The 144,179-nt window shown below is 35.9% G+C and overlaps 1 protein-coding gene across 4 annotated transcripts; it reads right to left on the bottom strand.

The window, feature by feature from the left end:
* Window positions 1–25,232: 25,232 nt before the first annotated feature.
* On the bottom strand, window positions 25,233–98,288 carry SPOPL (speckle type BTB/POZ protein like). 4 transcript variants are annotated; one of them, XM_025430737.3, is made up of 11 exons: window positions 98,010–98,288; window positions 50,011–50,147; window positions 49,705–49,826; window positions 49,317–49,468; window positions 47,077–47,204; window positions 41,082–41,259; window positions 40,946–41,001; window positions 39,435–39,557; window positions 32,542–32,684; window positions 32,397–32,450; window positions 25,233–29,529 (listed from the first exon to the last, which is right to left on the bottom strand). In XM_025430737.3, exons 2-11 carry the CDS (start codon window positions 50,086–50,088, stop codon window positions 29,385–29,387), a joined length of 1,179 nt encoding a protein of 392 aa, XP_025286522.1. In that variant the 5' UTR covers window positions 50,089–50,147; window positions 98,010–98,288; the 3' UTR covers window positions 25,233–29,384. The 4 variants fall into 4 exon arrangements, with proteins under 4 accessions (XP_025286522.1, XP_048953383.1, XP_025286527.1 ...); XM_049097426.1 differs by lacking the exon at window positions 98,010–98,288 and adding an exon at window positions 93,543–93,680; XM_025430742.3 differs by lacking the exon at window positions 98,010–98,288 and adding an exon at window positions 79,840–80,910.
* Between the last annotated feature and the right edge of the window lie 45,891 nt (window positions 98,289–144,179).

Genomic DNA, 144,179 nt, shown 5'->3' with positions numbered 1-144,179 from the left:
ACGTGGGACTTGATCCCCGGTCTCCAGGATCGCGCCCTGGGCCAAAGGCAGGCGCTAAACCGCTGCGCCACCCAGGGTTCCCCTTGGCCACATTCTACTTCAGCATAAAGCCAAACCTTCCCTGGGCTGTCTACAAAGTCCAACAAAGTTGGAAGAAGTGACTGGTACATGAAGGATAAATAGGAAATGTCCAAATGAACAAAGAGGACAGGGTATTTCTCAAAGGAAGACTCTCATGAGTTCAACCTACAGGCTTGAAAACACCATGATAGTTGTATCAGTTTTGTAGGGCAGCTGTAGCAAAGCAATAGCAAACCTGGTATCTTTTTTTTTAATAATAAATTTATTTTTTATTCGTGTTCAATTTGCCAACATACAAAATAACACCCAGTGCTCATCCTGTCAAGTGCCCCCTCAGTGCCCACCAACCAGTCACCCCCACCCCCCGCCCTCCTCCCCTTCCACCACCCCTAGTTCGTTTCCCAGAGTTAGGAGTCTTCCATGTTCTGTCTCCCTTTCTGATATTTCCTACCCATTTCTTCTCCCTTCCCCTCTATTCCCTTTCACTATTATTTATAGCAAACCTGATATCTTAAAACAACAGGAATTTGAAATCAATTTGAAGTCTGAAATCAAGGTGTCATCACGGCCAGGCTGCCTCTGAAGCCTGTTGGGAAGAACCTTTCCTCGCCTCTTCCAGCTTCTCGTGGTTCTTGGTATTCCTTGGCTTCTCGCATGGTCTTCTTATAAGGACACCAGTCATCGGATTTAGGGCCTACCCTAACTCAAAATGACTTCTTCCTCTTACCTGAATTATATCTACAATCACCTTATTGACAAATAAGGTCAGACTCACAAGTATGAGGTGTTGGGACCTCAACATACCTTTTCAAGGGAAAAATTCAACCCACAACATTAGCCCATGAAGAACAAATAGGAAGAAGCACTAAGTGAATATAGAGGAGAGGGTATTTAGAAAGAATATCATGAGTCAGGCTTGAAACACCACTATACTTGTACAGAAAAATAAGCAGTGCCATAGTCTGGGCTCTCCTCCCTCACTGTTTACTCCCAGCAGACCTGATCCTCGGTGCTAAGACCTCTGGCTCTGGTTACTCATTTATTGCACATGTAGAGAGGTCATTAATGTAATCACAATACATCAGCTCTCCCCTGACATTTGTAGGGCTCCAGATAAGAATACAGAGACTTGCATCACATATGTCTATTATTTAACAAATTGTTAAATAAAATATGTTTTGTTCTCTTGTTTTGACAAATACACCATCATTACACAAAATTTTAAAAGAAAATGGAAAGCTATGTTTTTGATTTAACTGAAAGTTAGCAAAATGTCAAAGATGATCCACCCGAGTGTTCTGTTGGAGGATTGTGATGCTAGGATGAGTAATAAAATAAAGATATACGTAATCCATAAATTATCATATATTTATCCCAAAGAATTTATTTTTCTTGCCTTAATTTCAGAAAACGTACTAATTATGTTGTTGTTATCAAGCTTTTCACATAATTTGTGTTTTATTGACAGGATTGCCAAATTATACCAAATTCCTTGAGTGATTATTGTTCTTAGGTAGCTTCTATGAATTTTAATCTTAAGAAACTGCTCTGCTGAGGCAAGAGCAACTGATATCTTCAACAAAATGCTTAAAACAATGCCTAGATTCAGAACGAACCATGAATTTTGCACATCATGTTCAAACATAGTTCATTTACATAGGAAAGTTTATCATTGTCACAGAAAAAATTATATTTAATCTCATTATTAAAATTGTTGTCACTTCTATATTACAGTTTTGGCCATTATTTAAAGCAATATCTAGAGCCATTTAACATTTATTTAATTTTATTTCAAATATTTCAATATTGAGATGTTTACATAGAAACCTGAAAAGAATTGTATCTTGTAAGATTCATTCAGATCTCTTCAAACAGGATTCTGTTTTAATCTCTAATAGCCAGAGGACAATCTACTTTTTTTTAAGATTTTATTTTTAAGTAATCTTTACACCCAACATAGGTCTCAAACTTATAACCCTGAGTTCAAGTCACATGTCTACTACCCACTGAGCCAGCCAGGTGCCCCCAGAGAATACTCCTCTTAAACATTAGCTTCAGGATTATTTGCATATATTATCTTCTTCTCCTTGAAGTCATTTTTGTTTCTAACTTCTAACTAATTTTCTCATATTTTATTGACTTGTAACTTTCATTGTGCAACTCATGTGTGGTCCCTTTTCTTTTGATTATAAAAATATATTCTGTATTTAAATACACATGTATGTGCATATGTATATACATGTGTGTGTACATATGCACACATGTGCATATGTATAAAATATTTGGATTATTTTATAAAACAAAATGTTTATCTATCACTATGTGAACTGAGGTGGATTAAGTGCTAATTCATGTATCTTCCCCCTATACAACAAATTGGAACAGAAAGAGAAACAAGAAAATGAATGCTGGGCACTACCAGGCAGATATTTTGGTAGGCAAAATCTAGGATATTTATGCTATCAAAGAAGGAAGATTGGACAAATGAATTTATTCACCTTTTCTTTTATCTAAATATTCTTCAAATCCAACTCTTCCTCAAACTCCAAATTGGTTTGAAGCAGTGACTCAAACTCTAAATTTTCACAATTAACTATTCTTTCAGAGATACAGTATAAGAAATTTGGTGTCTCAGGAACCTGATATATGTGTGCTAAAACATAGAAGGCTCAGAGCCAAAGAAACTCTTACTCCAGTATAAGGGAAATACTGCAGTCATCAGTGTCCTGGGACACCACTCAGCTTAGTTCACTGGCTCACTGGCTCACTATCATAGGGACCTGTCAGACAAAAGTGGCCACGATAATCACATTCATAAACTAGGGACATCTAAACCACATATGTGCATGTACACACATACATAATGACTTTAAATCATCCATGAATGTACCTTAACTGAAATGATACTACCAATAATACAATGATATTAATAATAATAATAATAAGGAGGAAGGGGGGGAGGAGGCTACTATTTATCAAAGAATTACTATGCACCAAACTTTGTGGTTTCTGCTATAAACATACTATCTCATTTATTTATTATTTATTTATTTAAAGATTTATTTATTTATTTATTCATGAGAGACACACACACAGAGAGAGAGAGAGAGAGAGAGAGAGAGAGAGGCAGAGACACAAGCAGAGGGAGAAGCAGGCTCCAAGCAGGGAGCCTAATGTGGGACTCGATCCCAGGCCTCCAGGATCACACCCTGGGCTGAAGGCGGTGCTAAACCACTGAGCCACCCGGGCTGCCCTACTATCTCATTTAAAAACAAAACAAAGATCCAAAGAGGTTATAACTTACACAAAGTCACAGCTGGTAAGCATCAGAATCAGATTCAGATCACAGATTATTCTGACTCTAAAGTTCATGTCCTCATCCACTATAGTGCATGACTTTAACAGGGCAAGACAACATTAATCATTACTCTCTTTTTTCTCTATGTTTTAATTTTTTAAATGAAAAGAATTTCATGAAAGACAACACTTCATGTTAAAATATTCAAGAAATATAAAACTGTATGTAGCAAAAACCTAAGGTAATTATTTAACTTCCACCAGGACCCTTTTCTCCTTCCCAGGTAATGACAGGGTGTAGCTTAGTGTACATAGACACATATATGGTTTCCTTTCACATCAATTAAGTCAAGAAATACGTGTAGTTTGTGACTTACCTTTTTTAAACATAGCAAAATGTCTTGAGATATTTTACATCTATATCACTAGATCTACCATATTATTTTAAATGACTAGCATTTTAACGGTTCCTCTATCAACTGGAATTTACAACACTTATATTTTCTGCTATTCCAAAAATGCTTTGTTGAATAGCCTTATACATACAAACTGGCATGTACATTGATTTTGAAGAATTGATTAATAGGATTTGAATTGCTAGTTTGCAGAGTATACTTATTTTACCATTTTGATGGAAATTGGCAAGTTGTCTTCCAACATTACTAATTCATATTCATACCAAGATCATACATGACTTTTTCTGCCATGAGAGATGGTTTTATTTAAGGGAGTGTATTTGGAACTCTGGAGCTAAACCATTTCTACCTATATTCAAATGGTGCCCAGAGTTTATATAAATCTGTTTAATGTATCCAGCTATCTGTGGTTGAATGAATAAAAAATCATTTTTCCAAAAATACTAATCTCTGCACAAATCCTTACTATGACATATGGCCTATAACCTTTTCTTCTATAAAAACAAGACCCTCAATTAATTGCAAATTAAATCTGAATTTTGGTTCTGTCAGGCTTAGAGATGCTAGTGATAAAACTTGCATTAATATTGCAGTCTTTAATTTTTTTCTTCCAGATTTATTGAGGTATGATTGACAAATAAAAATTGTATGTATTTAGATTGTATAATGTAATTTTTCCAGGTGTACAAGATGGTAATTTTAGTATACATATACATTGTGAAATGATTACCACAATCTAGTTAATTAACATATCCATCATTTCACATAGTTACTGTGTGTGTGTGTAGAGGAGGTGTTGAAAGACATCTTAAGATCTCTTCTCTTAACAAATTGCAAGTATTCAATATAGGATTATTAACTATGATCACCATTCTGTATGTTAGAATTTCAGAATTTTATCTTTTAACTGAAAGTGTGTACTGTTTGACTAACATCTCCCTATTAAGCCCTGTCGCCCAAGTCCTGTCAATAACATTATATTCTCTGTTTCCACAAGATCAATGTTTTAGGTTCCTGAAAGTATGTATAAAAATATAACCTCTAATAAGAATTATAATTGTCATATGATCCAACAATCCCACATCTAGGTACATATGCAAAGGAAACAAAATCAATATCTCAAAGAGATATCTGTACTCCCATGTACATAGCAGCATTACTCATAATATCCAAGATATGGAAACAACCCAAATGTCTGTCAATGGATGAGTGGATAAAGAATTCCATTGTTGTATGTGTGTGAGTACATTCAGGAGAAACATTTTCATAGAACGAGTAGACCAAGTCTCTGAATATAGTGCAAATCAGTATGTGATCAACATCCTAAGAGAGAAGCTCTAAGCATTCTAAGATGGAAAAATTAATTCTAGCTAAGGCAGCATAGGAAAAATTAGAAGGAGAAAAAGAAGGAGGAGGAGGAGGAAGAAGAAGCCAGCGTAAACATTTGTCAGCCACTGTTATATGCCTCACATCCTTCCCTGACCAACTAACACCAATACTCATTCCTACCTCTCTCATGAGACAGTTAGTCTTCCACGGGAACATGTCACAACTTAACAGCTAAACTACAGGAAGATTCTAGCACCCCAAATAGTATTATTTGCAGGAGTTAGAAAAAAAATGTCAGCAAGTCAAGACAATTTAAATTACTTGATATAGGTTGAATATTTATTTAGTACAAGTCATGATTTCTTTCAGAGCACATGGTCCCTGACAGCTATTTCTTAGAGATTTGTTGCATAGCCATGTTGCTGTGGACGGGTTTTAAACATCACCCTAAATATATGCAGTTGTTTTATATTTAGAATATATATAAAGTAGAATTTATAGAATATGTATAAATATAGCCTAGGATGCTATAGAGAGACAAAAAGAAACTATAATTGTGTTCATGAATTACACTTACGCAAAAAATATTTCCTCCAGTCAGTAATTGGTAGAACTAGTTGCTTATGTCTGTTCTCATATTAGGTAATTGTGAACTTGATCCCAAGAAGTAATATGACAGTCAAGAATAGTTACTGACATGTAAAAGGCAGCATTTCAAATCCAGCTTTGATGGGTGTTTAAATAACTGTACATCTGAAATCTCTTGTCTTGTGCAGCTCTTCAGAGCTCCTTCCTATCTACTAAGATTGGATGCTGTCTGATTCACACATAGCTGAATAAGTCTGCTAGTAAATTGTCTATGGAAAACTTTCCCTTCACAAGAATTGACATCTTATTTTTTATTGAATGCTACATCCAGCATAGAACACTACATTCAATGACTGCAAAGTACACATGGAATACTCAATAAGACAGACCACATGCTACGGCATAAAACAAGTCTGGAGAGATTCCAAGTGAAATTACACAGAATACGTTCATCAGTGACAATGGAACTAAGTTGGAAATTATTAACAATAAAATGTCTAGAAAACTCCTAAGTACTTGGTAATGAAACAACTCATTGCTAAATAATCCATGATTCAAATAATAAATCATAAAGGAAATTAGAAAATATTTCAAGTTCATTGATAGAAACATAATCAAATCATATGAGGCAACTAAAACAGTGCTTAGAGAGAAATTTATAGTGTTATTTAAATGCTTATATCTGAAAATGACATAAACATAAAATAAATTGTGTAAACTGCTATAAAATAAATTGTGTAAAATTCCACCTTAAGAAGTCATGAAAAAGTAGAGGAAATCAAACCTAAAGTAAGGAGAGGAAAGAAAATCATATGGATCAAATAAAAATCAATGAAATAGAAAACAAACAATAAAAAAGTCAATAAAACCAGAAGTTCATTCTTAGAAAAGGTTAATAAAATGGATAAACACTGAGTAAAATTGGATTGAGATGAAATGAGATAAAACACAAACTACCAATTATCAGAGGGTAGGTGAGCTTACAGACATTAAAGAGATTTTTAAAAGGATATTATAAACAACATAATACCAATAAATTGAATAAATTAGGTGAAATGGACAAATACCTTAAAAAACAGAACTTACAAAATGTAATAAAGAAATAAAGCAAATTATATAGCTTTATATTTTTTCAAGTTGTATATAATTAAAAATAATCCCACAATGAAAATTTTAAGCCTAAATGACTTTATCAAACATTTAAGGAAGAAAACAATGATCTACAAACTGTCAGAAAATAGAATCGTAACATTTCCTAATCTGTTTTTTTGAGGCCAGCATAACCTAATTTCAAAATATAACAAAGATATTATAAGATGAGAAAATTACAAACCAATATTCCTGTTAAGCATATATAAATATCTTTAATATTTGAAAATCAAATCTAACAATAATAAAGAGAAAATAGGAAGCAGGGTTTACCTCAGGAATAAAATTTAGTTTTAACTTTTGAAAAACAATATAATTGGGGGCAGCCCTGGTGGCTTAGTGGTTTAGCGCCGCCTTCAGCCCAGGGCGTGATCCTGGAGACCCGGGATCGAGTCCCACATCAGGCTCCCTGCATGGAGTCTGCTTCTCCCTCTGCCTGCCTCTCTCTCTCTCTCTCTCTCTGTGTGTGTGTGTATGTGTGTGCGCCTGTAATAAATAAATAAAAAATCTTTAAAAAAAAACAAATATAATTCACTATATGAAGAGAATAAAGAGAAAATGAGGATTATTACCTAAAAAATGTATTTGGCAAAAGTTAATCACCAATGAATAATAATAATAATAATAATAATAATAATAATAATTAAAAATTCTGAAAACCAGTTAACACACATGAATTTCCTCAATCTGATAAACTGTATTTATGAAAAGTCTGCTAATATCAAACTTAATGGTAAATATTGAATACTTTTCCTATTAGATCAAGACTAAGGCAAGGATGTAACTCCCACCACTGCTATTCTACATTGTATTGGAGGTCTCTGCCAGGGATTAGAGCAAGAGAAGTGTAACAACTGTATTATGATTGAAAAAGGAAGAAGAAAAACAGTTATTTGCAGATGATATGAGTATACGGATAGAAAATCCTACAGAGAGGCACCTGGGTGGCTCAGTGGTTGAGTCTCTAGCTTTGGCTCAGGTCGTGACCTCAGGGTTCTGGGATCAAGTCCTGCATCAGGTTCCCCACAGGGTGCCTACTTCTCCCTCTGTCTGTGTCTCTGCCTCTCTTTGTGTCTCTCATGAATAAATAAATAAATAAATAATCTTAAAAAAAGAAAGAAAGAAAAGGAAAACTCTACGGAGCTATAGAAACCTATTTGAATTAGTATATTTGGCAAGGTCACAGGATTTAAGGTCAAATTACAAAAATCAAAAATCATTTGCATTTCTAAATACAACAAACAATTCTAAATTATTTTTTTAAATATCATTATCTTAGCATCAAAAAAATCAAATAACTAGGAATAAAGATAACAGGGAACCACTGAAAATAGAAAACACTTTTGAGAAAAATGAAAGAAGCCTTAAAAAGTGAATAAATATGCAAACATGCATGGAATTTGAAGGGTCAATATTGTTAAGATATTTGTAAGTGCTCCTCAAATTTATTTATAGATTCAGCGAAATCTCACTCAAAATATGACCAGGCTTTATTCAATGGAAAATGACAACTAATTATAAGATTTATACTGAAACAAAGGATTTAGAATAGTCATGACAATCTTGAAACAGAACAAAGCTGGAAAACTTTCACAACATGATTGCAAGCCTTGATATAAAGCTATAATAAAAAAATAAAATAAAATAAAGCTATAATAATAATACAAAAAAAGAAATCAAGGTATTGGCATACAGATAGATATATATTCCAACAGAACAGAATCAAGACCTGAACATATTGGTCAGTTTGTCAATGACTGATTTTTAAGAAAAGTATTCAGGGAATAGGGAGCAACTGCTTCATGGGTATGGGTGTCCTTTTGGAGTGATGAAAAAAGGTTTTGGAACCAGATGGAAGCTATGGTTGCACAACATTGTGAATGTACTAAATGCCCATTAAAATGGTTAATTTTATGTCATGTAAATGTCACTTTAACAACAGCAACAAGAGATATCAAGTGAATTCAATGAGGTAATGAAAGTATTTTCAACACAATAACACTTGAACAACAAGATATTCAGTTGAAATTTAAAAAAAAGAAGGACTTTGATAATTACCTCATGCCATTCACAAAAATCAATTCAAAATGAATCGTAAATCTGTATGTATAAGCTAAATTCCAAATGTTATAGAAGAAAACAGAAAAAAAATGTTTCCATGAACTTGGGGCAGGAAAAAAATTTTTTGACAGGAAACAAAAAGCACCAACCATTTTAAAAGATAGAAAATGGTATTTCACCAAAATGTAAACTTTTTTGCTCAAGAGTCCCCATTAAAAAAATGAAGAAATAAACCATAACCTAGGATGGAAAAAATACATATATTTGGCATAGGATTTGTATCTGGAATACACAAAGAAATAAAAATTAATAATAAAATTAATGACAAATAAATAATACATTAAATTGTATTAAAAATAAAATAAATAATAAAAATCTTAAAGTGGGTAAAACTCTTGAACACTTCACAAAAGAAGATATATGGATGACCAACAACAGTTAGTGTTCAATGTCATTAATTTAACAATTAAGTCACAATGATATCACTTAACACACTAATGGAGTGGCAATAACTAAAAATGTAGACAAGAATGTGGAATAACCATAACTCCTATAATTTGCTGTGGGAATGTAAAAAGGTACAACCATTTTGGAAAACTGTGGGTTGGTGTCTTATATAAAGTTAAACCTACACACAACCTATAATCCATTAATTCCACTCAGAAGTAGAAATGAAAGTCCAAAAGAAATTAAAATATTTCAAACTTACAAAACAAAACCTGTACATCAATGTTCATAGCAGTGTAATTCATGATAGTTCTTAAATGGAAACAATTCAAGTGTGCATCGACAAGAGAATTAATAAATTGTTATATAAACATATAAAAGACTATAGCTCAGAAATTTAAAAAAAGGGATCCCTGGGTGGCGCAGCGGTTTGGCGCCTGCCTTTGGCCCAGGGCGCGATCCTGGAGACCCGGGATCGAATCCCACATCGGGCTCCCGGTGCGTGGAGCCTGCTTCTCCCTCTGCCTGTGTCTCGGCCTCTCTCTCTCTCTCTCTCTCCGAATAAATAAATAAATAAAAAATCTTTAAAAAAAAAAAGAAATTTAAAAAAAATTACTGATACATACAACATATTAATAAATTTCTACAGCATTATGTTGAGTGAAAGAAACCAGATATAAAAGAGTACATACTGTATAAGTTCATTAATATGAAATTCAAAAACAGGCAAAATTAGTCTATGGTGGTAGAAATCAGATAGTGGTGTTGCCTCTGGAGGAAGAGGATTGGCTGCAAAGGGGCATGAGGAAATTTTCTGGGGTACTGGAAATATTCAATATGATTGGGGTAGGTTGACAATAAGAAAAACTTATTATACTGTACACTTGAGATCTATGCATTTTGTTTTATGTAAGTTATATCCCAGTTAAAAATAGGAGAAAAGAAAAGCTATCTGAAAAAAAAACTAGAAAAAATTTCCAAAGAAAATTAAAAAAACAAGCGCTACAGAATAAGATGGATAGATTAATCATCTTTATATATATTATATATACAAAAACCATATATAATGACATATATAATATATATAATAACACCATAAAATAATGAAAAAACAAATGGCAGACCAAAATACAAAGAGTTGCAGCATATGAAACGGTCTTAATAATCTTAAGATACAGAATTTCTTTCGAATCAGTAAGAAAAACATAAGCAGTTCAAGAAATTTAGCAAAAATGCTGACTAAAATAAAATATTAATATCCTTCAGTTCAGAAATTGCACTTCGTATTTTCACATGGAAATATATACAAAGAAGCAATATTTACAAGATATCCATTGTTTATAAATTTAAAAATTCAAGAAACCAAATGTATAGTTCATTATCCTAGAATTCTATTGACAAACTATAGTATAACCATATTACAGAATTAATCAAGGTAACTTAAAACAGATGAGGTAGTTCTATGTATAGTCACACTGAAAGATTTCCAATACATGCATTAAATAATATATAAAGCAAATTAAAATAAAGAAATGTTTCGATTTCAAAATTGATGTTTGGGTTTACAATAAAACAATTTTTAAAAGATATTTAGCTCTACTTCCTATTCCCCTACTCCTTCTTGAACGACTTAATCTCTCCAGTCATAATATGGGTTAGAACAAGATGGAACACCATAGAATAGAAAGGAGAAGTTGCAGTGTCCCAGAGTGGAAGGCCAGAGTCTGAACAAGGTGACAAGGATGCCCATGTGAACTTGGGAAGTGGTGTGGTAGTACAGATAGGAGATTGGCCGCACGCACTCAGGAAAACTGATAAAATAAATAAACCTGTTAAGGATAATGTAAGACACTTTAATCACTGGTAAAGAAGGGGTCTATCACTATGAAAAGGAGAGCACTAAAATGCATCCTGTGGTTTGGTATTGGATTTGGAAGTATCGATGTAAACCTGTGGTTTTCAAAATAGAGATGGATATAGAATAAGTATAGAAAAATACGTAGGTATATAAATGTATATGCATATACATATACACGTACATAAACATATATTCTCTAGCTCTGCACATTAAAATGATTTGGGAACAGAAACAGTCTAGTCACAATAAGCAAACCAAATGCCTAGATTCTGACTTCTAAAAACCATTCTCCACTAAAAGGAACTGGAGTTCCTTGAAGAAATGGCTGATTCTAGGGCTGAGGCAGAAATATAAGTCTGAAATATCTCACTGTATTAGGAAGAAAGTGCTTAAAGAGTATCAGGAGACGTGGCCAAAAAACCACAGAAGTCACCATGATGAAGCTCTCACTGGCCAGGTCAGGGACAATTTGACCAACAAAAGAAATGATAGTTATGTCTTATAACCCACTGAATAAAATAGAAAAGCATCCATGTTCATATGGATATAAGTAATACATAAGAAAAAAAGTAAAAAATTTGATGAAAAGTGGGATACTTAACTTGGTTTCAAAGTAACTCTTCACAACATGCTTACCTAATTACAAAAGTATAAAAGAGTGACATAATAGTGGAAAAGCCTGGCAGGCAGCACCTTAATTAAATGTCAAAGTGAATATAATCAGTAATGAGACCACCGAGAGTCATTTACCACTAGATAAGACACAATGAGAAGGACACAGATTTACTTCTGTGATACTCTTGCTAGTGTGTTCCTGGGTGTAATCTGAATTTAATCAGAAGAAAAAAAAATCAAATTAACCCATATTGAAGGACATTCTACAAAATAACTGGCCAGTAATCTTCATGAGTCAAAATCATGAAAGTTGAGGAAAAACTGTAGGAGACTAAAGACATTATAACTAAATGTAACACGTGAGGCTGAGCTGGATTCCTCTGCCATAAAGAACGTTACTGAGACAACTGATAAATGTGAATGGAGTCTCAGACTAGATGGTTTTAATGTTGATTATCTGATTTTGATGATTCTCTTGGATAACATCCTTGTATATAGGAAATTTGCACTAAATATTCAGGATTATAGAGTATCAGGTCAATAATTTCTTCTCAAATGATTGAGGAAAGCAAGTCTTTGTTCTGTACCTGCAAACTTTTACATCTGTGATTGTTTTTAAAAAATTATTCTTAAAGACAACTATGTAAAACAATAGTACATAAAGTACATTATAAATATGAAAATAGAAAAACAAAACTGCATAGTTTTACATACAGACCTGTGAAAACAGTGAGTTGCATTTGAGAAAAATGGTTGGTTGGAGAAGTTAAGAAGGATTCTTGTTTGTGATTCAAAATATTTGTGTTGCTTGGTTTTTTATACAGTGAATAATATATTCATATGTTGCTTATATAAAGTGGGAAAGAGGACATAAAACTGTCACTATTTGCAGATGATATGATTATATACTTGGAAAATAAAATTAACTTGAAAACTACTAGAAGCAACAGAATTCAATAAGGTAGTAGAGTAGAAAATTAGTATTCACAAATCAATAGATTTCATATATAACGGAAACAAGTTACAAAATGTAATAGGAGAAAAAAAAATCCCATTTCTAATTGCAACCAAGGAAACAAAACAAAAAAAAAGGTATACCTTCTAGATGAAAAATAACAAGATGTTGGTTCTCTCCCTAAATTAACTTCAAAATGTACTGTAATCACAAAAATATCAAAGGACACTTTTAAGAACTAAAAGAAACAAAAAACAAAAAAAAACCCAGTTATTCTAAAGCTTATGTGGGGGCAGCCCGGGTGGCTCAGCGGTTTAGCACTGCCTTCAGACCAGAGCGTGATCCTGGGGACCCGGGATTGAGTCCCACGTTGGGCTCCCTACATGGAGCCTGCTCCTCCCTCTGCTTGTGTTTCTGCCCCCCCGCCGTGTCTCTTATGAATAAATAAATAAAATCTTAAAACATGATAAAGCTTATGTGGAAAAATAACATGGAAAATTCTGAAAAAGAATAACACTGAAAAGAGACTAAATCTATTATATGTTAAAACAGATAATAAATTTTGCATAATGAAACCAATATGGTATACTGCAAGAATAAAAAAGGAAACAAAATAAATATGGAACAAAAAAAAAAAATCCAGAGATAGACCTACATAAAAGTGCATCTGAAATGACAGGGGACAAGATGGACTTTTTCAATAAATGATGTTGGAAGAGCTAGATAGCCATCTAAAAAATAATGTTGGTTCAAATCTTTCATCTTATAAAATGATAAATTCCACACGAATCAAGTAATTATCTAAAAAGTCTTTTAGTCTTCAAGTCTTCTTGAGCAAATTTCTTTACAAACTTGGAACCTTTCTATGACTCAAAATCTAGAAGTTATTAAAGAAAAGATAAACAGAGGGGATCCCTGGGTGGCGCAGCGGTTTAGCGCCTGCCTTTGGCCCAGGGCGCGATCCTGAAGACCCGGGATCGAATCCCACATCGGGCTCCCGGTGCATGGAGCCTGCTTCTCCCTCTGCCTGTGTCTCTGCCTCTCTCTCTCTGTGTGACTATCATAAATAAATAAAAATTAAAAATAAAAGAAAAGATAAACAGATACACCCACCTCTATAAAAATAAAAACTTCTACTCAGTAAAAAACAAAACTACAAGCAAAGTCAAAATATAAATAATTGACTGGAAGAGTATTTATAGTTCACATTAGAAGTATAGTGCCAATTTTCTTAATATATAAAGAGCTTCTAAAAAATATATGAATAAGACCCATAACTTAACAGTAAAGGGAGAAAGGAGATGAATAGCCTCTTTTTAGACTGGGGTGGAAGGTGCACCACAGGGAGAGTTCCTTAAATGAAAACAAAACAAAACAAAACAATACAAAACAAAAAAACACTGAGTTTTATTCATAGAAATAGAAATACAAATTAAACCCCAAAGCTAAAATACTATTTTCCTCCTGTCATATATGCAAAAATTCCAACCACTTAATGATGGCTAAGCTTCATGGAAATGGCTTTTTCATTCATTGCTTGGTGGGAACATAAACTGCCCCTGCAGAAGCAATGTAATGGTAGTTATCCAAGGTGCAAATACTCTTACCATTGGACCCAGCAACTCCATTTCTGAGAATGTATCTTAATCCCACATCTGCACACATAGGAGGATGTAACGTCAGTGTTACCTACTACAACACTGTTTACAATGGCAAAGGATTTCCCTGATATCAGTAATCATCTTAAAAATACCACCAACCTGAAAAATCCATTATTTGGGGATGATAAAATAATCCATATAATATTCTTACAATGGAATATTTATTTACTTTTTTTTTTTTTTTTTTTTTACAAAGGAGAGGTGAGGAAGATAAGAAACTAATACATAAATTGTGGTGTTAAGTTTTTTTTTAAAAAAAGCAAAGCATATAACAGCAAGTACAGTCAACTTTTTTTTGCAAAAAAAATAAAAAGGAAAAATAAAGAATATGTTGGCTTTTGTTTTTTGCTTATATTGATTTAAAGATATTCTGGATGAAGATGCAATTACCATTAAAAGGGGCAATGGATTTGGAGATAGGGATGGGAACAATTTTTCACTATATTACTCATCTTAACAAGCTAACTAGACATGGGATTATGCTGTATGAAACTGGCAATATTTAAATAGTCTGATTTATAAAAAAAATTATATCATTTCTAATACTATTGCTGTTGCCATTTTATAGATTTTGAATGTATATGAGAGTCTTGAACATGGGAGATGCTGATATTATTGGTATGTTGTAATATGATCAATTGCATTAAGAAGTCAACATTTATAAAGATGTCATCTGAGGAGTTGGTACATTTCCTCTTATGGGATAATGTTAATTCATCAACTCTTTTTGCCTTGGCTAACTAGAATCTCAAAAATGTATGGACATTAATGATTGTCATGTTTTCTCTTGCTCTTTTCTTAATTTTTGTGCATGCTTTAAATTTTTTTTTCTGTGATTAAGTTTATCTATAAAAAGTATAGTACAAAAATGATTAATAGCTTAAATAGCTAGTGATCCTCTCTATCTAGGGGAAATGGAAGCTGTACATAGTAGTGGGTACATACCCGGACAAATTAAGCTTTGATGTCAGATAGTCACATAAGAGGTACTAAAAGTCAATGACTATACTGTAATCAAAGAGTCAAGATATACACAATATTTTTGTTGCCACATGGATCTCTGAAGATGTAAGGGATGTGAATTAAACATAAATAAAAATGCAGGTTGGACCTTGAGTTCAGGGGGCTGGCGAGACATATGATCTTATCCAAAGTTTTTTAAGGTTTTTTTAGTACCCTGAGTAAATATTTTCTCAAAATGACATGGTGAGCAGGACTGGGGTGGCAGCTCTCCTAGAAGCAGAAAGATAAAACTTCATTTCATAATTCTGAGAAACACTTCCCTAAATGCACACTTACTTCTGTTCGTGGCTCATGAAGTGTCCTTTCCTTATGAGATGTTCTCTGATTTCACCAATGGTTGCAATCCAGTCTCAGATCCAAAGGGTCTTCAGGAAGAAACTGTTCTCTTGCCTGAGGTCATCAGTAGTCATCTTGTCAAGGTGCACGGAGTCCTCCACAGGACCCAGGAGAGAGCAATGAGAACCAGCAAATAACTTCTCACTCTCTCCAGCCTTCCTTGAATGATAATGAAATCAAAGGGAAGGGGCCAAGGAGAGGAAGAGAGAACAAAGAAATGGAAGGTAAAAGGAGTAGGAAAGGATCTGCTAAAATTTATAGGTCTTAAGACTTTAAGTAGGTCACTCAATCTGAGACAATTTTGGAAAGAGGTTCTCAGCATCTTTTTTCACAAAACTCAATAGCCTATAAGACACAACATTGACCAAGAAGACAGGAAATCACTTAACTTAAATGTAGATGAAATATAGAGATACATTTTATTCCAAGAGCTACAAAAGGAATAAAAATATAGCCATTATATAAAGCCCTTTCTACAAATCTGAAAATAAACATTTTGGAGAAGAGAAGGAATGAAACACTGCCTGATTGGAAAACGCAAACAAGCAGGTGTCTGATCTAGGCAGAAGGAAGACAGACCATGTAAGGATCGTTTAATTTACAGATTAGCAAAATGCTGCAGCTTCATGTTTGCTCTGCTGTCTTTTCATTCCCATAGTTTCTAGTTCAGGAAGTTGGTTCAACATTCTTGTTTTGATAGTTGAGAAACGAGGGCATAGATCTTATTAAAAAGACCAATGGTTTCAGCCTTGATAAAGATAAAAGTCAAATTTAATATCCACAATATTAATATTTCATTTCTAATCACTGCAACAAACAGCACCTGGTTTTATCTCAGAACCAATTCAAGCCCAGTTTGATTTGTAAGACAAAAAGAGGATGTCCTAGGTTTATCCTTTATTTAAAAACAAAATTAAAAAAAAAAAGAAGAAGAAATTAAGAAATTCTCTACTTAGCACAATAACAAAGAACATCACAAACTTTTCTTTTGGTATCTCTAGATCCTGTGTCCTGGCTGCCCCATTTTGCTGGAAGGAAACAAGACTTGAGAGGTCTCCTGCTAATTTGAAAGAGAAAGTCATTAAGCGCAAGGATGCCCAAAGGCTTTGGCCAGCATCTGCTCTAGGATGCAGCTGATCCATTATGGATAATTAAGAGACCGTAGCTAGGTACTAAAAGAAAAGAAGTCAATTTCTGAGAGTAGCCTGTCTGTGGTATGATTCATTCAAGTTTAGTGATTAACTAGAAGCTCTTAGCAGCATTAGGAGTGAACTAATATCCCTTTCTGGAAAAACTGTTCTATACTGCATTATCTCACTGTCCAGGCAGTGTCAAGTTTTATGAGGTTTGAGGTTTATACAATTCAGGGAGGTGCCTCCTTAAGAGAAAAAAAGAACTAAAACATTACTACAAAATTTATTAGAAAAGTATCTATTTTGAATGAGAAACAAAATTACAATAAATTACAAACTTTTCATAGCTTATATAGACATCACAAAATCAATATAAACACCATATTTTTACTAATTGCCTGACATATACTTTTTTCTTACAGTTTGCATAAACTTCGAACATTTTTTCATATTGACAATTTTGTGATTTATTGTCTTTAAAGAGGTAACAGAAACATAATTCAGCCTGAAACATGGCTGATGAGATTTGTTATAGTACTGATAGTTTTTTAAAAAACGTCAGCTTCGCAACTTGTTATTGGTAATGAGATGCATTATGTCGGGATGCATAAAACATGACTTTGCACCGAGTTGTATTGCATCTTCAATACTGCTACAGGTTTTGTGCTGAAATACAAACATTCGGATAAATTTCACACAAATTCCATCAAGAAAGAAAAGATGATCATGCATTGATAATTATATATGATGCATTAGTGAGTATATTAACACGACTTCTGTTTTTTTCTAGGTATTAATGAGAACTAAATTCACCTCTTGAAAATTTACACATTTGAAAGTAGACTTTTCTACAAGCCATTTGGCTCCGTACTTTTCAAACATTGTTCCTCCTTCATTATTCATTACTTCAATGCCAGGTGCAATAGGACATGTTTATATCATGATACAAATTATGGTCCTGTACTTTTTTTTTTTCCATAGGTTTTAGGCAGGTGGCACAATGGGCAGTAGGGATTATCCCTGGAAGCCATTCCTACCAGAACAGCTAGCAGTAACTTAACTATACATGAACATTTGTGTCCCACATCCATACATCTCACAAAGCTCAAACTAAATGTATTCTCAACTCATCTTTCCTTGGTAGGAGCCTCAAAAGGCTGTGGCCACTCCAAAACCCTCTCAATACAAGGGGAAGAGTGACAAAGAAAGTCGAAGTGAAAGGCAACTATCTTAATTCCATTAAAACATTTTGCAGTTTCTATGAAAACACATGAATATTCAATCACATTACCAGATTTTCTCCCAGAACCCTGGAAGGAGTTCATCTGTGCGAGTGAGGGAGCTCTGAAGCTGAAGCTTTATTAGTTTCATGATGAATCCGCATTCACAAGCTGGCCACGTGAACAGTTTGGAAATATTGGGTCTGCCTCTACATTCACGCTCACAGCCATAAACCTGAGTTAAGGCCTCAGCATCTTTGTTCTATAATTGCTTTCCTGCTCTTCTTTCTGTCTCTAACTGGAACTTCTCTCCCTTTTCCTAACCTTCCATGTTAGCCTCATCTTTCTCCATTTTATTTTCATACTTCCCACATCAGAATTTTAAGATGATTGCTAATTGTGTCATTGAAAAGAAGAAAACTTGATTCTCTAAAGAGCAAGTTTCCTTAAACTTAGTAGAGCTGGTGTTTGGTTTAACTGCTGATGGATCAGTTGATGGTGGTAGTGAGTGATGAGAATGACTTCCTCCTGTAGCCAGGTTTGTGCTTGTATGTATGTCAGGTATGGCAGTTGCATTCATAACCACTCTGTCATTCAATCTTCACTACATTCCCATATGGTAATAAAGATATCAGTATTTTAAGACATGAAGCAATGAACTCAGAGTTTAAGTAATTTGTCCAAGAACACAAAGCTGGTAAGCAATAGAGGATTCAATCGCAGTGATACTAACTCCCAATTGCTTAGTAACATCTATGTGGGCTGATAGCAGGAAACACTGGTGGTCAGTAGACTCAAATTCTAATCATCAGGCTTAGACCAAATATTCTTCAATGTCGATGCAGCTTTCTCTAGACACTATCACCAGGCATATCAAATCCTTTCTCTAGGCCAGAGCACATCCCCAGGCTCTTCGAGATAGAAAGTTACACACAGGAGACTTTGTTTTGTATCCCCATTTGCTTTTAAGCCTATTTAACATTTTAGTTGTTTTTGTTTGTTTGTTTGTTTTTGTTTTAGATTTTATTTATTCATGAGAGACACACAGAGAGAGGCAGAGACAGGCAGAGGGAGAAGCAGGCTCCCTGTGGGGAGCCTGATGTGGGACTCAATCCCAGGACCCTAGGATCATGCCCTGAGCCGAAGACAGATGCTCAACCAGAGCCACCCAGGGGCCCCAAGCCTCTTTAATATTTTGACAATATACTATCCAAAGCAAGGAAGAAGCTCTGAAATTATAGTGATGACATAGAGTTATAATTTTCCTGCAGATGCTAACAGCTCTCTGATATCCATTAAACAAAGCTTACTTTGGTTATTTAGGGAAAAGAACACGTCTTCAAAAGACTAAGGTCTTTTTTATAGGGGAGTAAGCCTGAGACTAAGTGGAAGAAAAAAGAGAAATTATGAAAGGAAACATGCAAAAATAAACTAAGTAGCAGGCTATAAGGATCAACATGACAAGAAAAATAACCTTAAGTAAACAAATGGAAATTTTTTAAATAATTAAAAAAAAATCCTCTGTCATCACTGCTGGGCCTCAGGGAAAAGTTGGTGATACTTTGCTTGTATTTTTCTTTCATGCTGACTTCTTCAGACATAATAGAACCAGGACGCCCTTCAGTTTCTTACCACTAAACACAGAAACCTATCATCATCTGCTCTGATTCTATCATCTTTTCCTCTTGTTCAATAGACCAGAATAACTATCTTTTCTTATATTTAAGGCCACTTACTTTGTGGATTATCATACCAATGTGTGTAGTCAGAAATCTTACCTGGTACATTAGCCTGTTTCTTCCATACTCATGTTTTCCTCTCACTGGAATATTTCCATTAGCTTTACAAGTGTTTTAGTTACGAAATTTGTAATTGTGCGTAATATAAAAACTCAAATGGTAAAATTAAACCTGTTAGGAGAAAGATCAGTCCCGTACTTTAATGCCACTCTTGCTTCCCAGAGGCAAACTCTGCCAACTGCCAAATCTTTCCCCTGGAACTTACCTTCCCCTTTCCAAACTTCAAACTTACAATTATTCATTTTTTACTTAATTTTTTACTGTTTAGTTTCAGACATTAATTTCCCACTAAGAAAGATTAAGAACGTAAAATCACAATTTTTGGTTATGACCATATTTAGTGTTTATATCATGATGCCGGTATAAAAAACATCGTTTTTAGGTGGGCCACATAGTATGTTCTGATTTCATTCCCTCTCTGTAGAACTTATTTTGGTTCTCTTATGTTTTTGTTTGTACATTTGTTTACTTTCCAGGTTATCAATCACTAACTCATCCAAAACTGTCTTCAGAGCTCTCTAAATAAATATGATAAATAGATGGAAAGTCAGCTCTATGGGAATAAGAGCACTGAAATAGTAAATATGTGGGTAAATAGAATATATTTAATTTTCCTTTTTAATTTTTTAAAAAGAGCTATTTGCTGTTTAGAACGATAACTACAACATGATATTGTAGGGTTTATAATATACATTGAAGTAAAGCATATGACAAGAGTGGTGCAAAGGATAAAGCAGTGATAAATGAAACAGCTGTACATGTTTTATAGTTTACATGAAAGGATGCAACATTAATTGCAAGTAGACTGTGATATGGACACATAATGCCTAGAACAACTACCAAAAATGCAAAAGTACAGATTAAAAAGTAACAGAAGAAACAAAAGAATGTTAAAAACATTTTTTTAAGAAACAAAAAAGAGCAGGAAAGGAGCAAAAAAGGAACAAAAAGCAAGGAAAATACAAAAAGCAATATCAAGACAACAGACGTAAATTCAAACATATTAGTAACCATATAATGTAATTTATGTATTTGTTGTTTACACACACCAATTAAAAAGCAGACATTATTATACCAGATAAAAAAGTAAGACACAACTAACTATAGATTGTCTATAAAAGACTCACTTTAGATATAAAAACACAAACAGGTTGAAATTGAAAGAGTGGCAATATATGCATCATGCTAATATAAGCTTAAAAAAGCTGATGTAGCTACATTAGTATTACTAAAGCAGACTTCAAGACACCATCCTAAGAGGTGGAGGACTATTTTAAGATCAAGTCATTAGAAAAACATTAAAATTCTAAGTCTGTATCAAATAAAAGAGCTTCAAATACAAGAAGTAAACATTGATGGGACTCAAAGGAGAAATGAACAAATCCACAGTTATATTTACTAGGCTACTGCTACCTTTAGGATGCTGCATTAGTCTTACACATATGATTTCATTTACTTTTCGCAATTCCTCAGGTTATCTGGTTTATGATAGTTTAAGAGAAACTACTTTTCAGTATTTACCTCATTCATGTGTTGTGGGAATTATCAGTTCCTAGAAAGTTTGAAATCATTTCAATATAAAGTCAATCTAATTCCAAGCCTTTTTTGAAATCATTTCGATTTAAAGTCAACTTAATTCCAAGCCTTTTGTGAAGGTAATTATATAACTGTTTCCATTTTTTTTCCCTTGATCTAGTCAATTTGGGTAATTTGGAATTTTAAAGGGCTTTCCTGGACTTAGTCCTACTGGGATTCTCTCACTTGGATTTCTATCCCTAAGACAAGACACACAAACACAGAGGCACTACATATCAAAAAGCACTACCCTTCTTCACCTCTACTGAATTTCAGTAAAATCACCATTCCCTCTTACCCCTGGGCAGTCACAATTGTTCCTTTATAGGAAGTGCTCTTCTTCCTCTATGCCTGGCTAGCAAGTGTGGACTGTGAGATGTGCTACACAGCACCCTTTACTTTCCTTTCACAAGGCTTATATTTTGTTACTGATTTTAGTAAATTCCATCAGAACGGGGCATTTCTCTCTTATTACATTCCTAGCTAGCACAATCTGCTGAATGAGTTCATTGCTGAATAAGTTCTTCTTGCAGTAGGTTTGCTTAACATATTCCACTTGCCATACAAGTTCTGCTGTATCTTTGTAATTTTATCTTTGCCTTCTCCTTTTTTGTGTGTCCTAATTGGTTTTTCCCACTTTGCCACACATAAAATGTTTTGTTTATGCTTTGGAGGATATGTATGTATTCTATTTTAAATTGTACCAGAGGATAGAGTTAAAGCTTCTTAATTAAAAAAAAGTCCTTAAATGTCTATAACTCAAAGTTTAAAAACCAGTAAGAAAACATTTTTAATTCCCATGTATGCAAAAGGAAGAATTTTATACTTTTATTTCCCAATTCCAGTTCCCCATCTTCCTCTTGTCCGGTTTCTTTTTTATTTATACAATGGATGACCACTTTTACATTCGTATTTTTAACACTTTTATTTTTACATTTTATATAGGTTTTTACTTCTAAACCAGCCAGGGTTCAACAGCAAGGTAAGATGGCCCCTTTGCAGGGAGGCTAATACCTGTCTCCATAGGTCTTCCTGAAGGGAAGGAGAAAGGGCAGGCAGGGTTTGGAGCCTACCAGGTTGAGGTGACCCGGTTATGGTCAATTTTTACATTTATATATTTGTATATGTTACAATGTTAGAGCTCCTTCTAACAGTTTAATACTCATTGCCAGTCCTCTTAAGCCTCAACTTCCTATGCCTAGATCCATTTTTATTAATATTCATCATTGCCTATGCTTCGGGTACTGTTAATATACTACTTCTATGTAATTTAAATGTTAACTTTAGAAGTTACTACATAGCTAAGAGCTTTTGAGTCAAAATATTTTTCAAAGTATTGTCAGACAAATATGACTTTAAAATATTTATTTCTTGGATGCTCACACTATCTTTCCAATTTTCAAGTCACCCAGCGTCTCTAGGTTTGGGTTACTACTGATGAATTCTAACTGGAGCACTATAAATTTTCTCATTTCCAAAAATAATTTTTTTAAAAAATATTTATTTTTAAATAATCTCTACACTCAACATGGAGCTCGAACTTACAACCCTGAGATCAAGAATCACATGCTCTACCCACTAAGCCAGCCAGCACCCCAAAATTCATCTTTTTTAATGAAAAATGATTAATATTTTTAGTCACTGTGTTCAATTAGTCCTTTGGTAATATCAACCAGATTGTCCAGTAGAAATCGTAGGCTCGACAGGCTCCAAATCAACTCTTTTTTCCCCCCAAATTGTTGTTACTCTTGTGATTACTGTACCTGTGGACGGTACTACCCTCCACAGTTAAATACTGTCTCTTCCTTCTACCACATGGAATTATTTCCAAGTCCTTGCAGTATTTCCTCATAGATATCTTCCTTTTGCTCTATTTCAGTGCTCCTAGCCTACCAGAGCACTGGCATTCATCTCTTCAGAAATCCCCTTCTTACCTTTTCCTCCAGCTCCTTGTAATTCATCTGAAGATTGATTGGTCATGACATACGGCACCTAAAATCCCTCAATGCTTAGGTTATATTGGATTCCTCTGATAGGTTCAAAAAATCATGATCTTCACATTCCGATTTACTCTTCCCTTCTCTTACACATAAGGATATAGCCATATTCATCTTCATTACCATACATGTTCTATATGAACCTTGGTCAACCTCTGTGATTTCACGTAATGGGTTGGATGACACTCCCACTAAGCTAACTTCTACTCAACTTCAATTTAGAAGACACTTCCTCAGAGGCTTTCTGGGATCTTCATCTCCATCCCAGATAAGGTGGCCCTCTTGTACTCTTATCTCAATTCACATACTGTATTACATAACTGTTTTCTTTAATAATATAGACTTATAAGGATATGGGCTATTTATAGTTTGTTTATATTATCAAGTTTGGTACAGTGCCTGGCACTCTATTTAATTACTTGGTGATAGAAATTAAACGGAATCATCTTTATTTTCATCTATTCTTGTTCTTGTGATCTGCGAGTTTTCATAAGCCTTGTCTTCTTTTGATTCAAATTTCTGCTTTACATTTCGGCATTAATCAAGTTTGATGCATCTAATTTTGCTTCTCTTTTTTAACAGCACATCATTTCTATTTTTCCTGATTTCTACCCATTCCACCATTTTCATGAACTGTACATCTTTTTGGCTAAAATTAAGCATATATTCTAATAACCTGCTATGGCAGTAAACCTGTTTTTGAGCAAAGTTTTGTTTTGGGGTTTGTGTGTGCTATTCTGTTATTCCTAAATTCTACAATTATTTGGGTATACCTGACTCCTTTATAAAAAACATTAAGGATGAAAGGCAATAGAAGAGGTGAAAAGGAAGCATTCGTAACCGAAAAGACAAACTTTTTTGCCACTATCCACTACAGATACATGCAAAGCTCTCTAATACCAAAAAAGGAGCAATAACATATCACAACAAGATTTCTACCAATGTGTCTATTTAAAAATACAAAACAAGTAACACTCTTGGCATTCTCTTAGAAATAAATGATTTTTGGGTGGTAGAACAGAGGAAACACTATATTCCAATGTTCTAAAAACTATATTCAGAGTGCTGGCTGTTGCAAAGTAGAAGGGGAATGGTTATACATACTTCATTTAAGGTTTAGAATTATGACCACTACCTGTCCTATTTTACTTTAACTGAATAGACAATGCTCTTAAGTTTTTTATTCTTCTAGGGGTAATTTTAGTGTGCGTGTCTGTGCATATGCGTACGTATCTGCTGGGTGTATGGAAGGTTTTCCACTGTGCATTTGTACCGCTACTTTGCCCATGATTTTTATGCATTGATTCGGTTACTGTTACTAAACTGGGCCAGGAACACATTGCCCCAATTCTGTCCTTTTTGAAGCCAGTAAATAATTAAGTTGTCAGTTAAAATTGAGAAGGGACAGGAGGACCAAGGAAAGGTGATCTTTACTACATTAAAGTTACATGACATTAGCATAAATCTTTGAATAATAATGCCTACATCAAAGCACATATAGGTATAATATCTCAGTTAAGGAATAAGTTTTTAGTAGGTTCCCCAAAATGGTAGTTTTCCTATGTAGGAAAGATTACTATGCTTAAAGTTACCATATCAAAGTTACCACATGGCTCTTTTGCAAAGCACCATAGCAATCTGAAAATGAAAAAGAGTTCGTATTTTCAAATAAACACAAAATAAACCAATTAATTCTGAATAAGTAGTAACAACTTTATTTTAACTCAATGTGCTGAAATGCAAAAAATATTTTCAGCAACAAGATACAAAAAGTATGTATCTCATCATTAACATCAGCTGATTAAAAATGAGGCTGAAAAGTTCAATATAAGTCTTTACACATTTGAATCTTGAAAATCAAGTTCCCCCAAAATTAATTTCTAAATAATTTTAGCAGAATTTTATTTTCAAAAATGGGACTCACTTAAGTTATATCTTCATTCTAAAAAACTGGATGTGAAATTAACTAGGTTACAGTATACAACGATAAACTCTAACAAACAGAAAGATTTAAATATAAGAATTCCTTTTCAAACATAAAATCCACATACTGCAAACAGAAGACACGGTGTGGTGATTTTATTCCTAGTGAAGAGGAAATCTTCCATATGGTAGGCACTCAATATTTGTTCAACTAGACCTAAAATTGACATCATTCCATGAACACTTAAATAAAGTAGAGCTTATAATCTGTATAAAAGAGGTTTGCAAAATACTCATGTGCTGAAAGTGCAGTCTTTATAATCTGAAAACAGTAAAACCCCCCACCTCCTTTTGCAAGAATACACTGAATATTTTTATTTTATCCATCAAAAAGCAAGAATGTCTGAGTCAGAATAATTCACCTTTCAAACACCTTGTTATGAGGAAAGCTTGCTGAGTTGGATTTTAATAAAATAATTTACTAAAGTCTCTAGTGTCCACGGGGTAGCAAATACGATCCACATTTTTATAAAGAATTTTACTTAGTTTTACATTTATGCACAAAACTTACATGGGTAAATAAATCAGTAATTATTTGGCAATTTAAATTCTAACTTAGGTCTAGTTTAAAAATAAGCTAATAATGTTCATGACAAGTTTTTAAGAGGTCTTTGCAAATATTTTAAAACTTAACTTTAAAACTGATGTCCTAAAAAGGCACTGTTTTCACATTTCATCATGCAATAAATGGTCACATTTGAAAATTATAATTTCCTGTCAACCAATTGTACCCCAAAATAAAGCACATTTAATGAAATATTTCAACTAACCTGAATTCTCAACATTTAACTGAGTCCTATTTTCAGAAATTCACTCTTCTGAACATACCACACACAAGTCCAAGCAAACACAAGTACGTGCGCACACACACACACACACACACACAAATGACATAATACATGCATGGTTCTCCAATTACTATTTCAATCAAGACAATGACACACGAGTATTCAAGGAGGTAACAATGGCAAGCCATAACATTATGGCACCTTCATATTTGTGCTCTAAATACCAATATATGTTAAAATTTAAAAATGAAAAAGGCACAAATATAGTGTTTCTGTATCTCAAGCTGATGAACAGTTCTCCAATGGTTACTTTGATAACATGTAACATTTAAAACGAATCACTACTTTTCTAAGGAAAAGCTCTGTTTAGGTGATAAAAGGTAAACAAGAGCAGGCTGACAAAAGGCAAAACTGCTCAGGACAGAGTCTGTGCCTACAGAAAACAATGTGTGTGGTTTCAAAATGAAAAAATAAAAAAGTCTATTAGAGCACTCACATCAGAATACATTAAGTTTTTTTCATTGCCTCAAGAACCCACAATACCAACAAAAAACAAAACAAAAACAAACCTTAATAAATAAAAAGAAAAAATAAATCAACTATGATATGATTCTGTTAGTATAATGATAGGCATTATATTATCTAAAAAGTGGACATTTCTACAAACGTGGATATTCTCACAGCACAGTGTTTGACGTTTTTGGTACAAAATGTGCTACCAAACTTAAAACAAAAAACAACTTTATAATAAAACCCTTAAGATTTGCAATAAACACTAAAGTAAGTAGGTAGGAGCAAGCCGCAGTGTTCATTATATGGGTATTACTGAAGTCACTATGGTTAGAAATGTAGATGCAAGCAGTGAATTAATTCACAATGTGCCTGTGTGCATTTGATATAAACTGATACACCAGTACTTTTGATGTATTAAAACAAGGTTCTATAGCCTGAGGAATTTTAAGACTGTGGCAAAATATCAAAATCTTAACTTGTATATGTATGTGTGCATATTAAATTTGTACATTGTAAATTTAATGGACTCAATCTGGTTAAGGAAGTAAGTTTCTGCTGCCTCCAATATTCTTACACAAGGTGGAGTCCAATAATATGTAAGAATCCTTCCATCCCAAGAGATTTTTCTTCAGATTTAACACAAGAAAGATTCCAATTAAACTACACAGAAAGAAATGAAGATATCTGAAAATATCTTTTCAAACTACAGTTTGTTGTGGATAACACTTATTTGACAGTCTATGTTTAATGTAAATATGAATCACTCTTTATATAGTAAGACTGCTTCAGTGAATACCTAATAAAGAGATAACAAAAATAAAATCTATTTTAAAACCCCGGGCTTCATTTTTTTTGTCCTAAATTCAAAAATTAAATAAACACATCATACAAATTTTAATTTGGAGAATAAAGTATATATGTGAATATATAAGAATATGCGTTTTTTTTTTTTTCCAGTGACACCTTTTCCCTTATGGTCAAGTATAAACTTTGCCTAAGAAGCATATTGTCACTATTACAGGAAATCAGATGCAGTGACTTGCCACTGATCATTCCTATTTCTCTGGGACAATGCACCAGAACAGACCTCCACTGCGAACAGAGCTATCTAAACACTGAATATGTGTATGTGTTTAAAGCTAAATTCATTTATAATAAAGAACTGGCCCATGAAAAGCAGTTTATAAATAGTTTATCCTGTTCACATTATGCAGAATTTCAATATCATCCACAATGTTAGTACAGTAACTGAAACAGAAAGGAGAAAGCTTAGGGGGGAAAGAAAAGGTTCAGAGTGTGGCCTAACATATTTCTAAGGGCTCTCTCTCCTTTAGTCTGCAAATAATATCAGTTCACTGTTTTCAGAAGGAGAGTATCCAGGATTTGTTTATTGTTCAAATTGCCTTCTCCAAAGTGTGATAAGACAGGAATAAATTCAATGATAAATATCTGAAATTCAAACCAATTAACTATAATCAAGAATATCTTTCTTATTATCACAAACATCCCAACTGCCTCCATCGATCTTAAAAAATTCTTTCAAAAGTTAAGACACAATTAATTATACCCTATTAATACCCTCAAAAACAAAAAAAATATATGTACCATTTAGCATACAAAAGATACACATTAAAAGTGCATATATTTCTTAATTGGCCCACTCATTAATTTTACATTTGGTCATCCTTATTTTCAACATGGACAGAATTCTTCATATAAATGTAGGTCACTATAAATTAAAAAAAAAAGTTAGTTCCGCACAAAACATGCTTTCTTTTTATTGAAATCTTAACCTCAATCAGTTCTCAATCATTGTAAACCTGAATAAACCCACACAAAAAAAGAAAAAACAAAAACCAACCCCCCCCCCCAAAAAAAAAAACACACAAGCAAAGGTTTGTTATGCTTCTCTTAGTTTGTTGGACAGTCAACACACAGACAAACATCACAAATTTTACTAAAAATTTGGGCCAACTCATTGCATATTTGCCCCAGAAATGAAAAATAAATTAGAATTGAAGCAGTGTATTGCCGTAACTTACCTTAAAGGTAAGCAGGTTCTCCTATATTTATAGAACTTAGACTGGAGACATTATTAGTAATCTCCAATACAAGTGCTTTTAAGAAGAACCTAGTTTTAAACTTTGAGACAGCATAGGACAAACCTATAATATTCATTATGCTTTTCTCAAACTAATGGAAGATCCTTTTGAAACTTAATATCTTCAGTTATCAATATTACTGCATTATGGAGCTAGTGCAATCCTGCATAGCCTTAGTCAAAGTGACAAGGCACAATAAAAAATTAAAGTATATGAACAAGAGAAGTCACTGAAGATAATTTAAGGCCTTGAAGTGAATTAGAGTATAATCAGTCTAATTTAAAGCTGAAGAATAAACCATAAATTATCCACCTGAAATGCAAGCAATATGCTTTTTCAGCTTCTGTTCTGTGGACAAGACAACAGAAACAACTCTTGTTTATGGTTTGTGTATTAGAATCCTTCTGGACCTGGAGGAGTAAAAGTCAATTCCATTTTTCTACAGTTCATGGAAGATTTCAGGACTGTTTTAGCCGTTTGCGTGGAATGCCAAACTGTGGACACTGTGCAGACGCTAGTGCTCGGAAGGCTTCTGCTACTAAATGAGGGTGAGACTGAATCATGGACTTCCACCCTGATGTTTCCATTATGTCCGCTGCTTGGCTGAAAAATAAAATTAAGTCATATTTATTAAAGAGTTCTTTTCAAAATATTGTTATTTTAAAAAACAACTTTCAAATTTCAAAATGTTTTAAACACTTTGCCTCTCTATGTCATCAAGCCCTGTGAATTCATGAAAATACCACCTTTACCTTACTGGTATATTTTCTGTTGCAATGCAACTATTAAATTCTTCTGGAAGTGCTAAACTCTGGAAGTATGTATGTGATACTTTTCTCCATAGTCCCAACTTCCATTGTTACCATTTCTGTACTAGCTCTTTCAAGAGCTCTTTTTCCTGGCTGTTACACACAGGTTTTCTCTAAAGTTCCAAGGTTGGACCTCTGCTCTTCTCCCTTAACTTTCATTATTCATCCTATCGTATCCACTCTTCACAACTGTAACTATCATATTCCAATGATGGTAAGGACTGACTTGCTAAATCCTAGACCTCACCACAAGGTACATTCCCAACCACCTTTTTTCCTTATTTTGCTAGGGTCTGAGGACCTACACTTTCAGAATTGTCAAATAAGAACTCAATAGGTCCCTCTCCACACTTAAGTTCTTCCCTTATTTTCAATCAGCTAATGCTTTCACCATTACCCAGTTATTCAAGTCAAAAAATGTGAGAAATTCTAGACCCCATTCTTTTCAATCATCACTATTTTAATTCCCCAAGATATTTCAAATACCCAGTTAAGGTTCACATCATTTTGCATTTGGATTATCATAACAGTCTCCTAATTTGTCTTCTAGTTTCCTATCTTGCTCCTCTCAAAAGAGCTTTCATGAGCTGTGTTAGTAACAAATAGGTCTATATTATATCCTCTGGGATCTTCTCATAACCTCACTCTGATCCTATACTTTTCTTATCACCAAACTTTGCACATCTGATTCCCTTTTGTGTGGGATAAACTTTTACACTTCTTCCCTCTTCTTTACCAGGGTAACTCTTAGTAATACTTCAGGTGTTTATTTATACAATAATTCTTCAAAAAAGGCTTTCTTCCCCTACTTCTTTTACTATATGCTTGGATGGGTATGCTATACTTATATCTATTGTTTCACTTTATTTCAATTACTTGTCTAGTTCCTATTCGCCTCCTGCTAAACTATAAACTCCATGAAGGCAGGGGAAACATTTGCCATGTTCACCACTATATTCTTTGTATAAGCACAATGCCTAGGGTATTTACTGAATAATAAATACAATTATCTGTCAAATGAATCATCACTTACTGGTTCATGCTTCTACACTTTGGATTGAGCTATCCTTTCTGTTCACAATGTCTGTTATTTCCTTCTTAGTTTTGCTAATTCCTATTCATGTTTAGAAGACTCAGATGTCACCCAGGAAGCCATCCTTAAACCATCCAGCCTGTACATATCTTCTATCACATTACTTACCACATTTTAATGAAATAATACATTCATGTACTTGTTTTATTTCATTAGATAAATATCTCAAGAGAGGGATTTCTCCCAATTGTTTTTATATGCAATGCCCTAGCATAGTGCTTGAGACACAACAGTTTGGTTTGTGGAACCAAACAGTAGCTAATAACAAATCAACTTTTTTCAATCTGCCTGACATCTTATTACCTGCATGTCACTATGTTTATAATTTTAACTGTTTAGAATCATATAAATACCCCTGAATATACCTGACATTTTCATTTATTTAATTCAACATATATCTATTGAAGATCCATATATACCATAGCTTCACCAGGGGATATGAAATAAACTGGTACTTTTTAACAGTGAAAAAAGTTGCACAATGTAAAATATTTTAACAGAGTAAAACTAGAACTTGAAAGTGGCTAAGCATCAAGAATCATATAATTATCATTTACTGCTAATAAACTATATTTTAAATTCAAATGGATTTTTAGGATCATATTCCAGGATGATAATGTATTATCATACACTAACCAATATAAAAACAACCAATAACTTGAAAGTATAGTCACTAATGCCTACTTTGTGAAAACAGAATTTACAAATTCATAATAGTTCAGAGTTAACCAATATCATATAGATAAAAACAGATAACAATGGGAAGTAATTAGGTCAACGCTCCTTTTATTGTCTCTAACTTTTTTTTTTTTTTTTACTTATATCACCTTTTGATAATGTGTGAAAATGGAATTGAAGGATTTACAAGGCAAAAAACCAATCAAAAGCAGGTACAAAATCTTGACACTATCAAGTCTTCACCTTCTGATTTTGAAAAATTATGAAAAGTAGACAAATCACTCCAAAAATGTGAGAAGAAAACATAAGAAGGGAATAATTAAGTTTTAGTAGTTCACATTCAGAAGGCCCAGGCTTAGGAAGATGTAACAACTACCATACCTCTTACAGTTTTACCAGGGAAAGGAAAGAACAAAATGCTACCATTTGGAAACATTAGGCAGCTCATCTAAAATACCATGTGATTCAAGGTACTTGGTTAACTTAAGAAGCAGTGGGTGAGGATTCAAATGAAAAGACTTTCTAGGCAAATCTGGAGGGAACACTCCTCAGAGGATAAAATGAGTATTTCCCACATTTTTAGAAATGCTTACTGAAGGGGCAGGGAAAAGATCCCCGGTAGCCATTGAAATACCTGGACTCAGCTATATACTATGAGCATATGTGCTTAAGAAATTAAAATGTCCATCCCAGTTCACATTAAAAGCTGATCTACAAGGGAGCATAGCCTCAAGAATCCACTAAGTCAAATTATTATTTTTTAAAATTATTGGCAGTTTCATATAACTAATATCTGGATTCATACTTATTGCAGATGAGCAAAAGGCTATGCAAACACTTAATTTCATGTATGCAGATCAACTTTAAGTCAGAAACTGATGTCATCTTACTTGCTGTTCCAGTTTTTCCCATCTTTACACCCAAGCTGTCGAAGTACACTGCACCTGCATTGAAGATTTAAACACACTTAAAAAAAAGTCCGGTGAAAAAAATGTTGAAAGTGTCAGTCCACTGAAATACAGGCATATAGCTTACCTATTAATAAAGTCTATGGCTTGTGCTTTCAACTGTTCTGCACTGTGCAAATCTGCAAGGACAAGGGTATCAGCAACATTTTCTACTGAGAGGTTACTACACAAAGCTTCTTCACACATGACCTTCAGCCGTTCCAGTGCATACTATCCAAAAGGAAAACATAACAATTAAACATTTACTCAAACTACCAAGTTTTAAATACCTGGTACTTGTAACTTACAAAATACTTGATATCTGTAACTTAGAGAATAAAGTTAAAGTACACTACACTCTGAACTGAAAGTTAAAAAAGTCTTAAAGTTATTTTAACCTAATATTAAGGAGATACAAATGATGAATTCAAGATAAAGAGCAATTTTCTTTAGGAAATCTCAATTTGTGCAAAATACATACTGTCAATTTTAAAATCAGGGTTTTAATTCTTTTAAAAAACTCTTCTTGTTCAATACTCTTAATGAGTGAATTTCTATTCTCTATTAAATGCCAAAGTGTATCAGCCAGTACACTGTATACTGCCACTGCTCAATCTTGAATAAATTCTAAAACTGAACAAAGCACTTTGATAAACAGTTATTATGACAGCTCTAGCAGCTTTATTAAAAGTAAAATTGATATACAACAAACTGCACATATTTAGTTTATATTTTGATAAGTTTATACTATATGGTATTGTTAAATCATGACACTGAACATATTCATTATCCCCAAAAGTTTCTTCCTATCTATAATTCTCCCCTCTTGTGCTACCCCAAGCGACACCTCTGATATGCTTTCACATCCTTGACCATACTTAATATGGTCTTTGTAATTTCAGCTTACAGTATGCATATAGAAATATCTCATATGGTTTTAATTTATATTCCCCATAATAATTAATGATGTTGAGCAACTTTTGATGTAGTTAACTGACATTAGTTCAGGAAGTGTTTGTTCAAGTATTTTCTCTATTTTTAGAAGAAAAGATTGTTTTCTTATAATTAATTCCTGACAGTTCTTTATATAGATTGAATACAAAAGTCCTTCAGCAGGGGCACCTGGGTGCCACAGTCAGTTAAACAGCCAACTCGTGCTTTTGGGTAAGGTCATGATCTCAGAGTCATGAGATCAAGTGCTATGTCAAGCTCCTTGCTCAGTGAAGAGTCTGCTTGAGATTCTCCTCATCTCCCTCTGCCCTTCCCTCTCCTTATGCAAGTGTTTTTTCTCTCTCTCTAATAAATAATCTTTTTTAAAAAGCCCTTTAAAAAAAAAAGCCCTCTAGCAGATATATTCTGAATAAAAGCTGCTCATTGGATATATGCTTTGCAAAGTATTTTCTCCTAGTTTGTGGTTACTGTTTTCATTCTCCTGTGTTTTCCTGAAGTTTTTAAAACTTACATAAGTCTAATTTATCCATTTTTCTTTTCTGTGTTTGTTGTTTTCTGGTGCCAATAGCTAAGAAGTCTTTGCCAAACACAAGACTGCGAAGACTATGTTTTCTCTTAGAAGTTTTAGATTTTAGGTTTACAATCCCTTTTGCATTACTTTTTTATTTGGCTTGAAGTTCATATAAAAAGTTCACTTTTTTTCAGGCATTCAGGTATCCAACTGTTCCAACACCACTTGTTGAAAAGACTATCCCTTCTTCACTTAATTGTCTTTTCACTTTATCAAATTAGATATCCACATATATGATAGATTGTTTCTATACTTTCCATTCTGTTCCAATAAATTGTTTCTCTTGTCACCAATCAACATGGTCTTAAATGAAGCTTTATAAGTCTTGTTACCATGCAGTCAGTTCTAGTACTCCATTTTGATCTTTTTCAAAGTTATCTGGCTGTTCTAGGTTCTTGCACTTGCACATAAATTTTCAAATCCACTTGTCAGAAAGCAAAATAAAAATTCTGTAAGGGACATGCTGGCTCTACTAATGAATTTTAAAAACTGAAATTTAACAATATTAAGAATACTAGTCCATAAATTAATTTTTTAAAGATTCTATTTATTTATTTGAGAGAGAGAGAAGAGGGGAAGAGGGAGAGGGAGAGGGAGAGGCAGACCCCTTGCTGAGAGGGAGGCTAAGGAGGGGCTTGATCCCAGGACCCTGAGATCATGATCTGAGCCAATGGCAGCTGCTTAACTGACTGAGCCACCCAGGCACCCCCAAATTTCTCTCCATTTATTTAGGTAGTACCTGAATTTCACGTACCAATATGTTATAATTAACAGGTTAGTTTTGATCTTTTGACAGATTTATGCCTATATATTTAATATTTTTGATGCTATTGCAAATGTCATTTTTAATTTAAATTTTTATTGAGATAGTTACAGGTTCATGTACATTTGTCAGAAATTAGTAGATGCCAGCTTAGGAGAAAGATGGCAGTGGAATAGGAGGACTCTAGGCTCCTCTTGTCCCAGGAACACAACTACATAATTAGACTCATCCTAAATACGCTAGAAATAGACTGGAAGACTGACAGAACAAACTCCACATAAGGGAGAGAAGAGGCCACATGGATAAAGGGAGGAACGTGGAGATATGGTTTAGGGGAGAAATGGCTGGTGGGTGCTATGGAGGGGAGGGAGCTGTGTTTATGGAGAAGGGTGAGAATAGAGGAGCACACAGGATAATGCAAAGGGGAATGTTTCCACAAAAATACTGGCTTGCAAAATGAGAGGAGCTGAAATTCATGACTTCCTACAGTACACAGATTTTAACGGTCCGTGGGCTTGGCCAGGATAGAGTTTGGAGGTTACTGTCCTGCTCCTTCCTGGACGGAAGGCAGACAACAACCTAGGCACAGGCTGTGTGAAAACAGCAATCTGAACTACGACTTGGACACACCTGGGTAAGAGTATTTGCTCTTCTCTGAGAGCATCCCCAAGAGGCAGCATTCATAGACACCTCTCCTAGAACATAGGAGCTAGCCAGTGTCGGCTAAATCCTCCACCCCTCAGCATAAACACAGAGACAGCACAGCACCAATACTGGGTGCCTTACTTGTTAACATCAAGCCCTACTCCCTTGCACTCTCCAGGATCATGCTTCTCAGTTAAGCTTTGATGAGTCCCAAACAGCAGGTCCTTCCTTCCCCCAGGAAACCAGCACAAACCCCTGCCCATAATATGGCAGGGCCAGGCACTTCTCAAGTGCACACAGGACATTCTCCAGAATAACGACAAATTAGGCTACACAAATTAGGCCTTAACAAGAACAAAAAAATCTGAAATCATACCATGCATCCTTTCTGACCACAATGCAATGAAACTACAAGTCAACCACAAGAAAAAACTGGAAAGACCACAAATACAAGGAGGCTAAACAACATGCTATTAAACAATGATGGGTCAACCAAGAAATCAAAGAAGAAATTTAAAAAAGAAAAACAAAAACAAATGAAAGTGAAAACACTGGTCTAAAACCTTTGGGATGCAGCAAAAGCAGTCTTAAGAGGGAAGTATATAGCAATCCAGACCTACCTTGAAAAGCAAAAAAAAATCTCAATCTAACTTTTCACCTAAAGGAGCTAGATAGAGTAAACAACAGAGCAAGCCTAAAGCCAGAAGGAAGGAAATAATAAAGATTAAGGAAGAAATAAATGATACAGAAACTTAAAAAAAAAAAACAAAAAAAAAAAACAAGAGAACAAATCAATGAAACCAGAAACTGGGGAAAATTAATGGAATTGATAAATCTCTAGCCAGACTTCCTAAAAAGAAAAGGGAAAGAACTCAAATAAAATCGCAAAGTGAGAGGAGAAATAACAATTGATGTCATGGAAATACAAACAATTTTAAGAGAGTATCATGAAAAACTATATGCCCAACAAATTGGCCAATCTAGGAAAAATGGGTAAGTTCCCAGAAACATATAAACTGCCAAACTAAAACAGGAAGAAATAGAAAACTTGAACAGACTGATAACCAGCAAAGAAATTCAATCAGTAATCAAAGAACTCCTAACAAAGAGAAGTCCAGGGTCAGATGGCTTCACAGGCCATCTTTAATACCTATTCTTCTCAAACTATCCCAAAAAATAGGAAAGGAAGGAAAACTTCCAAACTCATTCTATGAGGCCAGCATTATCCTGATACCAAAACCGGATAAAGATACCACTAAAAAGGAGAACTACAGGCCAATATCCCTGATGAACAAAATACTGCACACTGAATCCAACAATACAATAAAAAAGAAAATCATTCACCACAATCAAGTAAGATTTATTCCTGGGCTACCAAGGTGGTTGGCTCAGTATTCATAAATCAATCAATGTGACAGATCAAATTAATAAAAGAAAGGCTAAGAACCATGTGATCATTTCAACACATGCAGGAAATGCATTTGACAAAGTAAAACATCCATTCATGATTAAAAACCCTCAACAAAGTAGGTTTAGTGGGAACATATCTCAACACATAAAGGCCACATATGAAAAACCCACAGCTAATATCATTCTCATTGGGGAAAAACTGAGTCTTTCCTCTGAGGTCAGTAATAAGACAAGGATGTCTACTCTCACCATTTTAATTCAATATACATAGTCCTAGCCACAGCAATCAGACAATAAAAAGAAATAAAAGGAGTCCAAACTAGCAAGAAGTAGTAAAACTTTCCCTATTTGCAGAAGACAATAAAAAATCTGAAAGGCTCCACCAAGAAACTGCTAGAAGTTGTACATGAATTCAGTGAAGTCTCAGGATACAAAATCACTGTACAGAAATCTCTTCCATTTATTTCTAAACACTAATCATGAAGCAGCAGAAAGAGAAATTAAGGAATCCATGTCATTTACAACTGCACCAAAAACAGTAAGATACTTAGGAATATACCTAATAACAAAAGAGGTGAAAGATCTGTACTCTGAAAAATATAAAACACTGATGGAAAAAAAAGATGAGCAAGAAATGGAAAGGCATTCTATGCTCATGGATTGGAAGAACAAATATTGTTTAAAATGTCTATGTTATCCAAAGTAATCTACATATTTAATGAAATCCCTATCAAAATTATCAAAAGCATTTTTCACAGGGCTGGAATAAACAATCATAAAATTTGTATGGAACCACAAAAGACCCTGAAACCAAAGCAATCTTGAAAAAGAAACGCAAAACTGGAGGCATCACAATTCTGGACTTAAGTTGTATTACAAACCATAAAAATGCTAAAAGAACACCAGCAATAACATTTGGCCACACCAACTTCTTTCTGCATGTCTCCTAATACAAGGTAAACAAAAGCAAAAATAAACTATTGGGACTTCATCAAAATAAAAATCTTCTGCATAGCAAATGAACCAATCCACAAAACTAAAAGGCAACCTATGAAACAGGAGAAGATATCTGGAAATGATATATCCAGTAAAGGTTTAATATCTTAAACATATGAAGAACTTATAAAACTCAATACCTCAAAAAGAATAATCCAATTTAAGAATTGGAAGAAGACATGGATAGACATTTTTTCAAAGACACTCCAACGGCCAACATACACATGAAAAGATGCTCAACATCATTTTCATCAGGGAAATGCAAATCAAAACTACAATGAGATATCACTTCATACTTGTCAGAATAGCTAAAATCAACATAATAAAGGAGGTGTTGGTGAGGATATGGAGAAAGGGGAACCCTCTTGAAGTTGGGAATGAAAACTGGTGCAACCACTGTGGAAAACAGTATGGAGGTTCCTCAAAAAGTTAAAAATAGAAAGAACTACTGTATTACCCAGCAATTGCACCCAAAGAATACAAAAATATTAACTCAAAAGGATACATGCACCCTGATATTTATAGCAGCATGTCTACAACAGCCTGTATCCATTGACGGATGAGTGCATAATGAAGTTGTGTTATGATGTACAATGGAGTATTACTCAGCTGTAAAAAAATGAAATCTTGCCATTTGAAATGACATGGATGAAGCTAGAGAGTATTATGCTAAGTGAAATAAATCAGTCAGAGAAAGACAAATATCAAAATAATCTCACTTATATGTGGAATTTAAGAAACTAATGAGTAAAGGGGAAAAAAAAAAACAGAGAGGCAAATCGAGAAAAATAGTCTTAACTAAAGAGAACAAACTGATGGCTACCAGAAGGGAACTGGGCAGTGGGGGGAAGGGGGAAGGTGGCACGGGATGTTAACTAGATGATGGTAATAAAGGAGGACACCTGTGATGAGCACTGGGTATTTTATGGAATTGCTGAATCACTATACTGTACATCTGAAACTAATATTACATTGTACATTAAATATCTGGAATTTAAATAACAACTTGGGAGGGAAAATAGATTCTATATATACCTGGCCTGATAATGACCCCACTGATAACATTTTACAAAACAAGTACAATATCACTCTGTCCCCACCGGTGTGTTTGTGTGTATATGTGTGTGTATGTATATATATGTACATACATATGTATATATACATGCACATATTCACACACATAAGCACATGGACGAAAGTGGCATGAACATCAATACTTTCAGAAAAGCCACCCAATATGCTTTCATGGTTGAGAACTACTGGCTTTGAGATTCTTCTGGTATTTTTACATTGTTTCTCAAACTTTAAGAAATCACCATTATAAAAAAAGATTATAAAACTAAAATTTTTTCCTCTATGCTATCATGTTAAAAAAATCTCTGAATACAGGGAATTAAATTAGAAAAAATCTAATATTTTCTTTTTATTTTATATATTCTAACTAGCTCAAGATATTTTTATGCCTTATTCATTACAAAAAATCTTATTTCCTATTATCTTCCCCAATATGCTCAAGAACCATCTATAAATTGTATAAATTAATACTTCAATTTTAAGTTATTTGGAGTTTTCACTTGATGATAGCTTTCTAGATACACATGAAGCTTGAGGAGATTTTTCAGCTTTTTAAGACCTAATTACTTACTTTGTCTGCAGCTGCCAACAAGTTGTCAGCCATTTTGTCAAGGTTTGGTGCTTTCCCTGTGTAAATGAATCTCATCATTTCTTTAAAAACCTCAGGGTCTACATCATTTATTTCCACTCGATTCTGATATTGAAAACAACAAAAAAAGTTATACTCAAAGAACTTACACACACACACACACACACACACACACACAAATGAACCAAAGCGAAACTTTGATGACAATTTAAGTAAATCTGCACCCACGTACTCTACTTTAAAATGGAGGTAAGTAAATCTTCAGTAAGCTAAGTAGGCAAAGTGAAGCAGGCAGGTCTAACAGGAGAAGCACTAACATGTAGGCATATAAAACCTCAATTTCTCAATTCAAGAGTACAACAAAAACCAAAACAAGCATGCCAAACAAAATGTGTGTTCAGTTTCTGACCTCTATTTTAGAAGAAGGCAGCTATTAACTTTTTCTTTGTTGAATTCTGAGGTCATAGTACAATGCCTAAGACCCCATAACCACCAGTGCTATTCCCAGCTTTAAGCAAAAGTAGGGTCAGGTACTTCAAATAATTCCACACCCACTACCTTGGAACTCTTCCTTTTGCAAAAATGGCATGCCATAGTATCTACTGACGCATCACCTCTTTGCTCAATACATACTGAAGTCCAAAGAGTAGTCATTCCTTTCTCACTCCTACATTTTTGTGTTTGGTTTCAGTCACAGGACCAATGAAGCTGAACATCTAACACTAAACAATACCACACTTTCCTGCCCCTTTGCTGACAATAATATTTGACATTATTCATGTCTCTTTACGTGGAGTCATCAGAAGGCTAATCATAGTACCTGACAGAACAACTAAAGGAAAGAAGCAGCTATGTGCTGCAGCCTTTAGTTTTACAGAAAGAATGGAGAGCCACAGAAACAAACTTAGGAGTTATTCAGTTAGAGCTCACATGTAATGCAACCAGCAAAGAATCAATCTCTGATCTTTAATCTGACTACATTTCAAGAATGACAAGTGAAGGCGAAACATTTGGGAAAACCAAAGAGGTAGTATATTGATTACAGTAAATATATAGTAACACTGATGTAATTTGTCATTTAAAAAATCTAATAAATATCTTATTTTAGTGGTAGAAAGAATGTAAGCATTATTTTTGTTTTTGGGAAAAAAAAGGGTTACAAAATCAACCCACAGTCTAGAAAAGATTAATAAACATCTTCACCAGAGAACTCTCAAACAGCTATAGACCCGAACCATCCGTTTGGATAACAACTACCTATTTATTTTGCCACCAGATGGATGTCAAAATAGCTATTATTTGGAATATTCAACCACATTAGGCTACATCTATTGCTCTACTACAAAACACATTTTTTCCACTTTCTATTTCTTTTCCTATCTATTTCTAAAATCATAATGTAACAATAAGAACATGCACCGTTACTTTCAAAATATACATTTCCCTACTCTACATTTGCACAAATTAAATATTAGCCTTTAAACCATGTTTACCTTTTTGCTTTCTTCCATTTCATGTTCAAACATTGCATTAAAAACTGGGGATCGAGCTGTAACAAGATTAAGCATTATTATTTAATGCACAGATTTATGGAAAAAATGTGTAATATTACCCAAAAGTTAAAAGTACCTGCAAGTACAGATTTATGAGCTTTAAATTCTTGTCCTCTCACAAAAAAACTGCAATCTGTAAATCTTGTGTTTTCCCAGAGATTACCTAAGTCTTCTGCTAATCGACATTCAGGCACCTTCAAAGTATTTGTATTAGTATGTCCTGATATATTTACTGAATCTTGGACCACACTCACCTAATAAAAAGGGACAAGAAAACACTTTTACAAATTAGTATCAATAATTAGTTAAGTCTGTATTTAAATTTCTTACCATTAAGATCATTTGGATATTTCAAAGTACTCCTGATCAAAAATGTTAATATTTGGAAACTAAATTTAAGGACACAATTTAAAGGAGAGAATATAGAAAAAAATTAGAAACAAAAAAAAATTAGAAACAAACTAGATCATTTTCTTTTCTTTATTAAAAAGTTTTTATTATTTGACAGAGAGACAGAGCCAGAGAGTACAAGTAGGGAGAATGGCAGAGGGAAAGAGAGAAGCAGGTTCCCCCACTGACCAGGGATCATGAAATGGAGCTTAATCACAGGACCTGGGATCATGACCTGAGTCAAAGGCAGATGCTTAACCAACTGAACCACCCAAACACTTTCCAACTAGATCATTTTATTTTTTTTTAAGATTTTATTTATTCATGAGAAACACAGAGGGGGGGGTGGGGAGAGGGAGGGAGAGAGAGAAAGAGGGAGAGAGAGAGAGACAGGGGCAGAGAAATAGGCTCCCTCTGTGGAGCCCATGTGGGACTCGATCCCGGGAATCCGGGATCACGTCCTGAGCCAAAGGCAGACTCTTAACCGCTGAGCCACCCAGGCATCCCTAACTAGATCATATTCAAGTGACAATGTAAATAAATGGCTTATCGACTGGCTGGAATGCTTGGTTATTCAAGTAATTACAGCAATTATTTTTCAGGAAAATAAAAGTCACAAGATTATGTCAAACAAATAAGCAGGAGACTTTTTTTTGTGAGGTGAAGGAAGAAATTTCCCTAATTTTTATTTTCTCACACCACAGACCTATCAACATTTAAAGTTTACTACACATATAATAAACATGGCATCCCACTCATAATGACTTTTAATGGTATTTAAAAAAGGTTATAAAGCTATAATCTATGATATGTAATTTGGAAAGTATTTTAAGTATGATTCCATGTTTTGACTCTAGTAAAATTGATTTAAATATCTAGTAATATTGATTTAAATTGTAAAGTACAAGAATTCTCACAAAAGCAATTGCATTCATTAAAATTCATAGAAATCTTTTATAATAATCAACAGTAAGAATACAAATACAATTTAGTTCAATTTGTAGACCTCTTGTTTATGAAATAATAAAAGTTAGTATGATTTAAACACTGCCTTTATAAAGATTTCAATATAATATGGATTAAATTTTCTCTCATTAAAGGTGACTATATACCAAGTAAAGTCTTATAACCACTAAGTCTTGTGCACCACTTTTAAGAAAGAGTATGTCATTAATATTAGAAACTTCATACTACATTTAATAAACTGAAGAAAATACTACTCAACTAGTAAAGCAAATATTTCAGAGTAAATGAACCATTATTAGTGCTATGTATTAGCTACCTACTGTTTTAAGCTTCTTAGCTTTGTGGTCATGTTATATAGCAGTAACTATTCACTAAAAAACATTTCATAAGGCATTTATTAAATAAAAGTAGGCATAAATAAGGACACATGTCAATATAGTAAACTATGTAGAAAATCTAACTTGGAAATGGATAAACTGGACCAAACTACTACCATGCTAACACAGAAAGCATAATAATGGTCCACTGTAAAAAATCTGGAGAACATTAAATCTCAGGAAGTTCTCCTTCATCCTGATGTATAAACCAGTATTTCATGGGAATGAATGGATACTTCTAAAGAAAAATGAAATTTTTCATTTTTCTAAGGATGTCTTTATTAACCACTTTGTTTTTCCAACTTGCATTATTAACTATTTGGAATAATACATATAAAGAAAATCATCTAATCCAATCACTTTATTTTATAAAAAGATTTCAAAGGAAGATCAAAGAAGGTAACTAATGTGTCAATGACACTGGCAATCAGTATCCAAGGAAGACTAGACCTATAATTCTCAGATTCCCCCCCCCCTTTTTTTAGCCCATATTTCTACTACATAAATACTTCTTTGGGTATCTTTTAAAATCAGTGGTACTACTTTAACGTAACCATGGTTCAAAACAGGATTTATCCCAACAGTCTTGTAAGATGATTTTCTAAATATAGGAGCCAAGAAAGGGCTTACATAAATAAGCACATTAATAAATAAATAAATAAATAAAGCAATAAAGGTTCTATTAATTTAATTGTCCAAATTATTTTTAAATGACTACAAAAAAGAAAAAAAGCTTCCACTAATTCTTATCTGATTGCCCTGTTACACCATCCATTATAATTTAATACTTTAAAAATGCTGGTATTGATATGCAGGGTTTATTTAGAGATCACTTTTTTTTAATCATAGACAATATTTATTTCTTCCTATGAAGCACTGCTTTTAAAAATTTCTAGACAGTAGGAAGTGGATCAGTTCAAGTATCTGCATAAAACATGCAGTCAAATCATTAAAATGTGACAACATATTTAATTTAGGAAAATATTTTTAAAATTTTATTATTATCCTAACTCAAAATAATACATTAACTGTAAAAATTTGGCCAAAATCAGGTGAAAGAAGAAACAAAATGATTAAAAAATAAAGCCATTTTTATCAGGCATAGATCTTGATGATGTTATATTTTTATTTTGTATATGTAATCATAATTCAGAAGAAGCTGTATTACTGACATATACAACTACACAGTATTATCATGGCGACCACAAATTTTATTTTATTTTTTATTTTTTTTCGACCACAAATTTTAACTTTAACATTTCATACTTCACGGTGTATTCAAAGGACTGTTTATATAGCAAAATTAATGATCTAATTAAAAATTAATATGGAATAAAATCTGATTATGTTCCTGATACCTATAATTAAAAAACGGGTAAATTTTTCATTTTTTCTAGCACATATTCAAGTATAGGTAATCAAAATTCTTACTGAATGGAACCTAGAGTAAAAAATTCAGAAAAAAGTCTGAGATTCTTTCCTATGGTTAAATTGTTCTTTCAAAATAAAAAGGCAAAGGTACAATATTCAAAATTGACAAATGCTGGAAAGTGAAACCTCATACACATGTGTAAATTCTAATCAGTTGTGACTACCCCAGAAATCTGGGTTTCCTATTAATGTGAACTGAGGTGACTACTGTTTCTAGTTTTAAAAAATCTTAATTCTCCAAATGAGTTTTAAAAACTAAGGATTTACAATGGTTCATAGTGGTACAAATTTTGCCACTCTAATCAACTATATAACCATCCCTCACAGTGGCTCCACAGTGAGAAACTTTCAATAGTCCAACTGCACATCATCCTCTAAAATAGTGGGTTTTAGACTTTTTGATTGTCATAGATAGGCATTCTTCTTAAAAATTTGATTGACAGAAACAGGGCTGTCAACTTTTCATTTTGCCATAACAGGGCTTTTTAAAGAATAAAATCTAACCTCATCTATTATCACAAGTATTTTAAAACAGAAGTGATATCTTAGCAACAACAACAAAAAATACGATGGGAAAAAAGGTGTATCCCTCTAAATGAATTAACTTTATGAAAAACTCAATATGTGCATGTATTTTACCTATATATGTATAATCTTCTGCAATAAGGGAATAATAGTATGTGTTTATAGATTATGAGAGGATTTAAACTCTGTTAGATTTTAAAAGATGAATTCATCTAAACAGTTTTCTTTTTTTCAAACATATTCCTCAATTCCTGTCTTCTGAATCTCTTTGGGAAGGAGACAAGGGGCAGAGCTCTTTACACTGCTAGAAATATCTACCTCTGGCTATTTGATTCACAGTATGGAACTTGCAAGATGAAGTTATGTCTTGCAGAAAAAGGGTAGCACCAAACTGCCTTACCTGTCTACAGCACCACTTGCAGGGGAGGGGGAGGAGGCAGTTCTTTAGGTAGAGCAGTGCAATGCTTCCTCCTCTTCTGCAAGCAGTGCTGGAGGTGCTGTAGAAGGAAGGGCATCAATGAGAGGTATGGAAGAAATGGTGGAGGGCATGAGGACTGTTTGTTCAAAGTACTTTTGCCCACCAATGCTAAATACGGTGCCCAGGGTAGAAGTCTCTACATCTGTAAAAAGATATATATTACAACTATCCAAAACTAAATCTGATCAATGCCAACTTAAACTGTAAGGCATGGTGGGTTATATTTTTAGGAGGTCAATAGCATGGATAAAAAACAGAACTTCAAAAACATGTTTTGAAAAAAGATCTTAATTTCAGCCTTCATTCTGAATTTCTTGGTTGACTAGGTTCCAATGTAATATGCTCAGGAAAATAGAGACACTACTTTAATTCTAAAAAAAAAAATTATTTTTTCTTAAAGTGTTTGTTTATATAAAGACTTTAAACTGCAGTAAATTTTTGAAACTGGATTATATAGCTTTTTAAGGTACTTTAAATTCGAAGATTTAAGATATCTGCTAAAATTCTGGAAGAGTCTACATTAAGGATGCTAAAATTTTCAAATAACCTGTATTTATTTAAAATACTACTCTGAATATGTCTATTGGCAACAAATGCTTTAGTATTTGTTTTACAAATTGTTTAATGATAAACTCTGCTGAAGACATCTGTGGTATGTGCTTTAACCAACCAAATAATTATATTCATAACAAATTCATCCTACAGTTCATTTAACTTGTCTAAGTGAAAATAAGATACACTATATTTGCATTAGTCTCTAGAGCCACATTTCAATTATTTTTCTGACAGCATAAAAATGTACAATTAGTTTATAACGTTGTCAAGAAATTCTACATATTTTCTATAAGGAGATTAAAGCTAATTTAGTAGCAGTTAAAGATACCATACTTCCAAGACACTCGTTGGTCTACAATAACTTACTGAAATCTAACAATGAGTGTACTTGATCATAACCTTTCAATTAATATTCTTATGAAAATTATCAACTACCTTAAACATTTTTTTTAATAATAAATTTATTTTTTATTGGTGTTCAATTTGCCAACATACCTTAAACATTTTGATAAAACTATGTTACTGGTGTATATTCTCTATAAGTATATTGGTAACATAATATAATCCTTGAATTCACTCCAAAGAGGAATCACGACATTTTGTATAGATAAAACCATGAAATGATAATGATGATATAGCAAATTCCAGCCTTAAATTAAGAAAAATCTTAAGCGTAAATTATTACAGGGGCTATGCTGGTAACTGTTAAAATATGACATTTTATACAAATAAATATACCTCAGAAGTTAGTGAACAGGCATGGGCAAATCTTAATAAAAATTTGGGATGCTATTGCTTATAATGCCAATAACATCAGTTTAATTAAATGAACTCAATTGTCTGAATAAACAAAAAGCTTCCCAATCTTTTCAGGCACTCTCATTATGTACGTATGTACATATTTCAGTACGTATTCAAACTGATACACTACTAATCATGTTTAAAATGGTCAACCTGAATATAACAAAAAATAATGAACATCTACGTTAGAATTACTCAGGATGAAGAAGATACTTAGAAATTTTCATATAAAGACATATACATCCATAGTCTCCCTAAGAAGAAGAAGTATTTAGTACGTGGTAGTTTAACTATCATATATAACTTATAGCTATAGACAAGGCATATTTTTCAGAATGGGCTACTTACTATATTGATTTCTATGACAATCTAGTTTTACTGATAAAACATTTACAAATGAAACCTTATTATACCAGTTACTTAATTTTAAAAGCATACCCAAATTACCCAATTTAAAAAAAAAGTATACCCAATATCATTCTATTTTATATTTCTGTTTTATCATGAAATAAAACTTTGGGGTTCCTTGAAATAAAAAATGTACCCACCTCACAAAATAATGTAAGCTTGTCATCTGGTAAAAGACCATTAGCTTCATCAAGTAAAAAATCCCTTCGAATGAATTTTTTAAAACCCCAGTCTTTCCCTTGTACAAATCGATATGCTCTTTGGCTTTCTGGTGGAAAACAGAATAGAAGTTTAAATTAAAAAATCATCTAAGAATGTTAATGATAACACAGTTAAATGAAACCTCAAACATAAAACTTGGCCAATATGCCCATCATAAAAATAATAGATACATGTATTCATACATGAAATGTCTTAAGAGTTATATCAGGTAGGACAAGATTGTTTCACAGCACGATTCAATTTTTGGCCACCATCAATGAACTCACTTTTAGATTTCTGGATCTCTTAAGTAAAAGAAAAGCCATATTAAATCTCCTGAAGAAGAAAGATCTTTCTAACAATGCAAGCCCTTGAGTAAAGAAGGAGGAACAGAATATACTGGCCTAGGCATACTCCTCATCAGAACGTGATTAGAAACACACACCTCATTTCTTGCTTCTACTTTAAAAATGTACACTCTAAATCACCAGGGCATTCTTTAACTTTCTTGGGGGCATCTATCCCACTAATTTAAGTTTTATTGACCTGGAGAAATATCCATAAACTGGTAAAAAAGCTAAAGTCTCTTATCACTCCTAGATCTTTGGACATAATTCCATCACCCCTAAAAACAACTTTCATAAAAGTCTAACCATCTGGTTTTAGTATTATTTGTAAAAGACTTTATCAATAATGTCTAAGGTACATGTTTCAAATGCCTAACATACTGTAGGACTGCATATTATATAAAATAAACGAAATCCTCAACAGAAAGTATTTACGATCTATTATACAAAGAATTAACTGGAGGTGAAAAACGAGTAGTAATAATGTCTAAGGTGCATGTTTCAAATGCCTAACATACTGTAGGACTGTGTATTATATAAAATAAACGAAATCCTCAACAGAAAGTATTTACAATCTATTATACAAAGAATTAACTGGAGGTGAAAAACCAGTAGTAATAAATCTAATTGAAGACTCCACATTATGGAATGCTAGTAGCCCCTCAAAATTCTCATGTGGAAATCCTATCCCTCAATGTGATGGCATTAAGAGGTCAGTGATTGGAATTAGAGGAGTTCGTGAAGAGTGTATCCCTCATGAATGTCATTAGTGCTCAATTAAAAGAGACTCCACAAAGCTTCCTAGTTCAATCAGCCATGTAAAGACACAGTAAGAAGTCAGCAGCCTACAATCCAGAAGAGGGCCTTCACCAGAACTTCACCATGTTGACACTCTCTCTGATCATGAACTCTCAGGTGTCAGATCTGTTAGAAACCAATGTCTGTTGTTTATAAGCAATCTGGTCTATGGTACTTTATTATAGCAGCTTAAACTAAGATACTTCACTACCATAAATGTCAGATACCAGGAAAATATGTGAAACTATGTATTACTTTGACAATAAAAAATATTATTTAAAACTATTCGGAGGAAATTTTTTTGTAATGATATTACTTGATTCTGTGATTTACTTCTAGAAATCACTTAAAATTTAATGTGACAGTTCATGATATATTTTCCTACTATGCATACTGTACATTTTCACAATGCTCTTCTATTATGAAGCTTTAGGCAACATCATTTCAGCTGGCTATATATGTGAAGCTTGAAATGAATGTAATAGACCCGGAGACAGAAAAATTGATTTCTTTGGTCAGTGTTCAGTCTACTGCTCAAAAAAATTCTAGTGACAAAATACCAGAACATTCAAACTTTTATATTGTTCCACAGATTCTGTTAGCTGGCAAAAACAGCAAAGGGGAATTATTTCCTGACCACAATTGTATTTGCCAGGAATTGAACTAGGCACCTTGCCCTAAAAGCAACTATTTTTCTAAGCAACAAGTATCATTTTAGGACATGAAAAAGTAAAATTTTAATATTACTTTTAACAAATGTTGCATGTCTTATGACTAAGATTTTGTTTTGTTTTTTATATTTATATATTTACTTAACAAAATCTTTTACAATGCTTATTACATGCCAAGCACTAGTCCATGCTGAAATCTAAGCTTTAGTAAAACAACCATAACTCCATTTAAAAATAAACAATGGCCACATAGCATATTTTAGGTTAAACAGATTTCAGTGGGGGAAAAATATCCTTTTCTAGGTAAAAGTACATAAGTTAACATGTAGTTACTGAGAAACTTCTTTACTCCAATTCACTTACCCATTGCTTTTGTTTCTTCCCTTTTAGCGTTTAGAAGGGAAAATTTGAATTTTGCTCGAACTTCACTTTTTGGACAGCTGACTAAAAGCAAATATAAGGACAAGTAGTCTTTACTTTCATCATCTAATCCCTTTGGATTTACCCTCAGGCACCTAAAATAAAACAATAGGCTCATATGGAGGAATATAAAATTTAAAACATTCAAGAGAAAAATAAAATTAGTTATTAAATAATATCACAAATACTATCAATATCTCTAGTTCTTTATAATTCTCTATACTATTAGGAACTTATTAAAAATCTAATATAAAATTAGACTAATATCTATTAAGAAACAATAACAAAATCATAAAGTAGCTGAAGATAATTTCAAAAACAAAAATCTTACCATTTCATTTTGTCACTGGGGCTGGATGAGAATGTTGAACTTTTTAACACTTCACCCATCTCCTCTCGACAAAAACTGAAGTTATTGATGGTCCACATGTAGGAAAATTTCACTACTTTAACCTATGAGATTCAGAAGACCACTTTTACAATGAGGACTTTTTGCTTTTAACTTGTCATATGTTAAAAATCTCCTGACCCACTTTCCTAATACTTGGAATAACTATAACAAAATGCTTTACAATATTTTCAAAAGACTACAAAATTTTTAAGTGACATTAAGTAAGGCACTTTTAACAGCATGTACCTGTGTATAACACCAGCTTTCTGCTATAGGACCAGTAGACATATCTCCAGGGAGAGGTGGGCTAGGTTCCCGAGACATTGCCACTTTATTGCAGTCTTCCAAGATTTATACAAAATCCCACACAGATGAATGCTTTACTGCAAAGAAAAAAAAGTTTAACTTACTGAGCGAAAAATTTAAGTGACTGAATCAAAAGTAAACAGTCATAAAACGATTAGTTTCCCAAATTCGATTATGAGGGAACATGCAAGGATTTTGTTACTTTAATAATTAAGAAAAAATCATAACCATTTGTGACAGAACATTTAAAATCTAAACAAACTTAATGCTTATAGACATTATTTCATAAAGGTATACTTATCAAAATATCACAAACCAAAAATAACACTTAATAGTAAGGTTAATCATTGATAGCTTAATAGTAAGAGTATAAACATAAAATCATAAGATAACATGGAAGCTCACTGACAACAGTTACAATTGAGCTTTGAACAAGGTTGAGATTAGGAGCACTGAACCTCCAGCAGTCAAAAATCCACATATAACTTCTGACTCCCCAGAAACTTTACTAATAGCCTACTGTGGACCAGAAGCCTTATTGTTAATGTAACAGCTGATTAACACATATTTTGTACACATGTATACAACATGTATTTTGTATACATGGATAATATATACATATTATAATATACTGTAGTCTTATAATAAAGTGTAGTCTTATAATAAAGTAAACTAGAGAAAAGAAAACGTTATTAAGAAAGTTACAGGGTTATGCCTGGGTGGCTTAGCGGTTGAGCATCTGTCTTTGCTCAGGGCGTGATCCCAGGATTCTGGGATTGAGTCCTGCATCGGGGTCCCTGTGAGAGGCCTGCTTCTCCCTCTGCCTATGTTTCTCCCTCTCTTTCTGCCTCTCATGAATAAACAAATAAATGAAATATTTAAAAAAGAAAAGTTACAAATAAAATGCACTTACTGTATTTATTGGAAAAAAAATTTGTGTATAAGTGGAACTGCACAGTTCAAACCCATGTGTTCAAAGGTCAACTAATATCTGATGCACCTTGATCCTCTGATATATTCACAAAAATCAAAAAGGTTGCAAAGTTAGAACAGTCCTGAATATTACTCATCTGTCAAAGCCTTGCCCAAAACACAGAGTGGGAACTAATAAGCAATATTTTATATGAAGAATTACTTAGATTTCCACAAGTGTACCTCTATCTCAGACAAACAGGTTTCAAAGATTTTGTTCCTGTCAGAGTGCCCCCTACTAGATAATATGTACTTACCATAAAATTTCCTCCTAGTGAGCTATTCTTATACTACATCCATTTGGACACATAATTAATTCAGCATAACCTGGCCAGGACATTAGTGACCAGAGGATGATACTTTCTAACTTGGAAAGTCTATAAAAGAAAAGTGAAACCCAAGAGGACACAAGTAGTGTTAGTTTGCAGGGGTGTGGGCAGAGATGTTTTAAGATTGCTTTCAGACATAGGCATATCATCCAAAATTCATATATTTGTTCTGTGTCTAAAACAATGGAACTATAGTATGAAACAAGAAACTAAAGACTGAAGAAAGCTATCGGAAAGATGCATAGAAACAAAATGACCTATGAAAGTTATGAAAAAATTTAAAAGTACAAATGAAGAAACATATTAAAAAATCTGCACCAGAAATAATAAAACTACCACTGAGATATATTTCTGTGAAATTCAAAATGAGAAAAAAATGTTAAAAGGTATACATGTGTTTGTTTCACTATGGCCCTGTTTTCATTTTTAAAGGCCTGAGGATAACAGGATAATTACTATAGAGTTCTAAGGGAAAAAGAACTGTAGCAAAAGGATTCTATGCTATATTATGTTTTTATTCATGTTTAAAGCAGCAAAAATTTATTTCCAGATTTGTAAAATATGTAAACCACCTCCACAGCAATTTGGCAAAGGGACAGATTCACCCAAGTTATTTTCCAGCCAGCCAAATGAATCAAAAGCAGAAATAGAGACAAAAACTTCCATCATGATGGAAGTTCTGATTTTTATACCTCTGAACATTATAATAAACCAAAATGTTTTAAAACTGAATAGAAATATAAAAAAAAAGTTCTCAGAGCACTGTGACAAAAGTCAAATGAAAACATGAAATATAAAGTATGAAAATACCTGTGGCATTATTTGATGGCCAAGAGAATAATTAATATAATTTCTGGCAAGTAAGAATAATTTCAAAAAGCATTCAGAAAAATAGTGAGATATATCAGCAATTCAAATGAAAAGAAAAAATTTAATCTCATTTGTAATCAATGAAATACCAAAGAAACCCCACATACAATTTTTTAAACTATAGTATAGTCAAAGATTATTTTAAATCATTAATCTCCATAGTCAGCAAAACTGCAAAGGCAAACATTTACTAGTTAAGTCTTTTAATTTTTTTTCAAGATTTGTGAGAGAGAAAGAGAAAGCGTGTACACACAAACAGGGAGAGGGGCAGAGGGAGAGAGCGCAGCAGGCCTCCTGCTGAGCAAGAAGTCTGCCACCTGGGCTTAGTCCCAGGACCCCAGGATCATGACCAGGGCCAAAGGCAGCAGTGTTACAGTCTGAGCCACTCAGGTGCCCCTGGTATTACAGCCCTGGAAAAGCATAATTAAGTATAAATAAAGTACATTTTGTGATCTACATGTAGAACTTCACAACCATTAAGAGTATTAGATTTTCTTAATGACAGGGAAAGTATTCAAGATCTGTTGTATGTGAGTATACTTTCAAATAATAGAATACATTTAAAAATATATAATATATATATATAATATACATATATTTATATATATATATATATACACACCCACACCCACACCCACACACACACATATATAAAGAGTATGCCTAAAAAGATCTTTTATAAATAGGATATAGAATTAATACAAGTATGGATGCATGAAAAGAACAGACTGGCACATAGATGCACTGAGTTGCACTTTCGCACTGCAGTTGCAACATGGATAAGATATACACCTAAATATTAATAGAGGTTATCTCTAGGTGGTGAGATTTTCTCATTTTTGTTTATATAAAGATATTTAAGTCATTTTTAAAAATAGAAAAGTTACTTGCACACCATATGAACCCACAGAAAACATACACGCATGTATTACTTTCCAAGTAGTAGATATTGAGGTGTTCAGTTAAACACTAATGTTAATTTTTAATTTTCTTAAGACACCAACTAATTTAACATTAATAAAATAAATAATTCTTTTAACCATAGGAGTAAATACTACAAAGTTCTTTAATGCCTCTACAAAAGTTACTACTCTCAAGTATAACTCACAACATAAACATAATTCATATATAAAAGCCAACTAAATAAAAGGCTACAAAGATTTTTGGTCTTTTCCCAACTACATCTGCAAATGATGCAGTTATGTAATGGGATATGGAGAATTCTGGTAAGCAGACTACTGGTGAGTGCTCACAAGACATTATGTATCTTGTGTATTATTCTTCAACAATTCTATGAGATGTGTGGTAATAATCCCATCTTAACCATGACAAAATGATCAGATAGGTTAGAAAGCTTTAGACTGTAGATAACCAGAAAGTGGTTGAACACAACGAATTTAACCAGCTCCAAAGTCTATATATACTTTTTTCCATGGAATCAGCTGTCCCTTCTGATATTACAGAGCTGAAACAGCCCAAACCTATCTAGCCCAAGTCTCATTTTATAAATGTGGACCAAGAGGAGAGAAATGGACTAGAGAAATAAATTTTCCAAGTTTATATTGTTAAATATTAGAAGAAAGAAAAAGAACTCCCAAAGTCCATTTCAATGCTTTTTCCAGTATTTTATTTTTTTCCTTCTCTACAAAAAAAAAAAAAAAGAAAGAAAAAAAGAAAAAAGAATAGTAGACTATCAACTACATCCAGGACATTCAGGACTTCCTAATCTTGTTCTTACAGAAAAGCTTGCAGAAAGAGAGAGCAAAACTAAAATAAGATTTGGAGAATAATGAAAGATAATCGACACATATTAAGAAGTAAAGTAAAGGTTTCTTCCATATTCTACATAGGATTTTAAAAATTTTAAGTAGGGTTTCCCAGTTTTACTTATTAAAGGGAAACAAGACTTGTTACTGAAATAAACACATAATTTCCTACCTTAACAAAATGTTTGAGTGCCAAATTAGTGTTCATATGTTTGTCATAGACATATACATAACTCCATAAATTATAAAGAATTTCAAATGTTCAAAAATGTCATGGAACCATCTTCCCACTATCCTTGTGTGCCCTCTCGCCATTAAATCTCCTCTCCCTACTAGAAGTTATCTGTATCCTGAATTTATTATCATACCAACGAATTTCATCACATTATTAAACACTTGTGAATCTCTCAACTATATAGATAGAAGCTCACAGATGATATAATAAAGTATATGTACACAGATGTCACTAAAAGTATCAAAGTGAGGAACTCCAAAACTCCATCCCTTCACAAAAAGCAATGAATAGGCTGGCAAAAACTTTTCTGGAACTCTGGAATCAAATGAAAACTTAAAATCAGGAATGGATGATGAAGAATGTAGCTGCTAATTTTCAGGGAGTACGTTTTAGCATACATATAACCATGGCCCCTCCCTAGTTCAGCAGCAACAATGAAGACATCAGCCCATATTCCTGGTACAGGCTGCTGGTACCAGAGGGACCTACACAGACTTTTCTAAAAGAATTGTGGTTGTATGCTTTATCTAGGCTCTAATTCCCTGAAGGATCAGCTCTAGAGCCTGCCTTTGTTTCATATGCTTCAGAGCTTCCGTAGTGAAAGTGAGAACTAAGGCAGAGTTCTAAACAGCCTGCCTAAGGAATGTCCTAACAGAGAGCATCGGCTGCAAGGCTAGAAGTGGTTTCCATGTATTTATGAAAGGCAAAAATAAGTTGAAAATGAAAAGATGGGAAAAGATATACAAATAACCAAAGCAGACATCACTCAAAATTGTTATAAGACACAGAGAAAGACATACATATTGATAAAATGATCAAGAAAAAACAACTATAAACATATATGCACCAAACAACAGGATCCAAACTATATTAAGCAAAAACTAACAGAATGGGAGATATATACAATTCTATAGTAATGGCTGAAGGTATCAATAACTGACTCAACAATGCACAGATCAGGAATAATAAACACAAAAACAGAGAACTTGGAGAGCATTTAAAAAAAAAACTAAAACTACAGACACCTATCAACAGAATATATATTCTTTTTAAGTGCACATGGAACAGTCTCCAGTTATACCATATGCTAGGGCATAAAACCAGCCTCTAATAAATCTTAAGACTGAAATCACACTAACCTAGAGGAAATGGACACATTCCTAAAAAAAAAAAAAGAAAAAAAGAAAAAGAAAAAACACTGACTCAAAAGCAAATAGAAAATCAGAACAGACCTATAATCAGTAGAGACTGAAAAAAAAAAAAAAAAAGAAAAAAAAAAAAACAAAAAACTTCGAAGCATGACAACTTGAGGAACTCCACAGATTTGCTCTCCAGTAAAAATTTCAAAACTACAACCATTTGTTGTAGTTTTGGAAATCGTCCTGGGGACAAAGAACAAATGAAGAAAGATGTACTCAAGAAAATCTACTAGGGACTGTAAGAAAGGTAAGAGTTTGTGATGTTTGTACCAGGACCTACCTGCCTGATCTCTTTCTCCTAGCTCAGGAAGGCAAGAAACTCCACTACAGACTGGCACAGCCAAAAGCACAGGGCTCCCTCCCTCTTTCCCCAGTGGGCTCAGGGGTCTCTCTTATTAGGAAAGTTAGGATGTCAACATTTCTCATCCTGCCTCCAGCTACCTATTGCTAAAGCTAAGGTACTAGATAGATGTGGCCAAGAAGTATGTGTGAGGAGTGGGGGGCTCTCTCCTTCGATGCAATACACACTGATGGAATATAGACTCTACCTTTGCATAAAGCTGCTAGAGCAATGGCTGCTATTGTTCCAGCTTCTAAAGTGAGGGTTCCACACTGGGAGAGCCAACCCAAGAAGACATGAGGGTACCCTCCCACCCCCATTCCACCAACTGCTCAGATCCTAGAGCAGAGATATCGGGTGAGAAATGCATCACTGTCCCCATTACATACTCAAGCTCTGATCTGGAGATACGCCCTGTGGGATGGTGAATGGAGCCATAAAACATATAGCTTCAAATCTCTTCCCTGAGAAATACTGACTTTGCAAGGGAATGAACAAAAGTGCTCTGAAAAGCAATGGAGGTCCTGGTGAAAGGCAACCAGGAGACTGGAGGAATGACTAGACATAAAGACTAAGCCACAGGTTTGGCTGGCTGGCTGGTTTGCCAGAGAGAACAAGAAAGGGAGGTAGGCAGAAGTAGGCCTCCTAGAGTCAGAACAAACCTGTAGCACTGACTTTAAAACTATCCTTCCAAAGGAATTCAAATTTGATTAGTCTGTGTAGCAATTAATGCCTGAGTGTACTGTTGAAAATGAAAGTGTAATTAGCACTAGATTAGGGGACATTGACAGCTATATGTGGTCAGGAAGAGAGAGCCTAAAAGAGCCCTGCCAAAACCAGTCATCCCAGCGTAATTGTAGGAAAACTCAAGGTTGTGCCCCTTCAGGAGAAACGTCCAAAGGTTAACATTCTGGTGTGTGTGTGTGTGTGTGTGTGTGTGTGTCTGTGTAAGGGGATGTGGGGGTAGAAGAGGAATGCAGACTCCACTAAAATAATCCAGCCAGACACTAAATAAATAAGTGAGATACAGTAGCATGCACTAGAAGGGAAAAACCAGCTCCAAGAATTTTTACATTATATAAACATGTCCAGTTTTTAACAAAAATTATGAGATGTGTTAAGAAGAAAGTATGGCTCATATAACAAGAAAAAAGGAGATAACAGAAATAACAGAAACCAGTTGCAAGAAGATGTTGACTTTAAGAGACAAAATCTTCAAAGTAGCCACTGTAAATAAATATTCCTAAACAACTAAAGGAAGTGGATTTAAATACAGAACATCAGTAAAGAGTCAAAAGTTACATATGCACAAAAAAGAAATTCTGGAGTTGAAAAGTACTATAACTAATATTAAAATTTCACATATGGGGCTATATTCATATACAGTAGATATGAATTGGGAGAGGAATTATTACACTTGCACAAAAATCAAGAGAGTAGACACTCTAGACATAAAAGAGATGAACAGAGACTTAGAGAAATGTGGGACACTATTAAACACACTGACATACAAAGGAGAGAAGAGACAAAAAGGAGCATAAAAAATATTTGAAGAAATGACTGAAAACTTCCCAAATTTATTGAAAATGATATATGCACATTTAGAAAACTCAACTAACTCCAAGTAGAATAAACACAGATATCCAAAGACACAGCATAGTAAACATGATGAAAGGCAAAAACAAGAAAGGAATAGTCACCATAATGGCTACAATTAAAAAAAAAAAAAAAAAAAAAAAAAAAAAGGAGAAGTACTAGTGTGACCAGGTATAGAGGAATTGGAAAACTTGTATATTGCTGGTAGAAATGTAAAATGGTTCAGCTACTGTGTAAAACAGTTTGGCACTTCCTCAAAGTTAAACACAGAATTACCCTAAAACCCAGTGGTTTCAGTCCTAAGCATGTATCCAAAATAATAGAAAACAAGTGTTCAAGCAAAAACCTGTACATGAATATTCACAGCAGCACTATTAACAATAGCCAAACATTACTAGCTAAAATCAATCCACAGGTGAACAATCCAAAAGACCATCAAGAGATAAATGGAAAAATAAAATGAGGTACGCCCATACAATGAAATTTTATTCATTTTATATTCATAAAAAGTAAAGAAGTACTCATCTATGCTACAACATGGATGAACCACAAAACACCATGCTAAGTGAAAAAAAGCCAGACACAAAAGGCCATACATTGTATGGCTTCATTTATATAAAATATCCAGAACAGGCTGATATATGTATATATATATATATATACATGTGTGTGTGTGTGTGCACACACACACACAGACAGACGGAAAGCATAGTGGTTGCCAAGGGCTGCAAGGAAGGGGGAGCAGGGAACTGAGTGCTCAATGGGTATGGGGTTTCCTTCTGAAGTAATAAAGTTCTATAACCAGCTAGTGGTGCTGGTTACACAACATCATGAGTGTACTAAATAAACACCATTGAACTATACACTTCAAAACTGTTAAGATAGTGAACTTTGTTAGCTGAATTTTAGTCCATTAAAAAAAGTATATGCAATACATGTCCATATTCACATAGACATACTTCTTTTGTGATTAAAAAGGAAATAATTATAGAATTTCTTCTATCATTGCTGAGTCTAAATTAGCTACTATTATATAATAAAGTGCTAAACAGATTGTTTTTAATGACTCTTAAAAACTACTACATTTTTTGACATTTGTCTTCAATTGGGTATTAGCTATTAAGTTTCCTAGTGTATTAGGTATCAAGTTTCCATTAATGAAATATGAATTAAACAGCAAAGTAGGGGTACCTGGGTGGCTCAGCTGGTTAAGCGCCTGCCTTCAGCTCAGGTCATGATTCCAGGGTCCTGGTATTGAGCCCTGCATCAGGCTCCCAGTTCTGTGGGGAGCCTGCTTCTCCCTGAGAAGAGTGCGTGTGCACGCTCTTGTCAAATATAAAAAAAATTCTTAGAAAAAACCCCAAAAAACAGCAGAGTTGTTTTTTTAAAAATCATCGTCTGAAGAATATTATCAAAATTCTATCCAGTCATACAATGGAACTACCATGTTAATGGGATGCCACTTTGTGATATTAATTATCTAGCATTTTATTAATTCTTCAAATAACAAAATGTAAATTACTCTTCAACTGTGAAATACTACCATATTTATGCTAAAAGTTACCTTAACCACATCAAGAAGTTATAAGTGAAAATAGCCTGAAACTGCTAAAGCAATTTTATATACATGATGACTACGATTTTGAAATGAAAGGAAATAAATCAATATGTAACTTAATATATTATGTTCAACAATTTTGCTAAGACTGTTGTCAGGAAGAATAACTAGACTAATACATGTTTATAAAAATGATAAAGTAATAAATAATGTATGTGTCATAAATTTCTTACTCTCCTTGAATTAAGAATATGATGACTTCGTGGGAGTACAAGAAGTATTTATTATATGCTTAGATATATCATGCACTCTGACCTTGAACCATAAAAATAATTAACATATAGTTTCTATTCTGCGGAAGATTATAAGCACTTTCAAGAAGGATATCCTGAAGATAGTCCCCGAGCTGGATTCTGGAGGAAGCAAATAAATGATAAGACCACAAACTATAGCACAGATTTAACAGCAAGTGTTCCATGCTGAGACCAGCTTGTGTCATTGTTTTGTCATGGATTCTACAATCTTATAGACATTGGGCCTTTCCTTTCTCTATTAAAGGAATTTTTAAATTTCTCTATTTACTTTCTCATTTCCCTTGTTTGTAAGTGAATAAAATGAAATTGTGTGTATGCTTACACTCTGCACAAACTGAATACTAGAACAGACATATAATAATGAAAACTTCACAAGTGACGTTTGAGGATAAGCAGTAGTAAGGGCAGTGGTGCTAAGGGTGATAATGACCCAGACAAATAATTAAGGTATATAAACAGTACTTGAAGGCTATCACAGGGTCTTCTGTTTTGAGCATAACAGAATACCTGGCAGGCAACTTAGGTAACTTAGGTTCTGTTGCTAAAGTAGAAAACCTGAATTAAAAATAAAGTATCTGTTTAAAGACCTCTAGAGCTGCTCAAGCAATCAGGACCGGGATTCCAAGATTCTAGAGAAGAGGGAATAATCTAGAGGTAAACTGATAGATTCTAGCTACATTATTCTCTAAGAGTATCTGCTGCTCAGTCTAGCTAAAATGCAGAGTGAGAATCCAGGTTTTGCCCAGGTCAAGGGCTACTGCCAAGGGACAGAAATAAAGATTTTGCTCCCCTTGTAGGGTAGGAGATAAAAATAGGATACTTGAGGGGTTAAGACCCTGATTAAAAGTGCCCTTTAAGATTTCTGCCAAATGCTGACCTTGCATGGAGCAGGAAGCCAAGAAAAAAGCCTCCAAAAACCATAACAAAGTTTTCAGATATTTCATACTGCTGAGAAGATAAGGACTAGATAGAGTTCAGGATCTGCCAGGGAAAGGTACTAGAATAAGGACCTCAGGTACTCATTTGGAAAGCCTGAAAAGGTAAACTGAAAGATGGAGAAAATAGATGAAAACAGAGTTTTATTTTAATGCCTTAAGAAACAATCAAGTGGAAATTCTAGAACTGGAAAATAACTGAAGTTAACAACTTAATACCTAAGTCTAAGCAGCAGACTAGACAGCAAAAAATAGAATTAGAAAACTTTTAAAAAACAATAAAAGATACACTAAAGCACAAAAAAATATGAAAAATATAAAAAGTACTAGGACAAACTTGAGACACAAAGTCTCACATATGGATGAGTGGATCCACAATATTTGAAAAGAGAACTAAAATTTTTCGAAAATTGGTCAACAAAACAAACTGTAATGTCTTTTAGGACTTAAATATATGTACAATTAAAATGTGTGACAACAATAATGTAAAAGACATGAGGATAAATGGAATAAAAAGCATTATAAGGTTCGAGCATTCTTGGGGAATGGTAAGCATAAGTAAAAATATGATAAACAAGGGCACCTGGGTGATGCCATGGGTTAAGTCTCAAACTCTTGGTTTCAGCTCAGATTGTGATCTCAGGGTTTTGAGATACAGCCCAGAGTGGAGCCCCCTGCCCCTCCTCATCACACTTTGTCCTCAGCATGGAGTTCGCGGAGATGTCCTCTCCTTCTCCCTCTACCCCTCCAACTCGAGCTCTCTCTTTAAAAATTAGTGAATCTTAAAAAAATTATATGATAAACGAAAAGGGAAAAATATAAAAACAGAAAGTGAGACGGTACATAATAAAATAAATAACTACGATTATATATAAATGTTACCTATGCCAGTTATCAGTCTGGGTTAAACAAATACTCGAAGACATAACTACTAAGTACAATATCAGATCCTGGAATGGGAAAAATATAGTAGTGGGAATACTGTAGGCAAAAGTAATTCCACCAATGTTAATTTCTTTTTCTTTTAACATTGTTGTTTTATTCAATAATATTGAAGCATTTACATTTAATGGCTGTTTAATATGGGGCTTAATATGGTGTTATGGTGTTAACATGATGGGAGGCTGTGTGAAGAAAGGAAAAAAAAATGCCACTATTTGCTGTTTGCAGAAGACATAAACATAAGGGTAAGAAAAGTTTAAATGAAAAGAATGGGAAAATGTATACCTTACAAATCTTATCCAAAACAAAGCAGGTATGCTATACTAGGATCAGACAAAACAGATTTTAAAGCAAGAAGCATTAGGAAACATAAAAGGGAAAGTAATAAAGAGAAAAAAAGGTCAATCACAAGAATGTAATTATTTTTTTTTAAGATTTGAGAGAAAAAGAAAGCATGTGCATGGGAGGGAGGGACTGGGGGTGGGGGGAGGCAGAGGAAGAGAAAAAGAATTCCAAGCAGACTCTCCTGAGCAGGGAGCCCATGTGGCTCAATCTCAAGATCCTAAAATCATAATCTGAGCAGGACACCAAGAGTTGAATGCTTAACACACCCCAGGCACGCACAAGAACAAAATTCTAAATATGTCTGCATGCAATAGGATTTTGCTTTCAAAAATCATTTAAGAGGACATTTAATTCCCTCAACAAGTGAAAGAACAACCTTAATGACATATATACACACATGTACAGGGAGAGAACATGGAACTCAATAGCAAAAGAATCAAAAGTCTTCTCAACTCCACAGAAAACATTTACTGAAACTAAACATATTATTGCAATATAAAGAAAGCCTTGCAAATAAATTTCAGGTCACAATGAAGTCAGAGTATGAATCTTTATCATACTAAAATTAAGTCAAAAATCAATAAGGAGAAGATAACTAAAAAATTAAATCCCCAGAAATTAAAATAGCATTGCAAATCTATTGGTGAAACAGAAATCACAATGGGAATCAGAAAATATTTTGAACTTAATATTAAAGATAAGGAATTTCCAAACTTGTAAGATGCAGCTTACAATTGATGTTTAGGAAATTTATAACCTTTCATGAATATACCAGAAAAAGAAGGCTGATAAATCAATGACTTAAGCTTCCAACAACAGAGGCTAGGGAAAAAAAGTTAAGCTCAAAGAAAACAGAAGAAATAAAGGTATAAGCAGAAACCAATGACTAGGGGAAAAGATACAACAGAGAAAATACAAAGCCAAAAACTAGCTCTTATGAGGCTATAATGAAAATGTTACTATTTAGTTGGTAATTCAGATAAAAAGAGAAACTATTTGAAAAAACATAACTTACCAAAACTGATCAAGAGAAAGAAAAAATCAGAAATAGTCCTATTTTGATTAAAGCTGAATTCATTATTAAAAACACTCCACAGGGCAGCCTGGGTGGCTCAGCAGTTTAGCACCTGCCTTCGGCCCAGGGCCTGATCCTGCAGACCCGGGATTGAGTCCCACATTGGGCTCCCTGCATGGAGCCTGCTTCTCTCTCTGCCTGTGTCTCTACCTGTCCCTCTCTGTATCTTTCATCAATCAATAAATAAAATCTTTAAAAAATAAAAATAAATAAAAACACTCCACAATGAAAACTTCCACAGATGGCTTTACTGTATAAGCTGTTCCCCAGAACAGGACACAAAAACAAATTTAACAGTATGTTTGATGAAACCAGTGTTAACTTTTATACCAAAATCTGTCAAGCACATTTTAAGAAAGGAAGATAAAGAAAATCTCTCATGAACACAGATGTAAGAACCCTAAATAAACTAATAGCAAAATCAAACCTACCATCGCATAAAAAGTATACTATTTCACAGCGAATGGGGCTTTGAGTAGTGCAAGAGCAATTAACATTAGAATTAATAATGTAATCATCCTGTTAGCAAAAAGGAAAGACAGAACACCTAGATAAATGCAGAAAAAGCGTTTGATAAAATCTGATACTCATTCTGGACAAAAATTATTTACAACTAGGAATAAGAAAAGCTTTCTTAATTTTACAAGTATTTTAAAACATACACCTATACCCCTAAAGTAAGAGTTCCTACTGAGATAAGGGACCACTGTCAGTGCTTTCATTCAACACTGTACTAGAAGTTCTAGCCTTAAGGCAAGAAAAATAAGAGGTATTAAGAACTGAAAAAGAAAAATGATCATCATTCATAGATAACATGAGTGTGCACAAAATAATGGAATTAACAAGCAATTTTGAACTGAATCTCTAAAATTACACTGACAGTTAAAGTATAAATTAACATAACCACTTTGGGAAAATGTCTCCAGTACCTATTAAAGTTAAACAAATGAACACCTTACAACCCATCAATTCCACTGCTGGGTATATAGCCAACAGCATATATACTAATGTTCATGAAAAACATGTACAAAAATGTCCACAGGTGGACTCTCTATATAAATATGAAAAAAAAGGATTAGAGTCTTGTGATAGACAAAAACTTCTTAAAAATGACCCAAATGTCAATCAACAACAGAATGGATAAATTGTGGCACATTCATATACTGGAATTCTATATAGCAAGGAGACTGCAGCATGGATGAATCTCACAAATAATGTTAAGACAAAAAAAGCCTGGCATGCTGTACGATTTCATTCATACAAAGTTTTAAAACAGGTGAAACTAAAGGTATAAGTCACAAGAGCAAAGGTATAAATGGCAAGATTTTGAGAACTTGTGAATGATAAAGTTTTTAATTTAGAAAAAGTTAATTCAATGACAAAGGGTTCTGTAAGAGATAGAATAAGAAGTTGGGTTTTGTACAACTCAAGAGTTTGGATAAAGGAAGTAGGGGGAGTAGAGGTTGAATTACAAACATATTCAAAAAGGCCAATAAAATTATACATCATAATTATTATAATTTTACACAAGTATGCACAGAGCAAAATGAGACAATGAGATGAGTTATTTATTGGCTTCCTATGAACCCAATAATGCAGTTTTACTATTCTAGGAGGTGCTCCCTAAGAGGGAACAAGACTCTAGTAGCCAACCCCTGCAAATACGCTTGTTACAGATTCTAGCAAGCCACTAAACAAACTTCTTTTTCAAACATTTAAGTCATATAACTTAGGGATTTTTCTCTGCAAAAGTATCTTCAATATTACAAAGAGAATCAATGTGAAAATTTATTTTCTAATAATCTGCTTGATAGCCAACTTCCTGGAAACTCATCTGCTCTCTAAGTGCTATCTAAAATGTATAACTTTGTCCTAAATAGTAGCAGCAACTTAATAATATCAAGAGTATTTTGTAAAGACTTCCTACATGCCAAGCTCCAGTATTTATCTAATTTGGTTTCCAAAATAACTCCATAAGGAAGGTAGCAAATGCCTCTGCCAATGTTACAGATGAACAAACAAGGGTGCAAAAAGGTTATTTAACCTGCCCAAGGTTTTAATGCTAAAATATGGCAATATCAGCCTTGACTTGAGCTTAAGCTTATAATAAATTCTTAAAGAGATCCTTTCTAGCACCTGTTTCTGTTAGTAACAGAAGGAAAAACAGGGAAGAGCTTGGTTCAAAAACCCTGAACAAAGGAGATTCATACCCTCTTCCAAACTCAAGTGGAAGATATAGAGCCTTCTATCAATTTTCAAATTCCTAAATACCCAGATCAAATATTGCACCTAGGATGGAACTCTGAAAACAGAGCATGGTTCTAGACAGAGAAGTGAGCACATTTATCTTTTATATCTTCTAACATTATCAATGAGATTGCAAGTTTTTTTTTTTTGTTTTTGTTTTTTTTTGTTTTTGTTTTTTTTACAAAAGAATAAAGACATAACAGGGTTGGAAAATAAGGGTGATATTGGTGGATCAGAAATTTTGAGAAATTCAAGGCACATAAATGGGAATAAATTAGCAAAGACATTAATTAGATGGGAACAAATTATGGAAAAATTAAGGAAGAAAAATCACAATCCAAGACAGGAGAGATACCCACAGTTCTTTCAAAGAGGCCCAAAGAAGAACCGACCTTTCATCAAATACAAAGGGCAGGAAAAGGCCAAGTGGCAATCATAAAGTTAATTATTTTAGAACTAGTGTTTGGGCTAGCTGAGACAGCTGAGACCCTCCCCCTTTCCAAGGCTAGCAGTTGTGGCTTCTACCATCATGCCAAAACCCAGAAACTGCTCTCTGAGGGAAGGTGGCCACCTGTCTGGGGACATTCCTTATAAGACTGCTTGAGAAACAAACAGGACTAAGATAGGACACAGAAAATTTGGAATGGGATAGGGAGAAGAGATAATTCCTAACAGAAATTAAATGCTACACAAAATAAAGCCATCCTTACTTTGACAAGTGGGGGGAGGGGGTGGAGAAGGGTCCCCAACCTATGCACACAACCTAAAGAGAAGTAGGTAATGTTGAAATACTTTGTCCACTTAAAATGAATGCATCTCTAAAGCCTTCCCATTCAGGGAAGAAGCCTGATGGGGAAGAGACCTATGGAACTTCAGGGAAAACCATGCCAGCCAAACACCATTATTTAGTAACCTACTTATTCACCACAATATATTAATGGAAAACTAAAGACAACAGACATTTGGGAAAAGATCCAAAAATGAAAAACAAAACAAAATAACTGGTAGAAATAAATGGAGGCAATACAGAGGGCAGAATGGTATACTCAAAAAAAGTTCTCATTAAGTTCACTTGAATAAAACAAGAATAAGCTTTGAAAAAGTGGTCAGAAAAGATTAATTCTTGCAATTCTTATACATGGCCATAACTGATGCATGAGTGCAAAGTAAAGGATAAAAGACTACTTTTGAGGAGATAGACCAAAAATACAAAGAACATAGGAAATAAAAGAAACTAGGGACCTGAAGGTCAAGTTGAAGAGAGAATATTCACCTAATGAAGGAAATAAAAACAAGAAAAATGGGACATATAAAAAGAAAAAAACAGAAAGCGAAGCTACTACCATGATCTGAAGGAAGACAGAAGTTTACAGACTGCCCTCACCAAGTTTCAACATAAGCATTGAAGAAAGTATCTATTTAGAGACACATCTTAGTAAAACTGCTCAATTTCACCATGTTATCTACAAAGGAACAAGTTACATTGAAATCTGAATGCCATTAAAACATAGGATAAATGCTTTTAAGATTCATAAGGAGAAAAAAATTTAAACTTAGGATTCCATATTTAAATTTATTCATTAATGCAAGCCAAATAAAGGATATTTTCAGACAACAAATACTTGAAATTTGTCAGCCTATATAGATAATTATTCAATGAGGTATTCTGAACCCAAAGAAATCCAAATGCTTTTTGCATGACACACCTTTATGAGTGAAAACCATCTGAACATATGCTCTCAGTATACATGTTTATAAATAAATATACCATTATATTAATATATTTGTGTATTATAAAGCGTATCAAAATTAAAAAATAATCAGATAGGGGGGAGGAGCAAGATGGCGGAAGAGTAGGGTCTCCAAATCACCTGTCTCCACCAAACTACCTAGAAAACCTTCAAATTATCCTGAAAATCTATGAATTCGGCCTGAGATTTAAAGAGAGACCAGCTGGAATGCAACAGTGAGAAGAGTTCGCGCATCTATCAAGGTAGGAAGAGGGGGAAAAAGAAGTAAAGAAACAAAGGCCTCCAAGGGGGAGGGGCCCTGCGAGGAGCCGGGCTGAGGCCGGGGCGAGTGTCCCCAGGACAGGAGAGCCCCGTCCCGGAGACGCAGGAGCTGCACCGACCTTCCCGGGGGAAAGGGGCTCGCGGGGAGGTGGAGCAGGACCCAGGAGGGCGGGGATGCCCTCGGGCTCCCGGGGACAGTAACAGCAACTGCGCACCCAGGAGAGTGCGCCGAGCTCCCTAAGGGCTGCAGCGCGCACGGCGGGACCCAGCGGGACCCGGAGCAGCTCGAGGGGGCTCGGGCGGCGGCTCCGCGGAGGGGGCTGCGCGGCCCCGGGAGCAGCTCGGAGGGGCTCGGGCAGAGGAAGAGGCTCCGTGCGGAGGGGGCTGCGCGGTTCCAGGAGCAGCTCGGAGGGGCTCGGGCGGCGGCTCCGCGGAGGGGGCTGCGCGGCCCGGGAGCGCGAATCCAACAGCGCAGGCTCCGGAGCACAGGGCGCCGGGACACAGCCCAGGATCCGGCCTCCCCCGGGACAGGCAGAGGCCGGGAGGGCCCAGGACAGCAAGGACGCTCCTGCCCCAGCTGAGCACATCAGCGGCCCCGCCCCGGAGCCTCCAGGCCCTGCAGACGGAGTTCCTGCCGGAGCTGAATCCAGGTTTCCAGAGCTGCCCCGCCACTGGGGCTGTTCCTCCTGCGGCCTCACGGGGCAAACAACCCCCACCGAGCCCTGCACCAGGCAGGGGCACAGCAGCTCCCCCAACTGCTAACACCTGAAAATCAGCACAACAGGCTCCTCCCCCAGAAGACCAGCTAGACTGACAACTTCCAGGAGAAGCCAAGGGACTTAAAGAACACAGAATCAGAAGATACTCCCCGGTGGTTCTTTTTTTTGTTTTTGTTTTTGTTTTTGTTTTGTTTTGCTTTTTGATTTGTTTCCTTCCCCCACCCCCTTTTTTTCTCCTTTCTTTTTCTTTCTCTTTTTCTTCTTTTTTTTTTTTTTTCGTTTTTTTTTTCTTTTTCTTCCCTTTTTTTTCTCTTTCTCTTTTCTTTCCTTCTTTCTCTCCTCTCTTTTTCTCTTTTTCCCAATACAACTTGCTTTTGGCCACTCTGCACTGAGCAAAATGACTAGAAGGAAAACATCACCTCAAAAGAAAGAATCAGAAACAGTCCTCTCTCCCACAGAGTTACAAAATCTGGATTACAATTCAATGTCAGAAAGCCAATTCAGAAGCACTATTATACAGCTACTGGTGGCTCTAGAAAAAAGTATAAAGGACTCAAGAGACTTCATGACTGCAGAATTTAGAGCTAATCAGGCAGAAATTAAAAATCAATTGAATGAGATGCAATCCAAACTAGAAGTCCTAACGACGAGGGTTAACGAGGTGGAAGAACGAGTGAGTGACCTAGAAGACAAGTTGATAGCAAAGAGGGAAACTGAGGAAAAAAGAGACAAACAATTAAAAGACCATGAAGATAGATTAAGGGAAATAAACGACAGCCTGAGGAAGAAAAACCTACGTTTAATTGGGGTTCCCGAGGGCGCCGAAAGGGACAGAGGGCCAGAATATGTATTTGAACAAATTCTAGCTGAAAACTTTCCTAATCTGGGAAGGGAAAGAGGCATTCAGATCCAGGAAATAGAGAGATCCCCCCCTAAAATCAATAAAAACCGTTCAACACCTCGACATTTAATTGTGAAGCTTGCAAATTCCAAAGATAAAGAGAAGATCCTTAAAGCAGCAAGAGACAAGAAATCCCTGACTTTTATGGGGAGGAGTATTAGGGTAACAGCAGACCTCTCCACAGAGACCTGGCAGGCCAGAAAGGGCTGGCAGGATATATTCAGGGTCCTAAATGAGAAGAACATGCAACCAAGAATACTTTATCCAGCAAGGCTCTCATTCAAAATGGAAGGAGAGATAAAGAGCTTCCAAGACAGGCAGCAACTGAAAGAATATGTGACCTCCAAACCAGCTCTGCAAGAAATTTTAAGGGGGCCTCTTAAAATTCCCCTTTAAGAAGAAGTTCAGTGGAACAGTCCACAAAAACAAAGACTGAATAGATATCATGATGACACTAAACTCATATCTCTCAATAGTAACTCTGAATGTGAACGGGCTTAATGACCCCATCAAAAGGCGCAGGGTTTCAGACTGGATAAAAAAGCAGGACCCATCTATTTGCTGTCTACAAGAGACTCATTTTAGACAGAAGGACACCTACAGCCTGAAAATAAAAGGTTGGAGAACCATTTACCATTCGAATGGTCCTCAAAAGAAAGCAGGGGTAGCCATCCTTATATCAGATAAACTAAAATTTACCCCAAAGACTGTAGTGAGAGATGAAGAGGGACACTATATCATACTTAAAGGATCTATTCAACAAGAGGACTTAACAATCCTCAATATATATGCTCCGAATGTGGGAGCTGCCAAATATATAAATCAATTATTAACCAAAGTGAAGAAATACTTAGATAATAATACACTTATACTTGGTGACTTCAATCTAGCTCTTTCTATACTCGATAGGTCTTCTAAGCAAAACATCTCCAAAGAAACGAGAGCTTTAAATGATACACTGGACCAGATGGATTTCACAGATATCTACAGAACTTTACATCCAAACTCAACTGAATACACATTCTTCTCAAGCGCACATGGAACTTTCTCCAGAATAGACCACATATTGGGTCACAAATCGGGTCTGAACCGATACCAAAAGATTGGGATTGTCCCCTGCATATTCTCGGACCATAATGCCTTGAAATTAGAACTAAATCACAACAAGAAGTTTGGAAGGACCTCAAACACATGGAGGTTAAGGACCATCCTGCTAAAAGATAAAAGGGTCAACCAGGAAATTAAGGAAGAATTAAAAAGATTCATGGAAACTAATGAGAATGAAGATACAACCGTTCAAAATCTTTGGGATGCAGCAAAAGCAGTCCTAAGGGGGAAATACATCGCAATACAAGCATCCATTCAAAAACTGGAAAGAACTCAAATACAAAAGCTAACCTTACACATAAAGGAGCTAGAGAAAAAACAGCAAATAGATCCTACACCCAAGAGAAGAAGGGAGTTAATAAAGATTCGAGCAGAACTCAACGAAATCGAGACCAGAAGAACTGTGGAACAGATCAACAGAACCAGGAGTTGGTTCTTTGAAAGAATTAATAAGATAGATAAACCATTAGCCAGCCTTATTAAAAAGAAGAGAGAGAAGACTCAAATTAATAAAATCATGAATGAGAAAGGAGAGATCACTACCAACACCAAGGAAATACAAACGATTTTAAAAACATATTATGAACAGCTATACGCCAATAAATTAGGCAATCTAGAAGAAATGGACGCATTCCTGGAAAGCCACAAACTACCAAAACTGGAACAGGAAGAAATAGAAAACCTGAACAGGCCAATAACCAGGGAGGAAATTGAAGCAGTCATCAAAAACCTCCCAAGACACAAGAGTCCAGGGCCAGATGGCTTCCCAGGAGAATTTTATCAAACGTTTAAAGAAGAAATCATACCTATTCTCCTAAAGCTGTTTGGAAAGATAGAAAGAGATGGAGTACTTCCAAATTCGTTCTATGAAGCCAGCATCACCTTAATTGCAAAGCCAGACAAAGACCCCGCCAAAAAGGAGAATTACAGACCAATATCCCTGATGAACATGGATGCAAAAATTCTCAACAAGATACTGGCCAATAGGATCCAACAGTACATTAAGAAAATTATTCACCATGACCAAGTAGGATTTATCCCTGGGACACAAGGCTGGTTCAACACCCGTAAAACAATCAATGTGATTCATCATATCAGCAAGAGAAAAACCAAGAACCATATGATCCTCTCATTGGATGCAGAGAAAGCATTTGACAAAATACAGCATCCATTCCTGATCAAAACTCTTCAGAATGTAGGGATAGAGGGAACATTCCTCGACATCTTAAAAGCCATCTATGAAAAGCCCACAGCAAATATCATTCTCAATGGGGAAGCACTGGGAGCCTTTCCCCTAAGATCAGGAACAAGACAGGGATGTCCACTCTCACCACTGCTGTTCAACATAGTACTGGAAGTCCTAGCCTCAGCAATCAGACAACAAAAAGACATTAAAGGCATTCAAATTGGCAAAGAAGAAGTCAAACTCTCCCTCTTCGCCGATGACATGATACTCTACATAGAAAACCCAAAAGTCTCCACCCCAAGATTGCTAGAACTCATACAGCAATTCGGTAGCGTGGCAGGATACAAAATCAATGCCCAGAAGTCAGTGGCATTTCTATACACTAACAATGAGACTGAAGAAAGAGAAATTAAGGAGTCAATCCCATTTACAATTGCACCCAAAAGCATAAGATACCTAGGAATAAACCTCACCAAAGATGTAAAGGATCTATACCCTCAAAACTATAGAACACTTCTGAAAGAAATTGAGGAAGACACAAAGAGATGGAAAAATATTCCATGCTCATGGATTGGCAGAATTAATATTGTGAAAATGTCAATGTTACCCAGGGCAATATACACGTTTAATGCAATCCCTATCAAAATACCATGGACTTTCTTCAGAGAGTTAGAACAAATCATTTTAAGATTTGTGTGGAATCAGAAAAGACCCCGAATAGCCAGGGGAATTTTAAAAAAGAAAACCATATCTGGGGGCATCACAATGCCAGATTTCAGGTTGTACTACAAAGCTGTGGTCATCAAGACAGTGTGGTACTGGCACAAAAACAGACACATAGATCAGTGGAACAGAATAGAGAATCCAGAAGTGGACCCTGAACTTTATGGGCAACTAATATTCGATAAAGGAGGAAAGACTATCCATTGGAAGAAAGACAGTGTCTTCAATAAATGGTGCTGGGAAAATTGGACATCCACATGCAGAAGAATGAAACTAGACCACTCTCTTTCACCATACACAAAGATAAACTCAAAATGGATGAAAGATCTAAATGTGAGACAAGATTCCATCAAAATCCTAGAGAAGAACACAGGCAACACCCTTTTTGAACTCGGCCATAGTAACTTCTTGCAAGATACATCCACGAAGGCAAAAGAAACAAAAGCAAAAATGAACTATTGGGACTTCATCCAGATAAGAAGCTTTTGCACAGCAAAGGATACAGTCAACAAAACTCAAAGACAACCTACAGAATGGGAGAAGATATTTGCAAATGACATATCAGATAAAGGGCTAGTTTCCAAGATCTATAAAGAACTTATTAAACTCAACACCAAAGAAACAAACAATCCAATCATGAAATGGGCAAAAGACATGAACAGAAATCTCACAGAGGAAGACATAGACATGGCCAACATGCATATGAGAAAATGCTCTGCATCACTTGCCATCAGGGAAATACAAATCAAAACTACAATGAGATACCACCTCACACCAGTGAGAATGGGGAAAATTAACAAGGCAGGAAACAACAAATGTTGGAGAGGATGCGGAGAAAAGGGAACCCTCTTACACTGTTGGTGGGAATGTGAACTGGTGCAGCCACTCTGGAAAACTGTGTGGAGGTTCCTCAAACAGTTAAAAATAGACCTGCCCTACGACCCAGCAATTGCACTGTTGGGGATTTACCCCAAAGATACAAATGCAATGAAACGCCGGGACACCTGCACCCCGATGTTTCTAGCAGCAATGGCCACGATAGCCAAACTGTGGAAGGAGCCTCGGTGTCCAACGAAAGATGAATGGATAAAGAAGATGTGGTTTATGTATACAATGGAATATTACTCAGCTATTAGAAATGACAAATACCCACCATTTGCTTCAACGTGGATGGAACTGGAGGGTATTATGCTGAGTGAAGTAAGTCAGTCGGAGAAGGACAAACATTATATGTTCTCATTCATTTGGGGAATATAAATAATAGTGAAAGGGAAAACAAGGGAAGGGAGAAGAAATGTGTGGGAAATATCAGAAAGGGAGACAGAACGTAAAGACTGCTAACTCTGGGAAACGAACTAGGGGTGTTGGAAGGGGAGGAGGGCGGGGGGTGGGAGTGAATGGGTGACGGGCACTGGGTGTTATTCTGTATGTTAGTAAATTGAACACCAATAAAAAATAAATAAAACTGTAAAAAAAAAAAAAAAAAAAACAGAATACAATACTATTACCACAACCAACCAAATTAAAAACAATTGTTTAATTTCATTTAAAAAAAAATAATCAGATAAACATATAATTTCAGATAATATTCTGACACCCCTTAAAATTATTCTGTGTATCCTCTTTAATGTGGATGGATGCTTCATTTTGAAGACCACAGTTCTAAATCAAATGAAAAACAAATCCAAGGGGAAAAAAACATGGAATTGAAGAATAGAACTGAACATGTCTCAGAAGAAGAGAAGGAAATTGAAAAAAACTAAAGGAGAATCTACCAAAATTTGATATTTGAAAATTTTTCAATTGCAGTTTTAATGTACACAGGATTACATTTCGTTCTCTTTGAGACCATTCTATTTTGTTCTACAGGAAGTGTTAAAAAATCACGTTGTAAATATTTCAGGGTTTAAAATTTTTAGTATTGATCTATAAATAAAGCAAAAAAGAATATACAGTTAGAAAAGAAAATGTAAATACCTTCATGATATAAAATTAACAATGACTAATTGGAAGATGAAGGGAGTATGGAGAGGACCAAGGCTATCTATCATTCCTAGAGGTAATACTATCCAGAGCTTAAAAAAAAAAAAAAAGAAATAATAAAAACCACTAACAGAAATAAAAGCAGTCCCATTTACAGTGAAAGGTGGAACAGGGAGTGGGAAGATTACTTCCTATCCTTTTCACTCTCATGTAACATGAATCTCAACACAATTAGGACTTCTATTTTTAAGAAGTAGTATTAGCCAGGAGTGGGGAGCAGTATATAATACAGTATGCCCATTTATTTTATTATTTTCTTTAGTATGCCTATTTAGAAAACTGAAATTCATTACTCATTTCCATAGCTCACATTAAACACTCCTATTATCATCTCCATCACCCCCTTCATTTAAGTGCATTTTACTACTTAATGTACTATGATCTCAATGAAGGTTTTTTTGTTTTATCTATTTCTGTACTGCAAAGCCTCAGTGTGTAAAAGAGGGAGAAGGATTAATTATATGGCTTAAGGGAATTAATGGAATAGCTAATTATAACTAATATACATACATGAGAACAGAAAAGTCATCTTGTAGTTCCCACTGCTTAAAAATCTAAAGTTCACTAAAATGTGTATACCACGAGAGAAAAGTCTCCTCTTCCAAACAGAAAGTTACTGACACTCAGAATGATTTAACTCAGTGGTAGTATATCCAGACACAGTGCTGAGAAGAATCTTTGGGGGAAGGGGCAGATGGTGATAAATACACCAATGGCAATATGTTAAACTTTCAAGAAAAAAACTGGCTATAGATGGGGAGAGCGTTCCTTCTTCCTGGCGATAAGGGGAACACCAAAAGAGCTGCAGGGAGTAGGAGGAGTACATGGACACCAGGAGCCATGGCTGCCGTTGATGAAATTATATGGGGCCTTAGTCTTAAGGAAAAAAAAATGCATGGGGTTGAAACAATACCTTTGTTTACCTTATAATCTACTTGCCTGGGCTTTTAATTCTTTCCTATTTTGACTACTGAGAGGCTTAAGTAAAATAACTGTCTTATAGTTTGAACTATAATATCAAAAGCAGAAGAATATCAGTAATTTTATATGATCCAGCTTAATGGTCCCAGTCTCTATAATCACCCAGAAGGGTTGTTAAGCCAGAATGCTATGCCCAAACTCAGAATTAATGATTTAGTGGGTCTGAAATGGGCCCTAGAATGTGCATTTCTAACAAAGATCTGAGGTGGAACTGGTGCTGCTGATCTAGGGATCTCACCTTGAGAACCACTATCCGAGTATGAGGGTTCGATCGGAAAGCTATTAAGATTATAAATACAAAAAAAAAAAAAAAACCCTCATCATCACTACCCTAACTATCCAGGTGTCCCAGCTCTGACTAAATCTTTCACTTTACTTAAGTGTTATCCTGCAGGATTAGGTCAGCTTTCAATTTTTTTTCCAGGGTCTTATGGACTCTTCTTTTGAAATTCACATCTGATCACTGAAAGTAAGTAGGTAATTTAATTGCATACATACATGGAAACTTTACAAGGATAGGCAAAACACAGACATTTAATGACAATTCTTTTTCTATTTGATGATTCCTAAAGGTCATTAATACATTGTGGTGAAGGTATCTACAGAGATTTAAAGCCTCTGCTTATTGCTGCCTGGTCAACACCAAAGTCCTCCCTTAAAACAAAAACCAAAAACGGGATCCCTGGGTGGCTCAGCGGTGTGGCGCCTGCCTTTGGCCCAGGGCACGATCCTGGAGTCCCGGGATCCCTGCATCGGGCTCCTGGCATGGAGCCTGCTTTTCCCTCCTCCTGTGTCTCTGCCTCTCTCTCTCTCTCTCTCTGTGTCTATCACAAATAATAAATAAATCTTAAAAAAAAAAGACTAAAAGTCAACCCCTGCATATGCACATTGTAACTTCAAAAAAAATCACTGCATTTCTGTTGCTTTATTAAAATTTCAGAGAAAGGATTAAAAGTAAAAAAATCACTTAACAACAATCCTAGATATAGATACGTCATTTTCCTTAACAACGGATAAAAATGAGGGAAAATAAGCTCTTGGGTCCGTGTATTCTATTCCTAGCCATTTTCTGCAAACACTGAGCTTTAGCTATACAAAGAGTCTGAGGAAAGTATCATTAAGTCCCACCCGGTTCTACAACGACTTAATACAGTAAAACTCATACCCTGTAGACTAAGACTTACTTGATATCACCACATAATTTCCTCACACTGTGATGAACTTCTTTAAAAAAATAAATAAACTACAGATCATTTCAGAACGAGATTGCTTTTTCTACAGCATAACATAATTAAGGACACTCTGGATCTCTGGAAGCTACTTTTAAAAATCATTTGCAAACAACTACAATTTTATGTCCTGTGAGTTGCTGAAAGTTTAATTGTTTTCTTACTACTTATACATCAAATACAAGCACAATCAAGATATTCTGTATGTTAGTAAATTGAACACCAATAAAAAATAAATTAAAAAAAAATAAAAAAAAATAAACCAAAAAAAAAAAAGCACAATCAAGAAAAATACAAGCCTATCTGCAAATATATATTTTACTTTTTAAAAGGAGGTTATTTCCAGAAATCTCATAAAGACAGGAGGGGTTTTTAAAAATCAGCTTTCATTATCATGACAGTTTTTAAGCATGGTTAATAACCTCATAAGGTAAGATTTTAAATTGTGAACTCAAAAGGGGTAAGACTTTTGAGTTTGAGCAGTCAGGAGACTATTCATTCAAAGTGGCCAAGTTGCAAAACATTTGTTTTTTCATTTTTTTAAAATCAATTATTCATTCCTTTAGTCTCTCTTGTATTCACTGACCGATTGGGGAACCTACACTCATTTAGACCCTACTGAAACTAGGAAGGATGACAGATAGCCCTGACCTCATAATTTGAACTAGATCTTGTAGGTCTCTTAGGGAAAAATCTTCCATAATTTCAAACGTGCTTAAGAGAACAAACAAAATGTAAAAAAACCTGATCATGTCTTTTTTGGTAAAAATTTCAAAAAGCTAAAACTAAATGTTGTTACCCAAATACACGTGTGTGTGTGTGTGTGTGTGTGTGTGTGTATTTTTTAAAGTAGTTTCCATGTCCAGCGTGGAGCCCAATGCAGGGCTTAAACTCACAACCTGGAATCAAGACCTGAGCTGAGATCAAAAGTTAGACGCTTAACCAACTAAGCTACCCAGGTGCCCCTATATGTATATACTTTAAAGTAGCCCTAGTACAACTAAGGGAACAAGATCATCTAGATACTTTTAATACCAAAGCATTACCTTGAGTTCACGATAGTCTCTAAAATCAAGTTTACTTAGGCATTAGTCTAATTTTTGAAAATTTTAGCAATGGCTTAAAGATCCTAACAAGACAATCAGAAATTACCTATGCATAATTTGTTTTGTTTAAAATGTATGAAAAGCATGACAATATATGTTACAAACTTTTTGATATAATTTAAAAATGTTAATTTGCCTAATTTAAGAACTAATTTATAAGTTACAGTACCATACCACACTTCTTTTACCCAACTCAATGTAGTAAATTATCTCAATTAACAAATGATAATTTAATCTTATCCTTTCTATAAGCACCAACACTTTAATCTGTACATCTTAAATGCCACCTCTTCTATAAAACTTTTACTAACCAATCTATAACCCCCCATCATATTTCCTCAGTAAAATGAATTACTCTCTAACTACTCAAGTACTTGTATAACCAATGCCTTTTGCGTAGAATTTATTGTAGTTATGAGTACAATAATCCATAAGATTTTACTTTACACTTCAGAACTTTACTCTTTCATGTATTAGCTAATTGGATCCTCTAAACAACCCTGTGAAGTAGATACTTCTATTTTGCAGATAAGGAAACTGAAACACAGAAGCAACATGATTCATGGTCATACAGTTAAGAAACAACAACAAAGTAGTCAAAAATTAAATCCAAGGGTTTTAGTTGATAATACACTTTTTCTTTATATATATATTTAAACATTTTACTTATTTATTCATGAGAGAGACAGAGAGACAGGCAGAGGAGAGAGAAGCAGGTTCCCTGTGGGGAGCCTGATGTGAAACTTGATCCCAGGACCCTGGGATTATGACCTGAGCCAAAGGCAGATGCTCAACCACTGAGTCACCCAGGTGTCCCATAATACAACAATTTTTCTAATTCATCAAATATGCCTAACTAGTTAAGAGTACTGTATTTTTATATTTACGTAACCATGGCTTCATACCGAAGGCAACAGATAGCAAAGATATACTACCTGGTTTGAGTTAGCTATGGAAAAAGTATTATATATTTTCTAGGCAGCATATAATTTATTGCCACCTAGAAAACTAAGTAGCAAATATAATTTTGTATTACAGAATGATCCAGGAAATACCATCAGGTTTTTAAGAATTTGGTTTCTGATATTAGACTTAAATTCAAAACCTGAAGCTGTGTGAGGTCTCTGGGCCTCGGTTTTGTTTGTAAAATAATAATAAATGGTAATACTTCAACAAATGAAGTAATAAATGGCAATTACCTCCTATGACTAGTGTACTATGTGGAAATGTATAGAAAACATCTAAATTGCGCCTGGTATACAGAAAGCACTGAATAAATGTTTATTGCGCATACCAATATTAAACTCAAAGATAGAACTAGTTTACAAGACAGTAACAGTCTCATAAACTACTAAGAGGAGCAAAGTCCAACTTCCTCTAAGTATGTTATTTTCAGGTCTTATTTTTGTTTTTTCAACCTTTATCACTTGGCTGTCCAACAAATTGTATCAGCTATTAACTGCTGCTCTCACATTGCTTATCTCTAATGGCTTCAGTTCCTTTTCAATGCAAGTAATGTGGAGGTATAACTGGAAAAAGAATGATGTTCAAATGTCTCTTAGGAATCATGTAACATTCAAGGAAACTTTTTTTTTTTAAGATTTTATTTATTTATTCATGAGAGACACACACACACACACACACACACACACACACACACACAGAGGCAGAGACACAGGCAGAGGGAGAAGCAGGCTCCATGCAGGGAGCCCGATGTGGGGCTTGATCCGGGGTCTCCAGGATCAGGCCCTGGGCTGAAGGCGGTGCTAAACCCCTGAGCCACCCAGGCTGCCTGCAAGGAAACTTTCTGGTGTAATGAAAATGTCCTGTATCTTGACTGGGCTGATGTCACACAGGTGAATATATTTGTTAAAACTCACTGAAATATAACTGGAAGACCTGTATATAAAACAATGGAAATTTTTTAAAAATAAGGACTTATAACCCTTGAACAAGTTACTTTTAATTTCTGGCCCTTAGCATCCTCATCTTCAGAAAGAAGAATTCCTCACCCAGGAAGATTTTAATGAGTATTAAAGGAGATAAGATCTGATAAGTACTTACAGTAGTTTCTGCAGTTAGTTGCCAATTCTGGATCCACTAAAATTAACCCTAGACATTTTTCAAATTTACCTAAGTCCTAAAACAAGGATTCAAGACAAAAGCTGTATTTCCCTTTTCTTACTTTTCACAACTTTGGTGTTTTTGCCCTCAGTTATGTTTTGTTGTTTTTATTTTTTACAAAGTCATAATCTTTAGCTTTCATATTTCTCTTCCTGCTCTAGGTTTTGCAGGGATCAAAATTTTTTACCTTTAAAGTGAAGACTTCTGTACCCATCTTGCCCAAAGCTAATCAATCTACTACTATTCCTTCCTCCAAGAGTTTAGTGCTTCAATGACAAAACACAGAAACCCACTGCCAGAGATAAGAATTGTAATAATTGTCTAGAGATCTGAAAGATATACAATTTTGAAATGTCATCTAGTCAGCCTCTGAAAATCAAGAATAGTCTCCAAATATTTCAGCGACCCTTAATAACCCACTAAGAAACTACCATCCACTGATTTATGTAAAGCTATATAATTTATTTCCGGTATTACTCTTTCAAATGTAAAAATGTCTAATTAAAATTGGGGTAATTAACTCCATTTTTGAAAATACAATTGTGTTAAAGAAACAGTTCCTTTTAATTCTCAAATAATTTTTTAAAAGTGTCTAAGCAATGTCCTTTGTTCTAGAATTCTAGGACACTGAAACAACTTCACATTCATCTAGCATGTACTGAACAAACATTAAGTACCTAAAAGGTAAGGTACCAGGCACTGGAGAAATAAACACAAGGTCAGAGAGGCAAATACCTAAAGAAGCTAAGACAGAATTGCTAAAATAAAGTCCTTTCCTTACACCTGTGAAGAATCTAGAAAAAGGAGACAGACCCAGAATTCTTTCAACCTCCCAGTGTGGCTTCCAGACCACTTTTCTAAACTTCTGCCAAAACTGTATGACAACCACATGAATCGAGTGTTATATTCTCTTACCCTCTTCTCCCTTTTATCATCTTCTCATCCCTCTTCCAGTCAGGCTCCTTTATGGAGGACTTCAACACTCGTCTCCATGTCTTTTTCACAGTTCTTGCCATCACTTTGTATGGCCGAACTCCTGTTCAGTTCCAAACTCCCAGCATCAGAGTTACTTCACCTTCCTGAACGATCTTATCCACTTGAAATTTTAGCAATCTTTTTCAAAGATACTGACTTAGAACTTATTACCTAAAATAGCTTGAGCAAATGATGAAAATTAGGCTTCAGTATACCATTTTTATAATAGAACTTATTCCTTTCTGTCACCAAATTAATCCCAATACTGATTCACAACATTTCATTAAGCCCTATCCATTCTTGTCATTATGCCCATTTTGGCCTCACTTATTCTAATCAAACTCAAAACACTCACAATACCTCACTTCAAACACTCTAGCAAACATCCGTCACATTTCTCTCCTTTGCTATTTTACTACAGTGATTCTGTAAACCTTCCACTCCATGTCAATCTAACCACCCACAATTTGCTCTTTCATTTGGGTTTCTGAGCAATGGTGTAAAAAATCTTTATAAGCAGAAGAGTCATTTCTTAAGTGGATGCTTTCATTAAGTACACAGTTCTGTTTTTAACTATTTGTTATCAAAAGGGTTTGTTGCACAATAAGTCTTAACAAATAATAAAATAAATTAAATTAGAAATTCAGTTCCTCAGTTGTATTAAACTCATTTTAAGTGCCCAATAGACACAAGTGGCTAGTGGCTACCACAATGGAAAGTGGAGATTCTAGAACGCTGCCATCATAGCACAAAGCTTTATTATACATTGTTGCTCTACACATTCCATGGCAGGATGAGACAGCCACTATCTATTTCAGCTCAAGGAGCCTATAATTTCCCACTGCCTACTGCCATCCTTGTGACTCTAATCTTGTAGGCTACAGCACCCGACATGGAACAAGTTGGTACCTAAAGTAGTCAATAAGGGCAGTGGCATCACCTATCTCTTAACACCTGAGACCAGAAGTTGGTTGCCCACCTCCTGGTATTTGCATCCCAGACCACTTAACAATCATAGAAATCCCCATCTTGATAACTGTCATTAAAGGAAAGAAGGGTTAGAAAAAGAGAGTTGTACTTAGTAGATTCCTTTCAGATTTTACCGCCTGTTAAAGACAGAACTCATTATTACACATTCATTTTATATATCACTAGACTAGATCACAGCAGCAGCTGGAAGTAAAAATCTACCAAACCCACCCAGGCTTATTATAATTCAACAATTAGTAAATAATACTTCATTAAAAAGATATCTACTACAAATGCTAAATAGAACAAGGACAATGAGACACAAGACTAAATTAGTACTACCTAAATAAAAGCAGGATAAACCATTGTCCTCAAAAAAGGTAAAAGAAACTACACTTACTGGATCTTTCAGTTATTAAAATCTATGGAAAAAAATTGGCAAAATAGTATGCCTTAGGATAAAGGGTAGTAGGGATCCACATGTCTACATCATTATATCCAGTATGTACATCGCCATTAAAATGACTTTATTTTCCTTAAAGAAAAACATTTTATTGAAGAAAAACATTTCAGATAGCTGCTTAGTTTACAGGGGAGAAAAAAGAAAAGAAAGAAAACGAAATCAAAAGAGAAAGGAATAAAGCAAAATGACCCATGAAGAACAATATGTTAGGAGATCCTGAATTTTAAGCCAGTCTTTTCTGAAATGATGTAGCACATGGTCAAACTGGAGTTAACAAAAGGTTATTGTATCCACCTATCAGCCCTACCTCTCCACTAGGAAATGGTTTGCAAAATAACCTGAATCGTTTTTTAGGCCTCATGGGAACACTTTAAGGACATGAATGCCATCTCAGCTCTTCTGATGAGCTAATAATTCCAAGATTCTCATGACTAGCAATAATCAGTAACTACTTACGAATGTGTAAAGCACAAGTATTTATCAAATGGCTGCTCTACCCAGGAACAGTATTTTCCAGCAGTAAGAAATGAAGTCAGATATAAAAATATTAGCTATAAAAAAACATATGAAAATGTTAAAAAAGGGGGTTGTGGCCTGGGTGGCTCAGTGGTTGAGCGTCTGCCTTCAGCTCAAGTTGTGATCCCAGGGTCCTGGGATTGAATCCTGCATCAAACTCCCTATAGGGAGCCTGCTTCTCCCTCTGTCTATGTCTTTGCCTCTCTCTGTGTGTCTCTCAGAATAAATAAAATCTTAAAAAAAAAAAAAAAAAGCAAATGTTAAAAAGGTAAAACTATCTTAACCTGCAGTTATCAGTTTATATGTGTGTTTTAATAGAAGAAATTAAGAATAAAAGGTACAGGAATGACACTTCCTTACATAAACTCTAACATGATCTACATTCATTGAGGAATAACCACAATCTTAATACTTTCAGGATACACAGGTAGAAATATTTTTTGCATCCTTGGTTTTCACTACACAATTTAATAATGAAAAATATATTAGCACCACTGCATTCTGTTGACACAAGATGAAACTCCACATATAATAAAAAATATTTTTTATAATAAAAAATTAAATATAAAACAGTACACAGCATGCTGTGGGCATATGGTAAAATTATGTCAACTTTCAAGGTCTGAAAACTGAGTAAGCCCTGCTGTGTAGATATTTTCCTTATTTAAGGGGTAGCAGACCTTAACAACAAAAAAGTGAACCTACACAACCTACAATTTGGGTAGAAAGTTAAGTAAGAGCAAGTTCATTCCAGCATTGTGTAATGAGAGCTTTGAGCCAATGTTGCAGACTCACTCCATAAACTAGCCTACAAAACTTTTCTCCAGCTTGCAAAATCTTAAAGCCTTCCCCATGTTTAGCAATAGTTAGGCAGAAATACGCCATCTGTCAGAAAGTCAGTGAACTATACAGTGAAGCTATCATTTTCATGACAGTCTCATTTTCCTTAAATTATACTTAAATTTGTTTTATATTCTGCATCTTATCAACTGACAAGACAGCCAGAATCATCTGATGGGTTTTGTGAAAATAAACATGTCTCTATTCCACTTTTCCTTGGTGTGCATGCGGGTATGAGTGGGAAAAGGAACCATGCTTATTTTGAAAACCTAGCCTTTTCACAATGCAATACCACTTTACATCCACCAGAATGGCTAAATAAATGAGACAATATCAAGCAAGTGTTGCAGAGTATATGGGACAAATGGAACTCTCATTCACTACTGATGAGAGTATAAACTGATATAACCAGTTTGGAAAACAATGGATAATACATGCTAAAACTGAACAGAAGTACACACCATGACCCCACTACAAGGAAAATACACTACACAAATGTGTATGTGTGCAGCAAAAGACACATACATAAGAATATTCTATAGGAGCACTATTCACGGCAGCTCAAAACTGCAAACAACCTAGGTGTTCATTCACAGTAGAGTGGAGGGGCACCCAGGTGGCTCAGTCAGTTCTACATTTGCCTTCAGCTCAGGTCATAATCCTGGAGCCCTGGGATCCAGCCCAGCTGAGCTCCCTGCTCAGTGGGAGCCTGCTTCGCCCTCTCCTCCCTGCTCCTGCTCTCTCACTGTCACTATCTCCGTTTCTCTCTCTCAAATAAATAACGAGAATCTTAAAAATAATAATAATAAGCCAAAGAATAAAACACCCAGTAGAGTGGGTTTTATGGCATAATTTATGGCATATACAGTAATACAGTGACACAATATTATAGAACAATTAGAATGAATAAGCTACTGCTATGCACTACACCAATGGATCATATAAAAATAAATGGTTCTGCCAGCACCTGGGTGGCTTGGTCAGTTAAGTGTCTGATTATTGATTTGAACTCAGGTCATGATCTCAGGGTTGAGCCCGTACTGGGCGTGGAGCCTGCTTGGGATTTTCTCTCCCTCTCCTCCTGGCCAACCTGTGCTTCCTTACATATACTTTCTCTCTCTCTCTCTCTCTCTTTCTCAATAAAAAAAAAAATAAAATAACAATAATAATGATGATGATAATAAAAATGAATAAATATTTTGGGTAAGAAGCCAGACAAAGCTGTACATGCTGTATGATGCTGTATGATATGCTGAATGCATGTCTTCAAATGTATATTAAACTTCAATAAAAATTTACCTAAAATAAAAAAAATACATAATAGCAGCTTAATGCCTAAATGTCTGTGATAAAATCCTGTTCCCAGTGCCAAGTTCCTAGCAGTCTAAAATCAAAACACTTTTTAAAATCTTTCCTCATGACAATTTAAAAACATTTTTATATTAAAACAAAGAAGGCTGTATTAACATTATAGAAACCAAGAGTCAAATCCTTTTCTGGAGCAAACACTAAAAATATTTGAAAAAAAAAAAAATTTTAACACAAAGCTCTCCTCCACCACTACCTCGACCATTCATACAGACCTTCACCTCCCTTCCATCAACAAAGAATTCACTCTTCTGCCAATCATTTAGAAGAAACCCTTGAAAAGTAATGACCTACCCTAGCAGGGTAGTTATAAGGATTAAAACTAAGAGTGCAGCATTGTGCCCAAGCATTCAATGATTAGACAGTATTTATAAATCCCAAATAATGAGGATTCCAGGTCAACTGCTATTTCCAATTCATCAATGTAAAAATAGAACCTAATATTTAAGAGCTGGTCAATAACCATTTACGGAATAAATGAATGATGTGAGCTCAAAACAGAAAGAACAAAAACAAAGCAAAAGTGAAAATGAAGAAAAAAATCAAGTTCAAAGGAAGGTCTTAACCTATTTTTATTATTAGAGCATATGACAAGATTTTAAATATCAAATGAATCAATCATGAAAATAAAAACTGCCAGTATTATTTTTCCTCCATGTATTTCACAATGCAAGAAGTGGGATGTTTTAACTAAAATTAAAACACTGTTCTTTAATTTGAAACTCTTTAAAAATATTTCTGAATGAATTTCTTATGAAGTTGACAGGAATCATTAAATATATCACAGGTTATTTTCAATATATTCATCATAGCAATCAATATTCTGACCATGTCTTAACACACATGAAGACTATTTTTATGAAAATAAAAATGCAACTTAGATATCAAAGTTGTCAAGACTGCCATCTCACATTAGTTTTAAAAGACATAAAAAATAAAAATAAGACAAATCAACAAAACACTTTAATCTTCATTGGGTGCTCCAAATACCAATGGCCCATTTAATAAGGCCCCTTGTCCCTCCCTTTCAAACACATTTACCTGCATATCCTAGATCAGAAACAGCAATATTGTTCTTAATTAACCAACATTTACACAAAGCATTTAATTATGTAAAAAGTACTATTCTAAATGTGACTATAATTTGGTTCTTACATAATACTCTTTTAAGGTAAGTACTGTTACCATTTCCATTTTATAGATGAGAATGTTGAGGCAGAGATGCTAAGTAACTACTTAAATTCAAAGGTTTTAAAGGTTATTTATTTATTTGAGAGAGAGAGAGAGAGGGAGAGAGAGAGAAAGCATGAGACAGAGCAGAGAGCACAAGCAGGGAGTGCGGAGAAGCAGGCTCCCTATGGGGCAGGGATCCTATGTGGGGCTCAGTCCCAGGACATCAAGATTGTGACCTGAACCAAAGGCAGACATGTTAAAGCAGGATAAATTTTCGTTTCATGTTTGGGAGGTTAGTTATTTTGAAGAACTTTGGTCATAATCACGAAATGCAGTATTAATGCCACATTTCATGAATTCTAAGATACCCATTTTTTCCCTTATTTTGATATTCCTAAAATTGATGGCATTTTGCAATTGTAATTGATAGTGTTTTCTCCCATTGGGTACATAAAATAATGGTGCATCTTGTAATTAATGGCAAATATCATTCAAAAAATTATAGTATTATCTATACTTAATGAGATTATTTTCTAAATGTATTTGACAGTGTTGGGTACAAATGCTTTAAAAAGGGCAGTTCTTTGAGAAAATCTATGAGAAAATTCTATGAAAATACCTTTACACTATAGTAAGTTGCTAGTTTCTCAGGCCCATATTCAAATAAACTTGATTATACTTTGTGAGAAAGAAATGCAGATTTTGTTATACAATTCAATGATGCAACTTTCATTGATAAGTGATTTGCTATGGGGGGAAGCACACAAATAAAACAGTGAAAATAAGATACTTGAGAAAATAAAAATCATCAAGACTAAAACATAAATCAAGGTACTCCCAAATACCACTTGATTCAAGCCAGTTTCTCAAATGTCACTGATAAAATACATGAAAAAAATATTTTCAAGTTTTAAAAAATATACTTTAGGGGCATCTGAATGGCTCAGCCAGTTAAACGTCTGACTCTTGATTTTTAGCTCAGGTCATCTCAGGGTCCTTAGATGGAGCCCTATGGCAGGTTCTGCACTAGGAGTGAGCCTGCTTAAGATTCTCTCCCTTTCCTTTAGCCCCCCTCTCTCAAAAATAAATAAATAATACACTTTTAATGCAATCAGAAATGACAAATTTGCTTAGTGTCTGCCCACTTGAGCTCTAACAAAACTGGACATATTAAACTTGAAGCTCAAATGCCATGCAGAATAACTAAAAAAGGTTTAAACTGATACTAAAAATTGCCGAAGTTTTTAATTAAATCAAATTCAATTGATTTTTAATTATTTTGTAGCTTCCTATGTTGATACTTCAGAATGAACTCATATTCAATGATTGTGTGTGTGTGTGTGTGTGTGTGTGTGTGTGTGTGTGTGACTTCCAGGATGAAAACTACCTTTCAGGGAAATTTCCCACTAAAACAAAAATTGTATCCAAATTACAACCGAGTAAAGCGCCTTGAATCTATTGCACTCTTTACCTTAAAATCGCTTAATTACCTTGAGGGAGAGGGGTGGTGGGAGAAGTACAAATGCATATACACACAATAAAGAACTGTTAAATTTCCTTCAAAAAACATGTCCAGACAGGAAACAATAGTTTCTTCTTTGCTAACTAATCTCAAATAGTATTTTAAAAGCACCATACTACTTTTAAATCATACTACAACCTTTGAGATCTTGCATTACTTAATAGGAGAGTAAAGCAACTCTTTTTAAATTGTCATTCCTATTTATTCTCATATCTAATAAAGAATGAGAGTAAATACAACAATCTCAAAGGAGTATTTTCTCAGCACACTGCACGAATTTTCTCACATTTCTTATATATTTTCTCATACTGCACGGATGAATCACTTCCATCACACAGTTGCTTTTGGTGTATAAACAACCTATGGCAATCATGGTTTGAGGTAACACCATTTTATATTTGTAAATAATTTTATTTGCTATCTTTAACTTATGTAAAGTTTTGTTTCACATACAGTAGTTATAGAACACGATTCAAAATATAATGCTAATAATTATTCTGTCCTCCTTTAGAACATACAGAACATCAGAGCTCTACATATATGTATAAATAGGAGGCCTCAAAAGGTATGCCTCTAAGAACCATAGCAATACATGAAATATATACAGTTGCTACGCAAGATTCAGTAAGATTTAAGGAAACAAAAACCAGGGAGAAGGCAAGAACAAAAGATATTAAATAATAAAAATAAACTTTAAGTAAGAGCTACAATTTTCCTAACAAAATTTAAGGGAGACTGCCTTAGCCAATCAGAGTTAACATTTCTATAATAACTCACTGAATTCAGAAGCAAATTTTGATAATGCCCATTCCCCTTTTATTTTAAAGCAGACAAATTCTAGAACCTTTACTCCTTTACTGTGTCTTTAAAATCCATTTAACTTCATTTTCCCTTTTAACACACTATTTTTTTTTTATCTTGCCAATAAGTTTTTGCCAACCACAGTGCTCTTCAGAAAAGTAATCCCTGCAGATGACCTGTGTCCTACTATAGTGCAAGAGAGTAAATCCAGGGACATTTAGACAACTATCTAAAATAGTATTTATGGTATCAGGGGCCTGTTCTTATTCTATGGAGTCCAAAAGCACTATGAATAACCATATACCTGAGGTTTAGTAGTAAACTCTTAAAATCCTTACCAAAGCCTTCATTTTTAACTAAGTTTCAGAAAAAGTTTGTATGCATTACATTTCTCCCATTAAAAAAAAAAAATCAAAACATAACCAAGATTTTTTTGAGTTATGCTAATCAATTACTTAATGATTCTAATAGTATGGATGTAATATATAAAGTTAGCCAATAAAAATAAAACATCACCTTGAAAAGAAATGCTACAACAAAGACTAATCTTCAACTTTTGAAGATATTCATAGGTGTCTCCATATTTGGTGTCCACATGGGTAGTGATATTAATTAAAATGGCACACAGAAAGAGGTACACAAGTGCAAGAGAAAAATTTTTGAACGGCACAATCTACCATGCATATGCTAGAGCCCCAATCCCTTGCCTTTGCATGCTTTCAAAATACTTGAAGTATCATTTCTTTAAACTACTCCACCACTGCACTGCCCTCTCCACCTCTCTTCTTGTCTTTCAGAAAGAGTCAAGTGTCATTTTTCTTAGGAAGCCTTCCCTGATGCCTCTTCTCCGTGCTTCCAAGGCAACCTGAATAAGCTGCAATGACAGCACTAATCACACTAACAATATTTAAACTGTCCAATGCCCTTAGTCTCTTAAGTTTAGTCACAGTTCTAGAAGTTTAATATTCAATACCTGATGAATAATAGTTCTTTAAAAACATTCTGCCTGAGTATGTTCTGAATGAATGAGTTGTAGAAAGAATTCGAGATGCTTATAGAATATCTACATGGTGATAAATAGAAATAGAGTCTAAATTGAGTTAGGAAGATGGCTCATATTATAGATATGATAATTTTGTCCTAAATTTGGGATTGTTGCTTTGGCAGATTTAAACAAATTTCATCATCAACTAGTTTATGGATAGACTACTGAGAAATATAAAATTTTCATGTTGCAGGGTGCCTCAGCAGGTTGTGTCTGACTCTGGATTTTAGCTCAGTCTCATGATCCTGAGATCCTGGTGTCAGGCTCCATATTCTGGGCATGGAACCTGCTTAAGATTCTGTCTCCCTCTGCCCCTTGCCCCCAATAACTACCTAAACAAATAAAAATAATAAAATTTTCTTCATGTTGCTTAATCCAAAGAGTACTTTTTAGTTGTCCACTTGAGTTCTCAGTTTCATTCAACATAGCTGACATACTTGATGATCCACTCCTTCCTTTTTCAAATAGCCTATTGTCTATTGCCTTGGCTTCAGTGATGTCAAGGAAAATTTCTTCCCAACACTGGCTATACCTTTTCAGTCTCCTTTGCTACATGTCTTTTTACCAAAATTTAAATGTTGAAAATTCACAGGGGACTACTATATCCCTTTATCATCTCTCTCCCTGGGCAATCTCATTCCCCATCTGTCACAGTAAGATATCAATTGTAAGCCATATACTTAGGATTCCCAAATGAATTATGATCAATACTCTCTTTGCTTCCCAGAAATTAACAAAAAACAAAACAAAAAAGCTGCTTTTCTCCCCAGTATTCTCTGTTAGTCACAAGAATCGTCAACCCTAGAAATTCTGCCTTTTCTCTCTAGACCTTTTAATCTAATTTATCACCAAATCCTATCAAATTACCCCCCCCCCCCTTTAATCTAGCTACTTTCTATTCCTGCCATACTGGACCAAGATTCCATCATCTCTTGCCTACAGTACTATATTAGCTGAACTCAATTCTACTCAAAGGTGTGGTCTGCAGACCAAGAGTCATCCATGAACTGTTACTGGTCTGAAACAAGGTAAATACAGTATCTAAAAGAAGTATTTAGAAATTTGTACAGCAATTTGACAACTGCCACAACATCCATTTTTTTCTGCCTCATGAAAGTACCAGTACAGGTTAGAAACCAATCGAAACCAAACCAAAACAGGTCCTTCTCCACAGATAAGTTTGAGAACCCCTAGCCTAACTGGTTTCCCTGCATTTATACTTGCCTTTCTCCAATGTGCCCTCTGCAGAGGAGTCAAGTATATTTTTAAAGTAAAAAATCTAAGTAACTTATTCAGCTTAACATTATCCAGTGGCTTCCCACTGCCAGAATTTAAGTAAAAATGCTTAGCAATGATTGACTATTGTGATCTGCTCTAATCTCATTTTGCATCACCCAGCTTTTCAGTTCTAGAAAGCTGAAATTGCCAACATTACTTGAGTAACTCGTTAATCCTTCAGATTTAACCTAAAAGTCATTTGTCCAGAGGAGAATTTCCTGATACATTAGTAGGTTTTCATTGCTTAATATTAAGTGTCCTTTGTGGCAATTATCATAATTTTAATTATTATTTTTGTAATTAGCTATCTAGTATCTTTATTCCAATAGCTTTTGCTTCCAAGAATACAGGTACATTCTTTCCATTAACACACATTACCAGAGCCTAGCAGAGTGCCTGGCACATATTATTTGTTCAATAAACTTTTCTAAGTTGAATAAATCTATGTCAGGAAACATAATGGTGAGCAGGACCACCAAAATGCAAATGCCTTCAATATCTAGTCATACTTAAGACTTGGGATAAGTCTGTGCACTTACTATGTGCTTCACAAAAGCTACATCTCCTTTACTTCTCTAAACAACCTAAAAAAGGAAACTTCACTGTCAGAATTTTTTTTTTTCTTTACCCAGAAAGGTGAAGAACTTTGCCTAAAGCAACCAACAGGAACTGGAAGATCTGAGAGGCAACAAAAAGTAATAGATTACCCAATATCATCTGGCTCCATTACTTATAAATCTGTGTGATTTTATGGAAGTCAAATAATGTCTCAGTTTCTCAGGTTCCTTATCTGTGAAAGAGATATAATAAAGCCTTCTTCAAGAGATAGTTATGAGGTTTAAACAAGATGCTAAATTATTTGAAACAGTGCGTGGCACAGTGTTTTTTAAGTGTTAGTGACTACCATTACCTTTTATATTACCACTACTCTCTAATAAAACAATTTTACCTGCTTACTTGCTTATTGTCTGTCAGTGCCACATTAAAATAAATTACAAAAAAGCAGATTCCATATTATTATTCTCTGATGGAGCTTTTCTCCAAAAATTAAGCCCTAAATAGAAACTGACTTAAGTGATTATTTACTCAGTTCTCTCAATGTACAAAGCTAGTACCATTTCAGGTCCATAAGAGAGGAGTTAATTCATTATATGCCTTGGATACCTTAGAGCAATTAGGGCTTGATATTCACTAGAACTCTTGGCCCAGAAGGGCTGCTCCTGTGTATCCTCAATGCCTAGCATGAAGTAAGTGCTCATTAAATAATTTTAGAAAGAATATGTACGAAATCAATGGAAGAGTGCTCAGCACAGAGAAGATGCTGAATGTCAATTTCATTCCACCCCCTTCAAAGTTCCTACAAGCTTTCAAAGTCTTACTCTAGGGGAGGAGTCATTTTTCTTGAACCAGGGCTTACACCATTCAAAGCCAAAAATGCAGAATACAGACAACAGGAAAGCTAAAAGACAAAGAAAGCAGTGTTGGCAGAAACTATGTGAAAGATAGGTAGAATCTGGATATGTGGGGAAAAGAGCAGAGGTTATTTTAGGCCAGAGAACAGCATACGCAAAGGTACTGTCACTCAAAGTTTGGAGTACGTTTCACTGGTGACACAAAACAGGATTTTAAGCTATATGCGGGAAAACATCTTTATTTTGATAGTTGCATACGTCACTATTTATAACGTTATTAAACTAAGCAGTACCGATTTGGATTTTAATGGAATTGTCATGGAATACACAGGAGGTAAGCAGATATGGCAAGAGCTGTCAGGGTTTTCTTTTTGTTTGTTTTCTTTTTTAAAAATAAAAAGGTTTATTTTTTTCATGAGAGAGACGGAAAGAGAGGCAGAGACACAGGCAGAGAGAGAAGCAGGCTCCATGCAGGGAGCCTGACGAGGGACTCGATCCCAAGACTCCAAGATCGTACCCTGGGCCAAAGGCAGGAGCTTAACCGCTGAGCCACCCAGGTGTCCCAACTGTCAGGGTTTTAAAAGAGTGAGTGAAATTTGGGGAAATATCAAGGCACAGTCATATTCATAAACATAATACGTTGAGAGAGAAAAGCTACCAGTCTTTTGAGTGAAGCCAAGCTCTTCAACATAAGAGACTGATGAGAATAATCAGTTTTAATTATTTAATTAGCAGCATACTGAAACTTTTATCCATAAAACCCTCCTTTGCCACTATGATAAACCCGCTATATATTTCAATTTCATTTATTCTCAAAACAAATACAAAATGTTAAGGATTACCTGAAGCTGGGACCGACCTGCTTGGGGCCTGGAAACTTACCTGAAAATAGGGAGCTACAATTCTGCACTTTTCACACAAGGAGGAATTGATTTTTGCAATACAAAATATGAATCATAACAACATCAAAAAAAAGGTGTTAAATGAGAAGAGCAAAAAGTAGCCTCCTAGGTCCATCTTTCTTCCTCAAAATTAATCTACCAATAGCCAAACCCAGTAAAGCTAAGGGATGATGATGAAGAACATTTACCAAGCACTTCCCAGGTGCCAGGAACTGTTGTATTTTACCTGCGTAAGTTATGCTCTTATCACCATCATCTTATCAAGTATATCACTAGCCCCATTTTATAGCTGTAAGAATACTGAGGCACAGAGAGATTAAATAAGTTGCCCAAGGCCGGAGCTGGTAGTTGGCAAAGCAGGGGTTTAGATCCTGGCAGTTGAGTTACATCCGAGCTCTTAACCACCAGGCACCATTTCTCCCAAGAATAACAGGATGATAATTTGAAATATTCCACTTTTCCCATTATGGCAGCAGAGATGTAATTTTCCAAGGTATAAACCTTTTATTACTCAAATTTCCTGTCTAAGAAATAGTGGATTCAGCTGTAAGGAAAAACTGGGGAAAACAAGTATGATGGAACAATCTAGGCCCAGGATTATTCAAATACAGACAAAGCCTCCAAAAAAAAAAGTATGGCTGAATGACACAGTTCACGGAGAGAGAAGCCAAAAGTTAGGATAAGCGAAAAGGTCGACCTTATTTCTACTGGGTCTCACTGCTCTGAGAAGAAGGCGACCACCGTGTCTCCCCTTTACTCAGTGCACAGACTCGGGAGAGGGGAGCGGGGACACCTGGGCCCTGGGCCGCAGAGTTAGTTTGCCGCGAGCTGGTGAACGCGAGGGAGCATCTGTGAGGGGGCGGCCAGAGCGCGGGGAAGGTGGAGGGCACGACCCCGCAGCAGGCACGGGGTGGGCCGGCTGGAGTGGAGGACGCGCCCCCAAACGGGCTCACGGGGTAACTTCACAGACACGTGTCGGGGGTGAAAGGTGCGGGGCGGGGGGGGGGGAGCGCTGGGGGAGGGGGACGGGGCAGAGCTCCGGCTGGGAAAGGAAACAGGTAGGTATCCCCGGGCGCGCGGAGGCACCAGGTAGAGGGGCGGGAGCCCGCGGCAGGGGAGGGGCGAGGCTCGGGGAGCAGCGGCTGCTCCGCGATGGGGGGGGGGGGGGGAGAGAGGGGGGAGGGGCGGGGGAGGGGCCGAGCGGCGGGCGCGGGAGGCAGCCCCGAGGGAGCGGGGCTCCGGGGCCAGGGGCTCCGGGGCCGCCCCCCTGCAGCGCCGGAGGGTCGGAAGCGCCGCGGGCGACGGCGCGGGGGACGGAGGCGCGGCGAGGACCTCGGCGGGGGAGGGGACCTACCCGGACGCGCGGGGCGGCGGCGGCGGCGGCGGCGGCGGCTCCTCTGGCGCTGAGGCGGCGGCGGCGGCGGCGGCGGAGGTGATGGCGGCGAGTCCCTGTGGCGGCCGCCTCCACCGAGCCGCATCCCTCCTCCGCGGCCCGCCCTCCTTCCTATCTCCCGCTCCTAAACTTCTTCCCCGGGATAAACAGACCCGCCGCCAGGGGCGGCCGCCTCCGCTGCTCCCGCCCCCGCGCAGCGCGCCCCCCCCCCCTCCCGGCCCCGGGCCCGTCCGGGCTCCGGCTTCCGAGTTGCGACTCCAGCCCCAGCCCCAGCGCGCGAGGGCGCGTGCGCGCGGCGGCGGCGGCGGCGGCGGCGGCGGCGGCGGCGTGGGCTCGCCCGGCTCCTGCTCCCTCCCCCCCGCGCCGGGCACTTCCGGCCGCCGGGATCCGCCGCCGGGTTTTGGGAGCCGCCGCGCGGCCGTGGGGAGGACGGGGCGCTCCCCTTCCCCGGGGTCCGCCCCTGCGCCCGGCGGCGAACTTCGCCTCAAAAGCCCGCCGGGGATGCCTCAGTCGGTGGACGAGGGGCGCGAAGGGCGGCAGCCGGTTCTCGGTGATTCTCGGGGCCGTGCTGGGCTGGGAAGCCACCGCGCCAACTTTTACTGAAGCTCCGTGGCGAGCTCCCACCTCCGCGAAGCGGCCCGAGGCAGCGGCGGACGGTGTCCCGCGGGAGCAGAGGCCACCCGGGACGGTCCTGGATGGAGGACGCGGGCCTCAGGCCCGGGAGCGGGGGCGGCCGAAGCGCAGCTGAGGCGGCGTCCCGGGACCCCTGGTCGGCTACTGGCGCTGCCGCTGAGGCGCCGCCCGCACAGAGGAGACCGCCTCCCGGAGTGCAGAGAAAGGTGACGGAGGGCGCAACATTTTTCAGCACTCGTGAGAGAGAACTTGCTCTAGCTGACAAGAATACTCTTTTTTATTTATTTATTTATTCTTGAGAGACTCAAGGAGAAGCAGGCTCCATGCAGGAGCCCGACGTGGGACCGGATCCCGGGACCCCAGGATCAGGCCTTGGGCCAAAGGCAGGCGCTGAACCGCTGAGCCACCCGGAGATCTGAGAATATTCTCATTTAAAGAGCTTTGAGGGACCAGTGCAGGCACGAGTATCATTTAAAGACCCTCCCCCACTCCCAGTTCCTTTCAGTTTTTTTAAACTGAGCACCAGTCAACTGTTTACCCGTTTTCCTAAGAACGGGAGACAGAGAGAGATGGAAGAAAAGCATTTTGTTATTTCACTAGGTGTTGAGCCCTGAAAGCACAGACTCACTCGTATGATCTTTTAAAAATCACTCCCCCACCCCCCCTTCCCAACAACTTTCCAGTTTCATGGTAGAGATGATTCGCACCTCACAGATAAGAGCAACTGAGGATCAGCAATAAGAAGTATCTCGTTCAAGGGTAAATGGAGTTTGAACACTGGGAAAGCAGATCTCCCTCCCTTCAAATCAATAGTACTTTGTATTATTCGTGTATTTAACACGCAAAAAACAAGCGAGGGATACGACCAGTGCTAAGGAGTTTCAGAAAAAAAAAAAAAAAAAAAAAGATCAGCATAACCATAAAATCCAAAATGGCCTTAGCCAAGGCTTAAAAAGCAGAAGTGTAAAAGTGAGCATTAGTGGGCTAGGGACTGGTGGGGAGAGGAAATAGCAATGCGAAATTCTCCAAAACGTAAGAAAGTATAGTTAAGGGCAGCCCCCGTGGCCCAGCGGTTTAGCCCCTGCCTTCCAGGGTGTGACCCGGGGGTCCCGGGATCGAGTCCCACTTCCGGCTCCCTGCATGGAGCCTGCTTCTCCCTCTGCCTGTGTCTCTGCCTCTCTCTGTGTCTCTCATGAATAAATGAAATCTTTTTTAAAAAGAAAGTACAGTTAAAACGATTTGCTGTACCCATTGTTGGACTGTTAACTTTATGATATGTGACAGAAACAGTGGACATTGTGTATGATTTCCCGTCCAGGCCTTTTAGCTCTTTCAACCCCTTAAATTATATCCTACCATCTCTTCCACTAATCATTCTTAGGCACTGATGTAATATACTCAGGCAATCAAATTATAATAAATCCTTGAGGTCGATTTTTTAATTAAGAAATGAGTAGTACTTGGGTGACCCTTGACATTTAACAGGGTTCTAGTTCCACCATAAGAATGTCAAATAGCTCATCAGGATGTTCTAATAGAATCCTTTCCCTAGGCTTGATCTTTTTGCAGAGTGAGGACATACCATTCTTTTTCTTGGTGACTTTATCCATTGATAAGGTAATACTAAGAGTAAATATGGCTTATAACTAACGCTAATAAAATTGTGATGGTTTGGCAAAGTAAAGGATGACTCTGGTCAATAAGCTTGGATTAAAGTTCGGTACTATGATACCAATACCCTAAAGAACTACCTTTCTTGATTTGATTTAGAACTTAACTGGATACCTATTGGAAAAGTAGACTACTATAGGCTATAGTTTATTGCTGCCGTAACTGATTTTTATAACTATATAAAGAAGTAACAGCTTTATCACTGGTGTAGAGCACACACTGGTGGTGTGCTTCCACCAGTCATTTATCAGGTTTGCATTGCTTAAGGCATTAACTGTTAGGGTGTTCCAACTCCTTAGACACCAAGAAACTTTTGATACTCCTTTTTCTGTTCACTGCCAGTTTTCTGTAGAAAACCATTCACACTCAGTGTAAGACTTGGAAGTCCTACTTACTGTAATTAATAGGTTGGCAGTTTATAAAGATCAGGAGAGCCACTCTCTTTCATGAGCATAAATGAGGACTAGACTTTGGATCTTCCTGACCCAACTCTATGAGGCTGATCTGGAGAGCCAACCAAGCATCCCACTTTGATATTTTAGTGACTGCAGCATTTTAGTTCTCTTTTCTAAATTAAAAACACAGGTGCTCCCATTTCATGACCGGGTACAGACAATGGACTCACTGCCTTCCATACCACCACCTGTTTTGTGCTATCATTTTCCAATTCTAGCTATCAAAAAAACTACAGCGTGCCATGGCAAACAGTTCACAAATTCATTTTTCTGTTAGTCAAGAAAGTGGCAGTATGCTTTTTAGCAAACATAATATCCTTCATGAATCCTACATGAAGTACTCTTGTATTTCCCGGGACATTTTGCTTATACCCCATCCTTCCCAGTGTCCACCAGGCTCTCCTCTCCTAGTGAGCTGGCTTCCCCATATTTTTCTAACCATTATCCCTTCCTGTCTTAAATTTTCTTCAAGGGAAACAAACTCCGACCTTAATTCCATAAACTAACACGTGTGACCAGACATTTAAAATAACATTTAGCTTTTGGAATTTATATGGAAAGAACAACTTGGTTGCTAATTATTTTACACAGTTTTAAATTTTAGGTCTTTTACTTGGAAAACACTAAAGCTCTTTAATAACTTGTGAGTTATTTTATGGATAATTTTATTTTCTCATATCTCCATTTCTCTCTCTCTGGCTTTTTGCCTTGCATATGAATTCCTAGTTTTGTAATACTTTCGCATTATATGATACTCATTACGGATCTGAAAACTTTAGAATTATACCTACAACCCTTGTGCAATGATGCCTATAGCAAGAAAGAGCCTGCAAGTTTGATGTACTTAACATTCAAAAGGCATTTCCAGAAAACTGAGATGGGGCCCACCTAGAATCTTGAGAACAGGATCATTTTTGTGTCCTTTGTTTAGGTCCCTCTTTGGCACCTTTATTTTCATGTCCCCAGCCACATTATTTCAAATATTTCAGTATACTATTGTTTTAAATTAAATGTGCATTCATATATTTAATGCTTTGGTCCTTTGGATAATCTGTGGGGTCTACTGTAAGATGATTTTTGCTATTTCTCTTTTATCACCATGTGAAGAGTACGAGCTGAGTTGCAGTTCATTAGTTGGCATACTGTTAACGTTTTATAACCATTCAATCAAATATTAATTTTAATCAGTCTTGAAATATTATTGAGGCTCTTAAAACATTAGCTATCCCTAGATTCTGGATCACTAATACCCAGTGAATGAGAAATGGCAATACCTTTACCTAGGCAATAAATCGTCTTGGAGGGATCCCTGGGTGGCGCAGCGGTTTGGCGCCTGCCTTTGGCCCAGGGCGTGATCCTGGAGACCCGGGATCGAATCCCACGTCCGGCTCCCGGTGCATGGAGCCTGCCTCTCCCTCTGCCTGTGTCTCTGCCTCTCTCTCTCTCTCTCTCTCTGTGTGACTATCATAAATAAATAATAAAAAAATAAAAAATAAAAAATAAATAAATCATCTTGGAAAAGATCTTGGTTACCCTATCTACAAGTTTTCTGTTTACAATGGAATGGGATAAAAACAACAAAAATAATCTCTTTGACAAGTTTATCCAAAGCCCCTACAGCATCCCTCCAGGCATGCTGTGAGAACTCATTCTCATCAAGGTCACTTACAGTTGCTGGAAATCTTTTAGTGTGCCAGGATCCAGGCGGTTGCTGCTGCCATGATCTAGTAGTCCATGATGACCTCTTTCTTCTTCAGCTTGGCTAGGTAAAAGCTCTTTCTCCTCTGCTGGGGCCCTGGCCCTGGCCCTGGCCCTGCCCTGCTGTCAGGTAACCCGAGAAGTTGTGGTTGATCTTGGACCTTGGAGATAGTCCCAGGAGAAGCCTAACGCTCTCCACTGTGCTCTCCAGCCCGAGGTCACCAGCCTCTGCAGCAGCCTCAAATGGCTCTAGAGGTACAGCTGCTCAGTCTCCTCCTCTTTTTATCTCTGCTCAGTCATCACAATGTCCCCGGGTCAGGGTCTTTGGTCCCCTCCCAGAGAGACACACCCTGCTGCCTATATGAGGATGATTTCTGGCTAGAGGAGTTTATTTAAAAAACTGCCCCTGCCAAGCCCACTGGGTGGTTCCTTGTCTCTCTAGCTTTCTCCCTGAAAATTGGAATCTATTCACTTCACTCTCCTCTGACTCTGATTTGAGAAGTAACCGCTCCATGGTCATTTTCTCTGGACACAATAAGGGGCCCTCCCTCCCTCCAGAGTAATCTCAGATGATGTCCTGTTTCACTTAGACTATGAAACCCCTCCCCTCAAGGAGGAGGCATATAGAATTGGGGCCTGCTTCCAATCTAGAAGTCCTAGAGGTCCCATTGGAGGAAATGTTCTAGCAGTGTTCCTGGGATTGCCCAGTGGCCAATCACACTAGGTGAACTTGGGAGCCTTAGAACTTCTGTGTCTCAGTGTTCCTTGACTCACTGATTTTCACTGCTCTACTTTTAGTCCTTTAGAAGGACTGAGTTCTCTGACTCAGTCCTTTCTTCTGCCTCTTGCCCCTTTGGAAACTAAGTTTAGAAACTTTAGAAACTAAGCCCTGCTGTCTAGCTTTTGCCAAGTTTGCATTCATACCCCTCCATAACACTGAGTGGCCACCTGCCTCCAGATGGTTCTCTACTATTCAGTGTCCTTTGCTGCCAGCTTGCCTGCCAGTTTGGAAACCCTGGTATGACCATTTCCAAAATTAGAAACTAGACTGTGCCATCTCCAGGGACACTGTGTTGTACCTCCCAGCACCCAGTCAAGCCCAACCTCTGCATATGTCTCAGATACCCTTTCCCTAAGCCTCCCTCTCTTCCCCACCCCCACATTTCTGGCTTTGGTGATTTGGGTTTCTGCCTTCCTCTTGCCTGCCCATCCTTGCTGAAGTTCTAACACCCTCTTGACCATCCCTGCCTGGACTATGGGAGGCTAAAGAAGGGCCAACTAAAGGGCTACATAATCCCTGGATATTCTATTAGAGGCCTTATTCCACATCCTGTCAAATATAGTCATATCTCAGATGAAAAATACAATGTTTGGCTATGCAAAATGAAAGATTCATATAATTTTCCTCTTGAAATATTTATTAATCTCATTTTGCAGTTTTCTGTATATTTTAGAGCCAAGATATTTTTTTCCAGCTCGTAATTTGATAAAACCTGGAAAAGCATATGGGCTCTAGGGGCTGTGCCTTTAGTTAGAACCTGAGCCTTAAAATGATTAAAAAAAGAAAAAAAAAAACTGGCTCTGGGTGGGAAGGACATAAGCACTTCCACACTGGATTCAGGTTCACGCCTTCCCTCTACCTTCCATTATCACTTAAATCTTTTTCTTTTCCAGTTTTTGATAACTGGGCTTCTCTGTTTGATCCCCTGACTCGGTCACTCACCTTTTATTCGACCTGCTTACACAGACACTCCCTTTATTCCAAATGCCAGCTGGCCTGCTGGGATTTCACAGCATCACAAGACCCCACATTTGCTTTCACAGTGCTCCTACCACTGGGGGCCCACTGTTACAATCTTAAAGCCTCCTCCCCTTAGGAGACTATAGCTTTTGACTATGGCATTTGTTTGCTTGACCCTGTAGCTATGAGGATGTTCTCTGCACACTGGACTCTCATAAATCTGCAGCTGCATCCACCTCTCTGGTGGCTCCTCCACTCAAAGAGACAGATCCAGTACTGCATATGGATGCTTCAGTCTTACCCTGTCTGCTGGGACTGACCAGGGATGACCACTTGTGTCTGAGGTATGATAGCTTCCAGGAATCATACTTTACATTTTTGTACTTAAAGTACCTGTTCACATTTATCTGCTTTAGTTATCTCATTCCGTAAAGGAGGACTTTTATGCCTCAGTTAACAACAGCATCACTGTTACACTTTTCTGGAGGTTTTTCTAATCATTGACTATTGCAGATTGAGAGTCTGCACAAGAAACCAAATATCCCAGTAATTACCCTGGATTATATCTCTTCTAAATTTAACCATTACTTAGCTGAAAGAACCATTAGAAATTTAGTTTTTCCTTTCTATGATTTCTGATTTTATAGTAGTGATTCTGCAATTTCAAAATATTTCTTAAAATTAAATTATGTATATTAAGTACAGATAGTGAACGAGTTAAGAGGGAGAGCCTACAGTAATACATTATGGCCTCTTTAGTCTACTTTCTCAGTCTTTTTCCCCAGAAAGAACATTAGGCCAGCCTTTTAAAAATTGTGTTCTCCTATAGGCTACAAATTTGAGAGGAAAGGTGATGAATGTTTTTATTTTCATGTTGTCAAGAACTCAGAAAGAAATTGCTTCTGTTTTGAATGTGGAGCCTACTATGTGCACACAGATTTCCTTTCTGAACATCTATTAGAGGGGGTTTTTTGTTTTTTGTTTTTATATATCCTTATTTCTCTAAGTTGTCATTATTTAGGTCTAGATATTTATGTAAAATGTTTTTGTGCTCCATCTGTCAAATTCCTTTTCTGAGTTTGATTTTTAGTTAACTTATTTATTGGGTCCAGGATAGACCTAAGATCTGTTTTTTTGTTTTGTTTTGTTTTTTTGTTTGTTTTTTCCTTAAAGGAAAACACGATTTAATACTGGAATAATCATTTGATACCTTGAACTAATTTATGGTGTCCTTGTATTGGGAAAATGCCCACAGGACAGTGTGATGGCTCTGAGCTTGTGTCCTTCAGATCCATCTTTTGGCTTTTCTGTGCTCTAAATCTCAGACAGCTCCTGGCTATTTCCCAGGCCCTGTGTCAGCTGGCTTCCTATTGAATTAAGCCAATAGAAAGCACTGTCAGGAGCCTGGAGTGTGGGAGAATGGGAGAAACCAGTGTATTTCTCCCCCTCGCTTTCTTCCTCAGGCATTGTTCCAGCAACAATTACGTATCCTCCCAGGTTTCATCCCCTGCTTGACAAGCCTACCACAGAATCAGCCCTGGGCCCTGGCAATACGGTTTCCTCTCTCCTGCCTGTTTCAAATTATTATGGCTTCCTGTGGTTGCTAATCCCTGGATTCCTCTCAGTTTCTCCATCACCTGTACAATGAATTCCTTATATCAAATTCTGTTTGAAGTAATGACTGTGGTCTCTCCTTTTCTGGTTGGATTCAGCACCTTTGTCCATTTTATGTTTTTATAAGAATCTTACCCTTTTTATAGAGGAAAGAATGATTTTCACAAAGAAGTGGTCATTTTAAACTTGGGATGTGTCTGTGCGTATCCTCATGACTTGACTAATGTCTTTGTTCTTTCCGCTTCTTATCTCCTATACTTGCTTCCCACCTCCCAAAATAGCCAACCCATTCCCCATTCTCTGCCACTTTCCACCCTTAAAGCATACGACACCTGTCTTTTGGAGTCGTATCACCTTGGATGCACAATGATTTATTTGCTTTTTTTAATTTTTAAATTCCTTTTTATATAATGTTCTTAACAAGACTGTGATAACTGTAAGATAGCAAAAAGGAGTACTGGATTTTTCATCCAGAATTTGAATCTGTGGAACCTTGCTTGAATCCTTAAGCCTCTTCTTGTACAACAGGCCCTTGGTAGTAAAACAGAGAAAAGATGACTTCACCAGAGCTATGAACAAATGAGATTAAAACATGAAAGGATTTTGTAAGTGATAAAATGCTAAGCAAATGCAAGAGATTATTTAAAGCTGTAAATAAGAGTGGTTATTTTTTTCTTAAAACAAATGTAATTTTAAAAGTCTCAGCAAAGGTATTTCACAGTTGGAATTTATGCTGAAGTTTAATAGCTTCATATCTAACACATGACTTTTTAATTTCAGTTCTGTTGACATTTGGGACTAGATAATTCTTTGTTGTAGGGGGCTATTCTGTACACTGTAAAATGTTTAGTGGTATCCTTGTATCTGTCTGCTAGATGCCAGTAGCACCCTCCCCTTCAGTTTTGACAACCAGAACTTCTATAAACATTACCAAATGTCCCCCTGGGAGAAGAGAGAAGCAAAAGTACTAATCTAACCAAATCTACTTGGGAAAATGTCACCTCTTTTTAATTTAAGTTGTTAAAAATAAATAAAGGAGTTTGGCTTTCTAGAAGACTATGGGGAAGGACTTCTAAAAATGCAACTATGAAACATAACTTAAGAGATCAATAAACCTTGCAATGAAAGTGAGTAGTTATTGTCACAGCAGCAATGTATCTCACAAAGTATTTATGTTGGAGAGACTAATTTTCCTGCTTAGTTTTCTGGTTAGACTACCTAACCAAGATGGGCTTTCTTCATAAAATTAATCCTTTTGTTATTTATATTAGGTATTTAAAAACACTAATACTTTATATCTATCATATGTTGCTATCTTTTAATGTCCTTTAAGGCTTCATTAAGTGTTTGTAGGAACAAATATTTCACTAATATTATGACTCAAACATTGTGGGTCTGTACTTGTGTAGATTGCCTTTAGTAGCAGTAGGAGTTAGAATTTTATAAGCATCATGGCTAGCCTCATATTATTATAATTCCTAATATGATACTCTTTTTTTTTTTTTTTTTTAAAGATTTTATTTATTTATTCATGATAGTCACAGAGAGAGAGAGAGGCAGAGACACAGGCAGAGGGAGAAGCAGGCTCCATGCACCGGGAGCCCGATGTGGGATTCGATCCCGGGTCTCCAGGATCGCGCCCTGGGCCAAAGGCAGGCGCCAAACCGCTGCGCCACCCAGGGATCCCCTAATATGATACTCTTAATTATCATTAAATTACCATTGGAAGGCAAACCATAGCTACTTAAAATATAGAAATTATTGTTTTAAAAGTATTGATTCTAGCTTTCCAAATATGTCTTTTTTAGCTTATATTGTCAACAGGTTTCTAAGAGTGGTTTCTCATCTCCAACTGTGTTGGTTAGCTTTCTTCCTAGCTTACAGAAATATTGACCAGAGCAGATTGTAAAACAGGAGAAGCAGGGATGTCTGAGTGGCTCAGCGGTTGAGCACCTGCCTTGGGCCCAGGATCGGGCCCAGGATCACATCCTGGAGTCCCGGGATCGAGTCCCACATCCGGCTCCCTGCATGGAGCCTGCTTCTCCCTCTGCCTGTGTCTCTGCCTCTCTCTCTCTCTCTCTCTCTCTGTATTTCTCATTAATAAATAAAATCTTTAAAAAAAAAAAAAAAACAAGGAGAAGCAGATTGTAATGATAAGGCTACTTTTGTTGGGAAGACAGAGATGTACTGTCCTTGACATGAGTGTATTGCTAACCTTGTGGACACACAGCATCTCTAAGACTGTTAAAAAGAATACTTACTGCTTCAGGAGAATTAGATTCATTTCCTCATCTACTATTTTGCATTCTTCTGGTTAATCTTTCTTTGGGGGATGATGGGCCCTCTGATGATTAATAATGCTCTTTTAAGGATTTTTTTTTCATAGAGTATTTCAATAAAAAGTCTTATGATTGAGGTAGATACTGGGAGTTTTGGATGAAGACAGTGCAATGAAATCGGGCCAGAAAGTTAGGACCCTCTTATTTGCTGTCATACTACCAAATTTGAATTACTGGATCAGGCCTACCTTTACATTCACTGCCATTTCCCTGGTAAATTACATATTATATCTGCCCTGCAAGTTCTCATCTATTAGACCCCTGTGGAGAAAATTGAATCAGTAAACTATCAGGACAAGTTTGGGCTAGCATACCACACCATGAATGAGTTTTCTACAGTGGAATTCTCTTGTTTCTGGAGAAGGAATCTGTCTGTGGTATCAGTGTTTGCTTCATTTGTTTTTGATTTTTAAGATCTAAGAAACAAAAAATGTGAGTGTGGATGCCAAATTTCCCATTCTCATCAAATAAAGAAGAAAAGACGTGGACCATTTCAGAGACCTTCTTGCTAACTCTGCTTCATAAGAAAAGCTCACAGATGGAGTTACAGGGTCTGAATTCACCTTCCTACCTTCCTTCCAACCGAAACAAACAAGAAACAAAACCAAAAAAGATAAAATACTTTAAACAGTGCTTTTTAAGGCACTAGATATCAGGCAATAAAGGACAATGATTCTTGGAAGATAAGAAACAAGAGATGAGGCCTACTATTGCCCCAGCGTACTAACTTGAGAGTGTTTTCAGGCCCTGACATATGGAAGGAAAGCTGAGGTGAAGCCTAGTTAAGACCAGGAATTTAAGAAACAGATGTGAGAGTCCAGGGACATCAGGGCAGTGAGAGTTGCTGGGATGAGGGGCAAAAAGCAGGGAGTTGCACAGAAAGAAAATAGGCAATGCGCAACTGGTACAAGTGTCAAATATTCAGCAAAGTCTTGATCAGCACATGCTGTGAGGAAACTACTTGAGACCCTGAAAGGAATAAAGATAACCTATGTGTGGAGCACATAAAGGGCCAGAAATAAGGGCGCCTGGGTGGCTCAGCAGTTTAGCGCCACCTTTGGCCCAGGGTGTGATCCTGGAGACCCGAGTCCCACCTCAGGCTACCTGCATGGAGCCTGCTCCTCCCTCTGCCTGTGTCTCTGCCTCTCTCTCTCTGTGTGTCTCTCATGAATAAATAAATAAATCTAAAAAAATTAAAAAATAATAATAAAAAAATAAAGGGCCAGAAATCATGCCCATTCCCTCCAGCCTGACTAGAAACACTTATAGTTCATAAGACACTGGGTAGATTACTCAAGAATGTCTTGCTACATTAGCAGGGGATAATTAGCTCTAGACTCAGAACCGCTCCCAATCTGTCAAACCATGAAAGCAAAACCTGAAAGGATCTATTTCCAATAACTTAGCATCATTCCTGAAGTAAGCTCAAGAAGCTTTATGAGAATTCAAAAGTATCCAGCACCAAACAAAATGAAAATCACAAAATATGCATGCAATCAAAGACTACCACACATGCAATGAGATAGAAAAATACAACCCCCAATGAGAATAACCAAGTGGTCAAAACTGTCCCAGAATTGATACAGATGATGTAATTAGTAGCAATGGACATCAAAACTTTCGTGATTATATTATATATTCAAAGAGGGTAAGTAGAGATTAAAAAAAAAGACCCCCATCAAATTACTAGAGATGAAGACTACAATATCTAGGATGAAAGATAGGTTGGATGCAATTAACAGCAAATTAGTTGTGACAGATGATAAGAATTTGAAGGCATAGCAATAGAAACCGTCCAAAATGAAACACACAGAGAAAAAGGAACTCCCCACATTAAAGAGTATTGGTGAGTTGCGGGAGCCTAAGGTATGAGTAATTAGAGTTTCCACAAGAGAAAGAGGGGTAGGGCAGAAATTTTTTGAAGAAATTCAGAACCTTGCCAAACTTGATAAACCCACAAATCGAAGAATCTCGATGAAACCCAACCACAAGAAACATGAACAAAATTACAGCAAGGTCTATAATCACCAAAATGTAAAATGACGATAGAAAAGGAGAAAGCTACAAGTACCCAAAAATAAAAGACATGTACAGAACAACAAAGATAAGACAAAATAATTTTTTTAAATTGGAAATAATGCCAAGTGAGAATACAGTGGAGCAGCATCTTTAAAGTAATGAAAAAACTTATCAGCCTAGAATTACATGTCCTGCTAAAATATTTTTCAATGACAGTAAAGATATTTTCAGACATAAAAGCTAGAAGAATTCATTGCCAGTACTACAAAAAATGTAAGAAGTTAGTCAAGCAGAAGGAAAATAATACTAAGTGGAAACAAAATACACAAAGGAATGAAGAACTCCAGAATTGGTGACTATATAGTTAAATATATCATTTCTTTCCTACTCAAATCCTTTAAAAGATAATTTACTGTTTAAGCAAAAATACTAACAATGTCCTTTTAATACATATAAGTAAAATGCATGATAACATTAGCATAAATGTCAGGAAGGGAGAAATTAGAGTTTTTATAGAGCTTAAGTGTTTTACTATCACTTGAACATAGACTGTGAAAAGATAAAGCAATAAAATAGCTAAAGAAAGATATAGTGAATAGCCCAACAAAGCAGAAAGCAAATTCATTAAAAAAAGATCCAGAAGATGGTAGAAAAAAGGAAAGGGGGAACAAAGAACCTATTTATCAAAGATAAATAGAAAACAACCATATAAATAATCACATTAAATATAAATAGTTTAAGCATTGCCATTAAAACAGTAAAATTATCTGATTGGATTTGAAGGCACAATCCAACTAACTGTAGGCTGCTTACAAGAAATGCACTTCATATATAAAGACAAATATGTTAAAAGGATAGAAAAAAGATACAACATGGCTAAAACTAGTCAAAAAACACTGAGGTGACCATTAGATATTTCCAGAGCAAGACTATTACCACACATAATCCTTCATAATCCTTATGAAATGATTTTTATTTCTATTGTAAACTTTTCATTTTGTAATGATTGTGATGGTCATTTCATACGGATTAAGTAGTCAAAAGGATGTAATCCTAATGATTTATGCACATATTAATAGTGCTTGAAAAAAGTGAGGTAAAAACTGATAGAACCACAAGGAGAAATAGACAAATGAACTTGGAGACTTGAACAACCTTCATGACCAACCTGATCTGATTGACTGTTATAAAACGCTGCACAACAAAAGTAGAATACACATTCTTCTCAACTGTACTTTAATCATTTACCAAGATCGGTCATATTTTGTGCCACAATACACATCTCAGAAATTAAAAAATATATATATATTCCAATCATACAAAATCTGTTCTCTGACCACAATGGAATTAAACTGGAAATCAGTAATATAAAAGATCTTTGAAAAATTCCTAAATATTTAAAAATTAAATACTGCACGTTTTAATGACCCATTAATCAAAGAAGTCAAAAGAGAAATTAGAAATCATATTGAATTAAATGAAAATAGAAACAACATAAAAGAATCAGTGGGATAATTCCCTTGGAAATTTATACCATTATACCTATATTTTAAAAAAAGAGTGGTCTGAAATGAATGACCTTCCACTATGAAAAACTAACAAAGGAAATTGAGCCCAAAGTAAACAGTACACATGAAATAATACAGATCAAAACAGAAATAAAGGGTGCCTGGATGGTTCAGTTGGTTAAGCATCTGCCTTTGGCTCAGGGCATGATCCCATGGTCCAGCATGGGGCTCCCTGCTCAGTGAGGAATCGACTTCCCTTCTCCCTCTGTACCTCCCCTGCTTGTGCTATCTCCCTGTCAAATAAATAAAATCTTTAAAACAAAAACAGAAAGCAAAAAATAAATAGAGAAAAATCTATGAAACCAAAAGATGATTCTTTGAGATCAGTAAGATAGATATACCTATAGTTGGACTGATCAGGAAAAAAAAAAAAAAAAGAGATACATAATAAAAGGAATAAGAAAGGATATCACTACCAATTTTAATAGACAGTGGAAGGATAAGGGAATATTTTGAACAACTTTATGCCAACACCTTTGACAATTTGGGTGAAAGGTATATTACTTGAAAAACACACTCAATAAGAAAGAGATATACTGAAAAGACTGATATCTGTTATAGAAATTGGAAAGCCATTTTTTTCCTCAGAAAGAAATTCTATAAAATTTGCAGGCCTCAGGCCTACTTGGCTTCACAGATTAATGCTACCTGATTTTTAAGGAAGAAATAATATCAATTCTACTTTAACTTTCCAAAAAAAATTAGAAGAGGAAGGAAAACACAACAACTCATTCTATGAAGTCAGTATTATCCTGATATTAAAACTAGACAAAGACATTGCATAAATAACTCTGAAAAAAAATAAAGATAGCTAATAGTCTTTGATTTCAAGGATTATAATGCTACAGCAATCCGAGTATCATGGTAAATGAGTTCAATGTTTTAAGATCAAGATCAATACAGAAAATCTAATAGTTTCTATTAGTAGCAAATAACCTGAAAAATGAAATTAAGAATTCTATGTACATTACTATCAAAATTATATTACCACATAACATATCAAAATCAATTCAAAAGAGAGAAGACAAAATGTCAGAGCTACAGCTATGAAACAATTCAAAGAACACATGGATATAAATATTCAACCTTGGCTTAAGCAACAGTTTCTTAGATATGATACCAAAAGCACAATCAACCAAAGAAAATCTAGATACGTTTGACTTCATCAAAATTAAAAACTTTTGCATATTAAAAGATACTATCAAGAAAATGAAGACAACCAATAGAATGGGAGAAAATATCTGTAAATCATATATCTGATAAGGAACTTTTATCTAGAAAATGTAAAAAACATTTACAACTCAAAAAATAAGAAGATGAATAACCGAATTTAAAAATGGACAGAAGATACAGGTATAATTATTTTAAACAACTGTCTTAATCCAGAAAAAAATTACTAGAATCAATGAAGAGTTCGGTATGATGGTTAGATACAAAATTAATATAGAAAAATCAATATTTTCCTATATATTAACAATATGTTAAAGAGTGAAACAAAAGGCACCTATTCTCAACAATAAAAACATAAAATACTTAAGAAAAATATGATTCATGTTAAAAACTGTAAGACTACATGAAACAAAAAAGATCCAATAAATGTAGCTACAAAGCTTCTTCCTAATAGACACTACTTTTCAGATACAAATCCTCCCCAAGGTAATTTAGAAATGTAACCCTAATCATTGTTTATGAAAGTTAAGCTGATTCTAAAGGTCAAATGGTAGAGAGAGAATAGAAAGTAATATCCTGGAAAACGTGGAAGTAAAAGAGAGGTAGTAACTTCTCTTTCAGGAAAAAAAAAGGGGGGGGGGAATATAATTATAAACTTATGGGGTTGGTGCAGGCAGAGCTATTGCTGAATAAGATTGAATAGAATTTAGAAACAAGAGTCTGTACACTGGGATTTAGCATTGTAGTTAAGAGCATTGAATCTCAAGCCAGGCCTTAGTGGTTACACATTCCTGAGCAAGGTGCTTAAACTCCATGTTGTACTTTCCTTATGTGTAAAATAGGGAGAAATGTACTACCCATATCTTACAGTTATTGTGAAGATTAAATGAGTTAATATGTATTTTTAAAAATGGACAAATGATTTGAATATGCATTTCTCTAAGGATATACGAATGATCAGTAAACAATGTGTTAAAAGATGTTTACTGTTATTGGTTATCTGGGAAATACACATCAAAACCACAGTGAGATACTCCTTCATACCCACCAGCATGGCTGTAATTATAAAGTCAAATAATAATAGGAGTTGGTAAGAATGTGGAGAAATACACATTCCTTGTACATTGCTGGTAGGAATATAAAATGTTGCAGCCTGGAAAGTTCCTTAAAAGCAAAGCAGTCTGGAAGTTCCTTAAAAGCAAAGCAGTCTGGAAGTTCCTTAAATCGCCAAATGTACAGCTACTATATGGCCTAGCAACTTCACTCTTAGGTATACCCAAATGAAATGAAAACTTATGTCTACACAAAAAGTCATGCATAGGTGTTTATAAGAACATGAGTCATAGCCAACAGTGGAAACAACTCAGTCTATATACTGATGGATGGATAAACAAATGTGGTATATCCATACAATGGAAAAATATTCAGCCATAAAAAGAATGATAGAGAGTTACCTGGTGACTCAGTTGGTTAAGCATCTGTCTTCATCTCAGGTCACGATCCCAGGGTCCTGGCATGGAGCCCCCCATTAGACTCCCTGCTCAGCGGGGAGCCTGCTTCTCCCTCTCTCTCTCTCAAATAAAGAAATAAAATATTTTTTAAAAAATGAAATAGTATTGCACACAATATAGATGAACCTTGAAAACATGCTAAATGAAAGAAACCAGACACAAAGCCACATGTTTGTATGAGTCTATTTGCATGAAATGTCCAGAATAAGCAAACCGATAAAGATAAAAAGTAAATTAGTAGTTGCCAGGAATTGGAGGTTAAAGGATGGATTGGAGAAGTTGAAAACTGACTGCTAATGATTATAGGGTGTTTGGGGGAGGGCAATATTCAAAATGTCCTAAAATTACAATAGTGGTAATTATTGTACAACCTTCTAGATATATTAAAAGCCACTGAACCTCTAAATTATACACTTTGAAGGGTAAATTCAATGCTTGTTAATTAATATCACAATAAAAATGGATATAATCAGAGGGGAACAAACTTATATTTCTGCCATCAAACCAGTGTATAAGCTCTCCTCCCATTCTCTCCTTAATCCAGTTACCACAGGCGCCTCAGTGCCTCAGTCAGTTAAGTGTCTGCCTTTGGTTCATATCACTATCAAACCTTTGGTCATGTCATGTTCATGGGGTCCTGGGATCAAGTACTGCATCCCATCTCCCTGCTTTTCCCTCTCCCACTGCCAGCCACTCTCCATGTTTGTGTTCTCTCTGTCAAATAAATAAACAAAATCTTAAAAAAAACAAAACACAAAATAAAAACAAAAAAATTCCAGTGACCACTCCAAAGACAGCATCATCTCAAGATCACTGATAACCTGCATTTATCTAATCCATTGTCAACTTCTGTCCTAATTTACTCACCCTTAGCAGCATCAAAAATAGTTTGCCAATACCTCCTTTTTGATATTTTTTCTAGAGTTCCATGAACTCACACTCACCTACTTTTCTCTTACCAGATTTGTATAACTAGGGGCATAATCACACTCTTCAGTTAGATTTCTGATAGGTTCCTAAAATTTTGAATGTATGAGATAGAATTCTATTTCCTATAACCCACATATGCATAGTAGGCCTGGTCTTTCTCATGAAAAGTTAACATATAATTTACTTAGGGACTCAGGCAAAAACTAAGGAGGCACTTACCACATTTGATTATTCCCTTTCCCTGATCTTACACATTCATTTCAGTGGCAAGTTTTAATAGTTCTACTCTCAAAATATATGCTGAATCTGTCTAACTCTCATTTATTCAAAGATGTCAAAGAGTCTTTGTGGAATAGTGCCTGGGATATTAGGTTCTATGTGGTCCCCTGGGCCACTGTAAAGACTCTCACCTTTAGTTCAAATGAAATTCAAGATTTTGCCCAAAGTAGTAACATGCTCCAGCTTACATACTTAAAGATCACTCTGATTTTTGTGTTGAAGTTAAATTATATGGCAGTAGTGCAAAAAAGAAAATAGGGAACACAATGAAGAGACTATTAGTATTTTGAAACAAAATTCACAGAAAACTTCTGAGAGATAGAAGATAGTGGCAGAGTAGGAGGACCCTAGGCTCACTTGTCCCATGAATAACTAGATAATTAAGAACTCAGAAGTTCACCTGCAGACAGAAAAACATCTACAACTAAAGGAAGAGAAGAGGCCACATCAAAGAAGGTAGGAAGTGTGGAGACATGGTTTAGGGGAGAAAGAGATCCTGATTGCTGCTGAGGGGAGGGAGCTGTGGTCATGGAGAAGGGTAAAAGTAGAAGAGCACTCGGGGGAATGCACAGGAGAACATCACCCCAGGGCCATTGGTTTGGAAAATGAGAGGTGCTCAATTTCATGAGTTCTTGCAACCAGCGGAGCTTAGAGTCTGGAGTTTTAAAGTCAGTGGTCTTGGCTGGGAAAGAGCACCATGCTGCTCCAGGGTAGAAGGCAAGCAAACCACCCAGGGATGGACAGTGTGGAAATAGTGAACTGGAGAGTAACTGTGACACACAGCAGGGAGATTATTTCATCTTCTTGGACCATGTCCATGAGCGGCAGCATTCACAGAGACAACTTCCTGGGAACAAAGGAGCTGGCCAGTGCCATTTTTCTCCTTTACCCTCAGGATAACCACAGAGCCACCTGCGGGAAGTAGTGCAGTGTGGACACTAGCTTTCTAACTTAGTTCAGTAACCTGTATACCCCTGTACTGTTGTGGAACAGCCCTTCTCAGTCATACCTACTTCAGTACCAGTGTGGCAGACCCTTCCCCTAGAAGACTAGCACAAACCATTGTTCACACCACATCTCCTGACCAGAGAGTTTTGCAGCACCTCAGATGAGATGGTAACAGGTCTCATTTCACAAGCAGCCTAGAGAACACCTAGTTAAAACTTGCCACATTTAGGGTAGGATGAAACACTGCATCCAGCAGGCAAGAAGAGTACTGTAGACAACTGGCCTAAAGGACAGAGTAACCAGAACACAGCAGTAGAGTGCATGCAGAACATACTGGAAATACTCCTTGGAAGTGCCAGGCTCTGAGCACTATATAACCTCTTCTTTAGGCCATTACTTTCAGAAAAAAAGAGACATAACTGGCTTTTCTAACACAGAGAAGCAGGCTGAGGCATAAACCAAATGAGAAGACAGAGAAAATTATCAAAAATGAAAGAACAAGATAAGGTCATGGTCAGAGATCAAAGTGAAACAGATAAAGTAACATGTCTGATGGAGAATTTAAAGCAATGATCATATAAGGATACTCACTGGACTTGAGAAAAGGTTGGAAAAAATCAGTGAGACACCCACCACAGAGAAAAAAAAAAAAAAGGAAAATCAATCAGAGATGAAGAATATAATACACAGTAACAGAAACAGGCTTGATACAGTGAACAGCAGGCTGGAAGAAGCAGAGGAACAAAGTCATGAACTAGAAGAGAAAATAATAGTAAATAATGAAACTGAACAAAAGAGAATTGTGCAACATGAGAACAGACTTGGGAAATGTTATTACATCAAATGTAATAACATTCCTATTACAGACATTCCAGAAGAATGATAGGGACTAAAGGGGCATAAGATTTACTTGAGGAAATAATAGCTAAAAATTTTCTTAATCTGGGGAAACAAACAGACCTGCAGGTCCAGGAGGCACAGAGAACTCCATCAAAATCAACTAAAATATGCCCATACCAAGATATATTGTAATTACATTTGCAAACTATAGTGATTAAAAAAAAAATCTTAAAAGCAGCAAGACAAAAGTCCTTATAAGGGAAGATCTGTGAGGCTATTTATCAACCAAGATCTGTGGGGGGATCTATCCAACCAAAGATCTGTGAGGGATCTGTGGGGGGATCTATCCAACCAAAGATCTGTGATCTTGGTGATCAACCAAGATCTGTGAGGCTATTTATCCCCAAGATCTGTGGGGGATTTATCAACCAAAATCAGAAGAGAGTGGCATGTCATATTCAAAGTGCTGAATGGGAAAAATCTGCAGCCATGAATACTCTATCCAGCAAAGCTGTCATTCAGAATAGAAGGAGATATAAAGAGTTTCCCAGACAAACAATAACTAAAGGAGTTCATGACCACTAAACCAGCCCTTGCAAGAAATATTAAGGGGTACTCTGAGTTCAAAAGAGAGTCCAAAAGTGACAAAGACAAGAAAGGATCAGAAAAAGTCTCCAGAAACCATGACAAAACAAGTAATGGCAATAATTACATACCTATCAATAATTACTTTGAATGTAAATGGATTAAATGCTCCAGTCAAAAGACATAGGGTGTCAGAATGGTCTAAAAAAACAAGACCCATCTATATGCTGCCTATAAGAGACTCGTTTTAGATCTGGAAACCTGCACCTTGAAAGTGAAGTGATAGAGAAAATTAACATGCAAATGTATGGCAGCAGAAAGCAGAGTAGCGATATTAATATCTGATAAACTAGACTGTAAAACAAAGACTAATGAGACACAAAGAAGGGCACTATACCATAGTAAAGGGGACAATCCAACAAGAAGACATAAAAATTATAAATGTTTATGCACCCAACATGGAAGCACTCAAATACATAAAACAATTAATAAGCATAAAGGAACCCATTGATAATACAATAATAATAAGGGATTTTAACACTCTGCTTATACCAATGGACAGATCATCTAAACAGAAAATCAATACAGAAACAATGGCTTTGAATGACACACTGGACCAGATGGACTTAGCAGATATCTTCATCCTGAAGGAATAGAATATACATTCTTTTCAAGTGCACATGGGACATTCTCCAAAATAATCACAACTTAGCTTACAAAGAGGCCTTAACAAGTACAAACAAACCTGAAATCATACCATGCATCTTTTCGGACCACAATAAAATGAAACGACAAGTCAACCACAAGAAAAAACTGGAAAGACCACAAATACAAGGAGGCTAAACAACATGGTATTCCACAATGATGGGTCAACCAAGAAATCAAAGAAGAAATTTAAAAAAGAAAAACATAGAAACAAATGAAAGTGAAAACACTATGTCTAAATAAACATAGGATGCAGCAAAAGCAGTCCTAAGAGGGAAGTATATAGCAATCCACAGACCTACCTTAAGAGGCAAAAAAAAAATCTCAACCTAACTTTTCACCTAAAGAAGCTAGAGAAAAAACTACAGAGCAAACATAAAGCCAGGAGAAGGAAGGAAATAATAAAGATTAAGGCATAAATAAATGATACAGAAACTTAACAAACAAACAAGAGAACAAATCAATGAAACCAGGAGCTGGGGAAAATTAATGGAATTGATACATCTCTAGCCAGACTTACCAAAAAGAAAAGAGAAAGAGCTCTAATAAAATCACAAAGTGAGAGAAGAAGTAACAATCAATGTCATGGAAATACAATTTTAAGAGAATATAATGAAAAACTATATGCCCAACAAATTGGCCAACCTAGGAAAAATGGGTAAGTTCCCAGAAACATATAAGCTGCCAAACTAAAACAGGAAGAAATAGAAAACTTGAACAGACTGATAACCAGCAAAGAAATTCAATCAGTAATCAAAGAACTCCTAGCAAACAGAAGTCCAGGATCAGGTGACTTCACAGGCCATCTTTAATACCTATCCTTCTAAAACTATCCCAAAAAATAGGAAAGGAAGGAAAACTCCCAAACTCATTCTGTGAGGCCAGCATTGCCCTGGTACCAAAACTAGATAAAGATACCACTAAAAAGGAGAACTACAGGCCAATATCCCTGATGAACATAGATGCAAAAATCCTCAACAAAATACTTGCACATTGAATCCAACAATACAATAAAAAAGAAAATCATTCACCACAATCAAGTAAGATTTATTTCTGGGCTGCAAAGGTAGTTCAGTATTCATAAATCAATCAACATGACAGATCAAATTAATAAAAGAAAGGATAAGAACCATGTAATCATTTCAACACATGCAGGAAATGCATTTGACAAAGTAAAGCATTCATTCATGATAAAAACTCTCAAAAAAGGTTTAATGGGAATGTATCTCAACATAATAAGGGCTATATGTGAAAATCCCACAGCAAACACCATCCTCAACAGGAAAAACTGATATTAGGAACAAGACAAGGACGTTTACTCTCACCATTTTTATTCAACATAGTACTGGAAGTCCTAGCCACAGCCGTCAGACAACAAAAAGAAGAACAAAAAGAAATAAACATCAGCAGCAAGGAAGAAGTAAAACTTTCCCTATTTGCAGATGACATGATGCTATATATAGAAAACCTCTAATGCTCCACCAAAAACCTGCTAGAGCTGATAAATGAATTAAGTAAAGCTTCAGAATACAAAATCAATGTTCAGAAATGTTTTGCACTTTCATACACCAATAATGAAGCAGCAGAAAGAGAAATGAAGGAATCAATCGCATTTACAATTGCACCAAAATCAATAAGATACTTAGGAATAAACCTAACTAAAGAAGTTAAAGACTTGCACTCTGGAAACTTTAAAACACTGATGAAACTTGAAAACACTGAAAACACTGTTGAAATTGAAGATGATACTAAAAAAAAGAAAGAAAAAAGAATAGACATTCTATTGTTAATGGATTAAAAGAACAGTTATTATTGAAATGTCAAAATTACTCAAAGCAATCTACACATTTAATGCAATCCCTATCAAAATATCAACAGCTTTTTTCACAGAGCTAGAATAAACAATCATAAAATTTGTATGGAACCACAAAAGATCCTGAATAGCTAAAGCAATCTTGAAAAATAAAAACAAAGCTAGAGGCATCATAATTCTAGACTTTAAGGTTTATAATAAAGCTATAGTGATCAAAACAGTGTGGTACTGGCACTAGACATGTAGATCAATGGGACAGAATAGAAAACCTTGAAATGAACCCACAAGTATATTAAGTTAATCTTCAACAAAGAAGGAAACAATATCCAATGGGAAAAAAAAGACAGTCCCTTCCACAAATGGTGTTGGGAAAACTGGATATCAACATTCAAAAGAATCAAATGGGACCACTTTCTTACACCATACATAAAAATAAGCTCAAAATGGATTAAAGACCTAAAAGTGAAATCTGAAACCATAAAAATCCTAGCAGAGGACATAGGCAATAATTTTATTGGCATCAGCCATAGCAACTTCTTTCTAGATCTGTTTCCTGAGGCATGGGAAACTGCATCGCTTGCCATCAGGGAAATACAAATCAAAACCACAATGAGATACCACCTCACACCAGTGAGGATGGGGAAAATTAACAAGGCAGGAAACCACAAATGTTGGAGAGGATGCGGAGAAAAGGGAACCCTCTTACACTGTTGGTGGGAATGTGAACTGGTGCAGCCACTCTGGAAAACTGTGTGGAGGTTCCTCAAAAATAAACCTGCCCTATGACCCAGCAATTGCACTATTGGGGATTTACCTCAAAGATACAGATGCAATGAAACTCCGGGACACCTGCACCCCGATGTTTCTAGCAGCAATGTCCACAATAGCCAAACTGTGGAAGGAGCCTCGGTGTCCATCAAAAGATGAATGGATAAAGAAGATGTGGTTTATGTATACAATGGAATATTACTCAGCCATTAGAAATGACAAATACCCACCATTTGCTTCGACGTGGATGGAACTGGAGGGTATTATGCTGAGTGAAATAAGTCAATCGGAGAAGGACAAACATTATATGTTCTCATTCATTTGGGAAATATAAATAATAGTGAAAGGGAATAGAAGGGAAGGGAGAAGAAATGGGTAGGAAATATCAGAAAGGGAGACAGAACATAAAGACTCCTAACTCTGGGAAACGAACTGGGGGTGGTGGAAGGGGAGGAGGGCGGGGGTTGGGGGTGAATGTGTGACGGGCACTGAGGGGGGCACTTGACAGGATGAGCACTGGGTGTTATTCTGTATGTTGGCAAAATGAACACCAATAAAAAATAAATTTATTATTAAAAGAATAAATAAACTATTGGGACTATATAAAAATTAAAACTTTTGAACAGCAGGGTTGCCTGGGTGGCTCAGCAGCTGAGCAACTGCCTTTGGCTCAAGGCATGATCCTGGGTCCTGGGATTGTGTCCCACACTGTGCTCCCCAAAAGGAGCCTGCTTCTCTCTCTTCCTGTGCCTGCCTGTGCCTTCCTTCCTGCCTCTCTCTGTCTCTCATTAATAAATAAAATCTTAAAAAAAAACAACTTATGAACGACATAGGAAATGGCCAAAAAAACTAAAAGATAACCTATTGAATGGGAGAAGATATTTGCTAGTGATAAATTCAGTAAGGGATTAATATTCAAAATACATAAAGAACTTATAAAACTCAACACTCCAGGGATGCCTGGGTGGCTCAGCAGTTGAGCGTCTGCCTTTGGCTCAGGACATGATCCTGGAGTCCCGGGACCAAGTCCCACATCGGGTTCCCAGTGAGGAGCCTGCCTCTCCTTCTGTCTGTGTCTCTGCCTCTGTGTGTGTGTGTCTCTGTGTCTCTCATGAATAAATAAATAAAATCTTAAAAAAATAAAACCCTCAATACTCCAAAACCAAATAATCCAATAAAAAGGGGCAAAAGACATGAATAAGCATTTTTCCAAAGGTAACATATAGATGGCCAGCAGACACATGAAAAGATGCTTAACATCACTCATCATCAGAGAAATGCAAATCAAAACTAGATGAGATATCACCTACCTCACATCTGTCAGAATGGCTAAAATCAACACAAGAAACCAAGTATTGGTGAAGATGTAGAGAATGGGAAATCCTCTTGCACTATTGGTGGGAATGCAAACAGGGGCAACCACTCTTGAAAACAGTATAGGAGTTCCTCAAAAAGTTAAAAATAGAACTACCCTACAATTTAGCTTTGTACTGCTAGGTATTTACCAAAAGACTACAAAATCACGAATTCAGAGGGATACATGCACCCTTTTCTTATAGCAGCATTAATTACAATAGCCAAATTATGGAAACAATCCAAGTATCTATTGATTGATGAATGGATAAAGAAGATGCATGTGTATACACATACAAAGACACACACACACACACACACACTGGATTATTACTCGACTATAAAAAAAAGAATGAAATCTTGCCTTTAACAATGACATGGATACAGCTAGAGAGTATTATGCTAAGTGAAGTCAGTCAGAGAAAGACAAATACCATATTATTTCACTCATATGTGGAATTTAGGAAATGAAACAAGCAAAAGAGAACAAAAGTGAGAGAATAAAAGAGATAAACCCGAACAGACTCTTAAGTACAAAGGACAAACTGATGGTTACCAGGGGTGGGTGGGGGGAGAAGTTAAATAGACAATGTGGATCAAGGAGTGCACTTGTGATGAACACCAGGTGATGTATGGAATGGTTGAATCACTATATTGTACAACCTGAAACTAATATCACATTGTATGTTGACTAACTGGACTTTAAATAAAAACTTGAAAAAAGAGTTTAAGAGTGTGATTGTTTGGACTAAGGTGTTGATAATGGAGGTGTAAGTGGTGGTTGAATTATATACATAACTTTTAATGTAGAGCCAAAAATAATTTCCTACTAAAGTAGATGCGGTGCATGAGAGGAAGAGGAAAATCACATAATGGTACCAGGTAAATGGTCTGAGCAACTGGAAGGAGGTGTATGCCATTTCCTGAGCAAGGGAAGACCATTGAGGAAGTATGTTTGGATAGGAGATAAGAAGTTTGAACATTTACAGTTAATTTCTCAGATATCCAGATAGAGATATCAAGTAGGATATTTGATATATGAGTTATGAATTCTGAGAGGGCCCAACTATAGAAATAAATTTTGGAGTTGTCAATATATATGTGGTATTTAAAGCCATGAGGGGATCTCTGGGTGGCTCAACGGTTTAGCGCCTGCCTTTGGCCCAGGGTGTAATCCTGGAGTCCCAGGATCGAGTCCCACATCAGGCTCCCTGTAAGGAGCCTGCTTCTCCTCTGCCTGTGTCTCTGCCTCTGTCTCTCTTTCTGTGTCTCTCATGAATCATAATAAGAAAAAAGATAAAGCCATGAAACTGGATGAAATCATCACTGTAGGCAGCATAGTTTTGGAAAAGGCTATGGCTGAGTCCTGAGGCCCTCCCATAATTGGAAGTCAGAGGGATAAGTTGGAACCAACAAGGAAGGCTGTGATAAGATGGCCAGTGGAGTAGAACAAAAACCAAGTGAGTGTGTTACCATTTTAGGATGGGTGAAATTTCAGTCTATTTGAATCCTGAAAATCATGGCCTAGTGCAAAGGGGAACATTGATTATGCCGGTAGAGAGATACAAATTGCTGGAGTAATGTCTTTGAATAGGCAAGAAAGTATGGGATTAAAATACTAGACAACATATTGGTCTAGATAGGGGCAAGGGCAGTTCATTCATAGTAACAAAAAAGAAGGAAACATATGACACAGATGCCAAACAATGGGTAGATACTGTGGTGGGAAGTTCTCAAGGTTCTCTTTTGATAGATAAGTATGCTGGAAATGGGAAGACAGGTCAAGGAACTGAAAGGCCAGGGTAAATATTATAATCACCAAGAATTATGATAGAAGTGTTGGATAGAATGACAATGAACTAGGGACTAAAGTCTTCAAGGAATGAGGAGGATTCTTCAAGTGGTACTCCTAGGATGACAGATAATGTTATTATGGTGGAAAGATATGAGATTCAAAGATGGAGTTTTTGGGGAAGAGGGTAGGGAAATGATCTAGAAGCAGCAAAGAACCATAAGGAGGACCCTTAGCTTACTACCAGGCCCAGGAGTTTGAGGCACCTGAAACGAGTAATTGGCACTGCTTATAAGCGCTATACAGGAGAAGCTTTATTTCCAGGGAAAGACATGTGGAAAGATGGAAATGCAAGGAATAAGGTTTGGGTTGTCACAATGGCTAATAACTGAATGGCTATATAAGTTTAGTATCGAGAGAAGAGGGATGCTAAAATTCCTATAATGTAAGGACAAACCTGTGTAAAACATAGGCTTATTCTCCCCAAATGCCAATAGCATCCTCCATTAGGAGTCTAAAGGTAGAATGTACATTTAGGGAAGAGCTTGATTATTCTCTTAGTTCGGTTCATCTAGGAAGCAACATTGATTATAAGTAGTTTATTTGGAGATGCTAAGAAAACTAGTAAAGGAAAAGGAAAGTGATCCAAGGAAAAGAAGTCAACCAATGGTGCACTATTAAGCTAGGTACCTCCATTGGTAACTGGAGCTTAACCTTATGGGAAGTTAAAAATGGGGAAAACTGAGAAAGAAGCAAAACACACTTCTCACAATTTTTCACTGTCAAGGTTGAGAGAGCTGAAGTAGATATACACATCTGAGAGTCCTTGATTGAGGGATGCAGAGGAGATGGATATGGGCAAAGCAGTAACAACCTCTATACAGGGATGTAGGATGAAGATTTATCTGTAGGATAAATTACACTAAGCAGAATTTCAGGGCCTGAGGACAAGTACATTTGTGATTTTGATAGACACCTCTAAATTGTTTATCACACAGCATATACTTAGAGTCATAGCAGAAATGTATGAGAGTGTCTATTTCTTCATGCCCTCCTCAAACCTATAATCTGTTTAACTCTGCTTTTTGCCAGTCTTTTGGTTAAACAAATATTTCAGTGTAATTTTAATTTTTCACTTATCTTATTAGGAGTAAGGGTGGGAAGCTTAAAATATTTAGAAGCCTTTATATTTCCTTTTCTGCAAACTGCAAATATATATATATATATATATATATATATATATATATATATATATATATTTCTTATTGATCTGTAGAAAACCATCCTTTGTGTGTTGTAAATATTTTTCTAGTTTATTGTGTGTCTTTCTTGTGAATCCTTATGGAATTCCGTCTGTCACTCTCTCCACTGCTGGTCCAAGCCTCCATCAGCTCCCACCTGGCCTAGAGCCCTGGCCTCCTACCAAATTTCTACTTCCACTTCTGCCTCCTGGATACTGTTCTCTATGTACAAGACAGCATGGCCTTTGTAAAATATGAATCAGATCATACTGCATCCCTACTAAAAATACCCTAAGTTAGGACTACTTCTCAGAACACTTAAATCTAAACTCTATGCCATGGTCATCATGACCTTGCATGATTCACACCTTTCCTACTCTTTGAACTCATCTTCAGCTCCCTTTTGGAGAATGACCTTTCAGACCCTGGAACAAGCTGAACTTGTTCATGCTTTATGGCTTTTATGCTTTGTGTTTAATATTCATTGTGGCTGCAATGTTTTCCTCCAAATTACATGTTTCTCTTTCTTCCCCATTTGGCCATCAGCATGCACATTACCTGAGAGGCGCCTACCCTCCCCATCAAAGTCAAAATGACACGCACACACAATCATACCACACTCCTGGTTTTCAGATCTCTCTCAGTCTCTCTGTTGTTGTTGTTGTTTGTACTTAGTGTAATGTCTAGAATATAATATACTCTTAATATTTTACCCAAAAATATGCCTCAGAATAAAAGGATATTGTATTACATTCAGATTCTTATAAGTCATTCATAATTTAGGGTATTTTCTAAATTGTTTTATTTTAAAAAATATGGGGAATACAATTAAGTTGAAATGGGCAAAATCAATGCTAGTTTTAAAACTATGTTTATATAGGTTACTTGACTAAACTATTTTAAAGGGGCAAAAATGACACAATAATATAAACAGATTTAGTTTCTTGGAGTGGGGTGTTAATCATCCACTTAAAATTATGAAGTTAATCATCAAAACAAGCTTCTCAAATATCACTTAAAAAGAAATGTAAGAGAGCAGGTAAAATGGGTGAAGGGGATTAAAAGATACAAATTTATAGTTAAAAATAAATGTCATGGGGTTGAAATGTACAGCATAGGGAATATAGTCAATAATATTGCAACAACTTTGTATGATGACAGATAGTATCTAGACTTACGGGGATCACTTCATAATGTATAAAAATACTGAATTGCTATGATATACACCTGAAACTAATAGGTATTACATGTCAAAAAAAAAAAGGCAATGTAACAAATGTAAATATTGTAGAAATAGATTTTTAAAAAATCTATTCTAACATTATATGAATAGATATTTGTAGCTTTGAATAAAAATTACAGTTGATACCATTATACACATATTTTAAAAATGCTCTCATTCAAATAATTTTAATAAAGTCATATGCTCTGAAAACTATTAGATGATAAAAGCAGCTAAAATTTCTTGAGTCTAAAAAAATTTCTTGAGTCTACTTATGAAGCATATTTGCTTGAAGAGTTAGCTTGACTCACAACAGATTTATAACAAACAAGAAACAAGTCTTTGTTTTTATAAGCTCTGAAGATTTAGAGTTGTGGGTTTTTGTTTTGTTTTGTTTTTTGTTTCCTTTACCAAAGTATAATGTAGCCTATATCAACAAATACAACTATCGACAATATAACCTTGAGTCAACCTAACCATCTAAAGGTAGATTCACATGGTTTATATCTTTTCAATCTCCCCTACGTTCTTTTAAGGACAAAGCAATGTATAAAATAATACTTATATAAATAAGTAACTCTGGACATGCTGCCCAGGAATATCCTCACCTTTAAGTATAAAATTTAAAAACTATTACTCTTTAAAAATTAAAATAATTCCTTAATGTTGTCAATCATATAGAGTTTATACTAATTTGTTTTAAAATATCATAACCATCATGCTTAAAAAAATCAGCTTGTGGATTTTATTTTTAAATGTCTGCATTTTTTCAAGAAATATAAAAACTTTTCTTGTTTTATTCTATAGAACATGAAAGGAATACGCATGGTCACCTGAACTTAGAGTTAGGAGTATTGATTTACCAGAGGGAGACATTTGTCCATACTCTTAATACAAAGATCAAATTTCCAGTTTCATAAAATATGCTAAAACCATATGAGAGAAATACCTGTTTTAGTTACTTTAATTACATTTTAAAGCAAGATGTACTTTTAATAGTAAACTGTATTTTCCATATCCCCATTTCCTGCTGGTATGAGGATTTCTCAAAGTTTGACTTGACACTATCTGTGGAAATACTACTTCTCTCTTCTTTGTGCATGCTGTACAGTAGTCTACTCCCTTGGAGAATCTGAGTTTTGACTGAACTATGCTTAGTGGAGAGTGATGGCATTCTCTGGAGCAAGGATGGCAAAATGAAAAGTTCATCATTTCCATTTGGAAATGTCCAGTCCTCTATCCTGTATCCACTGCTTCTAGATTCATTCACCAAGCAACAGAGGGATCAGGGCAAATTTATTACCATACTGTACCAGCATGTGCTACTACATCTTTTTGCATAGCTGTTTGTTTCTCTCTTTACAATTCTTGATCCTAGAGTTTTATCTCAGACCAGAATATATTCACCATGATATGTAGGAATTCTATAATTATATGCATTGGCACAAGAATCTAAATAATTACCAATAATGCCTCCTATTATTATTTATCATTTTATTAAAAAGAAAAAATGTGTTTTATTGCCTACAGTATTCTACAAGCCCTTCATTTGTTTTAATTATGAAGTTGTTATTGTGAAGATACTCTTTAATCATCATCATCTAGCTTGGAAGTTCCACAAACTCAATTACTAAGTTAATGTCTATGGCCTGGTTTATAATAATATGGCTTAAATTAGTCACAATTCCAAAAGAGAAACAGCATGGTGTGGCAGTAGACCAAGGCCCTGCATAAGAGGCAATTGTTCTGGATTCTCGTGTCCCCTGAGTTGCAATGAGACATCAGCATAACATTGAACTTCACACCATAAAATGAAGACACAGGGGTAGTTACATCTTACTGATTTGAATGCAGGATAGGGCAAGATGATCTTTTCAGGCCTCTTATAAAACTAAACTTCTGGCTGACTTTGATTTAGGGTCATACAGAGAACTGAAAGTTGTAGAAAATACTTGACTCTTTTGAGTGGAGATCTGTTTATCCAGGTATTATATATCTATCTACTCAAAATATTTAGCTAGATAGAAAAAATTACTGATCCCTTAAAATATACCCAAGATAACAAGATTTTTTGAATTTTGTTAGTAAATATGATGATTCTGGGAAAGAAGGAAGAAGAAAAGCCAATGGATGAAATTTCTGTGAATCAGACACCTCTTAAAAGGAGTGACTTCATATTTTTCCCTTACATGTGTCACAGAAGGATAGGTGAAAATTTATTCCAAGTTTTACAGGTCCAGGTTGCTATAACTGTGTACTAAAAGGAAAGCAGTGGGACTAGACTGAAGATAAAAGTTTTTTTGGTACTCTAAGGCAGTTTCCATCCATTTTCTTAAGTCTTCTCTTCCCAAAGAAAGTAGAATGACAGCAAATTTAGATTTGGGAAAGTACCGATTGATAGAACACCTTGCCACCAACACTCTGGGATCATTTGGCATGAAATAGGGGGGAAAAAAACAAAACCTTCAGCCAGTTCATTAAAAACATATGTTTGAAATCTCTTTTTGATTTCTGGCTCTTCTTGATGACTTTTCCAGACATCTGCTTTTATTTTCCTACAAGTTACTTCAAAGGATAATGAAAGGTGGGTAAAAAGATTTTTTCAGGCTCTATGTGGAAAAAGAAAGTATAGATTATTTTTGTCCTTGCTTTGATCATTCTTTCTATGATTCTCCAGTCGGTTTCATAAACTATTACTAAGATCAAAACATAACAATTTCTGCTATCATTCTGAACGAGTATCTACCTGAGTAAATGTGCAGAAGTTTCTTTTCGTTAGTCTATTCAGGAGCATAGTTCTTAGAAACATATAACATAGAACTCCCATAACCCTATTCATTAAAAACTGATTTGTCACTGGCAAGGGTTCCATGGACTCTCAGCATATATAACAGCTTTGAAATAAGACTCAAGCATCATTCCTTTTTATGTAGCTACAGACAAGTACCTGTTGTCTGTAATGATCTCATTTTCCCTACTTTTGTTATCTCCAGTTCCTCCAAGCTGGAAATAGAAGTGTCCATCTCATGCTGGACCAGGCTGACCCCAGTTCCATAGCAGAGCCTGACCAGTTCAGGAGGTTATAACAGTTTCGTTAGCACCACCTATTGATGGAGCCTACAGCTATTCTTCTTGGATTATGATTGGCTTGGTCTTTGGAAGCTCTTGGATTGGAGCATACAAATATTTTGTTGCAGGTTTTTTCCTCCCTGTTACCATCTTAGTGTAGATCATGAATCTGCTCTGCTTTCTTTGCTGGACTTGAGATACTCCCTGAACTGGAATTCACTTGCCTGTGGCTCCAATTCCTTATTTGGCTTGCATCAAGCCTCTCTTTCTGTGGACCCTGGCTCCTGGCAAGAGGCTTCCCGTGAAGAGAATTATAATCAGCATCAGATGGATTTCTGGTGTTCTTCTTTGCCTGACTGATGGGAACCCTTAGTTCCTCAGCCTTGAGGCTGCCATGTCCTTTGGCTTAGAAGCATTTGATTTTCTGGCTATTCCCTCAGAGGCTAGCTGCTCAAGACTGGTTGGTATTCTCATGCCCTGTTCTTCAGTTTCAGCTTCTCCTTTCTTGGTCATACATGTTGCTATGTATGTGTCAAGTCTCAATCCACCCAATTTATGATAGCATAGCATTTATTTCTACATGCACATACAAATGCATTTGTTTCCAGTACTTTAAGATATTCTCAGTAAAGATTAAAGCATTGTATCTCTAATGTTCCCTGGAATTCTCAAATACTACTGTGGAAGAAGGTAGTCCTGAAGCCCTTTGGAACTTTTCAAGCCACTATTCATTGACCTAGAGAATTATACTTGCTGTTTATAACTTGTCCATCATCTTCTGGAACTTTGGCATGCCTGAGTGACACTTCGTATATCCACCTGAGACTAATCGAAATCACTGCTTATAATTCCATCACTTGATGGTTTCTGGACTCTCCATAACTTCAGAAAGCATCCCTTCTCCTAATAATCCATTTCACACCTAAAGTTGCTTTAAACTTTGCCTTTGACCCAGTTGAGCAAAAAACATGATGCTGATATCTAAATAATGTGTTTTTATTTTAGAGATTCTGGCAACTGAGAGGCATCAAAATTGTTACTCTAGCACTGGAGCTTTATTTCCCACAGCACAACTTTAGTCATACTGAGGTTCTTCCCATCTACTAAAAGCATTGTTCTATAAACCCAAGTTTTAATTCTCTTTAGCATCCTAGATATCTTCCCCTTCCTGGCATCTTTCCCAGATCATTTCTTCAACCCTATTCAGAAATTTTCACTTTTTCTAGTGTATCAAATCAGAGAAGCATTAATTGCTCAGACATTTTTTTAACCTTGTCCTTTGTAAGAGAGATTAGATTCTTCTTTAGAACACAGAACACAAAATTGATAATAATCTCAGGCAAAAGCATAATTTAGCTCATCTAGAGCACTGGAAGAGTCTCATTGGTGTTCCTACTTCCTGTGGTCACAGTGAACTATAAAATATAAAACTATAAAATTCTGTAGTTCTACCAATAAATAGCCAGGCAACTTGTTTTTGTCCTGGTCCTTAAGAACACCTGTCAATATTGATTAAAAATCTGGATTTTGTCTTCCTCTCAAGCTATTATTCTCTGCTCATCTGAGACATATTAGTAATTTTCAACTTATGAATATTCATCCTGTCTCCCTAACGGTTGTAAGACATCCTATTCAACATAGTCCATAACTGTTACCCTGGGGATTTTTGATCACCATCATCCTGGGATTCTCTGTCTCTCTTTTAGGTTAAATTCCTTGTTTACTTGATCCTAGTCTTCCTCTTCCTTTTTGATGAAGTATATTCTCTTTTAGTTCCCTGAGAAAGGTTGTGTGGAGTATATCAGTCAGGATTCAACCAGGAAAAAACAGAACCAGTAGGAGATATACAGTAAGGGGATTTATTTCAAGGAACTGATTTATACAACTGTGGGAGCTGGTTAGGCAAGTCTGAAATCTGTAGGGTAGGCTGTCAGGAAAGGCAAGCTGGACACCTCAGAAGTGAAGCTGCAGTTGACAGATGGAATTCTTTTCTTTTTGCAAAAAAACTCAGTTCTGTTCTTAAAGCCTTTCAACTGATTGAATCAAGCCCAATAGTGTATCTAGAATAATTTCTTATACTTAGTCAACTGATTATAGATGCCTATTTTTTCATTCTTTCTTGAGATCCTGAAAGTAGTCTAAAAGCTATAAGAGAAGCTTGGTGAGCCATTCTTATTCAATGAGTTGACCTCAGATGACTTAGATATAGCAATCTCTTTTTAGATAGTGTTGGATAAATTTTTATTTTTGGTTCCTTTTTTAGCCTAGTTTGAATGACTGTGCTTCTATAAATTCATCCCCATCCTTTCTATAGAAAATAAATGGATATGTTTAAGTTATTGCTTTTCTTATTTACATTTGATTCTTTGCTTGGACTTAGATCTCCTCAGGAAAAAAAAATCTCTTGAATATGGATCTATATGTTCTATGTAGATAAGAATGTATATTCTATAGCTGGCTACTTTCTTCTACTCTGTTTTAATTCTCATTACTTTCAGTTTCATATTTTGATCTTTTTCTGACCTTACCTAAACTTTGGTAGTTTATCATTATAGCCATCCAAATAGTATAAACCATATATATATTTGAACTTCTATTATGAAAATTCTAAGAATCCAGAAATTCTGTCCTTTAATCATTAGAAGGTGAATTATAAAGTTTAGCATCCAATTTTCTACTACAACATGGGAAAAATTCATTCCAACTTCATCCATAACAATAACAAATTACAATTCATAACCTTACACAGTTGGCTTTAGAAGTACTAGCATTCCCTTCCCACATCCTTATCTATAGCTTCAGCCTCCAACCAAGTCCCAGAGACATATGATTCTGTATTTTTTGGAAGGTTTGCAATAATTCATTACTACATTCAAAATCCTGTGAGTCTAGCTTCAATGCTGGGTAATTACTTTAATGTGGAGAAGAGTCAAACTGCATGTGAACATGCTTCTCCAGTAATTTCTAATCCAAATCTTCAAGTAATAACACATCTTGCTTACCTTGTACAACTGTAGGGTGGGAACTCAGTTAAATATTGTTCATAATGGTACTTTGGACAGTAAGCATTGGAAGTATACTGGCTTTATTCAACACTGTACCTTTAGTAAGTATTCAAAACTATTTCTACACCAAAGAAAGGATATGTTAGCATCACTGCTACTATTCAATGGTAGCTTTGTCAGGGCATAACTAGATCAACCAGATGAAATATTCACAATCAGTAGTTGGGGCAGCATTACTTGTTGCCAAGCTATTTTTATGCTGTGGAATCCCAATATATAAAAAGAATAAGAAGGGATTGCTGAGGTTGAGGAGTATGGGATGCATAGAAAGAAGTGAGTTTATCTTTCTCTTCATATCATGGTGGCCACCAAAGCACATCTATAGAATCCTGTAGCTTTGCAGAACGTTAGGGAAACCATAGTCTACATTATTTCCAAGAACATTTTGGCTATTTGCTTAATTATATATTGCTTAATTTTGCTATATAAGGATGTAGCCAGGAGGATTTGGGAAGACTCATTGTACATAGCCTTAAAATAAACATCCATGGGATGAAATTGGAAAATTTCATGGAAAATAAAACCTTTGAGTCTGGAGAGAATCTGAAATAAAAACAAAAACAAAAACAAAGACACTACTATGGAAAAAAATGGGAGCACAAATGAATATAATCACAAGCAAATATTTAAAACTATACTAAATAGGACACACCTGATTTTGTTTGATCTGGGAAACTAAGTGGGCTAATCTTGATAAGTTTGTAGACAGAAAATGTCTAAGGTTACCAAGAGCTATCTACATAAAAAATTTTTAGAGCAAAGATGTAGTTGTGCTTACTAGAGATCTATTAAACAAATGTTCTACTTACCAGCACCTTAGCACAGATGTTTTGCTTGTTGTGAGCACAAATATAATTGAGACACACCAAGATCCTAAAGTGTTTTATGAGTCAACAAGAGAAGATTACACTATATCCAACAGAGGTATAGTTATGATTATAATATAACATGATGATAAACGTATAACTATATATTGTTATTGTTAGAAATCTGTTAGAAATCTTATAAGGTGTATCAGAAGCATAACTTTGCAATAACCAGAATATTTGTAGGGCCTGCATTTGCCTTAGCTGACTGATTATACTTAATGAGAGATGTTCTGTGTACAACTTCTAAAGAGCAGCTAAATTCATTGAAGGAACCAGAATCAAGGGTATGAAACAGGAAAGTGTTGAGGACTTTAAACGTTGAAAGTGTTAGTAAGAAAAGTAGAAGGTATAAATTATAAGATGATTACATTCTGGGAATTTCATGTAGATCATGGTGACTGTAGTTAACTACTCTGTATTTTATACTCAAAATTTCCTAAGAGAATAGATTTTAAATGTTATCAGCACACACACGCACACACACACACACACACATACTGGTTACTGTATGATGTGAAGGATTTGTTTAATGTTATTGTGGTAATCATTTCACAAAATTATACTTGTATCAAATCATCACATCTTAAATTTATACAATGTTGTCAATTATATCTCAGTAAGGCTGGAAAAAATTAAAAATTTAATTTTAAAAAGGAAGAATCTTCTCTTGCTTACATGGGCTTAAATTCACTTTGTTTTTCAATTGGTATATTTATAGGGCATTTGTTTTTCAAAAGTAGATCCGTGTTTTAATAACAATGGCACTAATGTTTCGTTTGTACCCCTATCTGAATGACCGTGGCCAAATCAGAGTGGGCAGAGCATAGAGCATACATTTGCTTCTTTCCGTTGTTGCTTCCTTTTAGTGGGTATGCCGTATGGATAGCATTCAGAAATAGCGGTTGTATCTTCATACAGTGATGGGCTAGTCCTTGGTGATTCTAAAGGCTGAATGTTTCAATTCTGCAACCAAATGAATATAATCATAGAGACTTTAGTCTATCCTGACTAGGCTTTCATCCTTTCATTAATTAACATATGTAGTTAGTTTTTTATAGGCACTTAGGCATTGTATAGCTGCTATAGGACATATAAGGTTTAATCCAATATGGCTCTCTCCCTTAAGGATCTTGTTATGGTTATTCTTATATTTTCCCTTCTGGCCATCGCTGAAAATTTCTCACTTTTCTTCTTGGAACACCATACTAGGATTATATTTGCTTCCAAGCACTGGCCATGGCTTAGAAAAATCAGTCTTTTGCTTGCCAGGATCTCCATACACACTCTGCCGAGTCAAATTTAGTGCCAAAGGGAATGTGTGCTGTGTTTGATCAGCACTGATTTCTGAGCTGGGCCCTGGAAAAAGCAAACATGAATTTTGTCAGTATCTAAGGAGCCAGAGAAAAGTGTCCTGATTGCAATCTGTCCTGATTACAGCTGTGCTGGTACCAAGTGTGGCACTCAGAACATCTACTGTGGTCTCATGGCAACGAAATTTAATTTCTGAATGCAGCAAATGTTAGGGCCTGTTAAATAGATGAGCTGTACAACTGGTAAAGTATCCAATTCTTGAGCTGGAAGTGACTTTGTCTTTGATAACTTAGCCTTCCTCAAGAAAATCTGCTCTTACTACCCACCCAGAATTTCTTCCAATCCCCATGATGACACATAAATACCTACCCTGAACTCATGATGATAATTGGATTCAACATTGTAATTGCACATGCCTGACTTTTCTACTTTGTCAACAGCCTCTTCCCTGGAGTGTCTCTCAGTGTGCATGCCATATCCTGTTAGGTAGATTTTGAGACTGTAGGACTGCATCTCATAGTTTTATAAGCAAAGATCACATTTAATTCTGTCATTTTCAGCATTTAACACATTGTTAGTGCTTTAAAAAGATGAAATAATTTCTTAACATATGTAGGTATAGGGCATTTATAAATTTTAAAAGTACTTTTGTGTCTATTACACTCTGAAATTCCCACAATTCTCTGTGAAGGTTGGCAAATCCCTCTTTGACAAATAAGGAAATTGATGCATAAACATTAAGTGGCTTCACTGAAGTCACCATAGATAGTGACAGAACTAGATGTAGCATTGAGTTCCCCTGACTCCTAGTCTCAGACTCTTTTGTTAAATATTGTCTAGTCATATCATTACTCCTCAAGAGCTATTCCCACCAGAAGTTTCATTTTAATTATCTATTTCATCTCTGAAACTCTGTCCTGTGGTTAGCATTAACAAAATCATACTGAAGGAGGCAAGGACAAAACCATCACAGATTTTCTCTATGACTCTTTGAGATAGGACAGTGCAACTTCAGATCCACCTTGATACCTACTTATGTTGAATTAAATCTTTAGCACAGGCACTGCTGGGTGTCCTTCTCACAACCACTCCAGCGTGGTTTTACAACAGCATTCAACAATGAGACTCTTTGTCAGAGCTTTACTGGGCTTCCTGCCATATCAGTGGATCTATGATTGTGACTTTACTTTTAGAGCATGGAATTGATCCTAAGGATCATGAGTCACATTTTACAAATGAGAATAGAGGATATGGACTTAAGTTACTTATAGTATTAGGGTCATGGGGTCAGTTAGGCTTCTTAATTCATTAACTGATTTACTAAGAAAATATTAATTTGAAAAACCTATTTTGTCTCAGGAAGTATATTGGGTACTGGAAATATAGCGGTGGGGAAAAAAAGGAAAGACAAAAATCACTGCTTCAATGGAGTTTGTTTATATATATAAACACACACATATTTATATACACACGCGCACACACACATATATATGCACAACACACACACATAAATATATATTTATATTTATAAAATGATTTCAACACAAGAGAAAAATAATACAGGTGTCTTAGTCTCTTTGGGCTGCTATAACAAAAAATCACAAACTGGGTAGAATAAGGATAACAGAAATTTTCTTATCACAGTTCTAGAGAATGGAAGTCAAGATCAAAACACCAGCATGGTCACATTCTGGACAAGGCTCCTTTCTGGTTCATAGTTGGCACCTTTTCACTCTTATGTGTCCTCATATGATAGAAGGGGTTACAGAGTGCTATAGCATCTTTTTTTTTTTTTTTTTTAAGATAATAGCACTATACTAATCCCATTCATCAAGTTTCTAGCCTCATGACCTAGCACCTTCCAAAGACTCTGCCTTCTCATACTATCACATCAGGCATTAGAATTTCAACATATGAATTTGGGTGAGGTAGGGGAAGAACATTCAAACCACAGCAGCAGAAAAGGAGAGTAATGAGTTCTGGGGGCACTGGGTAAATTTTAAATAGGTTGGTCAGGGAGATTTTCATTAACAGGGTGATATTTTTGAGCAATAACACAAAGGAGGTGAAGGAGTAAAAATGAGAGTATCTGGGGAAAACCCTGTACAAAGCTTCTAGGCAGGAGCATAGTGACATCTTCCGGAGACCAGGGACAGGTGGCAGGGACAGAATGAGCAGGATACATGGTAGTGGGATACAAGGTCTTAGAGATCATGGGGAACTAGATCTGTATAGGACCTTGTAGGCCATGGCAAGGACTTTGGATTTTACTCTGAGTAAGATACTGAGATATTGGAGAATTATGAGTGGTGGAATGATATATTTGGTCTTAGTTTCAAATGAAAAATCTGGGTTTTTGTGTTGAGAATAAATTAGAATAAGAAGAGGGTAATACCAGGGAAACTGGGGCACTTGGGTGGCTAAATGGTTGAACATCTGCCTTTGACTCAGGTCCTGATCCCGGGTCCTGGAATTGAGTACCACATCAGGCTCCCCACAGTGAGCCTGCTTCTCCCTCTGCCTATGTCTCTGCCTCTTTCTGTGTCTTTCAGAATAAATAAATAAAATCTTAAAAAAGAAAAAAAAAAAGAATGAGGGAAACCTGTTGTTAGGGGGCTGTTGCAATAATTCAGGCAAGAGAAGGTAGCAGCTCAGATAGGTGGGAGTGGAAGATGTTTGTAGTATTTGTGGAAGGTTATGGAGGGATTATGATCTTGAAAGTAGTCCTAAAGTATGTTGTATTAGATCAAACTAAGTGTACTTTACAGAAAAAAGGATGTGAGTACATATAACTGAGGTTTTCTAATAACTAGCTTTATGGGAAAGCTGCTTGTGAATAAATGTGGTTTTTCCCAGGAGCAAAAAAGGGAAATATCAGTTTGAGATGGCACAGATATCCTCTTTGGGAAATTAGGTTTTGCTAGTTGACTTCTAAAGCCACCATGAATTATTTTCGGAAGCAAAGCAGGGAGTGTATACAGAAGTAATGTCTTTTCTTTTTAAAAAATATTTTATTTATATATTATTTATTTAGTTAAGAGAACACAAGCAGGGGCGGGGGTGGAGAGTGGAGTCAGAGGGAGGATAGAGGAGAAAGGAGAGAGACAAGCAGACTCTGCACTGAGCACAGAGCCCCATGTTGGCCTTGAATTTGGGGACTCGATGGGAGACTCGATGGAGGGCTTGATTTCACCACCCCAAGGTCATGACCTGATCCGAAATTGAGTTGGCAGCCCAACTGACTGAACTGTTCAGGCACCTCAAGAAGTAACCTCTTTAGGTCCCTACCAACTTGCAGAATTTTCAGTTGTTTTTAATGTACTCAAAAAACCGAGGACTGGCTCATACTTTCATCATGATTTTTCTCTTTCCTTCAACCCAGGAACTCTCTGGTGGGGTATAGCAATTAGAAACCCTTTCCAGATAATCTGCTAAAAGTTTTCCTCCCTACTGTGGCTAATATGAGAGTGAACCAGAGTGTAAAACTTGCATTGCTACTAACTTTGAACACTGCATGTAAACCACATGACAAGAGAAACTGTTATATGAAGAGTCTGTACTTAATGACTTGCTATTACTAAGTTTTGTAAAATTCTAAAACGCTGTGAGTTCCTTCAGAGTCCTTATCTACCCTTAATGGAAATCTGTGTCCTATATGCTGGAGAACCCATAGAATCACATCTCTATATTTCATTCTGTGAGTAAATTCAGGAGCAACATGTCACACACCAATAAATCCAGCTTTTTTTCTCATCTTTTAAATGATTTATAGATATCAAATACTTGATATCAAATACTTAATTCTACCAAATGCCTCATTGTAATCAAGGAAAACAGTTATTGGCAGTTTGCAAAAAAAGGTTTTAATTTGCATGTAATAAGTGTTCAAAATTCATTTCAAAATGTACTCACTGTCTTGTTCTGAATTCTTAGTGTCTTTTTTTTTCTTTGAGTGTTCTGTATGTTATGATTTTTCATTCAGTGGCATTCCTATACATACATCTCTGTCAGAAGTCCAAAAGCACATTAGCAGTGGTAAAACAAAGCCCTCACAGGTAGGCATATTTTACTGTAAGATAACATTCCCCTTTTAGGCATTGTTTGCCATGTGTCTTTGAACACCTAGGAATTGTATTATCTCATTGTAGCAGAAGGCTTAGTGTTTTCTAATGTAATTATGTGATGAAGGAAAGTGTAGTTTAGAATGAACTATATTGTGCTACTTATGTTTTTAAATGACAGGTTTAATAACAATAAAACAGGTAACTGTAAGTAGCATACTAAGTGAAGAATGTAAAACTACATCTAACTTGAGGTACTGAGGACTTTCTAGACTAAGTCTCTGAAATGAGTAAATGAGTCTTAAGTCACCTTAATTTATTTGGATTACTTACGGCAAATCTTTCCCTTATAAAAATATAGTAATTCTAAATAAGACATTTTGCTATTTGATTTGATTTAATTTCATTTTTAGCAGTCCAACATCCTTCTCTTCCTTCTGATTATACCACCATGATTTCCTTTTGGGAATTTTTTTTTGCCTACTGTTTGTAGCCTTAACATGTCAGTCAAAGTGCCCTACCCTCACCTGGTTAAGAGGTAAGTCCATGAACCTATCAGATGTTTGTTCTTTCCCAAGATTTGACTCTTGGAAAGAATAATAGAGAAAAAAAATAGAGTCCATTTATCCTCACAGAGGGGACCTGAGTAAATTCCAACTGGTTCCTGATACCTAGTTCTTACTACTAGTATCACTGGATCTCTTTGCTGAGCACACTCCTGCAGTTGCTTCTTTGGTTCTGAGTCACCCCATGCCCTTCTAATAACTCCTTTTTTTATTTTTCAAGTTTTCCAAACTGGACAGCCCATCTAAAGATCCCTGATTGATATGCAAGAGCTTACACTCCTCCTCAATCTATGTTATCTTTCAGTATCAGTATGTAGATATGAAATATTTTTGCTCCCTTTCATGGATGTGTGTTTATATGTATATGTGCCTGTACACATGTGTGTTGGTATGTAAAACATATATGCAAATACCAGAATTACACCGCATCTTAACAAAGACTTCATCTTTCTTAATTAGGGGAAATTACCAGACTCAAAACAGAAAACAGGTGTATTCTGAGGAATCTCCCTTGAGCATTCTCTCAAGTTCATTGGTGAGTTTGTAAGCCCTAACTTACAACAGAGCTTGAATGAGAAGAGAAAAGCTCTTTTAAAGTCAGTAAACTATGCTAAATACTTACTAATTTCATAACAGGTTTGTGCTTGGTACCTGAAGAAAGAATTTATAACTAGCTAAGTTCTATTAATTACTATGATTTCCTTTAAGGAAATATTAAAAATATTGTAACCATAACAGCATTTCTGGAATGTTAGCATAAATTCCTTAGGAGGCTTAAGATAATCTTTTTTTTTTTTTTTAAAAGATTTTATTTATTTATTCATGAGAGACACAGATAGAGAGGCAGAGACATAGAGGGAGAAGCGGGCTCCTCACAGAGAGCCCAATATTGGGACTTGATCCTCGGACCGGGGATCATGGCCTGAGCTGAAGACAGATGCTCAACTACTGAGCAACCCAGGCATCCCAAGAGGTTTAAAAGAATCTTAAAAAAAGATATGATGGTCTAGAGATCTGAGGCCTATCAGGACTAAGATTTTGGACTTAGTCTTGCCTCTGTCACTGTATGCACTTTGATATTCATTTTACTTTTCCTAACCATAATTTTCCTAACAGTGGAAAGAAGATGGTAATTTCTTTATCTTTATCTTTATCTTTATCTTTATCTTTATCTTTATCTTTATCTTTATCTATCTTTATCTATCTTTATCTTTATCTTTATCTTTATCTATCTTTATGACCTTCATTTAACTCAGAAGTTGTATGAATGTCAAACGAGATTTTGTCTCATTACGCCAAGTGAAATAAGTTACACAGAAAAAGACAAATGCTGTGTGACCTCACTTATATATGGAATCTAAAAACACTGAACTCATAGAAACAGAGAGTAGAATGGTGATTTTTGGGGCTTAAGGGTGGGGAAAGTTGGGAGATATTGATTAAAGGGCACAAACTTTCAGTTATAAGATCAGTGAATTCTGGGGATCTATTGTGACTACTTATTAATAGTGTATTGTATATGTGAAATTTGCTAAGAGAATTGATTTTAAGTATTCTCACCATAACAATAACAGCAACAACCAAATGGTAATTATGTGAGGTTAAGGATTTGTAACCAACCTTATTGTGAAAAATATTTATATATTGGAAATATACTTTCAAATTAGAAGCCTGTAAAACTAAGATCATATGACAAACAAAAGAAATAGAAAATAATGTAACCACCACATGGAAGGAATTATATAATTTGCATGGGGGACCCAAAATAAATAAAAACTGAAAAGCAGATTTAAAACAATGCTAATCACAACTGTGCAAAAAAGTGAGTATTCTTCAAATGGCAATTTTATGAGTGAACAACCAATTTTCTTTTTAGCAAGAAGCACATTTTACAGGTGTCTTATAAGTGGGAATTACTATTAACTACCTACCTATTTCTTAGCACCTCTGTTAGCTATATCTTTACTGTTTCATTTAATCCCCCAAATGATGTGAACTAGGAATTCATTGTATAGAGGAGGAAACTGAGACTCATAGCAATTAAATTACTTGTCAAGGTAAAAAATGATAGAGTTGAGATTCAAATTCCTTGGGTACAGATATGCTGCATTTTATTGCACTTTGCTTTATTGCACTTTACAGATATTATGTTTCTAAATTGAAGGTTTGTGGCAACTGCTTTAAGCAAGTCTATGGGCATCATTTTTCCAACAGCATTTGCTCACTTCGTGTCTCTGTCACATTATGGTAACTCAGAATATATCACGCTTTTTCTTCATTATTATGTTTGTCATCATGATCTGTGATCAGTGATGATAGCTGGATGAAAGCTTAACGATGGTTAGCATTTTTTAGCAATAGTTTTATATTAAGATGTGCACTTTTTTAGATGTAATACTATTATTGCACAGTTAATAGATTATAGTAAAGTATAAACATAACTTTTACATGTGCCCTGGGAAAGCAAAAAAAAAAAAAAAATTGACTTGCTTTATTGCAATATTTGCTTTATCATGGTCTTCTGGAACCAAACCTGCAATATCTCCAAGGTATGCCTATATGCCTTTCCATACTTCCATGTAGGTTTTCCATATGCCAAGCCCACGGTTTGGACTTGACCATGTAATTTTCTTTGGCTAATGGGATATTAGCAAGCCTGATGTAAGCAGAGGCTTAAAAGCACCTACACTTTGGGGGCTTGTCTTCTTTGCAGTGCTTTTTCTTGGAACCCTGAGACTACCCTAGAGAGGACATGTGGAGGAGAATTGAGGTGCCCAGTTGAGATGTAAAACAAGGATTCCAAGCATGTAGCCTCAATTGAGTTATTCCAGCCATCCTCAGGTACTTAAGCTACCTCAGCTGAGGCCCCAGACATCATGTAGCACAAAGAAGTCATTCTCACTGTGTATTGCCTAAATACCTTACCTACAGAGTCATAAGTGTATAAGACAATTGTCACTTTATACTACCTAAATGTGTAGTGAGTTTATCATGCAGCAGTAGTAATTGATATTTAATTTAGGCTCAGTCTAAAGCTGGAGTACTCTTTATCCTACAATATGCTCTCTCAAAGTATTGAGCCTTTCTATATCTCCTCTACTGAAGTCTAGTATGTTTTGCAAAGACATGAAATATAAAACTTTTACTTAAAAGCAAAAGAACATCAAAATGATTCATTACATTTCACACCAGATTAATAGTTATTAACATTTTGGCTTGTTTCCAGTTTATTTTTAATAAAATAAATTATTCTATCTTTTCTTATAAATATTAAACATATTTATTATAAATAGTTCAAGGAGTGCCTGAGTGGCTCAGTAAATTGAGCATCAGACTCTTGGTTTTGGCTTAGGTCATGATGTCATGAATTGTCGGATCAGTCTCTCCCCTTATCAGGCTCCATGCTTGGTGGAGAGTCTACTTGAAAGATTCTTTCCATTTTCCCCTCTCCCTCCTTGCTCTCTCTCACTCTGTCTCTCAAATAAATAAATAAATCTTTAAAAAAATAATTCAAATACTGCAGAAAAGCACAAAGATTTAAATATCAGTTAAATATCACCACATAAAAAGAAACTGTGTTAATATTAGATGAATTTTTTTTTTAATTTTACATCTCTGCTTTCCTACTGTAGCGCCCCCCCCTTTTTTTAATTTTATTTATTTATGATAGTCACAGAGAGAGACAGAGAGAGAGAGAGAGAGAGAGAGAGAGGCAGAAGCAGGCTCCATGCACCGGGAGCACGACGTGGGACTCGATCCCAGGTCTCCAGGATCGCACCCTGGGCCAAAGGCAGGCGCTAAACCGCTGCGCCACCCAGGGATCCCCATTATTAGATGAATTTCTTATCCAGTCATATATTAAAAAATAGACAGATACGAAGGAAGAAAAATAGGAAGATACAAAGGATTATATTATGCATGTTTTTCTAAAAAAAAAAAAAAGCTTCTATTTGACTAAAAAAGAAAAAACAAAATAAACAATAACCCCCGCTAAAATCCTAGTTGAAGTGTGAACTTCAAATAAATATTTCTTCCTTTTACGCACAAGATATTTCATAAAAGATTCAACTAAGTTTATGAAAGAAATTTTGGAAAGAAACAAAGAAGTTGGAGTAATTTTGTTTTTTTTAGGTCTCAATTTTAATAAAACAAAGTGAGTTCCTGCTATATACATAGTAATGATATTAACAATTGCATATTTTCTCTCATCTCACTGTATCCACTTTCTAGATTTACTTAAGCATTATTTTTTAACATACAAAAGTATTACGTATTATAATGTTGATTTTCTTTCCCTTAGAACTCTGTAGAACCAAGTTCTAGTACAAAAAAAAAAAAAAAAAAAAAGAAAGAAAGAAAAGAAAAGAAAAGAAAAGAAAAGAAAAGAAAAGAAAAGAAAAGAAAAGAAAAGAAAAGAAAAGAAAAAGACCGTGTGATTTCTTCCCTCATGATAGTGACTGGCTTTTTCTGTCTTATGCTTCAATATTTTTTCCTTTATTCTTGATAATAGCATAACTAGCTTACAGAGAATAGCATAACTAGAATATAAATTGGTGATGTTTCCCTGCATCAAGTTTATTCGAACACAGTGCGCTCCTCCAATTTGCACCATTTATTTTCTTCATTTTGGGAAAATTTTTCTGTTTCATTTTTTTTCTTTAAGTAGTCTCCATGAGCCCAGTGTGGGGCTTGAACTCACGACCCTGAGGTCAAGACCTGAGCTGAGATTAAGAGTTCAACATCTGACTGAGCCACCCAAGTACCTCCTGTTTCATGTTTTCAAATATGTTCTTTCCGCTTTGATTTTTTGTGATCTAATATCTTTATATCTAATATCTTTAGACTCTTTTTGTCTTTCATATCTATTAGTTTTCTATAATCTCTTAGATCTTCCTCCCTTTTTTTGCATTTTATTTCTAGCCTTTTCTTTGAGAGCAGTTCTGTATTCAGTAGATACTTTTTAATTTTATTTGCTCTTTTGAATTTATTTATTTATTTATTTATTTTTTTTTTTTTTTAATTTTTTTTTATTTATTTATGATAGTTACAGAGAGAGAGAGAGAGAGGCAGAGACACAGGCAGAGGGAGAAGCAGGCTCCATGCACCGGGAGCCCGATGTGGGACTCGATCCCGGGTCTCCAGGATCGCGCCCTGGGCCAAAGGCAGGCGCCAAACCGCTGCGCCACCCAGGGATCCCTCATCTTTATTAATTCTCTTCTCCTACTGAGTTTTGGCTGTATTTGCTGTTCTTTCTCTAGGTGTAAGGTTAGGTTGTGTATTTGAGACCTTTCTTGTTTCTTGAGAGAGGCCTGTATTGGTATATATTTACCTCTTAGGACTGCCTTTGCTGCATCCCAAAGGTTGTGAACAATTGTGTTTTCATTTTCTTCTGTTTCTATGAATTTTTAAAAATTCTTCTTTAATTTCCTGGTTGACCCTTTCATTCTTTAGTAGGATGCTCTTTAGCTTCCATGTATTTGAGTTCTTTCCCAATTTCCTTTTGTGATTGAATTCTAGTTTCAAAGCATTGTGGTTTGAAAATATGCAGGGAATGATCTCAATCTTTTGGTACTGGTTGAGACCAGATTTGTAACCTACTGTGTGAAGTATTCTAGAGAATGTTCCATGTGCACTCAAGAAGAATGTGTATTCTGTTGCTTTAGCATGGAATGATCTGAATATATTTGTGAAATCCATTGGGTCCAGTGTGTCATTCAAAGCCCATGTTTCCTTATATATCTTCTGCCTAAATTATCTGTCCATTGCTGTGAGTGGGATGTTAAAATCCTCTAGTATTATTGTATTATTATCGGTGTGTTTCTCTAATTTTGTTTTAATTGGTTTATATAATTGGCTGCTCCCATGTTAGGGACATAAATATTTAAAATTGTTAGATCTTCCTGTTGGATAGACCTTTTAATTATGATAAGGTGTCCTTCCTCATCTCTTATTATAATCTTTGCTTTAAAAATCGAATTTGTCTGATACAAGGATTGCTACCCCAGCTTTCTTTTGATGTCCAGGAACAAGATAAATGGTTTTCCACCCCCTCACTTTGAATCTGGAGGAGTTTTTGGGTCTAAAATGAGTCTCTTACAGATAGTATATTGATAAGTCTTGCTTTTTTATCCAATCTGATACCCTGTGTTTTTTGATTGGGGCATTCAGCCTATTTACATTCAGAGTAATCATTAAAAGATATGAATTTGGTGCCATTGTATTACCCCTAAAGTTTCTGTTCCTTTCTGGTCTTTTTTACTTTTGGGTTCTCCACTTAAGGGATCCCTTTTAATATGTCTTGCAGGGCTGGCTTAGTGATCATAAATTCTTTTAGTTCCTGTTTTCCTGGAAGCTTTATCTTTCCTTCTATCTTGAATGACATTCTAGCTAGATAACATAGTTTTGGCTGCATATTTTTCTCATTTAACACCATGAATATATCATGCCAGTCCTTTCTGGCCTGCCAGGTCTCTGTGGATAGGTCTGCTGCCAGTCTAATGTTCCTACTCTTGTAGGTTATAGACCTCTTATCCTGAGCTACAAAGGATTTTCCCTTTATCTCTGAGATTTGCAATTTTTACTGTTATATATTGGAGTGTTGACCTATTTTTATTGATTTGAGGGGAGTTCTCTGTGCCTCCTGGACTTGAATGCCTGTTTCCTTCCCCAGATTAGGGAAGTTCTCTGCTATAATTTGCTCCAATATACCTCTGCCCCTCCTTCTTTCCTCTTCTTCTGGGATCCTAATTATTCTAATATTGTTTCACTTTATGGTATCACTTATCTCTTGAATTCTCCCCTTGTGATCCAGTAATTATTTATCTATTTTTCTCAGCTTCTTTATTCTCCATCATTTTGTCTATCACTAATTCTCTCTTCTTTTTTAATTTATTTTTTATTATTTTTTTTAACTAATTCTCTCTTCTGCCTCATTTATACTAGCAGTTAGAGTCTCCATTTTTGATGTAAACATGAAAGTTAAAAAAGATTTTTAAAAGAGTTGATAAAATAAGAAGTTGGCTAAAAAAGGAAAGAGAAAAAAATTAAAATTGAAAGACTAAAAAGAATTGTGGAGAAAAAAAAAAAAAAACATGAATTCTATATACTATTTTCCCCTAATGCTGGAGTTTTGCAGTTCTCAATGATGGTTAAACTTGATCTTAGCTGGATGTTCTTGTTTATCTTCTGGGGGGAGGGGCCTGTTGCATTGATTCTCAGGAATCTCTGCCCTGGGTGGAATTGCACTGCCCTTGCCTGTGGGCCAGCCTAAGTAAAGCTCTCAATATAGTTCTATGTGGCTTTTGTTCCCTGAAGGCTTTCTGTGTTGCTATAGAGGATGAGAATGAAAGTGGCAGCCTCCCAATCTCCATCCCTAGAGCTGAAAGCTCAGGGCCCCACTCCTCAGTGTGCCCTCAGGGAAAAGCAGTCAATTTTTCCTGTTTCCCTGATCTCCTCTGCACTCTGTGCTCTCCCAGCCTGTGATAGCTTTTCTATGTCAGTTATGTGACCTTGTTTTAAACAAACCCTGCAGACTCATGTGTGTGCACCCATGCTGCTCCTTCTGGGAGGAGCAATTCTGCTACTTGCAGGGCCCCTGCTCAGAAGTTGCCAAACCATACTGCAGTTTGCAGTTTATGGCAACCCTGAGTAGAGAGTCCACTCCTGGGCTAACTAATTACAGTCGGCTTCCCCACTTCAATACCTGGGAACTCTGCCACATTTAGGCACCCTCATTCTTCCTATGACCCTGGGAATCCTGAGACCCTACTGTCCACTTAGGATTCCCCCCGCCCCCATCACCTGAGCACCTTTCTGACAGGCACATCCTCACCAGAGCCAACTTCTAAAAATTCTGGTTTTGTGCTCCACTGCTATATCTGGTGCTGGCTTACAGAGGCTCCCCTCCCCCATTCTATCTTCCCATGTATTATCTTGGATTCACTTCTACCTCCTACCTTGTAGAAAATGGTCGCTTTTTTATTTGTTAAAGTTGCAGCTATTCTTTTCTTAGAATTCCAATTGAGTTCACAGGTGTTCAGAATGATTTGATAGCTATCTAGCTGAATACCTGGGACCAGGCAAAACTAAGGTCTCCTATTCCTCCACCATCTTGGGCTATCCCCCCTGAGTTGTTTTTTTAAAAATTGAATTTATATTCTTACTAAGTTCTTTTATAGCCTGAGGCAATTGTGAGTCCCCCCACCCCCAATTTAAACTATAATTTCTTCTTCTAAGTTGGGTTCTTTTACTCTGTATTAAATATTTGTTTTTGTCATGTTCTTATTTTCATCTTGATCATACTCAGGTAATACTCCATTTTTGTAATATTACAGTGTTGATGCCTTCTCCCAACCACATGAGATAGATTTATTTTCTTCACACCTACAAGTGGTAGACTGAATATTTAACATTATATTCACCTTCCTGTAGCCCGAGAAAATGGTGTGTCAAGGGGCCAGCTCAACTTAGGGGAACATGTTTAATCTTCATCTTGGTTACTGTGACTGAAATCTGCTTTCCCTCATGAGGGTTGCTCAGAGCTTGGCACCTGCTGTTGTTCTGGTCCATGGAGATGGCCTTTTCGGTCTGCATTTGGCAACCATTGTTAAAGAATTTTGGAGTAAAGTACAGGTCAGCCATCAAGGAGTTAAGTAAGTTGACTTTCTTATATGAAGTCAGAAGACATTAGATATAAAAGACAGCCTAAAGTTTTTCTCTGAGAGGGCAGATAAATTTTACTTGGCTCTCTTGAAATCTATCAT

This window comes from Canis lupus, chromosome 19 (genome assembly GCF_003254725.2).
Source record: "Canis lupus dingo isolate Sandy chromosome 19, ASM325472v2, whole genome shotgun sequence".
Lineage (NCBI taxonomy): Eukaryota > Metazoa > Chordata > Mammalia > Carnivora > Canidae > Canis > Canis lupus.
The sequence above is the reverse complement of the archived record's forward strand: the minus strand, read 5'-3'. Positions and strand labels throughout refer to the sequence as shown.

Bases quoted from the DNA above. Each gene is read 5' to 3' on its own strand.
- SPOPL (XM_025430737.3), bottom strand. From the start codon at position 50,088: ATGTCTCGGGAACCTAGCCCACCTCTCCCTGGAGATATGTCTACTGGT. The intron at 32,685-39,434 runs GTAAGTAATTAG...CCTTTTGGATAG, and splicing joins TGTTGGCAGCTGCAGACAAA to TATGCACTGGAACGGCTGAA. The intron at 29,530-32,396 runs GTAAGATGACAT...TTTATTTTTCAG, and splicing joins GGGAAAAACTGGAACAGCAA to CCAAGCAGCGGACATAATGG.